This window comes from Schistocerca piceifrons, chromosome 2, assembly GCF_021461385.2.
Source record: "Schistocerca piceifrons isolate TAMUIC-IGC-003096 chromosome 2, iqSchPice1.1, whole genome shotgun sequence".
In the NCBI taxonomy this organism is placed as follows: Eukaryota; Metazoa; Arthropoda; class Insecta; order Orthoptera; family Acrididae; genus Schistocerca; species Schistocerca piceifrons.
In genome coordinates this window covers 871,773,717-871,917,895 of record NC_060139.1, presented here as the reverse complement: position 1 = coordinate 871,917,895, position 144,179 = coordinate 871,773,717, and the positions used below count along the sequence as shown (strand labels likewise).

At 40.9% G+C, this 144,179-nt stretch overlaps 1 protein-coding gene and 1 pseudogene across 1 annotated transcript; one reads left to right on the top strand and one right to left on the bottom strand.

The window, feature by feature from the left end:
• Nucleotides 1–23,363: 23,363 nt before the first annotated feature.
• On the bottom strand, nucleotides 23,364–23,481 carry LOC124778707 (annotated as a pseudogene).
• Nucleotides 23,482–49,689: 26,208 nt separating this feature from the next.
• On the top strand, nucleotides 49,690–102,741 carry LOC124776426 (growth hormone-regulated TBC protein 1-A). The gene is made up of 7 exons (XM_047251420.1): nucleotides 49,690–49,848; nucleotides 50,013–50,214; nucleotides 50,813–51,046; nucleotides 58,124–58,284; nucleotides 58,433–58,541; nucleotides 76,820–77,005; nucleotides 100,731–102,741. The coding sequence occupies exons 1-7, from the start codon at nucleotides 49,829–49,831 to the stop codon at nucleotides 100,836–100,838; spliced, it is 1,020 nt and encodes a 339-aa protein (XP_047107376.1). The 5' UTR covers nucleotides 49,690–49,828; the 3' UTR covers nucleotides 100,839–102,741.
• Nucleotides 102,742–144,179: the final 41,438 nt, after the last annotated feature.

Genomic DNA, 144,179 nt, shown 5'->3' with positions numbered 1-144,179 from the left:
ATCATCTACGTACCAAACACTAGAAGACACTACCTTCAAAGATGATATACACTGGTGTGCAACCTCAGTGGAAATAAAATTTACGTGATCACTGCTGTTTAGCTTTATAGCCCTAATAAGCCGAAGCAGTTAGCAATATCACCGTGTGTACTGCGTCCGGTGCGTCGGAGTGACGGTTCTCGTACACGTCTGCGACGACGGTAGAACTCCAGCCACAAAACATTAAAAAAATCCTCATTCGAACACTAGGACGTCAGAAGACGGTCCTCTGTCTAGTATAATCTAACACTGTCTTCTCCTGTCTGTGTTCTACAGACGAGAAACTCGAACTCCCAGCCACAAGGACAGAGTTTAGAAAACGTCTCAATGTGAGTATAGACAGAAGAAGTGCTCTCAATCACTGAACACTGCGTACTCAACGACGACTCCCTAGCCAGAGGCGAAGTCCAGAATCGAATAAGTTCGCAACATTACAGTGCCTAACCGTTCTAACTATAAAATCTCCTGAGAGATAAGCAAGTCCATCAGAAGCAACAAAGCTGATACTGAGCGACCGTCACACACGGGCGCTCAAAACGTAAGACCTCTTTCTCTCCACCGCTCGCTTCCCACAAAGCTCGGCTCTCCTCCCTCGTAAATGCAGAAACCGAATCATATTCTCGAAACCACCGAATACTCTCTCTCTCTCCAGATTCTTCCGAACGCCGACCAACCACATTTTAGACTTTTGTCGTCCACCGTGGAAAGTGTGTGAGGAAATTCCGACACCCGTTAATTAGGAATTCATACAATGGTACGCTTCTAAGAGTAAAAATCCTCAGAAATAACCCAGCCTGTGTGATTTCCGAGGTTACACTTCCTCATTCCTCTCTGTGGCGTCGAAGATTTTCAGAATTTCCGAAGTATTATCTGGTTATCCTTCCGGCCCCGCCACAATACGGACAGCCGCCGCTGTATTGTGCTTCAGCGCTCAGGTGTCCAAACCGTCCGTCTTGGGATACTTTCTGTGTTAAAGAGATCAACACACCTGTGCGGGCTTTTCCTCCCAGGGCCTGAGTTCCGCCTGCCATTTTATTTCCACTGGCATTCCCACCTCTGCTAGTATAGGTAATCATTCATTACGCTGTTTTGATAATAAAGACGCTCCATCACCTTTCATGCAATAAGCGTTAACAACTATTTACAAGGTGTACGTGACAATGTCAGTCTGTTTTTAAATATTCATACATACGATGTACAACCTATCAAATAATACGAAATTTCGGTCGTAAATCACGGCAAAGTATGTAGATGAGTGGTTGTAAGTTGTGAAATTCTATATAGCCAACTTACAACCTTCGAATTCGCCCGTGCGCAAACACGTACAGCTAGGAGCAAGATATTAACAGCGATTGGTAGCAGACAATAATTACAGCTGTGGTTGATATAAATCACGTAATTTTATTATTTGTACTTTCACAGTGAAATCCATTTGAGTTCAACCCACAATACGTATATATAGGAGGTGCATTCAAGTTCTAAGGCCTCCGATTTTTTTTCTCCGGACTGGAAAGAGATAGAAACATGCGTATTGTTTTAAAATGAGGCCACGTTCATTGTTAATACGTCCCAGAGATGGCAGCACCGTACGGCAGATGGAATTTTACCGCCAGCGGCGAGAATGAGAACTGTTTTAAATACTTAAAATGGCGACGTTTTCCTTACTTGAACAGCGTGCAATCATTCGTTTTCTGAATTTGCGTGGTGTGAAACCAATTGAAATTCATCAACAGTTGAAGGAGACATGTGGTGATGGAGTTACAGATGTGTCGAAAGTGCGTTCGTGGGTGCTACAGTTTAATGAAGGCAGAACATCGTGTGACAACAAACCGAAACAACCTCGGGCTCGCACAAGCCGGTCTGACGACATGATCGAGAAAGTGGAGAGAATTGTTTTGAGGGGATCGCCGAATGACTGTTGAACAGATTGCCTCCAGAGTTGGCATTTCTGTGGGTTCTGTGCACACAATCCTGCATGACGACCTGAAAATTCGAAAAATGTCATCCAGGTGGGTGCCACGAATGCTGACGGACGACCACACGGCTGCCCGTGTGGCATGTTGCCGAGCAATGTTGACGTGCAACGACAGCACAAATGGTACTTTCTTTTCGTCGGTTGTGACGATGGATGGTACGTGGATGCCATTTTTCAATCCAGAAACAAAGCGCCAGTCAGCTCAATGGAAGCACACAGATTCACCGCCACCAAAAAAGTTTTGGGTAACCGCCAGTGCTGAAAAAATGATGGTGTCCATGTTCTGGGACAGCGAGGGCGTAATCCTTACCCATTGCGTTCGAAAGGGCACTACGGTAACAGGTGCATCCTACGAAAATGTTTTGAAGAACAAATTCCTTCCTGCACAGCAACAAAAACGTCCGGGAAGGGCTGCGCGTGTGCTGTTTCACCAAGACAATGCACCCGCACATCGAGCTAACGTTACGCAACAGTTTCTTCGTGATAACAGCTTTGAAGTGATTCCTCATGCTCCCTACTCACCTGACCTGGCTCCTAGTGACTTTTGGCTTTTTCCAACAATGAAAGACACTCTCCGTGGCCGCACATTCACCAGCCGTGCTGCTATTGCCTCAGCGATTTTCCAGTGGTCAAAACAGACTCCTAAAGAAGCCTTCGCCGCTGCCATGGAATCATGGCGTCAGCGTTGTGAAAACTGTGTACGTCTGCAGTGCGATTACGTCGAGAAGTAACGCCAATTTCATCGATTTCGGGTGAGTAGTTAATCAGAAAAACAATCGGAGGCCTTAGAACTTGAATGCACCTCGTATACTGATTAGCACTTACGTTAATATGAAAGCAGATTTGTAACGACCTATGCCTAACATTCACCCTCACATATCCAAATAGAAGCTGTAAATTAATATTTGTAATGATGAATGAACTAGATAATAATAAAATACCATACTATTCAAATTTGTTGCTACAAATGAGATGGTATGAGCGGATTCAGCTCAGAGAGATACAAAAGTTGAAGTGCATAAGTATGTCGTAATAATTTTAATTAATTTGTTATCTGTGTATTTCAAAATGTCGCTAGTTTTAAATATCCTACATTTTGCGTACTAATATGCTCAGAAGTATCCAAAAGACCTGCATTGCGTTCCACCTGAATTGTATGCAACCCGCATAATGTTAACTTCCATGCAGGTCCTCTAAGCACTCTTCGGAACAGTCATTTGACTACACAAAACGGTTTCCCCAAGAAAGAATTAGGGAACAGCGTCCTCTATGGCAACCAGTTCAGATGTGAAATAATACCATGATACTGAAAATATCAGGAAAAACGTTATTAGAGATGAGACACATCTTAACGCCTGTAAACTCAAGTTTATTACAGTAAATGGTAATTCAAAAATTTAACTACTCCCATTAGTATCTGAGACAACTAATACCCCTAACTCATATCATACAAATCACACAGTAGTCCATAGACAAAACTAAATATTTTTTTAATAAGAGATTTTACGGGAATGTCTGGGCTCCCAGTGCACTATGATAATTTGAATTGTTCTTGTACTCTGAAAGGTTTTGCAGTCACACATTAACTGTCGTTCGCTTAGCGAGTAACTTTTAATAAAGTGGTTAATAGCCACGCCCGGGTTCCCGGGTTCGGTTCCCGGCGGGGGGGGGCCAGGGATTTTCTCTGCCTCGTGATGACTGGCTGTTGTGTGATGTCCTTAGGTTAGTTAGGTTTAAGTAGTTCTAAGTTCTAGGGGACTGATGACCATAGATGTTAAGTCCCATAGTGCTCAGAGCCATTTGAACCAAAGTGGTTAATAAATGAAGCAGCTAGTTAAACTTTACTTAACAGCAGCAGGCGTTCAACTGGAACCTCAACATCACCACGGTATCAGTAATAATTTCACAGTACTCTTGATGGCACGTGGATCTTCAAATGGTTCAAATGGCTCTAAGCAATATGGGACTTAGAACTATTAAACCTAACTAACCTAAGGACATCACACACATCCATGCCCGAGGCAGGATTCGAACCTGCGACCGTAGTAGCAGCGCCTAGAACCGCTCGCTCACAACGGCCGGCCACGTGGATCTATGTACAATTCCAAAGCCGTCTATCGGCCTAATTATCTAGCACTAACTGACACTAAATATCTAAGGTACTCATTAGGAGCTAGTTGCACATATATTTGAAACTTTAAAAGACCTGACTGCATCTGTACTCAAATGTAGCAGCTATAGCCACTGCTAACGAAAGAAAGCTTCCATGCTAAACAAGACTAGAACACTATGGTCACTGTTGACTAGGCATAAAGAGACGTGAAATACCAAAGTTTTCACCAGCATCAGTTAGTGAGTCTGAAGTTGAAGTTACATGATCAAAATTGTTGTACTGGACCAGTAATCCTGTTAGCACCTATTGTCGATGTTAACTAAGCAAGAACAATGTTAAGTATGGTGTCATAAGTAACAAAAATGTGCATGTTGAAAATTGAAATGACGTGACGTTAAATTTTGTGATGGTCGGGGTTTCCAATTCAGCGCCTAATGGGTTAACTAAGATGTTAGATATCGTATGTTTTCACCATCAGCGAGATGTTTGAATCTTAAATGACTAGATGACTGGACTATATATATATATATATATATATATATATATATATATATATATATATATATATATATATATATATATAGGGTGAGTCACTAACATTACCGCTGGATATATTTCGTAAACCACATCAAATACTGACGAATCGATTGCACACACCGAACGTGAGGAGAGGGGCTAGTGTAATTGGTTAATACAAACCATAAACAAATGCACGGAAGTATGTTTTTTAACACAAACCTACGTTTTTTTAAATGGAACCCCGTTAGTTTTGTTAGCACATCTGAACATATAAACAAATACGTAATCAGTGCCGTTTGTTGCTTTGTAAAATGTTAATTACATCCGGAGATATTGTAACCTAAAGTTGACGTTTGAGTACCACTCCTCCGCTGTTCGATCTTGTGTATCGGAGAGCACCGAATTACGTAGGGATCCAAAGGGAACGTTGATGGACCTTAGGTACAGAAGAGACTGGAACAGCACATTACGTCCACATGCTAACACCTTTTTGTTGGTCTTTTTCACTGACGCACAGGTACATTACCATGAGGGGTGAGGTACATGTACACACGTGGTTTCCGTTTTCAATTACGGAGTGGAATAAAGAGTGTCCCGACATGTCAGGCCAATAGATGTTCAATGCGGTGGCCAGCATTTGCTGCACACAATTGCAATCTCTGGCGTAATGAATGTCGTACACGCCGCAGTACATCTGGTGTAACGTCGCCGCAGGCTGCCACAATACATTGTTTCATATCCTCTGGGGTTGTAGGCACATCACGGTACACATTCTCCTTTAACTTACCCCACAGAAAGAAGTCCAGAAGTGTAAGATCAGGAGAACAGGCTGGCCAATTTATGCGTCCTCCACGTCCTATGAAACGCCCGTCGAACATCCTGTCAAGGGTCAGTCTAGTGTTAACTGCGGAATGTGCAGGTGCACCATCATGCTGATACCACATACGTCGACGCGTTTCCAGTGGGACATTTTCGAGCAACGTTGGCAGATCATTCTGTAGAAACGCGATGTATGTTGCAGCTGTTTGGGCCCCTGCAATGAAGTGAGGACCAATGACGTGGTCGCCAATGATTCCGCACCATACATTTACAGTCCACGGTCGCTGTCGCTCTACCTGTCTGAGCCAGCGAGGATTGTCCACGGACCAGTAATGCATGTTCCGTAGATTCACTGCCCCGTGGTTTGTGAAACCCGCTTCATCGGTAAACAGGTAGAACTGCAACGCATTCTCTGTTAATGCCCATTGACAGAATTGCACTCGATGGTTAAAGTCATCACCATGTAATTGCTGATGTAGCGACACATGAAACGGGTGAAAGCGGTGACGATGCAGTATGCGCATGACACTGCTTTGACTCAGTCCACCGGCTCTCGCAGTGTCCCGTGTACTCATGTGTGGGTTCATGGCGACAGCAGCTAACACACCAACTGCACCCGCTTCTCCTGTGACGGGCCTGTTACGGACCCGTTTGCGTGCTACGATCATACCTGTTGCATACAGTTGGCGGTAGATGTTTTGCAATGTGCGGCACGTTGGATGCTCTCTGTCCGGGTACCGTTCTGCATACACCCTGCAGGCTTCAGCTGCATTTCGTCGACACTCGCCATAGATGAGTATCATCTCCGCCTTTTCAGAGTTCGAATACACCATGGTCACAGTTCCTACAACACTACACTATCACAGACGTCTGGTAACACGGTGTACTACAGTTGGTCTGCGTGCGGAGACGAATGCAGAATAACAATAGCAGCAAGCGCTACATGCAGACACTGCAACAGGTAGACCAAACCACAACAGTGCACTACAGCCACACTCGTAAACACGGTCGTCATCGTAAACATGTCCCTGCAGATGCTGCTCGCCGACCGTGGCCCGTGTTTGTTACAACACGCAACTGAACGTCGGAGGTTTCAAGCGTCAACTTTAGGTTACAATATCTCCGGATGTAATTAACATTTTACAATGCAACAAACGGCACTGATTACGTATTTGTTTATGTGTTCAAATGTGCTAACAAAACTAACGGGGTTCCATTTAAAAAAACGTAGGTTTGCGTTAAAAAACATACTTTCGTGCATTTTTGTATGGTTTGTATTAAACACTTACACTAGCCCCTCTCCTCACGTTCGGTCTGTGGAATCGGTTCGTCAGTATTTGATGTGGTTTACGAAATATATCCAGCGGTAACGTTAGGTGACTCACCCTTTATATATTCCTCAACAGTTTCGAAATGTGCACATGTTTGAACTAGAAATATAGTATGAAGAATTCTGTGCTTACTGGGAATCGAACTCTGCACATATCGTCATCGTTGACTACACATGAAGAGAAGGTAACCTACGAATTTTTTTCGCCAAGAGCTAGGAGTGGCATGTTTGAACATGAAATGATATGATGAAAAGTTCTCTGAAAACGTTGTATGTTTGGTGCCCCGCACCATGTATTTGTTAAAGGACACCATGCAAAACCCAGTTGGTGGTTATATTCCCAACCCTTCAAAACTAACTGATGGCAGATCTCACTATTGAGATACACCCTTTAAATCTCAATTTTGCGCAAAGTTAAGTGGATAACGTGAAATTACGGCCCTCGGCAAAGACGTTAAAGCGGGGAATTTGCATAAATCTGAAAGTGATTGACGCTATCCGACTGGAATAATTTATTTGTATATGATTTACTATGACGCTAAGTACCTTACTGAATACAGTCAACTGCATCTAGCCTGATACAGTGAAAGTGCCAATCAGAAACACTGATTAGTTAAATACCCAAATTTATTCGGAAACACATCAATTAACGACATACAAGTGCAGCTACGAAAATCGTGACAATGCCGCGTCCAAACTGAGGTTTAAGTCTTGGTGGATAGCAAAGTTCTTTGCCAATGTATGAACTTGGTATTTGCCCATTCGAGAATTTACACTCAAAGTACAACAACAATTCCACTCTAAAGAACACTGCAAATTACTGGATAAATCAGTGTCTGGAAGTACGTGGCCATCGCCTAAAGTCCGCACATTCAAACACGTGCGAAGAACTTGAGACATCGTCATAGATTCAATAAATTATGTGTCGTTTGGAAGTCAGATCTGGAAGCTGGAGAGATCTGGAGAGATAGAACAAGAGTCTCTAACCGTTCTTTCCACCAGCCTGTCGTCTTCTAAAGCTGTGTCCCCAGCGCAGAAGACAGCTCGTCGGTCGTGGGATCTTCTTCGGCGGACGCTGCTACGCTGTCATCTCGAACCTGTGATTGTGCTTTTTATGGGATGCCACTTGCCCAGGCTACTCATTGTATCTACAGAGGGCAAAATCTGTAGTACTGACAATAATGGCAAGCAACATTTCTCATTAATGTATCCTGTTTTGTTATTATTTAAATATTCACACATTTTACACTGTCTTTTACAGCACTCGTCATAGCTTTCTTAATTGTACGGTAACTTTTGCATCAAACTTCCGACATAGAGTACGACATGTCCGTCCCTCCAGAACGCCATAGACAGAGTTACGTGTCCGGCCCTCCAGAACGTCCGAAACAGAGAGACTAGTGCAGCCCAAGTACTTCGTCTCCCAGGCGCGCCAAGGCGACCCGAAGGTGTCCAAAGCACGTCGGCAGCGATATCGTTACTCTTATGTTTCTCAAAACTAGTGAAATTGAATAAACAAAAACGACAGACTCGTAGGGTATACTAAAAACTGGGTTAAATTCAATGAAAAGTATCCGAGGTGCTACTCCAGGCAGGTGTAAAATGAATGTGGCAACGGAAAATAGTAAACGCTAAAATAAAGATATGGCCCTGTCTGACTACTCCCTGAAGCAGATCTTAGGATCTCTTAATTCTATAAATTACAATCTAAACATGACTGAATAAATGTCGTGTGACTAGGGCCTCCCGTCGGGTAGACCGTTCGCCGGGTGCAAGTCTTTCGATTTGACGCCACTTCGGCGTCGATGGGGATGAAATGATGATGATTAGGAGAACACAACACTCAGTCCCTCAGCGGAGAAAATTTCCGACCCAGCCAGGAATCGAACCCGGGCCCTTAGGACTGACTTTCTGTCGCGCTGACCCCTCAGCTACCGGGGGCGGACAACATGAATGAATGATGAAGGGAACTAATCCTGCTAAATGATAAACTTTGTTCCTGCTTATATATTTATTGTAGAATAAAAAAATTATATTACGAAGTTTATATTTCCTAAGGAAAATTACTAATCAATTGCCCAACTCTGCCCCCTCATTATGACTGCGCGATCTAATATCAATAACGCGAAATGACTGACATCATACCAAACATTAGAAGACACTACTTTCAAAGATGATCTACTGTGGTGTGGAACCTCAGTGGAAATAAACTAACATGATCACAGCTGTTTTGCTTTTATAGCCCTAATAAACCGAAGCAATTTGCGATATCACTGTATGTACTGCGTCCGGTACGTCGATGCGATGGTTCTCGTATTCGTCTGCGACGATGGAAGAACTCCAGCTACAAATAAACTCTTTCAAACACTAGGGCACAGAAGGCGGTCCTAGTATACTCTAATACTGTCTTCTCTTCTCTGTGTTCTACAGACGAGAAACGTGAACTCCCAGCCACAAGGGCGGAGTTCAGATAACGTCTCAACGTAAGTGTAGGCAGACGAAGTGCTCTCAATTACTGAACGCTGCGTACTCAACGATGACTACCAACCCGGAAGTGAAGTCCAGACGCGTATAGGATCGCAACGGTACAGTGCCTAACTGTTCTAACTATAAACTCTTCTGAGAGCAAGGAGAGCAAGTCTGTCTGTATCAACAAAGCTGATACTGAGCGACCGTCACACACGGGCGCTCACAACGGAAAGACCCCGTCTCTACAGCGCTGGCGTCCCAATAGGACTCGGCTCCCCACTATCGTAATTCCGAAAACGAATCATATTCCCGATACCTCGGAATATTCTCCCCCTCTACACATCTTCCGAACTCCGACCAACCATATTTTAGTCTTTTGTCGTCCAGCGCGGAACGTTTGCGAGGAAAAACCTATACTCGTACAAACCTTGGAAATAACCCAGCCTGCGTGGTTTCCGAGGTGCCGCTTCTTCGTTCCTCTCACCTGCGTCCAAGATTTTCAGTGTTCGGAAGTATTATCCGGTTATCCTTTCGGCCCCTATTACAATAGTGGCCAGCCGTCATGCTATAGTGCACCAGCTCAGGTGCCACGATCTCCGTCAAGTTACTTCCTGTGTTAAAGACGTTCCACATCATAACGGTTTTTTCGTGCTATTGATCAATGGAACACGCAACTAACTAACTAAAGCAGGACCAACACCTGTGCGGGCCTTCCACCCAGAGCTTGAGTTCTGCCTGCTGTTTCATCTCCACTAGAGTTCCAACCTCTACTAGTATAGGCAGTCATTCATTACGCTGTTTTTATAATAAAGACACTCCATCACCTTTCATGCAATAAGCGTTAACAATTATTTACAAGACGTACGTGACAATGTCAATCTCCTTCATATATACATATATACGATGTACTACCTATCAAATAATACCTAATGTGGTTGTAGATCACGGCAAAGTATGTGGATGACTGCTTGTAAGGTGCAAAATTATAGCCACCTTAAGAGTATATGAATAATTAGTAAGAGAAGCTAAGCGTTTTGGCACCTAGCACCGAAATGTTCCTACCAAACAGAAGCAAGTTCAATACAATTGGCGGACTCTCCCATATGACTGGCACATTCTGTACCATCTGTCGCTTGTAGCTCACTCCATTTTTGTACCATATGCTACTTCACGTGTATCAGGCTCCATCAGGGCGAGCTTATAGCAAAATAGAATAGTAGCGGCCACAGCCAGGTTGAAAATGGTACAAATGGATCTGAGCACTATGGGACTTAACATCTGAGGTCATCAGTCCCCTATTAGAACTACTTAAACCTAACTAACCTAAGGACATCACACACATCCATGCCCGAGGCAGGACTCGAACCTGCGACCGTAGCGGTCACGCGGTTCCAAACTGAAGCTCCTAGAATCGCACGGCCACACCGGCCAGCACACAGCCAGGAATATCACGATTCCACGAGAGTGAAATCGAAATGAGCTACTCTGCCGGTGCTGCGAAACACGCTCATCGTGAGTATGGCGATGTTGTACACGCTGTACGCTGCAGAAGCGCTGGCTTTTCGTGAAGACGAGATTGTCGGCATCCTGTCGCAACGCGAAGATGTTGCAGACCCAACGAAGACGCCACGCCTCGTCGTTCCGTCCTCTATCGCTACTGTACACGGATTCGATATGGACACCTCCGCGACCAAAGCTCAAAACGATACGGACACCTCCGCAAACAAACGCCTAGTCCCTTCTGTTGTGGCGGTCACTTACAACCTCCAAATTCCTTCCCGCCAGTGGCCGTGCGGTTCTAGGCGCTGCAGTCTGGAACCGCGCGACCGCTACGATCACAGGTTCGAATCCTGCCTCGGGCATGAATGTGTGTGATATCCTTAGGTTAGTTAGGTTTAATTAGTTCTAAGTTCTAGGCGACTGATGACCTCAGAAGTTAAGTCGCATAGTGCTCAGAGCCATTTGAACGATTTGAACCTTCCCGCCAAAACAGTGCTAGTTTCCAATTGCGAAATTAAGAAGCACAACTGCCCAATTGTGACGATTCGATCCAGCTAGAGAATCTCACCAAAATAGCGCGCTTCCTTCAAACTCCAATCGCAGCAACAACATCTCCCCTACTGCCAAAAAGCCATTGTGTTCAGAGCTACACTCTTGACGTCACACACTATTACACCGATCGCTCGTTCTTCCACTTTTGCCATTAGTCTCACACCTCAAGACTCAAGAAATAAAGTAAGAGCCTCTGCGAGGCTAGACATTGTTCACTGAAGCCGCCACACCCTTTCTACAACCGGTAGATGGCTATCTGCAAAGGAGATCAGCAAAACACCTTAAGACACCCCCGCCTCCCGCTCTTAGCCGCGCACTGCTCTCCAACTGGACATTAAATTGTTCAGTAGGCAATAGCTTGCCGCCCCTCTGGACAGCCATTCCAGCCTCCTGGCCAGTCCCGATTAGCCGTCACGTTCCCTGCTCGTCATTTCAGATCCATCGGTTCAAATGGCTCCGAGCACTATGGGACTTAACTTCTAAGGCCATCAGTCCCCTAGAGCTTACAACTACTTAAACCTAACTAACCTAAGGACATCACACACATCCATGCCCGAGGCGGGATTCGAACCTGCGACCGTAGCGGTCGCGCGGTTCCAGACTGTAGCGCCTAGAACCGCTCGGCTCAAATCCAACGCACTGTTTATTCGCGTGCATACCAAAAGCTTCCACAACCCAGTGAGCCCATCACCATGTTGATAAAGAAAAGAAATGACAATTACGTGGACCACTGTACTCCCAGTCATCATGACTCCATCCCCTCAATAAATATTTCCATACCGATTTATTCTATTTTCAGTCACTGAATTATAAAGTTACCCTATAATTTTGATGAAAACTACACTCAGAACTAGCTGCCACATTTCTTTACATCGCCCGTTCTAGTTAAAATTTTGGACAGAGGGTGACCCTCTTAAGCTAAGTAGTAGGGCAGCCACAAGCAAAATTTTTACCTCCACTTGTTTGTTCACCCTCTGGTCTACCCGAAGGACTGTCCAGATTATCAAGCTTCAAAAGGCACTACTTTGACTATTGGTAGCACCCTCGCCCCATCAGATTCAAATCCAAAGATACCGCCTTTACCTCATATTTACTACTTGATTGTGCACAGAAGGCACGTCCTTTGAGATGATGCCATCTTAACAACAGGGACTGATGATCCAGCAAACAAATGCAAAGTAAATCTCGACTCACAGGTCAGAGTTAATATTACACTAAACAGCATATCGTGGAAACTTAACTCTGCTTGACATTTACATCGGTTCCTTGCCGACTAATATGATAATATTAACTGACTGAAGATCATTGATATTTGTGTCTCAGAAATGGGTAGTGTGTAAAGAGTAATTTCTGGATGCTCAATTGGAACAGCTATAATGAAAGTTTGTACATTTGCACCCTTAGGTGTGATTGAATTTATCCTGACGTTCACCAAACACAAAGCATGAACATTCAAAGTTGAACAACATAATTTTAGGCTTGTTAAACATTGAATATTATTAATAAATCATCAGAGATTTCTCATGACTACTCATGTTTCCGAATTAGTTAAATAATTCTGTGAGTATTATAAGTAGTGCATCCTACTTGTTGTGTATACTTAATAGCTACGTGGATTGCGAAAACATGGTGTCTGCGGCACTTAAAACAACAATATAGGCATAATCAAGGGTGTGTTTTGATGGTATCCTTATGATATAATACGTGAAATTTGGCACACCCAGTACAAGACACTGACAAAAGTATACATGAGACATGGAATACACAATACAACAGAACAATAAGCAAAATAAATATTTTTAAGTACTTTCACACAAAAATGAGCCTGATTTGCCTCTTTAGCAAAAAAATCCGTTGAACGTCACAAAGCACTGGTTCACTGTCCCAAGAGTATAGTGCGTGATCACTTAATGTACGAGGGTAATCAACAAAGTAAGGTCTCCTATTTTTAAATAAGTACAGAACTCTGTTTGTGTGGCAGTTGGTCACCCTGTTATGAAGAGTGCTTCACGCGCTGTGGGTAAACATGCGCACGCCGCGCTAAGGCGCTCAATCTTGGCTTGGCAGCCGTTGAGAATGGAGCTCCCGTTGGATGTTACCGCCAAGTGCGAATTGCGCGCAGTTATTCGGCTTTTGAACGCAAAGGGCACTGCGCCGATTGAAATTCATCGCTAATTGACGGAAATATGTGGTGAGTCGTGCTTGAATGTCAAAAAGTTCGAATGGTCGTGGCCAACCTTCTCCAGCATTGCAGTTTTGGGGACCACGGGTGTGTGATCCAGAATAGCACTCAACAGTGTCCCCAAGGTGTGCGCGGATGCATCTGGTTTTGACCTCTGATGTCGTTTCAACTGTTCTTTCACAGTGATGATTAATATCACCTGACTAGTTGGACAACCCATAGCCAAAGGTTGTGTTTGTATGAAAATAGGGGAAACTTATCTGTACCAATAGCTGCAGTAGCTAGAAATTAGCAGTCTATCCGCGCGAGAATATAGGTTATATTGAGGAGGTTGGCTAGCACAGAAATGCTAGGTGGAGCAAACTGGCCATTGAGTTTCACCAGCAGAAGCGGATATTTAGGGGTTAACTTGCAGCCGACTCGTTGTGTTATGATTACCAACTGTAGAGGGGTTAATTGCGGCAAAATACCAACATCTCAGTCGTAACAGTCCTACAGGTTGAGGGAACTCCTTTGAAGACGCGATCCGCCATAGCAGACAGGTATTTGCCTCGACCGCCACGTCAGTCACCTGCCATTGGCCAGCGCAGGCACCCATAGGGGCCACTCCGCTCCATTGTGCCTTGCTCCACCCCGTTCGCTTCAGCACCCCGCTGGCTGGCATTGGCTGCAACACACGACACCCGGCCGCACCCCCAGCTCGCGTGCTGCGTGCTGTGACGTCACTGCCTTCGCTGCATTTCGCTTCGGCTGTGTCCGGCTGGCAGTATGTACCGCGAAGCCAACACTCCCACTCCACTTCGGAAAGTGTCCTGCACAATCCTTGTAACAAGGCTCAGTGCACGGAGTCTCTTATTATATAATACATGTTCATAAACATCATTTTTCAGTGATTTCTGTGATGGAGTGACTAAACAGAAGAAACCGTGATTTAAAATAACCACATTCGTCCTAGACCGATCATTTTTTAATTAATCAATTAATTTATTTATTTATTATTTGGGGGGGTCATCAGTCTTCTGATTGGTTTGATGCGGCCCGCCACGCATTCCTCTCCTGTGCCAACTTCTTCATCTCAGAGAAGCACTTGCAACCTTCAACCTCAATTATTTGCTGCGTGTATTCCGGTCTCCGTCTTCCTCTACAGTTTTTGCTCTCTACAGCTCCCTCTAGTACCATGGAAGTCATTCCCTGACGACGTCTTAACAGATGTCCTATCATCCTGTCCCTTCTCCTTGTCAGTGTTTTCCACGTATTCCCATCCTCTACGAATCTGCGCAGAATCTTCTCACTCGTTGCCTTATCAGTCCACCTAATTGTCAACATTTGTCTGCAGCACCATACCTGAAGTGTTTCGATTCTCTTCTGATCCGGTTTTCCCACATTCCATGTTTCACTATCAGACGACGCTGTACTCCAGACGTACATTCTCAGAAATTTCTTCCTCAAATTAAGGCCTATGTTTGATACTAGTAGGCTTCTCTTGGGCAGAAACGCCCTTTTTGCCATTGCTAGTCTGCTTTTGATGTCCTCCTTGGTCCGTCCGTCATTGGTTATTTTACTGCCTAGGTAGCGGAATTACTTAACTTCATCTACTTCGTGACCATCAATCCTGATGTTAAGTTTCTCGCTGTTTTTATTTCTGCTGCTTCTCATTACTTTCGTCTTCTTTCGATTTACTCTGAAAGGTGGCTACACTGAGCCACAGCGCCAGAGATTGCGCCAAAGAGTATTATTCAGCCGGCTCCACTGGCAGTTCTTATCGAGATGTGGTGGTGGACACTTCTTGTCGAGAAGTCGTGGTGGAGAGTGCTTGTTGAGATGTAGCAGTGGTGAGTCGTTGTTGAGAGGTTCCCATGGAGAGTGCTTGTTCAGATGTTGTCATATTGTTTTGATGGGCTAGACACCAGATGTTGTTGGATTAGGGATGCTGTAATGTGCTTTTCGTCAATGTATATGAAGGTAGAAAAATTCCTTTTTTTGTATTATTTCAATGTCTTGAACAATAATGCATATTGGTTACAGGTTCAGTCAACAAAGCAGCTGGCTCGTGTTCTTGTATTAGATTGTATTTCTGGTTTCTATGTGCAATTATAGTATTTTCTGGTTTTTTTAATTACTTCAGTATAAATGGTGTCTTATTGAGGAAGAACCGTGCCAGATGTGTACGTTGAATCACACTTCCACACACAGAACAGCTACACTTGTGTTTTGTTGTTTCGTAGGTTTCATAGTTGCTGGGGACTTAATTAATTAATTGTGTTAATGGAAGTTTTCTTACGTTCTTTGTTGTTATTCTATGCAGTCAGATTGCGTACTAATAGTAGTCAGGGCCAACCGTTTACGAGGCAGCGTAATCGGACAGACAGCGACTAAAAATTAAAAAATTATTTGCATTCTAAATAATTAAGCCCCCATGCAACTCTCAATCCATATTCTGTACTCATTAGATTGTTCATTCCATTCAGCAAATCATGTAATTCTTCTTCACGTTCACTCAGGTTCAAAAATGGTCTAAGCACTGTGGTACTTAACATCTAAGGTCATCAGTTCCCTAGACTTAGAACTTCTTAAACCTAACTAACCTAAGGACATCACACACATCCATGCCCTAGGCAGGATTCGAACCTGTGACCGTAGCAGCCGCGTGGTTCCGGACTGAAGCGGCTACAACCGCTCGACCACAGCGGCCGGCGTTCAATCAGAATAACAATGCCATCAGCGAATCGTATCATTGATATTCTTTCACCTTGAAATTCATTTCCAATCCTCGAACTGTCTTTTACTTCCATTATTGCTTCATCGGTGCACAGACTGAACAGTAGCAGCGATAGACTACATCCCTGTCTTACACTCTTTTTAATCCGAGTACTCCGTTCTTGGTCGTCCATTCTTATTATTCCCTCTTGGCTCTTGTACGTATTGTATATTACCCATCTCTCCCTATAGCTTACCCAAATTTTTCTCAGGATTTCGAACATCTTGCACCATTTTACATTGCCGACCGCTACGGTCGCAGGTTCGAATCCTGCCTCGGGCATGGATGTTTGTGATGTCCTTAGGTTAGTTAGGTTTAACTAGTTCTAAGTTCTAGGGGACTAATGACCTCAGCAGTTGAGTCCCATAGTGCTCAGAGCCATTTTGAACATTGCCGAACGCTTTTTCCAGGTCGACAGGTCCTATGAACGTATTCCATTACATCAGCTATTTAAACTGAATTATGTACATTAATGAATAGAATTGTGAATCTTGGCTGGTTCTAAAACCATAGCCAATCTTTCATTAAATTAATGGCCTTAATTATTAACTGATTTCTGTACGCTGTATCATTGATTGTGACAAAATTTATCATTTGGTCAACGCTCGTGTTCCCACTTAACAAATGGGTAGCCCCATATTCATTCTCCCCATTGTGTCTTGGTTAGTTACCGTGCCTTCCAACTCATGCCTTAGCTGTGCCCAACTTCACGCGTGCAGTGTGTGCGAGCCACATGCGAGCCTACGCCCGGCCTGCCACTCGGTTTTATTCGGACCTTCTCGGAAGTATCCGTATCAGCAGGACATTTCATTTAGCACTGCGGTGCGGGCATTTTTCGATCGGCGCAACTGAGATCGACAGAATCGTGGTGTCAGCACTGTTTTCTCTTCGCTATTTGTTCGTGATGTGAAGGACGTCCACAGGTCCAGCGGCTGTTTGCACAAAAAGAGGCAGTCTATCAGTCTCTCGTCACAAACCTTCAAAACAAATGGCAATGACAGAAGACAGGGATGTATATTCCAGATTCGCATAAGCAACGGGTATTGCATATTTGATATGAAACGACGTTGAAATACTATACAGAAAGAATTTAAAGCTTTAGTTGGAAATGAAAGAATAGAAAATTACAGTGATCGACAATCGGGACTCATTATTCTATACATCAAAAATCACTTTGCACTACATTTCCAGGTATGAAGCATGTGATGAAACTGCTGGTCTGAACAGGAAAATTTATCAAGCCACACACATTATTCCATTGTCAGTTGCAACAGTTTTCAATAAATTGAACAAAGAGTAGGTAGACTTCATGTATGTACATTGGATAAGTCAATGGGCATGCCTGGAAACATTTTTCGAATTAAAACTCGCTATCGTTGAATTTATGAAGGAAAATGGAGCCCAAGGACGAAAATTAGAACACCCGTAATGGATTGCAATCTTCGCATTTTCAGTGGACTTGATTGCACACTGCCCACAGTAAGACATTGCAAGGTAACTTGTTACCGGTTTGATGGGGATGCATTTAAAAAGAAAATCGCGTTGTAGGAGCGACACATTCTGACAAAGATAACCCATTTTCCTACGCTCACTAGTGTGAACAAAACGCGAGGTCTGAATAATTTATTGTGGCCTTGGAAGAGTTACAAGGATAGTTTTATAAAGGTTTTTGAGGACACTGTCTATCTTACACCTGTTTTCGAGACCATTTGCCATTTCAGATGATAGCTCCCCTGAGCGTGTGCAGATGTAACTAATACACCTGTAACGTAATTCCAGTTTTAATGGCAAATATTTTTACGTTAAAACGTCCAGGACGTCAACATTGCTTTCCTCAGGTAGAGTTTCCAAGTCTCTATAATGAGGCTGCATAAGTGCTACAATATTTCTATCGACATATTTGTGTGAAGGATCTTTTCTCGATTATGAGACTAAATAAGCCATAATTACGTGGTAACTTCAGTGCGAAACTCTGTGAAATTGCATCGTAATACCCTGCCGACACATTTGACGGGGCACCAATGTAGCGACTGTGGTAATATTCGCAACCAAGCGTCGCGCAGCCCTTCGAATAAACACGTGTTTATCTCGGAAAGCAGGCATTTCCGAATTAATGTTTAATGGACTTCTTTTTCTTGTTTCCATGAGTATTACTAGCTCTCAAAATATCTGATATTTTTTGACACCCTATATATCGAATGATCAACGGCCTTGCCGCAATGGATGCACCGGTTCCCGTCAGATGACCGAAGTTAAACGCTGTCGGGCGTGGCCGGCACTTGGATGGGTGACCATCCGGGCCGCCATTCGCTGTTGCCATTTGTCGGGGTGCACTCAGTCTCGTGATGCCAATTGAGGAGCTACTCGACCGAATATTAGCGGCTTCGGTCACAGGAAACCATCGTAACGACCGGGAGTGCGGTGTGCTGACCACACGCCCCTCCTATCCGTAACCTCAGCTAAGGATGACACGGCGGTCGGATGGTCCCGATGGGCCACTTGTGGTCTGAAGACGGAGTGCTTTATATATCGAATGACTCACTGTCGAACCGTTGCCAACACAGACAACAAAAGGCGAATGCATGGTGAACTGATGGAAATGATCAATGGAAGCATAATATTTCTCGTTCAAGTTACAGCAATATAGTAAAGAAAAGGAGTAAGTTTACTTACTTTACCCGTCAGTGACATCCTCATCGTGGACGATGCGACGTGTGGTATAGGCAGTCGACAGTATTCCTTGTTTTCCGTAGACGGGATAAACACAGGCAATATCTCTGAGAAATATGGGGAGAGTTTCAGGCGGAAGATACTTCCCTGACAGGCGCAAGTTATGGAAATACAATATATGTCCTGGAATATCATCTCTTTCCTCCGGATGAACTTCTCTCTCAACAGCTGACTTTAAAGATTTCCATGAACGCTCAATGTTTTGCGTGTGGATAGATCGATCGTCGGATAAAACGAACTCTACAGAGTGTTTAACTAAATCGTGGTCAATGTCTCCTTTTCGCAAATTGCTATACGACTTCCACCCAGATGTTATGGCTCTCGTGGCAAGTAAAATAAAATTCTTTATCGCATGCACCGAAGTTGCCTCACCCCGAGAGTAAACACGGAGTATAAAGCGTTTCTTCGATTCTCTCCCCACGCCACTAAAGAATCAAATGTGTGCGATTTCGTTTTTCAAGCGTCCTTTGCCATACTCACGAGTCGCGAGGTGCGTCTCGTCCCTTTCTACCGTTTCACTGCGACCACCAATAGGGACACTTTCATTTGTGACAATGACATAAGACACTTCCCGACAGAATCCGTAATAGTCACACACAGCCTTCATAGTCACTTCGCTTTCAGAAGCAGTGGCTTCTAATGTATAACTTCCCACCCAGCATGAAACGAAAGTAATACTGTTTTCAATGCTCTGTTTTGCCGTCTCAAACCAAGTATTCTTCCTTCTGTAATTGTACAATACAGCCCGAAGGGGAACTCGACATCTTACGTTTTCTTGTAAAGTTTAACGCATGTCTGACCGTGACATTCGAAGTAAAATTTTTTCCTTCCGCATTTTTCAATAAGCTGTACTCCCAAAAAAAAATTAAGCACTTTTCCACTGTACACATTCGAGGGATTAATTTCCGCCGCGGAAGTGTACTTTTGCTAGATATCAATAAATGTTCAAATGTATGTGAAATCTTATGGGGCTTAACTGCGAAGGTCATCAGTCCCTAAGCTTACACACTACTTTACCTAAATTATCGTAAGGACAAACACACACGCCCATGCCCGCGGGAGGACTCGAACCTCCGTCGGGACCAGCCACACAGTACATGACTGCAACGCCCAGACCGCCGGGCTAATCCCGCGCGGCTATCAATAAATATTTAGCCCTTCCTGTGTCCTCCATTGTATGATATTCCCTTGGCAACGCAGAAAACACCATTAAAATTCGCCGCCTCGACAATGAGGCATTCGATATACAGGGTGATTATAATTAAACTTTCAAAACGCTGTAGAAATAACACCACTGGTCAGAATGACGTCAAATTGCAACGGAATATTATCGGAGGAGGGGGAAAACATATGGCAGAAGAAAAAAAATAATGTGAAAATTGATCAATAGTTGGCGCTGTATGTGTCAGAATACGAAAATGAAAAGACCTGTCATGCGCACGACCCATTGAAATTGGTATAGACACTCCGGGTACACGGCTTTTCCTCCTTTTGTGTCTGCGACGTTCGCCACGACTGTCTCAATGCAAGATCGTTCTCTGCCTGTATAGCTGTATTACAGGAATGATAACTGCGCACACGTCGCACTGCAGAAGTTCCGCACACTGAGGGTCTGAAAGAGAGCGTTGGTCCGATGACTGCCGTGGGTCTGGAGAAAATGATTCGGAAATTCCAAAAGACGGCTTCTTTTAGTGTGCAACCTGGTAGAAGGAGGAAATGAATTAATTCGACGTCAGTGGAAGCAGTGACCACAGCAATGCAGAAGCAGACGAGTGGTGGTGTGCAAACGTGTAGTACACGAAGAATTTCCCGAACATGTTTCAAAATTACCCATGTGCAAGAATTGCTTCCTGTTGACCTACCAGCAAGAGAGACCTTTGCTTCAGAATTTCTTGCTCGCAGTGAAGTGGATAATGATTGGCCATAGAAGATTTTGTGGACAGACGAAGCCCACTTCCATGTGACAGGATATGTCAATACACAGTACTGTTGACTATGGGCAACGGAAAATCCACAAGTAAATCAACCAGGACCACTTCATCCTGAAAAGGTCACTATGTGGTGTGGATTTACGGCATCATTTATCATAGGGCCATATTTTTCCGAAGAGACAGGAGCTTCCGGTCCTGTTACCTGTACCGTCACTAGTAAGCGCTATGAGTGTCTTTTGTTCAACACGTCATTTCAGCTCTCCAACGTCGTGGATGTGTCGATGGGATCTTTTTTATGCAAGATGGTGCACCTCCGCACATTACAAATCCCGTTAAACAGCTACTGAAGTGCCATTTCGGAAATGCTAGAATTATCAGCCGCCATTTCCCTACAGCCTGGCAGTCCCGACCACCTAATCTTAACCCCTGTGAATTCTGGCTGTGGGGCCATCTGAAAAATATTGTGTTCAGTGTTCCGACTGCAAACTTAGCTACATTCAAGGCACGCAATCCGCAACACTTTCTGAACGTAAGCTCGGAAACATTTCCATCAGTTGTAGAACATGCTGTTTCTTGATTTCAACTTCTTGCAGAAAACGGTGGGCAGCATATTGAACATGTCTTGCGCCAGTCACACGGAAATTAATAATCCGATTTGGTTTTGATTGATGCTTTTTATGCGGTTTTTGGCCTCAGGAGGATAAAAAAACCGATGTGATTGGTGCTTTTATGCGGTTTTGGGCCTCAGGACAATTAAAAACCGATTTTTCCCATCCGATTCCGAGCTATGAACTTCATCTTCGGTATTACGAAACAAATATCTTCTACTGCAAGCTATTTGCTTTCCATGTTTTGGGAGGAGGTAATATGGACCAAAACAAGGAAAAATTGTTCAGTAAACATGGGCTCTAAAATGAGCACTTGCTCGGTACAAGAGATGCTTCACAGTGGCGAAGAAGAAGTGCTCATAGCTCTTAAGGTATGCACTTTAGAGCCCATGTTCAGTGGATATTTATTTATTGTTTTGCTCCATACTACCACCTATTAATTATGACATTATCCAGGCAGGTTAAGGTGTCCATATAAGGTAATATTTTCCTCGGTTTTTTTTTAATGTACAGGTACTCTTCTTTCTTAGTGATGGTTCCGTCCGTCTCCTTTCTGCTGTAACTTTCCGCTTTTCCAATTTAAACAGTTCACCAATCTCATGTCTGTTTCGTATCGCGCTTGCCCTATGGCTCGTGTGCGGTCTCAGTACTTACGGCTAATATTTACTAGTACGTAGTTTGTGTTCCTGATAACGCAGCGCGGTGTAAGTTATTCCACGCAACACGTTATTTCTCTCCATCCCAATGTTTAATTGCATTTTACATGTTTCGAGATTGTGTTGACTTTTGGTGTCCGATCGTGACACCCGTTTCATCGGATTTTTTTTCCCCCTTGTCGCTTTTATCCTTCTGACAGAGAACCTTTGGTTTCTTTCATTTAGAAATTTTAGCACATAGTTCCTTAACTGATATTTTCAGACTTGAGGAATCGCTCCCTTCTTCTGTAACTCAATTATTTTCATCATTACAGTTTACACCAGATGACGGGACTTAAAGCGTTCCGAAGCCGGTCGTGTACACAATAATAAATTGTGGATTAAGCAACTGCCGTTTGGTTCCTTCATTTTAGAAAATTTTACGAAATTTCGCTGAATATTGACCGTTACTCTTGGGACATCTTGTAGTTACGTGGTCAACTACGATTGTTGTAAACGGCACTATATGCTAGCTTCTAGCGCATCAAAAAGGGCTTAAGAAAACTATTTCAAATTTCTGGGCAAACTCATGTTTGAGTAGACAGCCTTTGTGGAAACAAATAAAGAGTCAAAAGACTTGAAACGACAGCGGAGTATGGCACAGGAACCGCACTTGGACATTCACTTTCGACACATTTTCGGCTACTTTCGCGAACAGTTTCAACAGTAGTATTTACATAGCGTTACATCACAATACTTCTCGAATACTGCAAAAAAGGATAAAAATATCTTTTTTTATATTGGCCAGGTGCTTATAGGACTCGCACACTGAGGGTTCCTTACGAACTTAATTATGTGATATAGACAGTTCATCCATCCTGGAAATCGAGAATCTTTCACGATTTTTGCCAGTTATGGACACTGGTACTCGTAAGATGTCGGTCCTGGGAATTTCAATACTTTCGGGAATGTTTTAAGATTGAAGTCAGATAACAAAAAAAAACATTCCGTCTACAGGCCCGACATGGCCCATCGGGACCACCCGACCGCCGTGTCATCCTCCGAGGAGGATGCGTATAGGAGGGGCATGGGGTCAGCACACCGCTCTCCCAGTCGCTATGATGCTATTCTTGACCGAAGCCGCTACTGTTCGCTCGAGTAGCTCCTCAATTGGCATCACGAGGCTGAGTGCACCCCGAAAAATGGCAACAGCGCATGGCGGCCTGGATGGTCACCCATCCAAGTGCCAACCACGCCCGACAGCGCTTCACTTCGGTGATCTCACGGGAACCGGTGTATCCACTGCGGCAAGGCCATTGCCCAGTCAGATAACAAATGACAAAAAAATATTTTTTTGGTGTGATAAAACACAAATTAACAATTTTCTGATTTTTTTCTTTACTTGTACTGTGAAACTTTGCTTCTTCCGAATTTCATGATTCTAGGTCAACAGGAAGTACCCTATAAGTTTTTACGAATGAGTTTGCAAGTATCTAAACATGTGACATAAACTGATCGTATTGACTTAGAAGTTTGTGGTTCCTGCACCGCATAGGGACCATACACCTTAGTATGAGACCTAAATTTCAACTTGATACGTCTGTCCGTTACTGAGAAATAAAGGTCTTAACAGAGGGACGGACAGACAGTTGCATAACAAATGCTTGCTGCTTACTAAATTTCGTGATTTTAGGTCAACGAGAAGTTCACTGCAAGTTTTGATGAGCGAGTTTGCGAGTATCAAAATACATGACGCAAGTGGCTATATCTTTTGACCGCATTGACTTACAAGCTTAAGTGTGTTACACCGCCAAGGAGTACAGATCTTAGCGTGTGACATGAATTTCAGCTTGATGGACAGGCAGACAATCAGATAGCAAATGACAATTTTTTCGTGTAAGATAATTATAAATTAACAGTTTTCGGATTCTTTCCTTTACTTATACTGTGAAACTTTGTCTCTTCCTAAATTTCATGATTGTCAGCCAACAGGAAGTCCCCTATAGGTTTTTTGATGGGTGCGTTTACGAATATCAAAAAATATGTTACTTGAACGGCCGTCTCTTTTGATTGTATTGATTTAGAAACTTATATTTTTTACATTAATAAGGGGCTATACACCTTAGGTTTTGATATATATTTAAACTTGATACTTCTGCCCATTCCTAAGATAAAGAGGTCTTAACGGTTTGACAAGCAGACGGATAGAAAGACGGACAAGAAAGTGATCATATAAGGATTCCATTTTTACCGATCGAGGTACGGAACCTTAAAAACATACTTACTTCAGTACCCTGATTGGTACAAGAGAGAAAAATATCACCTATCACCTGTACAACAAATCATTTGTCGAAAACGTCATTTGTATATCTTGAACGATTCGCGAAATAAAAGTGTTGCCAGTTTTAAGTGATTGCCGTGTATAGTGGAGACGAAGTGTCTTCTTTTTTCGGTAATACCGTGACCAGCTTCCTTCTAAAAGTGATCCTCGAATGAATAAATCTACTACTACTACTGCTGCTGCTGCTGCTGCTAACGCCAGACCTACAGTAGTCTGTTATGTATAAAGCAAGTATTGGCATTGGAGATTAAATATACTACGTTTCTTTAACTACGTATTGCCCAGCATCTCGTTCCGTCTATTGCAACAGTTCAAAGAATAAAAACCTACAACATTCATTAAGGCCATCTTTTCTTCTCATATCGTGATACAGTTCTACGTTTTGAGAATTTCCGGCGAACAATAACGCGCGTTGATACGCATAATAATTTACTTTACTTCTACCCCACTCCCCACTGTCACACCAGTTGCGATAACACGACCATTTCCTTCCGGTTGCTATAGACTCGAAAGCTAGCTGTTGGAGGACGAGACACAGCCAATAAGAAGGCCTGAGCAGCTATTGGCTCCGCAGCCTGCCCGCTGGTTGGCTGAGCGAGGCGCGCGGCTGTGACGTTCCGAGCAAATGCGAGGCCTTTAGAGGCCCGAGGTAGCGATCGACGTTATGTCACCTGGCCGTGCTTTCACATGGTTCCTCGTCAAGAGCTGTAGTTTACGGTGAATTTAGAAAATGAATTTTCAGTTGTTTTCTGACAATAATATCCTATCAGTACACTGGTTTTCTATCTCACTGAATATTTACGTCACAATAGCAGTGAAATCCAAAAGTGTTGCTAAGAGCTTCTACCTCCTCCTAAAGTTATCGTACGTAACCTAGATTTTGGAATTTTCTTTAGCCTCCCAGCCTTAAATTTTTCGTGCGATGTTATATGATCATTTCCCGTTCTGGCAAGCATGGCAACATCACTGATTCTGTAGCACGATACGTTCGTACAGCGGTAACCACTGCTGCCATCTATCGTCTTAACCCAGTACCAGTTGCACCAGCTGTGCTGTGACTCAAGAGATGGAGCAAGGTTTACGACTATTGACGTCCACTAAGCACAGCGGGTATTAAAACATCTTTTGAATATCAGGTGCATTCCTGGAGAGACGGAGCAACATTTTATTAATAGTGCTTATATTTTTATGTACATCAGTTCAAGACTTTCTTACATAATATTCGAAAAATAAAGTACCGGTAGCATAAAAACATTTTTAAAATGTTGATTGTACACTACGATCTTATATTTATATTATTTTTCTTGTAAACTATGCTAAAGACATGTACTAAGCTCTAAAGCAAGCAAATTATAATTACTATATTAAAATATTTTATACAGGGTATATAAAAATGTTACAGAAACTAGGGATTTATTCTTGACAGCAAAACATCACAAAAAGCTCCCGTGAACATGGATCCGAAAATTCCTCGTTAACAAGTAAGAAAGCATTTATTAATCGTGGCCAAAGATGACACATTTCTCAAACACATTTACATTTACAGAAACTTCTCGAAGTGACCACCTCCTGCTTCCGTGCATCCCCTGAGACTGCGATCCACACTTTGCTGTACATTGTGCTAAGAAATGCGGAACCACAGCACACCGCTCTAAAGCCGCATACACGCTGGGCCTCGAACATATTTCCGGCTGCTGGATGTGGATAGCGTTTGGAAACATGTTACAGAACTCTGAAACACCTGCCTGAAGCAGTGTCGGTCCAAATCAAAGGGAACAATGTTTCAGGCCAGCTACCACATGTCACCACTGCACCTGCACGGCGCTGGCTATGTTTATATGCCGCTTGTGTCGTCTGTTGTTTATAGAGCTGTATAGTACCTCTCGTGCTGTGTTGTGTTTTCGCATGATTTTCTTCTAAAAAAAAGGAGTGGACGAGGCAGCAGACTGTCGAATTGCTAACACTAACCACGCTGAGGACTGCGTGTGACACTTAATGAAGTTAGTGTCTACAAAGAATTGCTGCTACATTTGGCACAGCAAAGAAAGCGCAGGGAAAAAAATACGGTTGCTTGTCGCGTATGAGAAAAGAGGATACTGTCAAGCAAACCATCGAGCAGTGTGCGGATATTAATTACGAACCTAGATGGTTTGGTTATCTACTCTTGAAGCTTCTCGATGACATACATGAGCCGAAAGAAACCACAGGTACAGTAGGTAAAGAAACACAAAAACTATGTTTGCTTTTGTTTATTTGTAACTTATACTGTACATTCATACACAGTTAATCTGCCACGGTACTCTTCCTACCAGGCTTCAAAATAATAAGCAAACTCGTCTCGAAATTGTTTGTTTGTATTTGAAACTTCCCGCGACATATTCAGGGGCGCAGCAAAAATCGATGCAGTGTCAACTCGTGTGTATGTGCCGGCATCATCTCACCTCTCTGTAAGTCATACGATTTGAAGCTTCCTCGTGGGGTATGTTGGTTCTTTGCTTCAGCTTTTCGCCTTAAAAAAATTGTGGAGACTCACAGTTATAAAATTGCATGTCCACTAGCAAGTAACTTCCGAAAGTAACTTGCTGAGGTGATTCCATTAGAACAAAAACTTGCACAAGTTTACTTCTGCAAATCGCTTGGGAAATTTAATTTCAGCAGCTTGCTACAAGTACTTGCAGAAATGTTTCCGCTAGAGACGCGTCTTGAGATCGGCAAGTGGATGTTTACAGTGTCATGCTAAAAGCAGAGTAGTTACCATCGTTGTAGCATTATTGTTGTTAAAATTATTACTGGAGAGAAATCGTGACGAAAATAAAAAGTTACGAAAACTTTACAGAAGCTCTCCTGCGAACCTTGCAGAACTAGCACTCCTGAAAGAAAGGATACTGCAGAGACATGGCTTAGCCACAGCCTGCGGGATGTTTCCAGAATGAGATTTTCACTCTGCAGCGGAGTGTGCGCTGATATGAATCTTCCTGGCAGATTAAAACTATGTGCCCGACCGAGACTCGAACTCGGGACCTTTGCCTTTCGCGGGAAGGTAGGAGACGAGATACTGGCAGAAGTAAAGCTGTGAGGACCGGGCGTGAGTCGTGCTTGGGTAGCTCAGATGGTAGAGCATTTGCCCGCGAAACGCAAAGGCCCCGAGTTCGAGTCTCGGTCGGGCACACAGTTTTAATCTGCCAGGAAATTTCATACCTTCAGTAGTCTTGAGTTTCTCAAAAAAAAAATAATTCAGTAATATTAGTTCCTCTTATGATAATAGTTAGCTGATGTCTCTGTACATCCGTTTATAATCTCTTGTAAATCATAGCTGGTGGCTGGCAGGCACACTGCTCCTCTCAACCTCTCGCTTCAGACTTACTACCGACTCGCTTCACATCTCGCTTACTACTGACTTCCTACGAACGCTAAAGCGCGGTCTCTCCCGCCAACAATGCTTTCTGGTGCAGACCGTCCCTGCTACCATTACAAAATGTATCAGTGCGCGGTCTTTCCCGCTCTTTTCTTAAAATGTATGCATATGCGGTCTCCCCCGCTCTTTTTAAAATTAGATCAATGTGCGGTCTCTCTCGCCAACAATACTTTGGTGCAGACATTCCCTGCTACCACAATTATTTCCAAAGTGACAAATATTAATTATTCCTACTTAATCCTATTAATAAAATATAAACATCTTTCATCAATTGTGGTTTGACAATAGACAATAGAAATATACACGTCTTACAGTTGAACGGCATATTCCGATTGCGAGAATGGGACGTTCCGTGCTACGAACGCATCTTTATGTCGCACCGAACGAAAGATTTGTTTTAATGACTATTTGTGAAGGAAATGGAGAGATCGGACGTGAGAGGGGGAGAGAGATTGTATTGTTGTGAGACGCCATTACGGAATATAGTAAATGATCAAATAGTCTTTGCACATAATAAAATCCAATAACTAACATCAAGTATTCAAGTTGTGTATATCTCCATACCGAAGTTAATTAATTATCACGGTACAGATATTACGAGACGTAGATCGCTCGGAAGTGAAGTTTGGAACGATAGTGCGAAGCTGCATTTTCCACGGGTATAATTCTCCGAATTAATAAACTTTAACTTGCTAAATTGTTGGGCCTATCATCCAGACTCATCAAACAACATAGCGCATAGTTGTGCCGAACGATCTGCATAGTGGGTAAAGGTTTTAGAGACTTCAGGTGCAGCAGATAACGACGTGGATATCCGCGAGATCGCCGCTGCGGAATACATCTATCGCTCTCCTCTCGTATTTAAAACGAAATGTTTGTGTTTTCCAGGTTTTCAGAAGAGTAAAGATAAAAGGCAATACGGAACTAAGCTAAACCAACTAAAACCAATAACTAAACCAATAATTACAAAAAAAGCACGCAAGAAGACTATTTATTTGTAATAATAAATAACTAAAGAATATTTTTAATTAACTAACCAATAATAATATATTAAAACACCAAAAACAAAATGAAGTTTTCTTCTTTGAATTCAAAACTCGTGTTCCTGGTGAACGTCTGAGGACTATATCCCACCATGTTAAATGGAACATATGGTGAGGGAGAGGAAGACGCCGTGCTCACAAAGGAACGGTCCAATCTGACATGTCGAAACTTGCCCTGAAATTTCGATCTATACTGGTTAAACAAACTGCTTAAAAGCAAGCAGTGTGAAAGCCGGTACCGTTTCGTAAAATATGAATTTGAGTTGTATGAATGGAAGAAAGATATACACAAAGTACAAAACATGCTCCCAAATCAAACAGACAAAAATGTGAAAGAAAAGCTATTCAAAAGATTGAGACCTGCTCGTAAGAGTCAGTGCACCTTTACCAAAGGAGGTCTACAAGACTGGGCACTGTGAATTATAAATGAGATGAACGTTACTGATTCCCATGCTTCTTCGGCTTGGTTAAAAGGAGCTAAGTAAACAAGGAGAATTCTGGTCCAAAGTCTGTCATCGATGCATCGATGAGTCATGGGATTTTCCCAACCCCCCTCCTTCCCCCGCTGACAATGATTAGTTGCCCTACGTGTAAAATTGTGGAAAGTTCAAATTTTGGTGGTAAATTCAAAAAATACCTCTATTGCACTAGTGTTCACTCCTATGGCGTCTAGGGCTATTTTACTAAGTATATAATTAAAGATGGGGACCAGAACACTCTAACCCGGACTTGTGATATGAGCACTAGCTTAACTCTGATGTCACAACCCGGATGAGACCTGTCAGGCTGTTTACAATGGCATAGAATTCTGGTATACTGTTCCACAGCTAGAATAACTTGCGCCTTTAAGTGCAGTCAATGTGTTGTGTATACGAAAAACAGAACTGGAAATTGAAGAGATCGATGCTAAGAAACGAGATCTGGAGTATGTGGCGAAAACAACTGCCACAAAAGAGGAATATGAACAGCTATAGGAAAAAAGAAGCCATTGCCGGTATGAGAAATGTAATTATGAACAACGGCAAGACAGTTGGAACAGACTGTTTAACATGGGTGACCTCCAACTGTAGAGATATATAATAAATCTGTGCGTCAAATCATAAGCCCAAGTTTGAACAAAGTTCTTGCTAACCACCTTATAGATCTTACAAAGTGTCCAGACATGTGACTATGAGAAACTTTTACATCCTCATTGGCTAAAGTACGTGGTATTACCAGCCTGGAGGTTACAATGTACAGCTACAAAAGGAACATGTGTTGAACCATGTAACAAATAATGTGCTCTGGTGTACTCTGTACGAGTCACATCCATGTGGTGTTGACTAACGAATATCGTACAGAGCAGCTGTTGTGTGGTGTTTAATAAAGGTCTGCTGTTTGTGTACTAGGGTAATAATAATATCCGAAAAATGACCGGTGTAGAAATAAACCTCAGGCTTTTAAAATGGAGAAACCCTTATAAATTATGTTCAGTCTACGTACAGTTTTAATTATCTACCTGTAAACCCCATGGAGATTCTTAACATAGGCTCCAAGAAAGACAGTACAAATATCATAAAGTAGTCCTGTGTTATAGCAGGAAAACATATTTCTCGCAATCGAGGACATTGTCCTCCAAAATACCATTGGACACAGATATTTCTGAACTGTATTGCTCCCCACAAATAATGGTATACCACAAGTCTTAAGTAAAGAGAATCAAAGTATCGAACAGACTTAAACCACTCCCCATTAAACAACTTACTCCTTTAAGTGCAGTTAATGTGTCATGTGTGCGAAAAAGAGAACTGGAAATTGAAGAGGTTGATGCTAAGAAACGAGATCTGGAGTATATGGCGGAAACAACTGCCACAAAGGAAAAAAGAAGAATCCAATGCTGATGTACAGGCAAGACTTACATATTACATTAAGTACGGAAAAGTCCCTCCCACCATAAACCATAGATCTTGCCGTTAGTGGGGAGGCTTGCGTGCCTCAGCGATACAAAAATGGTTCAAATGGCTCTGAGCACTATGGGACTCAACTGCTGAGGTCATTAGTCCCCTAGAACTTAGAACTAGTTAAACCTAACTAACCTAAGGACATCACACACATCCATGCCCGAGGCAGGATTCGAACCTGCGACCGTAGCGGTCTCGCGGTTCCAGACTGCAGCGCCAGAACCGCGCGGCCACTTCGGCCGGCTCCAGCGATACAGATGGCCGACCGTAGGTGCAACCACAACGGAGGGGTAGCTGTTGAGAGGCCAGACAAACGTATGGTTCCTCAGAGGGGCAGCAGCCTTTTCAGTAGTTGCAGGGGCAACAGTCTGGATGATTGACTGATCTGGCCTTGTAACACTAACCACAACGGCCTTGCTGTGCTGGTACTGCGAACGGCTGAAAGCAAGACGCCGTAATTTTTCCCGAGGGCATGCAGCTTTACTGTATGGTTAAATGACGATGGCGTCTTCTTGGGTAAAACATTCCGGAGGTAAAATAGTCCCCCATGCGGATCTCCGGGCGGGGACTACTCAGGAGGACGTCGTTATCAGGAAAAAGAAAACTGGCGTTCTACGGATCGGAGCGTGGAACGTCAGATCCCTTAATCGGGCAGATAGGTTAGAAAATTTAAAAAGGGCAATGGATAGGTTAAAGTTGGATATAGTGGGAATTAGTGAAGTTCGGTGGCAGGTGGAACAAGACTCTTGATCAGGTGAATACAGGGTTACAAATACAAAATCAAATAGGGGTAACGCAGGAGTAGGTTTAATAATGAATAAAACAGTAGGAATGCGGGTAAGCTACTACAGACAGCACAGCGAACGCATTTTTCTGGCCAATATAGACACGAATCGCACGCCTATGACAGTAGTACAAGTCTATATGCCAACTAGCTCTGCAGATGACGAAGAAATTGAAGAGATGTATGATGAGATAAAAGAAATTATTCAGATATTGAAGGGAGACGAAAATTTAATAGTCACGGGTGACTGGAATTCGATAGTAGGAAAAGGAAGGGAAGGAAACGTAGTAGGTGAACATGGATTGGGGATAAGAAATGAAAGAGGAAGCCGCCTGGGGAATTTTGCACAGAGCACAACTTAATCATAGCTAACACTTGGTTCAAGAATCATAAAAGAAGGTTGTATACATGGACGAAGCCTAGAGCTACTGGAAGGTTTCAGATAGATTATATAATGGTAAGACAGAGATTTAGGAACCAGGTTTTAAATTGTAAGACATTTCCGGAGGCAGATGTGGACTCTGACCACAATCTATTGCTTATGAACTGTAGATTAAAACTGAAGAAACTGCAAAACGGTAGGAATTTGAGTAGATGGGACCTGGATAAACTGACTAAACCAGAGGTTGTACAGAGTTTCAGGGAGAGCATAAGGGAACAATTGACAAGAATGGGGGAAAGAAATACAGTAGACGAAGAATGGGTTGCTTTGAGGGATGAAGTAGTGAAGGCAGCAGAGGATCAAGTAGGTAAAAAGACGAGGGCTAGTGGAAATCCTTAGGTGACAGAAGAAATACTGAATTTAATTGACGAAAGGCGAAAGTTTAAAAATGCAGTAAATGAAGCAGGCAAAAAGGAATACAAACGTCTCAAAAATTAGATTGACAGGAAGTGCAAAATGGCTAAGCAGGGATGCCTAGAGGACAAATGTAAGAATGTAGAGGCTTATCTCACTAGGGGTAAGATAGATATTGCCTACAGGAAAATTCAAGAGACCTTTCGAGAAAGAGAACCACTTGTATGAATATCAAGAGCTCAGATGTAAATCCAATTCTAAGCAAAGAAGGGAAAGCAGAAAGGTAGAAGGAGTATATAGAGGGTCTATACAAGGGCGATGTACTTGAGGGCAATGTTATAGAAATGGAAGGAAGGATGTAGATGAAGATGAAATGGGAGATATGATACTGCGTGAAGAGTTTGATAGAGCACTGAAAGATCTAAGTCGAACCAAAGCCCCGGGAGTAGACAACATTCCATTAGAACTACTGACAGCCTTGGGAGAGCCAGTCCTGACAAAACTCTACCATCTGGTGAGTAAAATGTAAGAGACAGGCGAAATACCCTGAGACTTTAAGAAATGGTTCAAATGGCTCGGAGCAGTATGGGACTTAACAGCTGTGGTCATCAGTCCCCTTGAACTTAGAACTACTTAAACCTAACTAACCTAAGGACATCACACACATCCATGCCCGAGGCAGGATTCGAACCTGCGACCGTAGCAGTCGCGCGGTTCCGGACTGCGCGCGTATAACCGCGAGACCACCGCGGCCGGCGAGACTTTAAGAAGGATATAATAATTCCAATCCTAAAAAAAGCAGGCGTTGACAGATGTGAAAATTACCGAACTATCAGTTTAATAAGTCATGGCTGTAAAATACTAACGCGAATTCTTTACAGACGAATGGAAAAATTGGTAGAAGCCGACCTCGGGGAAGATCAGTTTGGATTCCGTAGAAATATGGGAACACGGGAGGCAATATTGACCCTAGGACTTATTTTAGAAGCTAGATTGAGAAAAGGCAAACCGAAGTTTCTAGCATTTGTAGGCTTAGAGAAAGCTTTTGACAATGTTGACTGGAATACTCTCTTTCAAATTCTGAAGGTGGCAGGGGTAAAATACAGGGAGCGGAAGGCTATTTACAATTTGTACAGAAACCAGATGGCAGTTATAAGAGTCGAGGGACATGAGAGGGAAGCAGTGATTGAGAAGGGAGTGAGACAGGGTTGTAGCCTCTCCCCGATGTTGTTCAATCTGTATATTGAGCAAGCAGTAAAGGAAACAAAAGAAAAGTTCGGAGTAGGTATTAAAATCCATGGAGAAGAAATAAAAACTTTGAGGTTTGCTGATGACATTGTAATTCTGTCATAGACAGCAAAGAACTTGGAAGAGCAGTTGAACGGAATGGACAGTGTCTTGAAAGGAGGATATAAGATGAACGTCAACAAAAGCAAAACGAGGATAATGGCATGTAGTCGAATTAAGTCGGGTGATGCTGAGGGAATTAGATTAGGAAATGAGACACTTAAAGTAGTAAAGGAGTTTTGCTATTCGGGGAGCAAAATAACTGATGATGGTCGAAGTAGAGATGATATAAAATGTAGAGAAACAATGGCAAGGAAACCGTTTCTGAAGAAGAGAAATTTGTTAATGTCGTGTATAGATTTAAGTGTCAGGAAGTCGTTTCTGAAAGTATTTGTATGTAGTGTAGCCATGTATGGAAATGAAATATGGACGATAAATAGTCTGGGCAAGAAGAGAATAGAAGCTTTCGAAATGTGGTGCTACAGAATAATGCTAAAGATTAGATGGGTAGATCACATAACTAATGAGGAGGTACTGAATAGGACTGGGGAGAACAGGAATTTGTGGCAGAACTTGACTAGAAGAAGGGATCGGTTGGTAAGACATGTTCTGAGGCATCAAGGGATCACCAATTTAGTATTGGAGGGCAGCGTGGAGGGTAAAAATCGTAGAAGGAGACCGAGAGATGAATACACTAAGCAGATTCAGAAGGATGTAGGCTGAAGTACGTACTGGGAGATGAAGAAGCTTGCACAGGATAGAGTAGCATGGAGAGCTGCATCAAACCAGTTTCAGGACTGAAGACCACAACAACAACAACGGAAAAGTCTCGATACAAATGGAAGACATAAGAGATCAGCGTTTACAGTAAACAGCAATGATAAGTGGCCATACGTTGGTATACTGGCCGAAAATTTCAGAATCGATAATATTTGCTCTATTAAAGGATACACAAAAATCTGTTTGTAAAGCTCCATTCGCATGTGGATCCTCTTAAAAAGCATGAGTACACTGTTTCTAAATGTTGTAGACTTGATGTTGTGTACCTAGCAACAGAACATTTGCAGAGTTTAAAACTGATGGAGTGACAACAATGAATGATAATTCGTTTGCAAGAACTGTAAAGTTAAAAAATTCTCTGTGGAAATTCCACAAGAATGTGGAACTGATGATTGGTTAACATGCATTCAGGTTAATGTTAAGTGTTTTAATAACAGTGCTGTTCAGGAAGTAAGAGGGGTAATTAAACTTCCCGAATGCTCTCGACTAGAAGAGTTACAAGAAGGAGCAGAAATATTTGATAAAGCCATGTGTTTCAAAATCAAGAACATATTTTCTTTGTACTTGTCAAATTATGGGCTGGAGAAAGAAATATATAATTCATATGTAGACTTAAATTAAAAGTTAATAATTAAGGCGGATGCTATTAAAACTACACCAAACAAAAATGAATATAGAGTTGTTTTCTGTTTATAAATGAGTATGCAAAATTAATAAAAGTTTATGTGCAAGAGTATTTGTTTTTGTATTCTTTACCCAGTCGAAGATCCTAAAAGAGTCTACGATTTAAAACGATTTGTGTCTTTTGGAATGTGAGGAGGAGTAGAGGAGGGGCGACCTTAAAAAGTAGTTGAAACTAGGTAATTGAAAGTATGGTGATCCTTGTTTCTTATCTATATGAGCCTCTGCGACTTATACTCTACAATGTGGATCGCTATGTAGAGACTTTATCTATGGTAGGCATATCTTAAACTGTTCTTCAGAAATCGTTTGGAATCCTGCATAGCTAGAATGCACCATTAGACCCAGAAGAAGGCCGCTGCAATCGTGGCCGAAACGTTGGTTTTTCTATAGCAGCAGTAGTTTTTACATTGTGACACGGTACCAAACCCAGAAAATTTTTATGTCTTATCGTTGTTCATAATCACATTCCTCATACCGGCAATGGCTTCTTTTTTCCTGTAGCAGTTCATATTCCTCTTTTGTGGCAGTTGTTTTCGCCACATACTCCAGATCTCGTTTCCCAGCAACGACCTCTTCAATTTCCAGTTCTCTTTTTCGTATACACAACACATTAACTGCACTTAAAGGCGTAAGTTATTTAATGGGGAATGGTTTAAGTCTAAAAGACACATTGACTTTCTTTCTTAGGACCTGTTGGATAACATTATTTGTGGGAACCAATCCCAATTTAGAAATATCTTTATCCAATGGTATTTTGGTAAACGATGTCCTGGATTGCGAGTAATATGTTTCTTCTTCTTTAATGTAGCACTTCTGTATCATAGTTACATCGTCTTTGTTGGAGTCTGTGTTAAGAATCTTCACGTATTTTACAGGTAGATAATTAAAACTGTATGCAGATGGAACATAATTTGTAAGCTTCTCCGGGTCTTGAGAATCTGAGAGGCATATTTCTACACCAGTCGTTTTTTGGATATTGTTATAACCCTAGTAGACAAACTGCAGAGCTATATTAAACATCACACAACAGCTGTTCTCTACATCTACATCCATACTCTACAAACCACCATGACGTGCATGGCAGAGAGTACGTCCCACTGTACCAGTCATTAGGGTTTCTTTCTGTTCTATTCCTATGTGGAGCATGGGAGGAATGATTGTCTGTGCTGTATCCTGCTGCTAGTGTGTGTGATTCTGAGTGCACCGAGCGTAGAATCGCCGCGTGTGTGTATTTAAATCAACCACCAACCGTATCAGCGTGGGCCAGACACTAGAGACCACCTGTAGGAAGCATGCACTCGACATGGTCTCCTCTGCACCATTTACCGACGACTCACGCCTTTATACATGCAGAGCAGCGCTGATTCACTCTTACTATCTTCTTTTGGTTTGTACTGCTCACATCAGTTGTTCTGTGTGTCGCTTATGTTGCATCTCCTGTATGATTCTTTTGTCTTGTTACGAGTGGAGACAGCGGTTAAACACGCAGGCTCAACGCCGAGCAGACCAAGGCTGGCCCAAGCACCCACGACCAGCACAGTACCAGCATCAGTGTTCTCTGTTTCTGTCTTATCCTTTCTGTTTTGTCCAACGTTCAGCGTGCCCTAAATGCTGGGCTACTTGTCATACTTGCCAGAAGAAATGCCACGTTGCTTCAGTGTGTTATTCACTGAAGGTTGCCCAGGATACAGACATGGCTGCAAACTGTGACTCCAATGCTTGTGACTTTTCCAAGTTGTTTATCAAGCTAAGTGTTTTTCACCAAGTGCTCTGACTAGGTTGGCACAGGTGCTGCAGAGTGCGTGGGTGTGCTACGAATTTTTCTGTTCATATTTCTCTGAAATCCATGGCTCGGCCTCATTTTTATTGTTCATATCCTATTCCTGACACCCTGAAAGATCAAGTGAAAGCGGAATTTGGCAGACTTCAATTTCTAGGGGTGGTGTAATCTGTGTAACTAACCTGTTACTACGGGTTATTCCTCATTATTGGGAATGGAAATACTTATTGCTTACGAAATTAACGTGAGAAGAGTAGGGTCGCCACCGACTCTAACCATACAATTAATCAAAGATTTGCTCGAGTCGGAAAATAAATTAATTTGATCACAGACCAAAAACTCACGAAAATGCATACGTTGTGATGTCGGTCATAGGGGATACGATGTAATTAATAGTGTTCCCCGTGCACTGTTCACGACAATCAAACATTTAAAATAAAATAGCACATGCAAGAACACTGTGCAGAAGATCAGCTCCCAGCAACACACCTGATAATAAGACTTAATCTAAAGCATTTGTTATAAAATACAAGGGGAGACTAATCACTGGACCTGTGCACAAGGAAACGCATTGGATGTGCTAACGGGAAAGCTACGAGGTGAGTGGCTTAGGTGCAAAAACGTAATCTCGGAACACAAGAGAAAATTGTAGATAAAATCATTTATTCCTAAGATAAGGATGTGAGGCATGTACACGATTCCTGATAACACGTGGTTTGTGGAGACACAATTTCTAGGTATAGTGCCCAAATTCCAACAATATCACATCACACAATCATGTTAACATTATCTAAAACAAACATGCGATCGGACAGTTAGTGAGCCGGTAGCCCAACAACTATAATGTTGTACCACGTGGTTGGCTCCCCACGGACGAAAGGCACATAAAGCAAGGAGAATTTACGAGAAGGCAAAGCTCTAAATATTTAGAAAGGTGAAAGCTTATGCAGGCACAGCTGAAGGCAAAAAGACATTCATACAGAAGCGAGTGCTCACTTCTTATCGACAACTTTGTGTGGCGCTCTTCGGCGGATCCAAGTCTGCAACAGAAATTTGCTAAAAGAAAAATCTGCCAAAGTTTTGCATTCCTTGCTGCGACAAGGCAAAGCAATCTTCCAGATTTGAAAAGCGAGACCAAAAGCTAACAGCTCTCCCCTCGCCAAGTAACAGCGCGCCACGCGGTCAGTCTAACTCACCCTTCTTCGACTGGAGCACAGCTGTGGACGCTTCCCGTACCGGCGGCAGACTGCCTCCCGCTTCTCCAGCCTCTTCCACGCTCCGTGTGACCCGGAAAGCCCAAAGATGCCATTTCCGCCACCAACCTAACGCAGGTGGATTTCTCACAAGTAGCGAAAACCTCTTTGCCTACTTGACCACTACGCGAGTTGGCTATTCTGTACAACTGCTGCTGAATCTGTACGACTATTGCAGACTTTCTGCAGCAGACTACGCCACCGTCTGACAATGTGACACACAACCACATTCATTCAATCACGGCACTATGAGAGTAAAGAGAAAAGAGAAACAAGGAAAAGAAAGAGAAATGGTAATGAAAATGGGCTACCGGACTAATGAAAGGTGGCTACAGAACCGTTTCATCTGTTATGGCTAGTGAACCGTCATCTCCTCTGACTGTACGCCGGAAGCCATAGGGAAAACTTCGCCTCCGTGACGACTTCAGTACTACTGTCAATGTGCAGTCGATCACAGATACACACCCTGTCCCACGCCAGGAGGAACTGTTGGCGAAATATCAGGTGGTCAGTACGTTTCTAAAACTGACTTATCTTAGGCTTATCTGCAGGTTCCTGTGGACGAACAGTCTCAGCGAGTTCTCATTTTGAATACTCGTTTTGGTCTCTATCAAGATTTGCACCTTCCTTTTAGTGTGGCTAGTACCCCTGATATTTTCCAATGATTTGTCGAGCAGTTGATTATGTCCGTGCCACACTGCGTTAATTATTTGGGTGATATCACTGTCACAGTCCCCTCCAGTGCTGATACCTTGAAAAATTTGCTCACTTTGTTTTCTACCTTACAGTCCGCAGGCTTACAGTGTCACCTCACAAAATCTCAGTTTTTTCAGCCCTCTGTTGTTTATTTGAGGTTTGAGGTCTAGCAGGATGAGGTTTGCCCTCTACCAGACCACACCTACGTTGTTATGTCTATGTCTCACCCCTCGTCCATGAAGGAGCTTCAGGCCTTCCTAGGGAAGATAGCCAACTACCGTAAATTCCTGCTTGTCTTATTACACAAGAATGTGCCTTTTTACTGGAGCATGAATTGCAAACGTGCTTTTCAAATGTTGAAATCCAGACTACTCTCAGCTCATTGTTTAGCTTTTTCTCTCTGGACCAGCATATACCGTAGTCCTGGCGACTGAGGCTTCAGAGTATGGCCTCAGTGTGTTCCTATTTCATTGATATGCTGATGGCTCTGAACGACCTGTTGCTTTTGCCTCTAAATCTCTCACTCTGGTCCACCATCGTTACTCTCAGGTGGAAAAAGAGGCTCTTGCTATAGCCTATGCTCTCCAGAAATCTAATGTTTTTTTTTTTTTTTGTACGGCTCAAGTTTCAATTCAATACCGACCATAAACTCTAGGTTTGTTTGTTTAACCCTCACACTTCCCTGCCTGACAAGACAGCACACTGACTATAACGCTGTGTGCTGTTCTTGTCTCACTACAATTACAAAGTCCATGCGAATGTGGACATCTTTTCCCGCCTTCCTTTGAGTCCTGCTCCCAACTTTGATCATGATATTCGTTAGCTGATACCACTTGGATATGACTGGCACAGAGTACAGCAGAGCTCATTGTTTGTTAGAGTTGAAACACTTAAACAGTCTTGCACAAGGTCAAACACATGATCCATTCTGTGGCTGTATATTATAGTCTCCAGCCTGGTAGTACCATGTTCTTTAACCAAGGAGGATATAAAAGTTTCTCATAGTCACACGTCTGGACACTGTATAAAATCTATAAAGTGGTTACCAATAACTTTGTTCATTTGACATAAAAATTTATTACACTTCTTTACTCTTCAGTTGGAAGTCATCGACCTGAAACAGAGTATGCTGCCTCATCGATGTCAACAATCACAATGCTGTTTCTCTGGCAGTCTCTTTCAATGCAGAAGTCATGGTTTTTATGTTGGGTAGTCCCATATCTCCACTTTGTTAAAAATTCCGGCTAAATCTTGCGTTATGTCCAAATCCAAAAGGTAATAGCCGTCTAGACAAAGCAGCTGGTGTATTGCAGGCAGCTCTTCCATTATAACATCCATTTAAACGTCAGCTAATTCCACTTCATGTGGTATAGCCGCAAGATGTTTATAAGGATGATTTTGTTTTATAAGCAGCTCACCTTAGTTCTTGAGATAGTCTCCTAAGAGGGATATGCACTTGGTCCAACGATCCTCTAGTTTTCTCATTTCATCAGAAAAATAGGTTGTGTCAAACTCAGCAAAATATTCTTGACTACAACTATAACCAGTTCATTCGATGAATTTTTTTTTCAGCAAGCCGAAGTTTCAAGACAGGCAACAGGAAGAAGTCACTTGGGGCTAAGTCTGGTGAATAGGGTGGATGAGGAACTAATTCAAAGTCCATTCTCCATTGTTATCACTAATGCCTGGGATAGTGCATTGTTCTGGTGAAAGAGCGCTTTTTTGCATGCCAACCTTGCTCTTTTTTCAGCCAATCTAAGTTTCAAACGCTCCAACAACGAAGCACAATAGGATCCAATTACGGTTCTGCCTTTTTCCAAGTAAACTATGACGATTATCCCTCGGGAATCCAAAAAAACCAGTGCCACTACCTTGCCAGCTGACAAAATGTCCTTTGCCTTCTTTAGTGCATTTTCACCAGCCATCGTCCATTGCTTTTACTGCCATTTTGACTCTGGTGTGTAATGATAGATCCAGGTTTCATCAACAATCACAAATGGAAGCAAAAATTCTTGTGGATTGCAACTAAACGTCGCTAGACGTTTTGTTGAAATGTTGTGCTGGATGCGGCTTTTGCTCGACTGTAAGCAACTGCGGCACTCACCGTGCATACAGCTTTTCTATAGCCAATTCTCTGCGCAGCACGTCATGCACTCGCAAGATGCCTAAGTGTCAGCAAGGTCACGAATTTTTATTCAGAGTTCTTGCATTAAGATAGCATCGATTTTGTCAGTGGTGTCCTTTTTTGCTGACCGCAACTAGACGGTCACAGCGCGTTTCTTTTCCTGTGATTGTCCGACCACCTTTAACTTAATTGATCTAAAGGTAAATGTCTTCAGTGATGATGCAGAGTCCGCATGAACTTCATCCAGTCCTGTCTTGATTTGTGTGGCAGTTCAACACCTCAAATGGAAATGTTTAATAACAGGGCGAAACTCGGTTTTCTCCATTTCCAATCGCAATCGGCACACTGACCACCTCAGACAGCTGTCGACAATGAACTGTGCGCTGTATGTTGCTGAAATTGTTTATAAGGTCGTAGGAATAATCATATTTACCAACCATGAAGGCGCAACAAAAATGTTCAATTTTTTCATGGAAATTTGCCAGACCTATCAAACCACCCATGCGTATTTCATTGAAATGGTTTCCAGTGCTTCCTTGTCTCATATCTGGACACTTCCTATAATCTATAAGGTGGTTACTAACAACTTTGTTTAAGTCTCAGCTTGTGATTTGACATTTAAATTTATTATATACCTTTATTCTGCAACTGGAGGTCATACATGTTAAACATTCTGTTTCAATTGTCCAAGTCGCATTGCTGTTTCCCTAGCAGCCTCCTTCCATGCAGAAGTCGTGGTCTGGTATTAGGTAATCACACATCTAAATTTTATTAAAAACTGAGACAAAATTTTGCATAATGTCCAGATCCAAAAGGTAATATTCCATGCAACTCTTCCATCAGAAAATCCAATGTAACATCAGCTAATTTCGCTTTATATGATACAGCCACAGAATGTGTATATTTCCTTGATGTTGTTTCCAGTGCTTCCTTGCATTTGTTCCAGTATTCTTGCTGTCACACTGCCATTCCCACGTCGCATAAAAGATAGCTTCGCCTTGACACCATGTCTTGCTGTGACGAACATGGAGAACTTACAATAAAGAGCCACTCATCTCCTTCTTTAACATTACAGATCGTCCTTTGTCCAACTTCTCCAGACATCCACTTGATCACAGGTTTTAACTACCATAACATCATCTCAAAACGATTCTGTATTGGATGTAAGCGCATTTAAATTCTTCTTACTAGGGAGTGTGTCATTTTCTGTGTAATTTAAATTACCAGTGTCAGTAATAAGGCTGTCCAGGTTCTCCTGTAATAACCACAAAACCAGAGCGTTTGTCGGTTGATTGGGTCTTCCTCACTAGTAGCTGAGGGATGTTTAGCACTTTGGAGGAAACCATATTGACACTTTCTACTACCACAGAAGACTGATCGTTTTGTACTCAAGATCAAAGATCTCGTCACTTCTGGCACGTGATCTTCCGGTCATACATTCTAAATTTGTTTGCACTTGCATTCTAATTGTAAACTCCTAGCCCACTCGCGCTATTTTATATACAAGATGTCTGTAGGAAGGAGGGAGACCACTCTTCACAAGTACCACCCTTACGTATGGGACAGCACCAGCATATTAGCTGGATGGTATAGAATGGTGCTGTACCCAGATTCGATAACCTAAGAGTCAGATCGTATAGCATAGCGCTGCAATCGGATGCGATTTCGGAAATGGTAGGACAGTGCAGGGCCCTCAAGATAGAGTGAACTGCTATACCTGGACTCGATTTTGGACGAGATAGTACAATGAATTAGCTGAGCGGTATTGTGAAACACTATGCCCAGGCACAATAGAGGCATTATGCGATATGGGATCTCATGGTACTCCCAAGGGACAGTTTCCCTTTTTCCCACGAATGTTTTGCACGCAAAATAGGATAACTGGGCTAATGAGTTTACAAATGCAGTGCAAGAACAACCAAATTTAGAATGTATGACCAGAAGATCACGTGATCAGAAGCGACACATTCTTAGAGCTTTAGAGTATAAAAAAAGGTCTGATAGCTGCAACCAATCACTCTCTTGTGGTAGATGAAAGTGTCGACATTTATTCTCCCAAAGTACTAGACATCCCTCAGCTTTTAGGGAGGAAGACTAGATCAGCTGACAAACACTTTGGTTTGTGATTATTATGGAAGAAATTGGACAATCTTGTTACTGACATTGGTAACATAAATTGCACCGAAAATGGCATGATCCTTAGCAAGAAGAAAATAACTGCACTTACACTCATTACAGAGCTGTTTTGCGATAGTATTATGGTAGTTAAAATCTGTGATCAAGTGGATTGACTTTAGCAGTCAGAGAAAGATTGAACTACAATGTTCAAGAAAAAGATGTGTGGCTCATATAACTATTATCTACATATTAAATTCTCCAAGTTCGTCACTGCAAATCTTGGTGTCAAGGCGAAGCTACCTTTTATGCAACATGGGAATTCTTGGGGAATATGGGAACCTTAGAATGCGAAAAGAAGGTGTTACTTCCGGGACCGAAACTTCAGAAAGTTGGGGAACATTGGATTTACTCTGCGTTCGAACTAGAGATCGTAGTTGCCACTTGTTACAGAAATGGTGGATTGACAGATACATCAAAGCTTGAATTGCAGGGCAGTGGGTTATTAAGTAATGGCACTGGATGTGAAATAGTTGGGAAGCATTTTCACCTACCACCTACTTTCACAGGTACAACAATGATTAACGTGACACAGCCTATCTTGTATTATCCAGAGGAACCGCCACACATATTGCCTCGTTTATTAACGAGTCCTTAGATCCCACATTGCTACAATCTTTAGATAGCCTGATTATGTTAGAAAAAGAGCAGATCTCAGTTAATCAACTATTGCAACACATGTAGCAATATCGGGAGAAACGTAAGAAAAACACAGTTATATTTGGTGTGTCAATGACTAGCATAATCTTAGTTCTAGTGTTTATTTGTGCAACTTATTTTTGTATATGGAAAACGATGTCCCGTTCTGAAATAACAACATACATCATATACCTATGTGATGGATTGGGAATAGTGGAACGTAATATAAATAGATAACCAATGATACGATTGGAATCAGTATTAAGTGTTTGTGTTAGACGGACTTCTGTAGAGTGCAAGACAGAGGTACTGCATTTCATAACTTGGCGTACGTCTGCAGCAACAACACATAACTCTGTCGCAAGAACACTAAGGGGCGAGTACTGGGATGCTGCGTAGCATGCAGCTCGGTGATCGACATGTTAATCTTTATTAAGGAGATGTTGCAGTAAGGGTGACCCACCCAGCAGCAGACGTGAGGGGACAGTACCAGTTCTGGTCCTCTCTGCTGCCGCGGCCAATCATCAACCCAGGGTTAGCAGACATCGCGGCAGACTCGCTCGCCGCCAATGCTGACCACATCAGTGAGCCGTCGTTGAGATCGTGCGGGGCCTAGGCCCTTTGCATCCGCCATCACAACCGGGTGAGCTGACGACGCTGGGGGATTGTGGCCCGTTCCGCCCGTCCACCGCAGACGAGCCACCAGGAGGAGCAAGGAAGAAGACGGGGTGGGATAGAGTACGCTCCGCACTGCGAGCACGCCTCTCGTGCCGACAGCGCCGGGACTCCAACCCGGAGTCTCCTGCTGTCCGCTGTCGAGCCGGCCGGCCATCCGGATGCGGCCGAAGTAAGGACATTCCTTCGTTACGTCACAGCAAGCGGCGCTGCGCTAGCAAGACTGTGCGGCCCGAAGCTGGTGTCATCGCTACAAGTCAGCGAGGACTCGGGAAGGTCGTTGATATCACCAAGCCACATTGTACTCGGCAGGAATAAAGGTGTCATGAATTAATAATGTTTCTTTGGCGTTTCTGACACGTCCTCAGTCATTTCCTAGCATCCTGACAACTGGAGAGGTCACCATTCTGCCATCCAGTCCACAGTAGGCGACCGGGACCACCGGGGCACCTACAGATTTAGCGAGACAGCAAGATGTTTACTCAAAAAAAAATTGGCAAGGAAACACAGAAAACGATTTTGAGGAAATATAAACATTCTGTGCCCATATCATACAAAGTGGAATTATCTGATGTTAAAATGGATTTTCTAATGGAGGAGATGTCTGGAATATTACCTTTCAGATGTGGACATAACACAAGATTTTGCCGGAATTTTTAATAACTTGGAGATATGTGACAACCTAATATAATACAACGATTCTAGATGGAAGGAGACCGTCAGGAAGTTGAAATGTGATTGCGAACAACGATAAAACAGTTGGAGCAGACTGTTTAACATGGGTGACCTCCAACTATAGGGATATATAATAAATCTGTACGTCAAATCATAAACCCAAGCGTGAACAAAGTTCTTGCTAACCACCTTATAGATCTTACATAGTGTCTAGACATGTGACTATGAGAAACTTTTACATCATCATTGGCTAAAGTACGTGGTATTACCAGCCAGGAAGTTACAATGTACACCTACAAAAGGATCATGTACTGAACCATGTACAATATTGTTTAGGTGTTTCAGCTCTAACACACAATGTGCTCTGGTGTACTCTGTACCAGTAACATCCATGTGGTGTTGACTAACGAATATCTTACAGAACAGCTGTTGTGTGGTGTTTAATAAAGGTCTGCTGTTTGTATACCAGGGTAATAGCAATATCCGAAAAATGACTGGTGTAGAAATAAACATCAGGCTTTTAAGACTGAGAAACGCTTATGAATTATGTTCAGTGTGTGTAAAGTTTTAATTAGCTACCTGTAAACCCCATGGAGATTCTTAAAACAGTCTCCGACAAAGACAATACAAGTATCATAAAGAAGTCCTGTGTTATAGCAGGAGCAACATATTTCTCACAATCCAGGACATTGTCCTCCAAAATACCGTTGGACACAGATATTTCTGAACTGTATTGCTCCCCACAAATAATGTTATACCACAAGTCTTAAGAAAAGAGAATCAATGTATCGAACTGACTTAAACCATTCCCCATTAAAGAACTTACTCTTTAAGTGCAGTTAATGTGTTTTGTGTACGAGAAAGAGAACTGGAAATTGCAGAGGTTGATTCTAAGAAACGAGATCTGGAGTATATGGCAGAAACAACTGCCACAAAGGAAAAAAGAAGAATCCATTGCTGATGTACAGGCAAGACTTACATATTACATTAAGTATGGAAAAGTCTTGATACAAATGGAAGATATAAGAGATCAGCATTTACCATAAGTAGCAGTGATAAGTGGCCATATGTTGCAGTACTGTCCGAAAATTTCAGAATCGAGAATATTTACTACATTAAAGAACACACAAAACATCTGTTTAAAAAACTCCATTTCCATGTGTGTCCTCTTAAAAAGCATGAGCACACTGTTACTAAATGTTGTCAACTGGATGTTATATACCTAGCAACAGAACAACCATTTGTAGAGTTTAAAACTGATGGAGTAACAACATTTAATGATAATTCGTTTGCAAGAATTATAAAGTTCTTTGTATAAATTGCACAAGAATGTGGAACTGATGATTAGTCAACGTAACAAAGGTAATTGAAATGTTTTAACAACAGCATTATGCAGGAAGTAAGAGGGAAAATTAAACTTCCCAAAGCTGTCAGCTAACAGAATTGCAATAACAAGTAGAACTAATTGTTAAAGTTATAAAGGAGATAGTTTCCAAAAAAATCAGATGCACTTTAAAATTCAAGATCATTCCTTCTTTGTACTTGTAAAATTACTGGCTGGATAAAGCAATATAAGATCCAGATGTAGTCTTAAATTATTAGTTAAAAATTAAGCTGGATGCTATTAAAACCCCACCAAACAAAAATAAATGAAAGAGCTGTTTTCTGTGTGTAAATCTATATGGAAAAACTAATAAAAATTTTTGTAGAAGAATATCTGTTTTCCTATTCTCTTCCCAGGTAAACATCCTAAAAGAGTCTGTTATTTAAAATGACCTATGTGTGTGTGTCTTTTGATATGTGTGTGTGTGGTGGCGGGGGGGGGGGGGGGGTAGGGGAGGGGTTCACATTGAAAAATAGTTGAAACTAGGTACCTGAAATCGTAGTGATCCTTGTTTCTTACCTATACGAACCTGTACGACTTGTACTCTGCAGTATGGTTTATTATGGAGAGACTATACACCGTGGGCATATAAGTCAGCAGGTCTCAGCTGGGTTGTGACGTTATAGTTAAGCTTGTGCTCATCTCACAAGTCTGGGCTGGTGTGCTCTGGTCGCCATTTTTAATTTTACACTTAATACAACAGCCCTAGCTGTCATAGGAGTGAACACTAGCGCATTTGGAATACTTTTTGAATGTCATGTCAAAATATGAATTTTCCACCACTGTATACATAGGGCAATTGACCTTTGTCAGATGGAGGAGGGAGATGGTTGGGGAATTCCCAGGACTCATCAATGATGTTATCTGTGAGATACTTTGTGCCAGAACTCTCCTTGCCTACCTATTAACAGATTCAGGAAATTACATAGAAAAGATAATTTACTTCAAGTAAACGTGTACTAGACATTTCATTAATACCTAATACTTTAGAGAAATTTGAGGTTGATGTGAAGGCAAAGCTCCGTGTTATCATTGTTAATTGTTTCACAAATTTGTGTATAGTTACTGCACAACTTAGGTTCTGGGCTATAAGCCTATTTTCTTGACAATGGGCATTTACTTGATAATGAGCTTATAACTCGAAACCTAGGTTGTGTCGCAACCATAATAAAATTTGTGAAAGAAGCTAAAAAAAGTGTTTGTTTAATCTACAATGTTTCACCAAGAACCCACATTTTGTTCAATTAGAAAGACTTCTTGCTATCCCATAAAAATCTGTGTAAACCAAATCAATCAGGTTTCTTGCAAGAACTGCAAGCAAGCCGCATTTTATCATTTCAAGTGAAGTTTTTAGCACAAGGCTGAAGCACAAGCGAGATTTATGTCTATCTTAAGGAACCTCACGGTAAATTAGAGCCAAAGTTTAAAACAGAAATGTTTGGTTGCAAAAATCTTGTAACCGACATAGCAAAATCTGGAAAAATGGGAGAGAATAGTTTTCAATACTACATCCAATAGGTCTTATTACCAGCTGCAGAAAATAACTCATTGCTTTTGTTGGATTCTTTGGACATAACAACACCTCTGTCTTCAGGAGAACGAACTACAAGTTCCCGAAAAATTAATGATTTGAGACATTTTTGGTATGGTGTAAGTGCTTAAAATACGCGTTCTTGCGCTTTGGACTTCCCTTTACGTGACGCTACGTTCTCTTGTCATGGCTACTTCTGCTTATTCGCTGCTTCCACGCTATGCATAAAAACGCTGTACAACTGCTGTTGTAAACTGTTCTTCGTGCGGCAAATAGAGTCATTTTAACATATTTTTAAAAAATACTTGCGGTGCGCCTTAGCAACAAAAGTTTGGCAGTACATTTCATTTTGGTATTCTTCCCAAATGAAAATTTTCAGGATAGGTTTCGACATGTCGCATTGGACCATTCCCATGTAAGTCTTCCATCTGCCTTGTCTACTACTGATTTTCATGATCGTCCGACTTCACACACTTCTTACTGTTGGCTCTAAATACTCACACAATGTGACATGCTCAAGATGTTCACCACTAATCTTCTTATCGAGTTTCAGGTTCCATTGGGTCCTTTCTCTTTGCTGTAGAGTCTGTACCTCCTGATCTAGCAGTTAGTGTTCCTACCTCTAGCTCCTGGGATGCAGGGTTCAATTCCCAGCCAAGTTGGTGAATTTCCCCACTAGGGGAAATTCAAGCTGTTTTCAATTTACATTTCTTTCTCAATGATGTGGACACCCACGATGTGTTCAAGCCCTTCATTTTCTGAACAAACTTTTGTGTTTGTCTCACACGAAAATTCTGATGTGTCAATGATTAGTTAGTGGTACAAGAAACAGTAGTGCAATCGACGAAATATCTGAAAAATCTTACAAGCAGATGACGTTTCTTGAGGCTGAACAACCAAGTAACATGGAACTTTAGCTGAGTCGGCGTAAGATGATCCCTGACGGTTGGAGAGGGCTGGGCGCAGCAGCTTCGCAGGCCTGCCTACCTCAACCAATAACTAACGGGACTTTGTAAACGTCTCTATGGCAATGCGCCTGTGTTGTCACCGCTCTGTAGACGGTTACTGGCCGTCTCGGCCATGGTGCAGATAAGGGTAGCGTGGCCTACTGCATCTAGCGTAACTTTTGGAAGGATCTGCCCAAAATGAAACACCTGAGTTGTAGGTCCTTCAGATTTGTGCCAATAATCTTATGAAATATATCAGTGGAATTTACAGAACAATTTTAGTGTAAAAATCTACGAATGCCCTCGATTCCGCTACCTTTGTTGCAGCTGTAACTTAATCAAGATAAATTAGCCATACCCATACCTCACATCGAGTAAATTAGCTGTACAATGCTGTATTGACTAGCTGACAGAAAAGAGCACTTTATTCATAATAAAACTGAAATCAACATCAAACATTTCCTCATAATGACGTATAGACCTTGTGCGCTTAGCACGTTTGCTCTTCATTTGTGTGATTGTCTACTATCGATATGTCAGTTATCGATTCCAAGCAATCGATGCACAGATGTAAATACACTGAACAGCAGGTAGCAAGTATTTCGTAACTGGTGTACTCATTTCAAAATATCAAGTTTAACCTCGTTAATTATGATAAGTAACGGAAGAAACCAGAAGAGAATTCGCTGACAATGCTTCTGAACTGCTACTTCCTGTAATGGCAAACTCTCATTTTAGGTAAACTTAGGCATGACATAAATTATTTCATGTTTGGTTCATATTAAGAGTCTCGAAACTGGTTTACAAAACGTCCTGCCGCGTAAAGTAACCGGCAAAAATTGCCCGTAAAGTTATGTTGCGAATTTGTTACTTGTGGTCCTAAGTATATATTTCTGTTTCAGTAAAATTGACGAGTACGGATTTGAGCGTCCTGATGACTTCGATTATGAAACTTATGAAGAATTTATGTCCCATTATCTTGTTGTTCTGGCAAGGAGGGCAAAGAAATGGGCAGACCTGGTAGGCGAAGGGAGGTCGTTGAAAAGGAATTTGACAGTTAAACGCTATGTGCGAAAAGGAATTCCAAGTGAATATAGAGGCAAGGTAAGACACAGAGCTGTCTCTGGATGTCATCGTACGGTAATCAATACGCTACCTAGTTTATATTATAGGATCGGAAATATAATATACGGAGCTTTCTTGTTTCAAGGAGACATCAAATGGAATCAGTGCGCTGTAGACGACAGTGTTCCAGTTTATTTTAAAAGGCAACTCAAATGAGACCAGTGCACAAACTTCCAGAGTATTGCAGAGTCTCGCACTAAAAGCTACAATCGTAAATCTTGCAGTATTCGTGATGAACTGCCTTCAGTAAACATTTTAGACTTTGATGTGCAGGCCTATAGTTTTTGCTGTGAGGATGTGCGTTGTTTCCAGGAATAGTCTTTTGACTGTGGTTAATGTTCCCAGTTACTTTAACAAATACCTGCAAGATGTACGTTTGTGAACCATTCAAAACATTCTACTGCCTTTTGTGAAATTAATTTCAGGCATAGTCAGAAGCTACCCCAGAATATCACATAGATCACAGTGACTGAATTCATGGTTAATATGTTAACATAACAATTTGTGTCTCCCAAAGCTGGTTGTTCTTGTTATTGGAAAATAGGCAGACTGGATATTTTGGATGTATTTGTTTCAGGTATGGCTAACTGTAAGTGGTGCAGAGAAAATGAAAGACGATTCAGGTCCCAACTATTATCTTCAGTTGCTTTCCGGTGATATAGATCAAGATATAGTTGACATTGTGAAGACCGATCTGCCCAGGACATACCCAGATAACATATTCTTCAATGCTGCTGCAGACCATCAGAGGCAGCTCTGTAATATATTAGTTGCCTATGCACATGACAACAAAGAAGTTGGATACTGTCAGGTAAATTCCTCACTATTGTGATTTCTATAAGTATCACACATTGTAAAATAGTTTCTCGTAGTCCCAGATAGTTTCTCTAGGCAGCAGTGTCTATTGAACTTAAGGAGGGACATTGATGAAAAACACACACTACTTCAGAAATGCACCAAATCTACAGTTTTGGAGATATGGCAATGAAATTTTGTACCACTCTTTACATGAAGAGATTTCAACCAAAATTTCTCTGTCTCATATCTTTATACGTTGTAAACTTCTCTCGTGAAGTTTTTGGAATATGTCAAATTGGAGAATTTTCATAATTTATTAATTTTAATTCCTCTAGTACAATTTTAAATTCATGCAAAATTCCAAGCACTTTGCCCCATATCTCAGCTTGCAATCAAAATTTCAAAATTTGCTCTTGAGACAATGTTTATTAGGTTTACAGAAATATGTGTAATTTCATAATTCTAGCGTTCATAGAATCTGAGGAAAAGGTATATAAACTTTAAAAAACAAACTTTTCAGGAAATGCAATTTAAATTCAAACTAACTTTTTTCTGTGTGTCACTTCTTCAGAAGGCACCACATTTGTGTTCTGGGTCGTCTTTACCTTCAAGGCTTCTCTTCTGGTTTCTTGTTGTCTGTTTTCATTCCTTTACCAGGTCTTCAACTGACTTTTCAGCTGCAGAGACATGCTGTATATCTATTTTTCTCAGAATGTCTTGAGTAAAATTTCCTTTCTAATACTTTCATCCTCCTGACGTTCCCATCATTAAATACAATAACTGCATAAGTTGCAAATGTGTTTTTAGGGCATCGTTTCCATATTTTGCCATGAGCGCACTATTTGAGAAGTGCAGGATCAGTCGGAACCCTGTAAGTGGGCTTGACAAGATCCAGGATACAATTTGGAAGCCTCTCCTTGTGAATGTAGGGGTTATCCCTCTGAGCTTGTAGATATTTACACCAGCTAATGTGGCACAGATTATGAATAGGGTGTTCAGCTGTTGACAATATGTGGAAATATGTAGCCCATACTGCACTTTTCATGTAATTTACACTGGATAGGTTCTGTCTGATAGCTTTGCCGTAATACACTCGAAGATTGTCATCTTCTTTGAGAGCCTGTGTCCACTAATGCCCTTTCCATCTTACAACTTTTTGCCCTTCACGTCACTGACAAGTTTCCTCAATCTTGAGCCCATTCTCTTTTGGATGTGACCTATGCATTCAAGTTTCTCAATTGAAAGTTGTCCATAAGGTTTGCTCTCATTCACAGACTTGAATGCACTGGAGTCACCATCCCCAAGATATTTCACATATCTCCTGCCATGTTCCTTGACAGATATCTTAAAAATAATTTGCATACCAGCTCCTTCCATTCCACCACTAGAACCAGAAAATGTTTTACTGCAGTTATGCTCTTTACATCTTCTTCACATTCTCCACTAAGTGCACAGTTATAGCAGAATTTGCTAGTAACCTGAACATCTAGTACCTTCCCTGTGTCAATACGTATTATTTGGCACACCTTATAAAGACGTATGCTCTCTTTTCACGAATGTACCATCACATAACACAACAAGATCATGTTCTAACATGACCAGAATCGTTCTCATCTGATAGGTCATTGTCTGCAATAGCTTCTACTGTAGCTGCTATCACACTGTCCTCACACACATCAGAAATTATGTTTTCCAGTACACAGTTTGTGTAAATCTCAGACATGGCTCTGGCGTGTTCATCATTCCACACAACAAATTTCCTCCTCCTCTTCCAACTCCAGTGCACCTCAGTCCGTAGGTAAACCTCATATTAGCTTCATAGTACCAGTTTTTACATTTAGAAGTTTTGAATGAGCTATCAGCATCACATTTTTTGCACACTATACGCAGATTGGCTGCCAAGCCCAATCCCTTATTATCTATAATCTGAATGTTATCACTACCACATATCTTACAAACACAAGAAAATTTCACTGCTGCATATCTGAAAAATCTTACAAGCAGATGACGTTTCCTGATATGAGCAAAAATCTTAAGTACTAACATCAGTATCTTTTGTAATGAACTGTTTTTAGATGGAGAAAGCAAGCCAAGTGGTATATTTGTTTCTTTAAGACCACTGATGTTGTTTTATTTCAATAAAACAAAAAAACATTTGGTGACATAAATATGCATTTCCTTGGCATTGCAAGACTTCCTTGGAGTCACAAGACAAGTTTAAAATACCTTCTCTGATTTCAGAAATAACCTCAGAAACAAGTAGGCATCTTGAAAGAAGTCAGGGAAGAATTGTGTAAACCAAGACTATAGGCGAGCACCAATAACAAGTTGGTTCTACAGGGTGTTTCAAAAATGACCGGTATATTTGAAATGGCAATAAAAACTAAATGAGCAGCGATAGAAATACACCGTTTGTTGCAATATGCTTGGGACAACAGTACATTTTCAGGCGGACAAACTCAAAATTACAGTAGTTACAATTTTCAACAACAGATGGGGCTGCAAGTGATGTGAAAGATATAGAAGACAACGCAGTCTGTGGGTGCGCCATTCTGTACATCGTCTTTCTGCTGTAAGCGTGTGCTGTTCACAACGTGCAAGTGTGCTGTGGACAACATGGTTTATTCCTTAGAACAGAGGATTTTTCTGGTGTTGGAATTCCACCGCCTAGAACACAGTGTTGTTGCAACAAGACGAAGTTTTCAATGGAGGTTTAATGTAACCAAAGGACCGAAAAGCGATACAATAAAGGATCTGTTTGAAAAATTTCAACGGACTGGGAACGTGACGGCCGAACGTGCTGGAAAGGTAGGGCGACCGCGTACGGCAACCACAGAGGGCAACGCGCAGCTAGTGCAGCAGGTGATCCAACAGCGGCCTCGGGTTTCCGTTCTCCGTGTTGCAGCTGCGGTCCAAATGATGCCAACGTGCACGTATCGTCTCATGCGCCAGAGTTTACACCTCTATCCATACAAAATTCAAACGCGGCAACCCCTCAGCGCCGCTACCATTGCTGCACGAGAGACATTCGCTAACGATATAGTGCACAGGATTGATGACGGCGATAAGCATGTGGGCAGCATTTGGTTTACTGACGAAGCTTATTTTTTCCTGGACGGCTTCGTCAATAAACAGAACTGGCGCATATGGGGAACCGAAAAGCCCCATGTTGCAGTCCCATCGTCCCTGCATCCTCAAAAAGTCTGGTCTGGGCCGCCATTTCTTCCGAAGTAATCATTGGCCCATTTTTCAGATCCGAAACGATTACTGCATCACGCTATCTGGACATTCTTCGTGAATGTGTGGCGGTACAAACTGCCTTAGACGACACTGCGAACACCTCGTGGTTTATGCAAGATGGTGCCCAGCCACATTGCACGGCCGACGTCTTTAATTTCCTTAATGAATATTTCGATGATCGTGTGATTCCTTTGGGCTATCCAAAACATACAGGAGGCGGCGTGGATTGGCCTCCCTATTCGCCAGACATGAACCCCTGTGACTTCTTTCTGTGGGGACACTTGAAAGACCAGGTGTACCGCCAGAATCCAGAAACAATTGAACAGCTGAAGCAGTACATCTCATCTGCATGTGAAGCCGTTCCGCCAGACACGTTGGCAAAGGTTTCGGGTAATTTCATTCAGAGACTACGCCATATTATTGCTACGCATGGTGGATATGTGGAAAATATCGTACTATAGAGTTTCCCAGACCACAGCGCCATCTGTTGTTAACAATTGTAACTACCGTAATTTCGAAAGTTTGTCTGCCTGAAAATGTACTGTTGTCCCAAGCATATTGCAACAAACGGTGTATTTCTATCGCTGCTCGTTTAGTTTTTATTACCGTTTCAAATATACCGGTCATTTTTGAAACACCCTGTATGTTCGTTATTGTCGCTTATTACCCTCTGTGTTATATCTATTATTTTACAGGTACTGTGTGATTTTTCTTTTGAGAAATATATGAGTACACAATGCACAAACCACCATCAACTGATACAGTTTTATTCTTCTTATCGTCCATACTTTTTAACATATAAACTACTTTTGAAGTGGCAAAATGTGCTAGAACAAATGAAAAGCCTATAAAACTTCGCACTGCACAACGTACTTGCCGTGAGAGAGTCGCAGTTCCTGAAATCCATCATCCATGGTCTCTGGCCTGCAGAAAAGCACTGCAACCCTGGGTCCATGGATAAACCATGAGAACCTGCTGCGTTACATCACAGACAAACAGACCTGGCTTATGGGCATATTGGTGAGACTAGATTGAACGGGCAGGGCCTGCACGGCAGTCCCAATCCATTAGATACCTGCAGAAACGGCCTGTGGTTTTGGCCCGTTGCAGGAATCCACTCATTCAGGAACCACAGACAGCATTGATGAAATGAGGCTGTGGTGATCAATCCATGCAACAGATAACTTATTCAAATGCTCTGGGAATAATAATGAGGGTAGGTAGCAACTCACCGTAAAGATGATTCCAGAGCCACAAGCAGGCACATAGTAAAGACAATTATCCTCTCACAACTAAATTTTCAGCCATAGCTTTTGTCAGAAAACGAGCACACACAGATTCACACAGTCACTCAGATACAACTCGTGCACACTTGGCCACTGGCCAATGCCTCTGTGTCTGCAATCTCTGAGAACCAGATCCAAACAAACCGCTCCTCGTGCCTCTCGTCGGCAGCTGCTAGGCTAACGACAAGAAGTGGTGGCAACACTGGCTGCAAGCTGAGGGAAGTGGTAGGAAGAGGAGAAGCAGTAGTAATGAGGGAGTAAGGGAAGGCGGCACACATACTCAGCTGCACCCAGACAGCGACGATGCATGACACCTCAGTAAACAAACTATTTCATTTACTGAGACAAAAATGAGATTTTTTCCAGTGTTTTTTCAAATATCCCTTATGAGTTTGAAATTCCTTGATTTTCCCTGGTTTTGATGTCTAAGGTTATTGTCTTTGGAGACAGGTTTCCACTACGATAAACTCCTGTTGAAGCTTTGAGAGAGTAAGAGCCCTACACCATTCCTGTGCACTGCATCGTCACCTGTCTGCCCTACATATAGCAGCTCTCCACCATTTTATGTTCAAACTTCCGTAGATTCTGGCCATCGTATTTCACTTAGTCCCAATATCTAGTATGGATTTTCCTTTTCGTTCCAAAGGACATATCTTTAAAATCCATCTGGTTATTTTTCCTTTCAGTTTCAGTGATTTTAATTTTTTGGTAGTGCACATTATGAGCCCACAGCATCAGTGTGTCCTGCTGGGGATGTCATCTCATGGCCAAATTTTATTTCTGTGCTCTACCTGTCACACAGCTTGTCTTCACGTCAGTCACAGAACATCATCCACCCTCCACAGTAAGGCCTACGTGCATCACTGCTTTCCTTGATACCAAGGGTCATTTGCTGCCCATATTACTATACTGTGCCTGTTGTCACCAATTATAAAGGAAAAGGAAAAGATAGGATACAAAACAGGGCACTGTGAGAGGCAGTTTGTATCGTCTGTGGGGACCTGCCCGGCTTAGGTGATCCTGCCGGCAATTACACAGTCTCTCATACGGTCTAACCCTCCACTTCATTGGAACACAGACTGCCATGTCAACATAGACAATGTTTCATTAAGGTGGTGTCTCCTGAGGGCAAGTATCTTATCTCCTACCTTCAAAGTTCTCCTGCATACCTTGTGGAACTAGCACCCCCTTGAAGAAAGCATACAGCAGAGACAAGGCTTGGACACAGCTTAGGTGATGTTTCCAGAATTATAAGATTGATAGTGTCATACTCTAGGAACACATTGTGGATGGTTTTCGTTGTGTTCAGAACATACCTAAGATTTTTGTATGTATTAGGGCTTTGATAAGGAGACATGCTGGAGCCTCCCATCACACAAATGATGGCCACGTGGAACACCTGTTCCTCCTCAAGCACATATCTGCAGTTGGATCCTCAAGGGACTCTTTTTATAAGATGTTCATCTATTCAGTCATAATGCATTGGAAAACATTGGTTTCTGTACCTGTGTTCATTAGGATTATTTGCTTGTTTTATTGACCCCTAATTGTCCCTGTCTAATAGTCAAGAGAATGTTTTATTCAGTAGTTCTGAGACTTTTACTGTTTTGAAAATGTTTGGAAAAATATCTTTGTGATGAGAGATTGAAAATCTTTGAGAATTATATTACTGTGTGTTGACCATATGCTTTTAATATGAAAGCTGATTTATTACTTCTTTCTCTGTCCCTACATACTACACTTTCCCACGAAAATTTAGTTTGATCACATTGAGGTAAAAATTTGTGTCACTACTCATGAAGTTTTATTACTCTATTGTGTTTTCATGTGAACTGATAAATATCACATTGGACTGGCATAAGTACAGGAGATGTGTGTTGCTACAGCATACATTCAAAAACTATTTGCTAGTGAACTTAAGCAATATATTCCTACAATTGTTTGGACCGTTTTATACAGTGGTTCTGCAATGTTAATACTTCAGTAAGGTAGCTCATCTCCATGGAAGCTTTGTTTGTTTGCCTGATTGGCACCATGGACTGCGTACTTACATTTATTTGATTGTATGGTAAATTCTTTGAAAACAGCCTTCAGAGCACTGATGTGACTTGAAACATGTTCATTGCTGAGAGATGGCCATAGGATGTTGCTATCTTGTTCAAATTTCTAGATTTTCCATAGCTGATATAAAATTTAAAAAAATAGATTTGTGCAAAGGTCTTCAGGTTAATGCTATAATTTATAAACCATATTTTTTTTTATATATCTGTGTCAAAATAGGTTTTGTTTTGTCTTTTGATGTTGTAATGTTATACATAAAGATAACTGTGATCTGAAACCATTATGTGACAGGACTACAAAAATGTGAAAAGCCTCAGGAAAGACTGAGATAGTAAAACGAAGACTGTTCATGATGATATCTAGCTTTGAGTCACCACATATCAATTTATTGAAATGTCTCTTCTTGTTTCATGCTGCACAACAAAAATCTAAAGATAGACAGGGTCTGATTTTTCAGTATAATTGTGTTGCTTGTTTTACACAACAGTTGCTTTTCCTTCCAGGGTCTGAATTATATAGCAGGTTTACTTTTGCTTGTCACCAAGGATGAGGAAACAACTTTCTGGTTATTGAAAGTACTTGTTGAGAAGACACTGCCGAAATATTACACGAGGACTATGGAGGGTGTGATAACTGACATAGCAGTACTGGAAGAACTTGTGAGGTATCATCCGAAATTAAAATTAAATTATGGTCTGAATTCTGAAATTCTTAAAAAATACTTATTATTAGTTGCAATATCATGTGTACTGAAATTAAATTTGCCCTCTAAATTTGATGTTTCATTTTATGGTGTCTGGTTTTGTTCCTAGGCTAAAAATACCAGATGTACACAAACATGTCCAGGATGTCGGCTTACCATGGGCAGTGATAACAACAAAATGGTTTATCTGTCTCTTTGCAGAAGTTCTACCAATAGAAGTAAGTGATTTACTGTTACAAAATTCTCTGTAGAATTGTTTCTTGCAGCTGAATAGCAACTTTACAATGAGAAGACAAGTCATGGGATACTTCCTAATATAGTTTTTGGGCCTCCTTTTGGCCAGTCTAGTGCAACAACTTGACGTAGCATGGACTCGACGGAAGTCCCGTTCCTCTATAGCTGTCCATTGTTGTGGAAGTGTTGCCGATGCAGGAAACTGTACACTGACCGACCTCTCGATTATGTCTCATAAATGTTCAGTGGGATTCATGTCGGGCGATCTGAGTTACCAGGTCATTCACTCGAATTGTTCACAATGTTCTTCAAACCAGTTGCAAACAATTCTGGCCCAGTGACATGACATTGTTTATATGGGGACATGAAGTCCATGAGTGGCTGTAAATGGTATCCAAGTAGCCAAACATAACCATTTCCAGTCAGTGATTAGTTCAGTTGGCCCAAGGACCCAGTCCATTCCCTGTAAACACAGTCCACACCTTTATGGACCCACCAACAGCTTTTACAATGCCTGGTTGACAACTTGGGTCCATGGCTTTGTGGGGTCCATCTAAACTCGCATCCTACTATCAGCTCTTATCAACTGAAATCTGTACTCTTCTTACCAGGCCACAGTTTTTCAGTCACCTTGGGTCCAACCAATATGGTCACGAGCCCAGGAGAGGCACCACAAGCGATGGTCGTACTGTTCGCACAGGCACTCTCATCAGTTGTCTGCTGCCATAGCCCATTAACGCCAAGTTTCACCATGTTGTGCTAATGGATACATTCATCGTACATCCCAAATTGATTTTTGTGTTTATTTCACACAGTGTTGCTTGTCTGTTAGCACTGACATCTCTGTGCAAAAACTGCTGCTCTCGGTCTTTAAGTGAAGGCTGTCGGCCATTGTGTTGCCCATGGTGAGAGGTAATGCCTGAAATTTGGTATTCTTGGCACACTGTTTATCTTGGAATATGAATTCCGTAACAATTTCCAAAATGAAATGCCCCATGCGTCTAGCTCCAACTAGCATTCTGTGTAGCTCCAATCAGCATTCTGTGTTCAAAGTCTTTTACTTCCCATCATGTGGCCATATTCAAATTGGTAACCTTTTCATATAAATCCCCTGAGTACAAATGATAGCTCCGCCAATGCACTGCCCTTTTATATGTTGTGTACGTGATACTACTCCCATCTGTGTATGTGTGTGTGTTGCTATCCCATGACTTCTGTCACCTCAGTGTGTAATCTATTGTGTTAGCACATAAAAGACAGAACCTGTTTGATATGTTTCAAGAAACATAATTTAAAGTGGTCAGATTTGGTTAGAGAGAAATAAAAGCTTGCATGCTTAGGTACTTTATGTTAATGAAATTATCTTGATCAGTGCCACACTTGATTGATAAAAGATTGAGTATAATATATACATTTCATGTTGCCTGCAATTACTGCTCATGATGCTTCTGTCAGTTGCAGTGAGCAAACGCAGCTGTGACACAATAAACATGTTTCAATACAGCTGTGATGGTTGTTATTAATATTTTATGTTAATGTGTACAGTCCGAGCTGATCATCATTTTTGTCACATTTTAAGTAACATAATACAATTAGACATTTGGCCATATTAGGTGACACAATGAAATGAAATTCTTTTCCAGGCAGCCTTGTAGACAATTTATAGAACATATCAAATTGTCTGTCATACTTCCATTCAGTAGACCGTATTTACTGCCACACTCATTTTTTGTATTTAATTTGGTAGATTCAAAAGTATCATACATTTATAAAGGCAGTTCTTTGCTGTCAAGTAGTGTTGCTTACGTATCACACTCACAACCTCCCCACTTGACTTATGATGTGTTACATGTCAAAGACATTTTAACAAGAGTGGCAAACAGCTTACTATTTAAACCACTAAATATCATTTAACTTAAAATGGGTATCTTATTATTTATCAATACACATTTTTTACCCTGAACTCGAAAACAGTTACCAAAAACTACTTTAAGCAGCACCAAATTTTACCAATTTGTCGGTGCAGGACCCCAACTGCCCTTTTGTTAAGCAATATTCCATTCCCCCAAACCCCCCCTCCCCTGTGACAAACTTCTATGCCAGGTAATCACCCCTGATGGCCATAACACATACTTGCTTGACACTACCCCATGCAGCTATTAAAATTTAATTATATGACCAAACAGAAAGAGTTCAGCATTGATAATGCAAACAATCAGTCCAACTTTAATGTATGTGCGTATCTCGAGTGTAATTAAATCCTGAATAATATCCATGTAAACATAAAAACATAAACAAATTAAACGTCAGTAAAAAAAAAAAAAAAATCACATGAGTGTTGTAGAGATCTTGACCAACATTGTCCAAGTTCACAAAACTCATCTTTGTCTTTGTAATATAATGTTGTGGCTATGTTTTAGTGCTTTCTAGTGCACTGCAAAGTGATGATCAAGTCAAAATTGACCGATCATGGCATAAAAATCTCTTAAAAGTTCCATAGTTCTTAATATAATTTCTGTGAAACAGCATCAGTTGCAACTGATTGTTGCAGTCCATTATTTGATTTCTTAACTTTCTCTAACTGTGATGTACTTAAATTTGTTGTACTATGCATCCCATTGTTTTTAATATATTTTCTTCTCTTGTGACTTTGAAAGTGTGTGTTTCCTGCAAGAATTGAAACCTATTGCAGTGCTCCAGAAATCTTGTTTTACTTTTTTTCCTGAAGTATCTATGCCAGTAATAATCCTTACCCCCTCTCTTCTACTGTAGCAGCCCAGTGACTCAAAGACAAGTTGTCTTGTTAAAGAATATAAGTACATATCAAAGATGCATAATATAGCTGATGTGCACAGTGAATAACCATTAACATACAGTATGACATATTCAGCAGCCAGTAGATTGCTGTGACCTGCAGTCATCACATCTGTGCATACAGTGTTGCTATTGTCGAAATCATACGTTTCACTCTTATTTCTTACATTAACTATAGGCTTAGGCACTGACAGTCGACCTTCAGGTACCTTCTCTGTATAGACAACTTCACACTATTTCCTGCTTCTCACCCAGTCTCCTTTAGACTATAAAATTTGGACTGTCAACAATTAAATCATCTATTTCCTTATCAGTGATTACATGTCTTCTTAATGTCCTTCCTTATACGTAATAAAATTCTCATGGCACTTATTTGCTGCTTCTGGCCTCGTCAATTCCACCACACGTTGAACGGAATTAAGATACTCTTTGAATTCATTTCTTAGATTATGAGTTTGACCATGAAATCAGATTTCAATTCTGTTTAATTAGCATGTTGCTTATGCAAAGCAGTACTGTTAGCTCTCATCTCTTTGTACGTGTTGTGTATGAGACTACGTAGACAATACTCTTCCTCCTTAGGGTACACAGACACCTTATCAATTACTTTATCAGTTATTTACATTTTGCTGACAGTTCCTGCAGTTTCTGATCCGGTCATAATGTTGTCTCGTCAAACAGCACCACTAAACCACTCTTATAATCCTAATTGTCCTCCATGATTAATTGTTGAAGCGATGTTCTTAAAACTTGTTTATGCCTACATACAAGGTGCGACAATAAAGTAATGAGATTGATGTGAAAAAAAATGTTGCTTACCATTTTAGTCAAGTTTAGTGTTGTCTCCTTCAAAGTAGTTCCCTTCTGATTGCACGCACTTTTTCCAGTGCTTCTGCCATTGATGGTAACATTTCTGGAACTCATCATCTGTAATATCCTCCAAGACCCTCGTCACAGCTTTTTGGACATCTTGTGTTGTTTTAAAATGGTGTCCCTTGACCACCATTTTGACTCTTGGAAATAGAAAAAAGTCGCAGAGAGCAATATCTGCTGAATAAAATAGCTGTGAAGTATTGAAATTTGTTCTGAGGTTAAAAATTGCTGTACTGTCTGAGCAGTATGGGATGGTGCATTATCATTATGCAGAATCCAATTATAAGCAATGTTGGCACGGACACGAAGAATTCTTTTATGAAGTCTTTCTAAAATTTCTTTGTAGTAATATTAGTTAACTGTTTGTCTAGGAGGCACCCACTCTTTATGAACAATTCCCTTGGAATCAAAGAAGCACACAAGCATGCATTTCACTTTTGACTTTGACTGCGATCTTTTTTTTGGTCTGGGTGATCCCTTTGAGCACTATTACGAACTGTGGCGTTTTGTCTCTGGATCGTACTGGGAAAAAAAAAAAAAAAAAAACAACTTTCATCACTAGGGATAACATGGCTCAACAATTCTGGATTGATTTCCATGTGTTCTAACAGACCGGCTGCCACATTTTTCCGTGTTTCTCGCTGTTGTGGTGTGAGAGTTTTGGGGACCATTTTTGCACAAATCTTTCTCATACCAAGAACTCAATTTATTATTAGACAAACAGTTTCCCGATTTATGTTCAGTTCTATTGCAATCATTTTCACAGATAATCTTCGATCAGATCGTAAGAGTTCACGCACCCTGGCCAAGTTGACATCTGCCTGTGAGGTTAATGGTTGTCCAGTATGGTTTTTATGCCAATGAAAAACTCAAGCTCTTGACATAACCTCCTCTCCAAAAGCCTTCTGAAGCTTACCGTAAGTTGTCGTTGCATTTTCACTCAATTTAACCCAAAAAGAAATGGCATACCGTTGCGCAATATTATGCAGTTTAATTTCCATGACGAGAGACAAACCCGTGTTAACTTACTACAGAAAAACTCATGACTGAGCAGTTGCATCGATGTGCCGCTTGGACTAGAAGCAGCTTATAGACCAAGGTCAAAGATATTGTGCCTAACCAAGCCTGCAGGGTTGCCACATCTTCCAAAGAAAATCAGTCTCATTACTTTATTGTCGCACCTCGTACATATGCTGCTGCTGCTAGTCTTTTCCTTTCCCGTTCTACTTGCAAATGAAGTGAGGTAAAAAAATGATTGTTTGTATGCATCCATACAAGCCTTAATTTCTCTTATCTTTGTGGTCCCCAGATGAAATGTACATTGATGGCAGTAGATTCATTCTGAAGACATCTTCAAATGCATGTTCTCTAAATTTTCTCATTTGTGATCCTTTGAAAATAACATTGTCTTCCCTCCAGGGATTCCCACTTGAGTTCACGAAGCATCTCCATAATATTCACATGTTGATCAAACCTACCCATAACAAATCTAGCAGCCCACCATTGAATTGCTTCAAGGTCCTCCTGTTGTCTGACCTGATGAGGATCCCAAACATTCAGGCAGTGCACAAGAATGGATAACACTAGTATTCTACACATGGTTTCCTTTACAACTGAATCATACTTTCATAAAATTCTACCAATAAACCTAAGTCGACCATTCACCTTTCTTCCCAGAGCCCCTACATACTTGTCAATTTCATATTGCTCTGCAGCATTAGACCTGGATATCATTATTCTGCAGTGAGGCACTGTGTCAGATGCTTCCCAGAAATCTCGTAATATGGAATCTGCTTGTTGCCATTCATCCATGGTTTATAGGATATAATGTGGGAAAAGGGCAAGCAGAGTTTTGCACAAGCAATGCTTTCTAAATCTGTGCTTATTTGTGGACAGAAGCTCTTAGGACCCAAGGAAATTTATAATCTTCTAACTGTGAACGTATTTAAGAAATCTGTAGCAAACCAATGTTAAGGATATTGGCCTGTAATTTTGCGGATTCATTCTTTTACTCTTCTCACATACGTGACTCATGTGCGCTCTTTTCCAGTCGGTTGGGACTTTCCACTAATTGAGAGATTTGTGATAAATGTAAGCTAAGGGGCCAGTGCCACAGAGTACTCTGTAAAACCAGTTTGTGATTCAATCCAGACCTGGTGACATTTGTTTAAACTCTTTTAATTGCTTCTCTGTGACAGAGATACCTGTTACTAAGTCCTCCATACGGGAGCCCATACAATGGCCAAGCAGTTTGTGCAGTCCTGTGTGAATGATTCAAATGCAAGGTTTACAATTTCGGATTTCCGTTTGCTGTCCTCTATTTCCATTCCAGACTGATCGAAGCATGACTAAATAAAAGCCTTTAACCTGCTTGGAAATTTTAAGTAGGACCAGAATTTTCTCAGGTTCTCAGAAAGATCTGTTGCTAAGGTGCGACATGTATCGATCTTTTTGCAGATGCGCAAATCTCTGATATTCTGCCCCAGTGTGTTCGAATATCTGCCAGGCAGAATGGATGTAGGTAATGGCTGCCAGGCGGCACTGCTGCAATTGTGGGCGCTGTGGGTGCCGATATAAGCACCACCACAAGCCATGTCTGTCTGGCCGACCTTTCAGGGCTTGCAGACTCCCTTCAAAGCCAGCAATGCAGCCGTTCCTTTGTTAGTTGTCATTTTTGGCATTATCAGATATATCTCACTACACATCATTGCCTTGCTTCCGAATTCACTACTCTATTTGATCTTGGTTTGCCCTTTGTACTTGTTTTCTGCCAAACTGTCTCAGTTTTCTGCCATTCTCTTGTGTTATCCACCTATTGCTCTTGGGCATCTCATTGTTGATACTCTCAACCAGCTAGTCAGCCAGCACTGGTTGTGAAGTTATTCCCTGACTTGTCCAATTCTCATCACTATGATTGGCAATGAGGTAAAAGTGTAGTAAAAATGGAAATGTCGTGTGGCTAGGGCCTCCCGTCGGGTAGACCGTTCGCCTGGTGCAGGTCTTTAGATTTGACGCCACTTCGGCGACCTGCGCGTCGATGGGGATGAATTGATGATGATTAGGACAACACAACACCCAGTCCCTGAGCGGAGAAAATTTCCGACCCAGCCGGGAATCGAACCCGGGCCCTTCGGATTGACAGTCTGTCACGCTGACCACTCAGCTACCGGGGCGGACAAAGTGTAGTGACTATCTGTGATTGCCTGAATGCAACTTGTGAAGCAGCAACAGCTGCTCTGGGAGCAACAGTTGTTAATGCAGGTCCAGCAGCAACAGCAGTTGCAGCAAAAATTGCAACGTGTGTTGGATCGCTTATAGTTTCATGTTTCTCAACCCATCCAGGCTGTGGTCATTTCCCAGGTGGAGTGCAACCCACCCGAGTTCCTGTCATTTAATGATAAAGATGATTGGGGCACATATTTGCAGTGTCTGAAGCACGAGTTCAGTGCTTTTCAGGTTTCAGATGACACTTTCCGAAGATTGCTCTTCCTTTTTTGGGCTTTCTGAAGATATTTTTCTTGCTAAAGATGTTGGTTTCTCTCTCAAATCCAGTTGCACTGAAGTTCGGAGAGATGCATTCATTGCTATCCAGTTATTATTTACAAATATCCCATGTGGTCGCATCGCGCGCCAAGTTGCATCAATACCCAAGCAGACTGGTCAGTCATACCGCTCATGGGTGATGGACATACAATGTTTGAGTCAATGTTACGATTTCATTTGTGCTAGCCTGACTTGCAAAAATTCACGTGCAGATTCACTGATCTGAGATGTTGTGGTCCAGTTGTCTCCCAATTCAGAACTTCATACTGCAGTTCTCGAACTGGACAACCCTACCTTAGACAATATTTTGAAACTCACGCCCTCTTTTGAGATCACACAGGCTGCAAACAACGTCTCATGGCTCGACCTCAGGTAGTGGCAATCCAGCCGCTGCCTTGGAGGCAGAATTCTCATAAGTCTTTTTCCTGCTTGTGGCATTGTGATTCATCAGTTTTGGACATTTCCATTGTTTCTGAACAGCCTGTCACATCCCTTTGCTGTCAGCAGCAGAGTCTCCCATGATGTCCTGACTGCTTCATGGCACACCTGCACTGTGACCATTGTGGTAAAGAAGGGCATCTCCACACTGTTTTTTATGAACAAGTGACACAGTCAGATGCCGCCCCCCCCCCCCCCCCTTACTACTACCGCCACCACCAGTGCGTCATGGGATGGTGCATGAACTTAAGAAAGTTCTTTCTCAGGATGATTCTTCCACATCTAAGTTGTTTACCACCCTCATGAATGTAACCTAGAATTTCCTCTTCCAGGTGGACACAGGAACTAGTATTTCTTTGATCAACTTCCATACATATGCTTGTCTTGGTTCCCCAGGCTTGAGCCCACCTTCCTGTACATTGGTCATCTGTGGTAGCAGTTTGAATCCTCTTTAGGGTCAATTCATGGTCAATGTTATAGACATACAGGTCGTCCAGCTGGTAACTCTGTTTGTTGTCACTAGTCAGTCAGCTGGCAACATTTTTGATCTCAATGTCTTCTCGCTATTTGGGTTTTCCATCACTGGTGAGGTTCAGGTCAACTTCAACAGTTTGATTCCAGGAGCTTGAAGACCTTTGTGCCTCTGTTTAAACCAGCCTAGGGTGTGCCATGGATTTCCAGGCCCAGGTTTCCTTGGTCCAGATTCTATGCCCCATTTCTGCTGAGCAGGACCTCTTCCTGTCTCTTCAAGGGCGGTTGTTAAGCAAGTACTCGATCACCTCCATGCAGCTCCAGTAATTGAACCTGTCAAAACTAGTACTTGGGCCACACCCCTGGTGGTGGTCCAGAAACCCAGTGGCTCTCTATGGCTATGATAAGATTTTAAATTGATGATCAATGCCCAGGCACAAGTGGAAATCTATCCCATCTTGCGTCCGGAGGACCCCCTCACGAAGAGTGCTGAACATGAATATTTCTTTAAGGTAGACCTTGCTAACACATATTTGCAGATCCCCCTGGACGAGGAATCACAATGCATCATACTCATCAACACACTCTTTTGCTTATGCTTTTGCTCTTACCCTTTTGAATCTCTTTCACTCCAGCGATTTTCTAGAAAGAACTGGAACAGTTAACCCGTATCCATTCCTGCACATACTAACAATCTAGATGACTTGACTGTGTCAACACCACCTGCACAACTTTCATACCCTCTTTACCATGGTGCTTGGTGCACAGCTCAAGTGCTGCTTACACAAATGTCAAATTTTTCAGGAACAAGTGGCGCAGTGCTGGCGCGTAGGAAAGATATCGGTATGGGGCAGCCAATTGCCTGTGCGTCAGAGACACTGACAGCAGCTTAAAAGAACTACTAACAGATTGAGAAAGAGGCTTTGGTGATCATCTTTGCCATTAAGAAGTTATATGTTTATCTCTTTGTACCAAGTTTATCCTCATTATGAACCACAAGCCAATAGTCACTCTTTCTGGACCCTCCTCAGCTTCTGGAGTGGACCGCACACCACCTCCAACAGAGGGCACTCTTCCTCAGCTCTTACATTTATACTATTAAATACAAGCCAACAGCACAACACACAATAGTGAATTCCCTTTCTCGTCTGTCCTGAGGGCCCGACCTGGCATATGACTGACAGGAAATCTCCAGTTTTCACGACAAGTAATGACAGCACTCGTTGATGGATTTCTCATTATGGTGATTCACATCGCTGCAGTCTTGCACCATGCCCCATCTTGTGCAACATGTCAAGCACTATGTTCTACAAGTGTGGACCACTTCTATTTCAATGTCTGCGTGCCGATTCTGAGCTCCAAGCCTAGGCCACCTCTGTGCCACAGTTTGTTCGTCATCTCCGATGTTCTCCTGCTTGACGCCGACAGGGGATACTCACCATGTCATCACTCACCTAACCTGTGCCGCCATGTTCTGCACATCCCCCATTGTGAGCCTTGGGGTATGTCGTGCAAGAAACCCCCCCCCCCCGGTCCCCCATAAGACAGCATGCCTACTGACTGGGACTGAACAGAAATATGAAGACCATGATGTGCAACTGTTCTGCTTGTGTCTGGCACCAGGCAACATCAACTCAATCTTTTGGCCCCCTGACCCGTCCTTGTTGATTCTGGAATTTCATTCATCTGGGCTTTGCTGGCCCTGTTGTGGGATGTATGTGGCTCATTGTCGTGGTCGCTTATTGTAGCTACCCCTATGTGGTCAGCATGGCGTTTGCCACCACTGACGCCACTCTTACTGCTCTCATCCAGATTCTCACCACCTTAGGGCCTCGTTGCACCATCATGTTGGATAATTCACCCCAATTCACAGTGGTGGCTTTTGAACAGTTCTGCATCTCCAATGGTGTGTATTGGGCACTGTCTTTTTAGCCATCGCCATTTGTTAAGTTTTGCTCCCTCTCCACTTTGTGCTCATTTCCCTCAACCTTTGACAGTTTGCCATTTCCTGGCAGAATGCCCTTTTTTTAACCGCTTGCTTCCAGGTTATGTGTACAGCCTGAGTTATCAGCCATTTTAATGAATGAAACACAGGCTGTCGATCTTGCCCTTTTTATCTGTCACAGTAATATGGCGAAGGACATCTAATCTTTAGCTCAGGACCTATATTTCTCTGTGGCATATTTTATGATCAGTCTCCAAGTACTTGTTTTTAGCTGTCTTTCCTGCTGTCGATTGATCTTAACATGTACTGGCTTTAAACTCCTTTCTTTGTCTTTGTTTTCTACAGTTACGACATAGACATGTATGATCCTCAATGTTTTTGCATCCTAAAATGAAACAAACAAAACCTCCAGTGGTAAATCGCAGTATAAGTTGCACACGTTTAAGCAACAAATGTTGAAAGCTGTGGGTACTTTCACCACCATGGCTGCGCTCACACTGTTTCTCGGCACCTACCAGTCCACCCTTCCCATGACCATAGCCAACAAAGCTCCTGTGTGGGTGGCAGTCACATATTCTCACTCACCTCCTGGCCCCACAGCTGACAGAACCCCAGACCCAACCTGTTGGATACTTTCTGCGGGGTACAGCTGTGTGGGCTTGCTCATATGGGGCAAAACCCTTGCTGGTGCTGGTCAAAGTGGTTTCCACACCAATCGAGGTACAGCTTACATTCCTAGGTCCCCAGCAACAGTTCTCAAAGATGCGGCATGGAAGTGGAGGTCTCAGGGTGACCTCTGCCATCTCGGCTGTCGTCGCCCACTCAATCCATGCCCACATCACTGGGTGCCCCAATGTTTTCTACCAGCAAACCTCTATGCTGGGCCTCGACACCTGCCACTTGTTCGCCTTCCCCAGAATTGTCTGTGGTGCTTCCATCCTTAAATACCCATTTCATGTGGAGGTACCTGGTATCCTAGCTTGGCATGTTTGAAGACCCACCAGGCGGTATGGGCATTGATGATGACCACTAGGCGACGCTGTTACAGTAGTGTGTGTTAATGTAAGCCAGCCTATTAGGGCTTGCGGCCATCCTTTAAAGCCAGTAGCATGGCCGCTCCATGCGTTAGTTGTGATTTCTCTACTTTACCATGTATATTTTGCTGTATGCCGTTGTCTTCATTCTGAATTCGCTACTTCGCAGTATTGCCCTTTGGATTTTTTATTCTGCCATGCTGTCTCCATTGTCTATCGTTCTCTCATGTTGGCCGCCAGTTATTCTCTGGTGACTCACTGTCAGCCAGTTGGTCAGCCAAAGCTCATTGTGAAGTCATTCTCGGATGTGTCTTGACTCTGGTCGCTATAGAATCTTTACTAGCTTTTCCCTATCTTCATTTGCAAGTTCATTTTTGAAACAAAAGTACAACAATCTCTGTTTCTTCAGCAATTTCCAAATTTTCATACTAAAGCACAGTGGGTATTTTTCATCCTTAATTTACTTGGCATGTACTTCTTGGGGACGCAATTCACAATCCATTTAAACTTTGCTCGTAATTTCTCTGTGTCCATCACACTGGAACTAAATGACATACATTCATTTTCTAAGTGGGAGGCTAACAAGTGCTGATCTACACTTCTATCAAAACTACTCTCATAGCCTTGTTGAGGGATTCATTAACTTCAGTAACTATTGTCGCTATGATATCATGATCACTAATCTTTGTTTCTACACTGACAATGTTGATAGCTTAAAGCGTGTTTGTAGCTGCAAGGTCTAAAACACTTCCAATGCATATGGTCTGTTGAACTACCTCCTCAAGACAGTTTTTGGCAATCATGTTCATAACAGCTTCACGAAACTGCTTGTCCATTACTACCTGCAATGAATCCATAGATGTTCCAGTCTGTACTCAGAAGGTTAGTTACCTCCGACTAGTATTGCAGGATCTAAGTATTTCCACACTACTGAGCATAAACCGTCTTTGAACGATTCTAATACTGCCACAGCAGAATCAGATCATTGGTATAAACATCCCATAATTAACTTGAGGTCACTTAGAGCTGTTACACGCATCTTGATAATAATCTATGAGGTCAGCAGTGTCAATGGATGGAGGCTGAGCTGCCAACATTCACGAGTGCAGCTGAAAAACCCACGACCAGTAGGCTGCAGTCAAGCCCTAAGCAGCAACCAGCGGCTCCCCGATTGCTCAGCTGGTTAACACACAGATGGGTGCAATGTCCCATCTGCTGTTGCCGATCATTATGGACCTGTGACGGCTGCCTTTCTGCCGATGTCTGCAGTGCTCGCCTGCGCCATAACCACTCACTGCCATCAACTGATACAAATGCTGGCTATTAGACCTGCGAAGTTGGAAGGCAACCACTCATACCCATTTAGTGGAAACAGGACTGTACTTAATCAAGCAAATGATAAAGAACCAGTGAGAGAGAAAATTTGCTCTATCATGCTCAGTCAATACCACAGCAGCACTGCCTGTGACCAGCCATTTTCTGTTTTCAGTCTTTGATGTCTTCATTGCTCACTAGCATTATGTCAACTGCCTCAGACTCACCTAAAGCTTCTGCAGGCACGACTAAGGATATATAAAACTGTGTCATGTACAGAGTTGAGAGGAGCAGCATCAACCAATCTGCTGTCCACAGCCAAATGAAGTCACAGCTTCACCACCACCTACCTATCAGACTCCTCCTCAGCTAATAATCTGCCAGTACGATGCTGACCAAAAATGATAGCCAGTGTGACATCTCTCCTGTTAGGAAGAATTTTAATTATACATGATGATAATTTGTAAGTCCATCTTCTTGCCTTCCCAAACCTGGATGCATATTGACCCAGAGAAGATACCACACAGGAGAGACCTAAATTACATCTCCTGATAAATGCTGTGTTTAGTATCTCATAAGCGTTGACAAGTCTCCATGTATCTGACTGCGTGGGGTTTAGAGTTCGAGATTACGCCTTCACCTGATGTGAATCCTTAACACTTCAACCATCACGTAATAATAAAATTAGATAACAACTTATGGCTACAAGAAGTATTAAAAGTTTTCTGCTTTAACACAATTCATATATATTTTTCATAATATTATACATTGCTTATGCCATAATTCCCTAACCAACCTTAAGGCAAGTTCAGTCTTAGATTCTACACATTTCAAGCAAGAGTTGAACATATAATTGTTAAATGCATTTAATTTTCATCAGTTGAGGCAGCAAAATATTCTTGACTGCACTGTAGTAGGAGATTTACTGTAGTTCCACCAGTCCCATAGCAAACAGTGTGGTCATTCAATTACTTAGCTTCTGCAACATAATCATTTCCACTATTAGCATATGCAAAATTTCCCTCACCCATAGACCATTTGACCTCCCAGGAGCATTTGTAATTAAAATCCTGATAAGCTGGCCACATATTGAGTGATTAACAAATGTTAATGGGCACAAAAGGTGATCAGTTTCACAGTGAAATAAATAATTTTCCTAAGCCATAAGAAAACTAATTCACTGTTCGCACAGGTTAAACTAAATAAAGGTCAGTTGCCATATAGTGACAGACTTGTGTTGGTATTGATAAATGGCGATGGAAGCCAATGTCCACTGAATACGTTTATCAGTCTGTAGGCCCTGAACAACAACTAAGCACTAGTATTCTCACATTTAAGTATAATTCACTTGTACAACAATAAAAATAGTCTGTTTTGTTATTGGTCAGAGTCCATAAATATAGCCTCATTGTCTAGGGAAGCATCAGTTACATCAGAACATAGTATCAGTTGACTTGCCAAGAATGGACATGAGTTTTTGGCCACTTAGGCTAAAATCAATCAGCTAACTGGTTTCATATGATCAGTCAGCCAGAAGTGCTGCATTTCCATTGCTTTCCAGTGCTTTCCCCGGATGTAGAATAACGACAGTTGTTGATAGTGCTGCATCTTTCATCATTATGTCCAGGGAGATTCCAAGATAAAGGAAGCCCACTGTTCGTAAGATTCCCTCCCACTGTTATAAAGCTTGTTGTTGTTGTTGTTGTTGTTGTTGTTGTCTTCAGTCCAGAGACTGGTTTGATGCAGCTCTCCATGCTACTCTATCCTGTACAAGCTTCATCATCTCCAAGTAGCTACTGCACCCAACATCCTTCTGAATCTACTTAGTTTATTCATATCTTGGTCTCCCTCTACAATTTTTACCCTCCACACTGCCCTGCAGTACTAAATTGATGATCACTTGATGCCTCAGAACACATCCTACCTACAGATCTCTTCTTCTAGACAAGTTGTGCCACGAATTCCTCTTCCCCCCCGCAATTCTATTCAGCACCTCCTCATTAGTTACATGATCTACCCATCTAATCTGCAGCATTCTTCTCTAGCACCACATTTTGAAAGCTTCATTCTCTTCTTGTCTAAACTATTTGTCGTCTATGTTTCATATCCATACATGGCTACACTCTACAAATACTCCTAGAAAAGACTTCCCGACACTTTAATCTATACTCGATGTTAACAAATTTCTCTTCTTCAGAAACGCTTTTCTTGCCATTGCCAGTCTACATTTTACATCCTCTCTACTTCAACCGTCATCAGTTATTTCGCTCCCCAAATAGCAAAACTCCTTTACTACTTTAACTGTCTCATTTCCTAATCTAATTGCCTCAGCATCATCCAATTTAATTCGACTACATTCCATTATCCTCGTTTTGCTTTTGTTGTTGTTCATCTTATAACCTCCTTTCAAGACACTGTCCATTCCGTTCAGCTGCTCTTCCAGATCCTTTGCTGTCTCTGACAGAATTACATCATCATCGGCAAACCTCAAAGTATTTATTTCTTCTCCATGGATTTTAATTCCTACTCCAGATTTTTCTTTTGTTTCCTTCACTGCTTGCTCAATATACAGATTGAATGCCCCTCAACTCTTATAACTGCCATCTGGTTTCTGTACAAATTGAAAATAGCCTTTTGCTCCCTGTATTTTACCCCTGCCACCTTCAGAATTTGAAAGAGAGTATTCCAGTCAACATTGTCAAACGTTTTCTCTAAGTCTATAAATGCTTGAAATGTAGGTTTGCCTTTCCATAACCTATCTTTGAAAATAAGTCGTAGGGTCAGTACTGCCTCATGTGTTCCAACATTTCTGCGGATCAAAACTGATCTTCCCCAAGGTAGGCTTCTACCAGTTTTCTCATTCGTCTTTAAAGAATTCATGTCAGTATTTTGCAGCTGTGACTTGTTAAACTGATAGTTTGGTAATTTTCGCACCTGTCAACAACTGCTCTCTATGTGATTGGAATTCTTATATTCTTCTTGAAGTCTGAGGGTATTTTGCCTGTCTCATACATCTTGCTCACCAGGCTATCAGTAGTTCTAATGAAATATTGTCTAATCCCAGGGCTTTGTTTCGAGTTAGGTCTTTTGGTGCTTGGTCAAATTCTTCAGACAGTATCATATCTCCCATTTCATCTTCACCTATGTCCTCTTCCATTTCCACAATTTTGCCCTCAAGTATATCTCCCTTGTATAGACCCTCTATACACCCCTTCCACCTTTCTGCTTTCCCTTCTTGCTTAGAACTGGGTTTCCATCTGAGCTCTTGATCCTCATAGACGTAGTTCTCTTTCCTGCAAAAGTCTCTTTAATTTTCCTGTAGGCAGTCTCTATCTTACTCCCTAGTGACACGTGCCTCTTCATCCTTTCATTTGGCCTCTTGTTATCCCTGCTTAGCCATTTTGTACATCCTGTTGATCTCCTTTTTGATACATTTGTATTCATTTTTGTCTGCTTCACTTACTGCATTTCTATATTTTCTCCTTTCGTCAATTAAATTCAGTATCTCTTCTGTTACATAAGGAGTTCTACTAGCCCTCGTCTTTTTACCTACTTGATCCTCTGCTGCCTCCACTATTTCATCTTTCAAAGTTACCCCATTCTTCTCCTGTTGTATTTCTTTCCCCTGTTCCTGTCAATTGTTCCCTAATGCTCTCTCTGAAGTTCTCTACAACGTCGTGTTCTTTCAGTTTATCCAGGTCCCATCTCCTTAAAGTCCCACCTTTTTGCAGTTTCTTCAGTTTTAATCTAAAGTTCATAACCAATAGATTCTGGTCAGTCCACATCTGTCCCTGGAAATGTCTTACAATTATAACCTGGTTCCAAAATCTCTGTCTTACCATTGTATAATCCATCAGAAACCTTCCAGTGTCTCCAGACCTCTTCCATATATACCACCTTCATTCATGATTCTTAAACCAAGTGTTAGCTATGATTAAGTTATGCTCTCTGCAAAATTCTACCAGGCGGCTTACTCTTTCATTCCTTACACCCATTCCATGTTCACCTACTACTTTTCCTTCTCTTCCTTTTCCTACTATCGAATTCCAGTCCCCCATGACTATTAAATGTTCATCTCCCTTCATTATCTGAATAATTTCTTTCATCACATCATACATTTCTTCAAGCTCTTTGTCATCTGCAGAGCTAGTTGGCATATAAACTTCTACTACTGTGTTAGGCATGGGCTTCGTATCTATCTTGGCTACAATACTGTGCTCACGATGCTGTTTGTAGTAGTTTACCTGTGCTCCTATTTTTTTATTCGTTATTAAACCTACTCCTGCATTACCCCCATTTGATTTTGTATTTATGACCTTGTATTCACTTGACCAGAAGTCTTGTTCTTCCTGCCACCGAACATCATTAATTCCCGCTACATCTCACTTTAACCTAACCATTACCCTTTTTACATTTTTTAACTTACCTGCTCAATTAAGGGATCTGGCGTTCTATGCTCCAATCCATATAATGCCAGTTTTCTTTCTCCTGATAACAACGTCATCCTGAGTAGTCCCCACCCGAAGATCCGAATGGGGGAATGTTTTATCTCTGGAATATTTTACCCAAGAAGATGCTATCATCATTTAACCATACAGCCAAGCTGCATGCCCTCGGGAAAAATTACAGCTGTAGTTTCCCCTTGCTTTCAGTTGTTTGCAGTACCAGCACAGCAAGGCTGTTTTGGTTTATGTTACAAGGCCAGAACAGTCAATCATCCATTCTGTTGCCCCTGCAACTACTGAAAAGGCTGGTGACCCTCTTCAGGAGTGACACATATGTCTGGCCTCTCAACAGGTACCCTTCCATTGTTGTATCTGTATCACTGAGGAACGCAAGCCTCCCAGCCAACGGCAAGATCCATGGTTCATGGGATTGGATTGGGGTGTGGGGTGGGGAGGGGGGTGGTTATAAAGCATACATAGAGATTATGAAGCATACATTGGTCAAACTATTCATTCTGTTTGTTCGGGAAGTGTGTGTGGTATATCACTGCCACACAATGTTATAACAACCCACATAATCCATTGTGGCTGAGCAGTGCTCAGATGAGGGTCATGCAATGAAATATAATCTGACAGAGGTGGTTGTTGCCACTTCCCTGTACTAGGATTGTGTTCTGAATGAATCTGTTGAAATTAAGCAGGCTGATAATCTAATTAATAGGGATAGCACCTTTTGCTGACCTGCCTTAAAATACAGCATTCTTTTACTCAGTCAGCAGAAGATTTTGATGATTAGTTACATTGGAAATACCTCATTTGCTTTCACCACTCTAACACTGTTCATATCCTTGCAGCAGGGGCATCCCTACACTTTGCGTGTGTGCCAAGCACACTGTGCTGGTCTGCAGTAAAAGATATCCCAACAGCAAATCATCCTATTTTTGTTGTTGCCTCTAATGCTTCTTCCATCCGAACCTCACCCTCCTGGTTATAGTTATTATTATTACACACTTGGTTCGTATTACAGTTGAGATAGATTAACATGGTATCACAGTTGTCTCTCTTATCTGATTTTCCAGTATGGATTACTGCTCATTCTAATTTGCTCAGCAGTTTTATTGATTAATAACAATTTATTGCAATGCACACTTTCTTTCTGGAACATATCAATCATTAACAAATATAGCTAGATGGAAACAAAGTACCTTTTTATCTTAATATTCTAACTCATTCCTACTGATATTAAGCACGAAAATCAGCAGTCACAACACTTTTTTAATTTGGCTTTTCATGCTTGTATTAGCAGATATCCAAAAGCCACTGAAAATTAGTTTTTCGGTACATATAAGTTAATTTTATTTAAAATTTGTATTTTTCCTTTTCAGACTGTGCTGAGGATATGGGATTGTCTTTTTTATGAAGGGTCCAAGATAATATTCAGAGTGTGTCTAACACTTATTAAGAGAAATCGAAGCAGTCTCCTTGAAAGCACTGACTTTGCTACATTGGCGGAGTGTTTCAAGAATATTACTAAGGATTCATTAGTCATTCAATGCCATGACTTTATGGAGGTTAGTTTTCACTTTAATATGACCCAAGCTGCATTTTCTGGTAGCAAAATTGTGTATTTATGTTTAACAAAGCCACATGTAAAGCAATATTTATCCAAAATGTGTGTATGTGTAGTTAACAGTGACACCAGTGACCGTATCGTTGTAAGTAGCTGAAATTAGTAGTTGATTGTGATGTGAGGTTCAACATGTAGCATGTCCCTTTGTTAGTTTGCTTTTTCAGTAAGAGAGCTGTAATGTGTGATAGTGCTCATACTGTCATTACAGATTAATTAACCCTTCACCTGTACAAGCTGCCTTTGTGTCATGTAATACTTTGGAGTAATGCTGGAGTGCGGAGGCGATTGGGTGTTGGCGTGGGGGATTGGGAGGGAGTACAGTCTTTTGGGAAGTTGTTGTGCGTGTGAAATTAATTCACATGCAATGAGGATGATATTATAATTTGACCTTTGCACAAGCAATTTGGACATCTTTGTTGCCTACTTTCAGAAGAGGTTGGTGTGTAGTTATTTTGTTGTTAGCGGGTTTCCTAATTGCCATGTCTTGCAGGGGGTAAGGTATCTCCTTCCAGCCACTGTTCCTCAACACAGTTAGTTATATTTAGTTATTAGTGTCTTTAGCACTGGAAACATAATAGTGGCCTACCAGAACCTAGTTCATTGTATTGAAGTTAGTACCTGGCTGTGGGCAGATGGTGCATTGAAATTATAAAACAATGCAATTGAACACATGTGCATGTGTGCAGCCCCTTTCCTCTGAAAACCCACGCGCGCAGACACACACACACACACACACACACACACACACACACACACACACACACACACGACTGCAGTCTGTGCCTGCTGAGACTGCCCTGTGAGCAGGTGCACATGGTGGGAGACACAACCAGGTGGTGGGAGTAAGGAGGAGGCTGGGGCAGAGAGAGGGAGTGATAGCAGGATAGGGTTGGGGGGGGGGGGGGGGGGGATGGTAAAGTGCTGCTCATGGGAACATACAGGGATGAGGTGGAGAGAGAGTAGAGCAGCTAGGTGCAGTCAGGAGGTGAGACAGAGGGCACAGGGGAGGATTAGTGAGAAAGAAGAGAGGTAAAAACACTGTGGGTGTGTTGAAGGGACTGTGTAGTGCTGGAATGGAAACAGGAAAGGGGCTAGAGCATAAGGACAGAGGCTAACGAAGGTTGAGGCCAGGAGGGTTAGGGGACGTAGGCTATATTGCAGGGAGAGCTTCACCCGTGCAGTTCAGGAAAACTGTTGTTGGTGGGAAGGATCCAGATGGCACACACTGTGAAGAACTTGTGGAAATGTAGAACATTATGTTGGGCGGTGTGTGCAACAATGGGGTGGTCCAGCTGTTTCTTGGCTACAGTTTGTCAGTGGCCATTCATGTCGACAGATAGCTTGTTAGTTGTTACACCCATGTAGAATGCGATGCAGTGGTTGCAGCTTAGCTTGTATATCACATGACTTGTTTCACAGGTTGCCCCACCTTTTATGGGATAGGCGATGCTTGTGACTGGACTGCATTAGGTGGTGGTGGGAGCATGTATGGGACAAGTCTTTCATCTAGGTCTATTTTGGGAATATGAGCCATGAGGCAAGGGGTTGGGAGCAGGAATTGTATAGGGATGGACAAGGATATTGTGTAGGTTCAGTGGGCAGTGGAATACCACTGTGGGAGGGGTGGCAAGGGTAGTGGGTAGAACAGTCCTCATATGAGGATACGATAAGAGGTAGTCAAAATCCTGCTGGAGAATGCGATTCAGTTGCTCCAGTCCTAGGTGGTACTGAGCCACGAGGGGAGTGCTCCTCTGTGGCCGGACGTTGGGAATTTGGAAGGTGGTGGGTGACTGGAGAGATAAGGCACAGGAGATCTGTTATTGTCCAAGGTTGGGAGGGTAATTATAGTCTGCGAGGCCTCAGTGAGATCCCTTGTGTGTTTAAAGAGGGGCTGCATGTTATTACAGATTTAATAGCCGTGGGTGGCTAGGCTGTATGGAAGGGATTTCTTGATATGGAGTGAGTGACAGCTATTGAAGATACCAACCATTTCCTCCACCGACTCTCCACAATTCCTGTTCCTTTACCACTTGGTGCCCTGCTCATCACTATTGATGCCATCCCCTTTTACACTAACATCCCTAATACTGCTATTGAAAACTACCTCTACTAACACCGGACAGATTCCAAACCTACAACCTCCTTCGTAATTGCTGTGACCCACTATATCCTCACCCACAATTACTTCTCCTTTGAAGGCATTACATACAAACAAATCCTGGGTGCAGCTAAGGGCACTCGCATGGCACTGTCCTATGCCAACCTATTCATGGGCCATCTAGAGGAATCCCTGAACACCCATAATCCCAGACCCCTCACCTGTTTCAGATTTATTGATGGCATATTCATGATCTGGATATAGGATGAGGACACCCTATCCAAATTTGTCCAGAACCTCAACACTTTCTTCCCCACTTGTTTCACCTTGTCCTACTGAACCCAACAAGCCACCTTCCTTGATGTTGATTTCCACTTGAAAAATTGCTACATCAGTATGTCCGTCTATATCAAACCCACTAACCACCAGCAATACCTCAACTTCGAGAGCTGCCACCTATTCCATACAGCCCAGCCACCCGTGACAGTTGCATCTGTAGTGACAAGCAGTCCCTCTTGAAATACACGGAGGGTCTCACTAAGGCCTTCACACGTGTAATTACCCTCCTAACCTTGTACAAAAACAGATCTCCCATGCCTTATCTCTCCAGTCATGCACCACCTTCCAAATTCCCACCATCTGGCCCATGAGGACCATTCCCCTCGTGACTCAGTACCACCAGGACTGAAGTAGCATACCAGAGATCAGTATTGGCTAAACTGGGGCAGCACATTGCAAGGAAACTACCAGAACTATCTTGAACAGGGTGGCAACTCCATCATGATGATGCACAACCTTTGAAGTCTGAAATTTTATTTCCATCACTAAAGGCAAAGTTGTGGGGCATTCGATTTGAGAACTCTGAAGCAATGGTCAAGAAAAGTGAGGCAATTCTCAAGGATGTGACAAAGAATGGCCAGCACCTTATGTTCAAGGACTAGTAGAGACAATATAAGATGTGCATTCACGTAGGAGGGGAGTACTTTGAAAAAGTTCGTGTAAGCACTGAAATTGGGTAATAAACATCTGTGAAGGAAAAAAAATCTGTCTTTGTTGATCAGCCCTTGTGTATAACTGCCATCATATATTAGAAACAGAAATAGTTATCTTTGCTGAGGATGCAAGATTATAGTCATTCCTGGGTGGAGAATCCTCCACTTTTGCACGAGGGGTAAACCAATAATCACAATATAATATTCTAAATTCTTAAGTGTTTATATAGATAAAAACTTGAACAGGAAGTAGGGATGCCAGTTATCGCTCAAACAACCAGTTTTTCGTTACACCAGTTCTTTTCGTCTCCAGTTAACTTGACTGTTAAAACAGCTCAAAATAACTGGTTTTTGAAATAACCAATTATTGATTTTGCATTGCTATTACTTTCAGAAAGAAATGTAGACTTCAAACAAAAATCAAAAACTTCTAATGAAGGTGAAGAGCTCAAAACCATGATCGATATAGCAGTTGACACAGCAGCAGTAATTGGTCTCGTTGTCTCCGTGCAAAATTGTGAAGGTGAAGGAGACAGATGAGGTGACAGCGAGAGCAAAAGGTCACATTTTAATGACTTCCCTGCATCATTACTTTTGGATGGTATCAATTTTTCACTCTGAAACAACTACAAAACTAAAGGTTCAGTTATTATCCTCAATTTATAGTAGGTCATTAAAATTACAGGTGTATCTGTCAAATTTACCTTCTCTTCCAAGGTACATTGTGGGCGTTTTCTCCTTATATGATGTCTGAAGTTTGATATGCCTCTTCCTATTTTTAATCTTTTAAAACAGATGAAGTGACGTATTTCATTGTTACCATACTTCTAAAAATACTTCCAAACTAGGAATGGTATCATTTGCAGTAAAACTGATGTCGGAGGATGATTGCAAGAAACTACCATATAGACCAGGTGAGGAGAAGTCTTGCACTCTGCACATATGTGTGTACTATCTAATAGACCATGCCACATGGCAAAGGGCATGTTATTGTCTGTGCAGTGCCGTACCACTCCTTACATCATGTTTGTTTCTAGTTTCTTACTGTAGGCATTGTTATTAAAATAGTGCTGATCACTTTTCCCAATTTTCTTTAATAATCCAATATTTCAAAGCAGTGGAAATTTTATGAATGGATTTTACTCATTGTTAAAGTGCTGCTGGTATGGCATATTTATATGCCGTTTTTACTCAGTCATTAGTAAAAGATGAAAAAAAAACTGTTATAACTGAGACCCAACAAATATGATGAAAATATACCTGTTATTTGGTACTAAAATATCAGTATCTGCTTTAACTGGTCAGTTTTTCCCTTCCCTAACTGGAAGTCACATGTTACAGATCTTCTTAAGCATCTAAGTTCTGCAGATTTTGTATTAAGGATAGTGGATCAATCCAAATGAAGTGATCCAATAAAAATTAGGTTGGTTGATTGACCATTTTTAAGTATTTTAATTTTTTTCTATGTGATTACCCTATAATTGAGAAGTTCAAAACAGTTTTTTTTTTGTTTTTTTTAATTTTATCTTTCACCTTTACTGAATGGCGGCCATTTTCATTTGTAAGCGCGACTGTTTCAGTTTAGAGACGTTAGCAAAAATATGAATATCTCTGCACTGGGTTAGGTTACAGCATTGCAGTTGACATGATTGTTTTTAGGGAAGTGTCCTCTACAACAATGTCAATTACACAAAATACCCTAAATCCCAAAATAGCCAGTCAAAAGACCTCCAAAGTTTGGTATCCAAATTTTCAAAAGCCCACTTTTTAGGCCCAAAAATAACGAACAAGGAGTGATTTATGAGAGTCTATTTTTTACCTATAGTTAGATATCATACACTACTAGCCTCATATAGAGCAAGAATGTTGCCTTAATTTTTTATGAATTTTTGAAATTTGAAAATTTTAATTTTTTGTTAAGTTTGGGGTTAATTATCTCAGGTGGGACTGTATATAAAAATGTTTTTTCCACAGTTTGTACACCTATATGTTAGCAACGTACTGTAAAAATTTCAACATTGATATCTGACTGTGAAAAAAGATATGACTATTTGAAAATGAAGAGATAATTCATATTACTCTACTACTGAGCCTATGGCTGTTGCCTATTCATGTGTGATATTGGCGGGGTATAATCAGTTATTATTGAAATAAGGTACTGAATTATATACAAAAGGTGGAAACATCACTGAGATTAACATTTATATTATTTTGACATACTTAAAATAAATATTTTCAATTAACATCCTTAGAGATGCCACTGTTCCTAAACCTGGTGGTGAATGTTAAGAACACCAATTTCTTCAGACACCTTCTGTGATGTAGCATAAGACCTCCCAGTTGCTGTGGTAAGTTCAAGCACTGAAAGTTTCCTTAAAAAATTTTTCATAGGTATCAAAACTTTGTCACTAGTAGATTTGTTGAATGATGTTCTTGGGCCATCAGGGTGGTAAAAATGCATAGAAATATCATTGTTTTCCAAACTTATTCTTTCAAGCTCTGCAAGTCACCACTGTCCATCATACACACGTGTCACCATGTCATTCAGTGTTAAAGACAGAGATGTAATTTTACTGACACAGTGATCCTCATAAATTTTGGTTTCTGATGTTACATAGCCTTGAACTAAGTTTTCTGCAATGCCAAGGAATTTGTTGAAATGCCTTGTTCCTTTTTATTGCTACACAGTTTTCAAATCTGGTTTGAAGTGTTGTTTCCATATGCAGAACCACTTCTTCTTTCTTGATCAGAAAATAAGTGATGCCTTTAATATTATCCTTGCAGAAGACATACATGTCCTGTACTGTGAGAATTTGGCCGGTGGTTGGTCTTTGTAGGCTGGCTTTATGTAATTCATGTTTTGTTGTACCTCCTAGCCCATCACATGCATTTTTACCATGGCAAGATGCAAAAAAGTGCCATTCAGCCTCCAACTCAGTCTGCTTTGTGGTTGCACAGATTTGAAAAATTCTTTTTGTTCTTATACTGAAAAGTATATCCGTTTCTCAATCTTGGGAAAATTTTCTTTTATGTAATTTATGACATACTTTTGAAACACACGTACAGCCAAAGTGTTGTGCTCCAACTAGTTGCTTAGAGTGCAAATTGAAGAACTGCAAACTTCATCTTTCTCATTTTTAAAATAGAGAGTAAATGGATGCACTGTTGCCTGGTCATTGACCCAGTTGTACCCTTGTATTGCATCCTGAATCACAAATGTAAAATTTTCTGCAAAATCAGCTAGCACTATGCATTTAGTTTCATGAAGTTTTGCTTTTTTGTCCTTCAAAAACTTATTTTGGATTTTAGAAACATAGTGGTGACTTTTGAGTTTTTGTAAGTTATCAATTAAAGATTCCAAGTACTCTTCCTGTGATTTAACCACTGTTATCATTTCTGCCCTGTCATTTGTGACCCACTGTTTGAAGGTAACACTGTCTGGCATTTCATCATCATATTCGTGAAACAATTCAATAACGGTTTCCTTACCAGGGCATATATTACACAAACTCATCATGCGGTCATAACTGTTAATGTCACAGACCATTAAATCTAGTAACTCTTTGTAGTTAAGATCACTGAGTTTTGCACCCACAATCATCAGCTTGACATTTTGATGATATAAACAAACACATACGGAGTGTGTCCCTGAGAATCCAGCCAAAATACACCACTTAGGGTGGAGGTCACAAAATTTTGACCTTCCAATTTTGCATTCACGATGAGAATTTTTGAAAGCTACATAAAGTTCATTTAAATTTGACAGCACTAGTCATTTCTGCTTTGTTACTTTAACTCCATTTATAACAACCCTTTTGCAATCTTCGCAACCTAGGCACATTCTACTGTTTTCATCATCTTCAAAAAACTGCTGGATCTTTTCAGTTGTTTCTTCACTTATACCTACTCCTTTCTTCTTTCCTAAAACTGGAAGAATGCCTTGCTCTTCCACTAATTTTCGGGTTAGTTTAACTAAACGATGAGAAATGTTGAATTCATGAACTATTTTTTTCTCTTGACTATGAGTCAAGGAGCAAACTTAAAATTTTAACTTTTTCCTCTTTAGATGTCACTGAACATTTAATTTTTAATTTCTCTATTGAGCTCAAATATTCAGTGTTAGATGATGCTGGTGGTAGGTTTTCTTTTTCTTTAGAAATAATGTTGGTATCTGTATTATTAAAGCATGATACCAAGTCTTTTCTAATTTTGTCTGAAATTTGTTGTATCTTGTTTTCAATAGCTGCTTTTCTTTTTCTGCTACTTAATTTTATTATTTTTGAAGCTGGAGATTCTAGTACCTTCCGCCGCGGAAGTCGAACACGCGGCAGAACAAATGGACGTGCTCAGCCCATAGAGGGCTCCGCCTCCGTGGCGGCTATTCCGCGCAGCGAGGGCGCCACCGCTATGCCACGTGCAGACAGCAGCCAATAGCCGCTCCCTCCGGTTTCGTATATAGGGACCCGCTCTGCCCTAGTCCAGCCAGTCTGGTACTCTCTCTGGATTTCGTTTCTGTCTCGGCGGTACTGCGTTCTGGTCGTTGCTCTTTGTTGACATTTGCCTGGCTCTGGTTCCAAGTGGATTTATGTTTGGTGTTTTGGTGTTGTGGTTTCCACAAGCCTCCGTTGTTTCTCTCTTCCTCATTGTGTTGCTAATAGTCGATCGTGGTCGGTTGTTGTCAGTTGTCGTTGGTCTGTCGTCCGACTCATCCTGTGTTTACCCGGTGGTGCGTGCTCCACCGCAAGCGGCTTCCCCGCCTGGCAGCTCCAATCCACAGCCCAAGGCGTTCCCGCTGTTGGTTGTGGTTACTACAGAGATAGTCTTAACTTAGAACAAGCAAAATCGAATGTGCTAACAGCTTCCTCATTCAGAATATAAATGTCATTAACAAGGTTACGTGATTCTGGTTCTGGATTCATCACAAATATTTTTGAGTAACAATTTGGGCACAGGGAATTTCCAGGAATCACATTACGTTTCACTTGGGAAGCTGTCTCACTCTCACATAACAAGGAGAAATGTTCAAGTTTTATTTCCCTCAAACCTGTAGTAATAGGCTTTTTATGAACTTTAAGTGGATCACAGCAGTTTCTTCCAAAAATTTGGTTGTACTTCAGAATATATTTCTTCTCATGATACTCGTACACTGATGTTACAGAACAACTTACTCGAAATTTAAACAAAGTTTGTGTAACTTCATCAAAGTCATTGAAATTTTTCAAGTTTTTTGAAACTGAACTGTAAACTGTTTTGACACATTTCACTTGCTGTCTGTCCAGCAGAACACTGTTTATCCATGTTATTGCATTCCAGTTACTCTCAAAATTAATTACAAATTACACACAGAACAAAGCACATAACACATTCTACACTCTGGAAGTATGTACATCCACTCTAATGGAGGTTCCAGAACAGACTGACTACAACAATGCCACACCCAGCAATAATGTACTTCTTTATTGACAATAAGCCTAAACTTAAATGGGTATTTCTATTACCATAGAACAAAAGCGAAAGCTCCTATTGTTTAATATTGCATTAAAAGTAAATAAACTAAATGAATATTGGGTGATACTGCTAACTAATAATATGTCACAATCAAATTTTATTACAATGAAACAATAAACAATTTAAATAGGCAACAGCCATAAAATCAGTTGTAGAGTAATCCACTGCAGAAATTTTTAATTGCTCTCCGTTTCTCTACTGCATTGAAACGAGCCACGCGCTTCATACGACAGCTGCAATTTGGGCCAGTTCTTGTAGCCTCCACCAAATAACCCGTGCTTGTGACAAATTCTTCACCCCCTTTGTGTGGCTGATTTCTCCTTTTCTTTTGGATGCTTGTCTTTGTTCACTTTATCTTGCTTTCTTCTAGGTTGTCACATCATCATCTGACTCGACACTTTAAAGAACACAAAAAAATGCTTCACTCACTGAGAAATATCTACTATCTACCGAATATAAACACACCCAGGCAACAAGCAGCTCCAGCTTGCACTGCTACAGAAGCTGTAAACAAATCCAGCCCTCATTGTCGACCCAATCTCCTGCCATTTCTAAACACTCACAACAGTTGCCCCACACATTTCAGTATGGCTCATGCCACATATTCGGCCATTGATCTCTCGGTTTGCAGGCACCTGTCCAGATGGGCTTTAAACAAGGCAGACTGGGATGCTTTCACCTCTGCTGTCACCGTTGACTCTCCCCCACATGGTAACATTGATGTGGTTGTTGAGCAGGTAAATACAAAGATCATTTCTGCAGTGGGAAACGCGATCCCTCGTTCTTTAGGGTGCCCCCAGCGAAAGACAGTCCCTTGGTGGTCGCTGGAAGTTGCTGAGGCAATTAAGGGGCATTGGCAAGCTCTACAGCGGCATAAGCAGCACCCTTCCCTGGAGCACCTCATAGCCTGTAAACGGCTCCGTGCCCACGTTCGCCAGCTTATCAAAAGACTGAAACAGGAGTGTTGGTCGAGATATGTCTCGACCATTGGGTGCCATATGTCACCTTCCCAAGTCTGGGGAAAGATCAAGTGAGTTTTTGGGTACCAGACCCCAACAGGTGTTCCTGGTGTTAACATCATATCTACCGATGTGAACAAGATTTTCGAGCACTTCGCTCGCACTTCTGCATCAGAGATTTACCCCCCAGCCTTTCGCACTCTCAAACGGCGGATGGAACAGAAAGTCCTCTCATTCACTGTATGCCACAGTGAACCCTATAACGTCCCATTCACAGAGTGGGAGCCCCTCAGTGCCCTTGCACATTGCCCCGACACAGCTCCTGGGCCAGATTAGATCCAGTCAGATCTCTCATCTGGCTAAAAGAGACATCATCTTCAACTAGATCTGGTGCGATGGCGTCTTTCCATCACATTGGTGGGAGAGCACTATCATACCAGTGCTCAAACATGGCAAAAACCCTCCTGATGTGGATAGCTATTGGCCCATCAGCCTCACAATGTTTTTTGTTAGCTGCTAGAACATACGGTGTGTCAGTGGTTGGGTTGGGTTGGGTTGGGTTGGGTTGGGTCCGGTCCTGGAGTCACGTGGCCTACTGGCTCCGCGTCAGGATGGCTTCCACCTGGGTCGCTGTACTACTGATAATCTTGTGTCCTTTGAGTCTGCCATCCGAACATCCTTTTCCAGATGCCAACACCTCGTTGCCATCTTTTTTGATTTACGAAAAGCATTTGACACCAACTGGCGACATCATCTCCTTGCCACATTATACGAATGGGGTCTCCGAGGCCGACTCCAGATTTTTATCCAGAATTGCCTGTCACTTCTTACTTTCGGTGTCCAAGTTGGTGCCTCCCATAGTTCCTCTCATATCCAGGAGAATGGGGTCCCGTAGGACTCTGTATTGAGTGTATCTCTATTTTTAGTGGCCGTTAACAGTCTAGCAGCAGCTGTAGGGCTGTCTGTCTCACCCTCTCTGTATGCAGATGACTTTAGCATTTTGTACTGCTCCACCAGTACTGGAGTTGATGAGCAGCATCTACAGGGAGCCATTCACAAGGCACAGTCATGGGCTGTAGCCCACAGCTTCCAGTTTTCAGCCGCAAAGTCGTATGCTATGCACTTCCGTCAGCATAGTACTGTTCATCTGGAACCAGAACGTTACCTTAATGATGATCCCCTCACTGTAGTGGAGACATATCAATTTTTAGGACTGGTTTTCGATGCCCGATTGACTTGGCTTCCTCATCTTCATCTGCAGAAGTGCTGGCAGGACATAAATGCCCTCCACTACCTGAGCAACACCAATTGGGGTGCAGATTGCTCTGCGCTGCTGCAGCTCTACAGAGCCTTTGTTCAATCCCGCCTTGACTATGGGGGGGTCTAGTTTATGGTTCGACATCACCCTCAGCATTGCGTGCGTTTACTCGACCCAGTGCACCACTGTGGCGTTTGACTAGTGATGGGAACTTTTAGGATGAGTCCGGTGATCAGCGTCCTTGTGGAGGCTGGAGTCCCTCCATTGCAGGTCAGGCGTGCCTAACTGCTTGCCAGTTACACTGCACACATTCATAGTTCTCCTGTTCATCTGAATTACCGTCTCCTTTTCCCACCTACGTTCATCTCCCGCATCAGTGGCCCAAGTCAGGGCTTACAATTACATTTCGCATCCAATCTCTTCTGTCTGAAGTGGAGTCCTTGCCTTTACCACCTATACTCGAGGTCCATTCACATACACCTCCATGGTGTACACCTGGTCCGCGGCTTCGCTTGGACCTTTCACACTGCCGAAAGAACTCAGTTCACTCTGTATCTCTCCACTGTCATTTCCTCTCAACTCTTGACATGTACCAAGGCCATGAAATGGTTTACACCGACGACTCGATAGCTGATGGTCACGTTGGCTTCGCGCATGTCCATGGAGGACATAATGAACAACATTCCTTGCCCGATGGCTGCAATGTTTTTACTGCAGAGCTGGTGGCTATATCTCATACTCTTGAACACATCCGTTCATGCCCTGGGTTGTCGTTTCTTCGGTGTACTGAATCCTAAAAGCTATCGACCAGTGCTACCCTTGTCATTGTTTGGTAGGGACCATCCAGGAGTCATCTATGCTCTGGAACGGTCCAGTCATTCAGTGGTGTTTGTGTGGACCCCAGGACACAACGGAATCCCAGGCAATGAACTTGCTGACAGGCTGGCCAAACTGAAACCGCTTATGGAGATAGGCATTCCAATAACTGACTTGCATTTGTTTTTAAGCCGCCAGGTTTTTTGGCTTCGGGAGACGGAATTGCATAGTCTCAGTACGAACAACAAACTGCGTGCTATTAAGGAGACTACAAATGTGTGGCAGTCCTCCATGCAGGCTTCTTGCAAGGACTCTGTGGTTCTCTGCCAGCTCCGCATTGACCACGCTTGGGTGACCCGCAACTACCTCGTGCGCCATGAAGACCCGCCTGAGTGTCGATGCGGCGCCCAGTTAACAGTGGCCCATATTCTGGTGCAGTGTCCCGCTTTGACTGCCCTGCCATGAAATCTTCGGTTACCGAACTCATTGCCACTAATTTTATCTGACAACGCTTCATTGGCTCATTTAGTTTTATGTTTTATTCATGAGGATGGGTTTTATCATTTGATCTAAGTTTTAGCCCAAGTCCTTTGTCACTCTGTGTCCTCCACCCTAGTGCTCTTAGGGTGAAGGTTTTAATGTGTTGCAGAGTGGCTGGCTTCTCCTTTTTATTCTCAGGGTCAGCCAGCCGTGGTAATCTGTTGTGTTGTTTTAATCTCTTCTACCTGTTTCTTGCGTGTCTGTGGATTTATTCTCCCCTTCTGTCCATTTCAGTGTTTGTTGCCCTTACGTCGTTCTTGTGGTTTTTCCTTTCTCTCTGTTTTGTGTTGTCAGTCTCGCTTGTTTTATTCTCACCCTTGTGGCAGTGTTTTATTCAGAACAAGAGACCGATGACCTAGCAGTTTAATCCCTACTCCCTCTTTTAAACCAACCAACCAACCAACCAACCAACCATGCCTGAAGAAATAGAAGAGAGATGTCAATCCACTGTTCATCAAATTGAAACTAGACATCATCACATCATCATCATCATCTTGGACAGTTTCCAGCCTCTGGCCAGGTCTGTATGGAACACAGACCTCTCCATTGTCTTCTGTCTTGCCACTGTCTCTCCATCTTCACCTTGGTCCAGTCTTCTCCTTTCTTCTGGGCGCATTCCTCTACTCCTTTCAGCCATCTGTCTCTCAGTGTTCCTCTTGGTCTCTTTCCTTCCAGTTTCATCTCTTGTAACATGCTGGGTATCCTCTTCTCCATTCTCTTAACATGCCCATACCATCTCAGCCTTAATTTCTCCATCTCCTCCTGTAATTGTTACACCTTCATTAATTCTCTGAGCCTCTCATTTCTTAACCTGTCTATCTTTGTTACTCCAGTACTGTTTATCAAGAATTTCATCTCACTAGCTTGTACTTTGCTTCTCTCTCCTACTTTCATAACCCAGGTTACTGATGCATATGTCAGGATTGGGACATAGTATGACTGGTATATAACCTTTTTACTGATTTGGGGTACATCCTTGGTCCATATCAGGCTTCTGACACCCTTCTGAAATGCTTCTGCATTTCTCCCCCGCTCATTTATTTCTCTGCCGTTTTTTCCCATCCTCCTGTATCAGGCTTCCTAGGTACTTGAAACTCTCCACTCTCCTCAATCATTATTCCAGTTGTTCCTCTCTCCTTCTTTCTTGCTGTGATAATCATCTCACTCTTACTAAATTTCATCCCATATTCTTGTACTGTTCATTCCCATATGTCCAGCTGCTCTTGTACCTCCTCCTCATTCCCCCAAATCATATCATATCATCTGCAAACACCATAGCTTTCATCTTCCTTTCACCAATTACTTATGCTACTGTATTCATTATATCATCCATCACTACAATGAAGAGTAATAGTGAAAGTGCACTTCCCTGCCTCAAGCCATTCTTCTGTTCAATTCAAGCTGATCTCTCTCCTCCCACTTTCACATAGCTCACACTTCCATGGTACATTTCCCTTATCCTCCAAATATACTGTTTTGCTACTCCTCTGTTCTCCAGGGCTTTCCACACTTTACTTCTATGTACACTATCATATGCATTTTCAATGTCCAGGAAGGTCATTAGTAGATCTATTCCATAGTCATAGTGCTGTTCATGCAGTTGTTGTAGAGCAAAAATTAGATCCACCGTGGACCTTCTCTCATTCTTCCTTCTAATTTTGCCCAAATTCGTGCTTCCGAAATTTTCTTAAAAATCTTTGCACAATGACTCATCAGTGGTATCCCTTGATAGTTCTTGCACTCTTTTCTATTTCCCTTCTTAAAGATTGGGACAATTATTCCCTTCTTCCAATCTTCTGGGATCATCTTCTGTCTCCACACAATTTTCATCACTCAATATAGCCATTGTATGCCCATCTCTCTTGCTGCTCTCACCATCTCCTCACTCAGCTCATCCAGACTGGTGACTTCCCTCCCTTCATCTTGCCCAATGCTTCTTCCACTTCTCCCCATGTAAGGTCTTTTTCTATTTGCTGTTCCTCCTCTTTTTTTCTCCTCCCCTTGTTCCTCCTCATCCAGGTCCCCATTCATGTTCAGGAGTTTTTCAAAATACTCCTTCCACATGTTCTTGAGTTCCTACTTATTCTCTACATCTTGTTCACTTTTGTTCACCATTCGAGCATAATCTGTCATTCCGTTCTTCCTCTTACTTTTAATCATCCCATATAACACCTTTTTTGAATCTTCACTATCCTCCTCCATCATTATGGTCCACTGTTCCATCCACTTTCTTCTTTCCTCCACCACCACTCTTTTTGCTTATTTCTTTCTTGCCTGATACTCTAAAATTGAAACTAGTGATCAGGAACATTTGAATTGGTTACTAAATCAATGCCCAGCTTGTGAATATGTCCCCCAGTGAAATTTAGTGACTACAGATTAGGATATCAGCCTCAACAGTCTCAAGAATTAAATGCATTAGTTTGGCTGTCAAAAGCAATCCATGAAGAGCTTGCACTAACAAACTGCAGTGAAGCTACAGAAAGTAGTGATTCAAATAAATTGTTTAACATGATGAAGAAGAAATGAAGGCATTTGAAGAAAATGATACGTGGGACTTAGTGCATTTTCCTTTACGCAGTTCTACTATTGATAATGGATAGGTAATTCATATTAAATATAGATCTGGTGGATCAATTGATCAATACCATTCTCGTTTGGTTGTGCATCGTATGTTTCAGTGTACCGGACTTAACTGTGAAGAAACTTTTAGTCCAGTTGCTCATTATGACACTATTCATGCTGTAATAGTGGTTGCAACAGTAGAAAATTTGAGAATTGGTCAATTTGACGTTGGAACTGCATTTTTGTTTGGTGACTTGTATACTCAACCAGAAGTTTTCAATGATGGGCCAGGTCGTGTTTGTCGCTTCAAGAAATCATTGCATGGACTTAATCAATCACCTTGTTGCTGGAATAATAAGTTTCACTCTGAAAAAGAATGGCTTTATTAGTTCTACAGCAGATCTTTGTCTTTACGTTCGTCAAGGTAACAGAAAAATTACTGGTTGCTATTTATGTCGGTGATGGGCTTATCACTGGAAAAACTCATTTTTAGATTTGTTAAAGTAAGACATCAAAATAACAGTGGGATCTTTAGACTCATTTTTAGAGATGCAAATAGAGCTTGTTTGTTTCACAGCAAGCAGACACAGAAAAGATTGTACACTCTTTGAACATGGCTGATTCGAAACCATTAAAAACTCCCTGTGTTAATGAACAATTAGACAATGAATATAGTAATACTCCGGTCAGGAATGTTCCTTATTGTTTGGCTGTGAAATCATTAATATACGTAGCATGTTCTACTCATCCACATCTTGCTTATGCTGTTTCAAAAGCTGCTCGATGTATGGCTAAACCCACTTCCACTTCCACAGATCAGTCATCCAGACTGTTGCCCATGCAGTTATTGAAAAGGCTGCTGCCCCTCTTCAAAAACCTCATGCTTATCTAGCCTCTCAACAGATAGCCCTCTGTTCTGATTGCACCTACAGCACGGCTATCTGTATCGCTGAGGCACGCAAGCCTCCCCACTAACGACAAGGTCCATGAACAGTACAATATCCTACTGTTCCTGGAGCTACTTGAGGTAGACAAGACACCACATTTGCCCAGACATGTGATGCCTGTGTGTAAATGGAATGCATTTGGTAGACCACTGAACTTACAGATTAAGCTCCTGTAGTCAACAATATTCAGTTAAGTCAGAGATATGTGACCCAGTGGCTGTAGTGGAGTCTGTACCAAGGGCAATTGTTGGTTGGAGATCTTTCAGTCCTTTAGGGAAGCTAACAATTCTTGGACTGGATTTTGACATATGTTCAACCCTCCTTGTACAGTTGTCCAGTGTTTCCTCCCTGCTGGAATTGTGTTCATTCTTGTAAAATGATAACTCTCTCTGTTCACACTGAATGTGGCCAGCATTAACATCCTTTCAAAAATGATATCATTAGAGGTGGACATTGAGCTCAGGTACAACAATGGTGCAGGAAATACAGGGTGATTCAAAAAGAATACCACAACTTTTAGGAATTTTTAACTCTGCAACGACAAAAGGCAGAGCTAAGCACTATCTGTCGGCGAATTAAGGGAGCTATAAAGTTTCATTTAGTTGTACATTTGTTCGCTTGAGGCGCTGTTGACTAGGCACCAGCGTCAGTTGATGCTAAGATGGCGATCGCTCAACAGGAAGCTTTTTGTGTTATTGAGTACGGCAGAAGTGAATCGACGACAGTTGTTCAGCGTGCATTTCGAACGAAGTATGGTGTTAAACCTCCTGATAGGTGGTGTATTAAACGTTGGTATAAACAGTTTACAGAGAATGGGTGTTTGTGCAAAGGGAAAAGTTCTGGACGGCCGAGAACAAGTGATGAAAATGTAGCACGCATCCAGCAAGCATTTGTTCGCAGCCCAGGAAAATCGACTCGCAGAGCTAGCAGAGAGCTGCAAATTCCACAATCAACTGTATGGAGAGTCCTACGAAAAAGGTTAGTTATGAAACCTTATCGTCTGAAATTGGTTCAAGCACTGTCTGCAGCTGATAAGATTAAAAGAATCGATTTCTGTGATTTTATCCTTGCTCAAATGGAAACAGATGAATCTTTCGTTTCAAAGATTGTGTTTAGTGATGAAGCAACTTTCCACACTAACGGGAAAGTCAACCGTCACAATGTCTGTATATGGGGCACTGAGAATCCGCGGGAAACAACTCAGTATGAACGTGACTCGCCTAAGGTGAACGTTTTCTGTGCCATTTCAGCCAATAAAGTTTTTGGTCCCTTTTTCTTCGAAGGTGCTACTGTAACTGGACTACGGTATCTGGAGATGTTAGAGAATTGGCTGTTCCCTCAGCTCGAACAAGACGCACAATAATTCATATTTCAGCAGGATGGAGCGCCACCACATTGGTACTTATCTGTCCGTAACTACCTGAACGTCAACTACCCGAGACGATGGATCGGCCGCCAGGCAGCCCGTGACAGAGCACTTCATCACTGGCCTCCAAGAAGCCCTGATCTTACCCCCTGCGATTTTTTCTTATGGGGGTATGTTAAGGATATGGTGTTTCGGCAACCTCTCCCAGCCACCATTGATGATTTGAAATGAGAAATAACAGCAGCTATCCAAACTGTTACGCCTGATATGCTACAGAGAGTGTGGAACGAGTTGGAGTATCGGGTTGATATTGCTCGTGTGTCTGGAGGGGGCCATATTGAACATCTCTGAACTTGTTTTTGAGTGAAAAAAAAAACCATTTTAAATACTCTTTGTAATGATGTGTAACAGAAGGTTATATTATGTTTCTTTCATTAAATACACGTTTTTAAAGTTGTGGTATTCTTTTTGAATCACCCTGTATATCTTGGTACTTAGAACTTACCATCAGGAGCACTCACCATCAGTTATTTAGGGAAACATAGGAAAATGTATTTCTAGGCGGTCAAACAGCATTTTGTAATCTTGTCCTCCGAAATGTAATTATTATGCCTTAGTTCATCCCACTCTGCATTGGATTCTGAAGACCCAAATTGTTAACTATTCGAAAACAATAAATAGTATGTCTGTTTCCTCAATCTTCCCTTCTTTGTTCCTGGTGTGATCATAGAAATAATCTTCTGACTGACAGATACAAATCTTGAAGACTTCTTAAAATTTGTGGTGCCATTGTCATTTATAATTCCACATTTTTCTGGTCCGTACAGATTTCTCATTATCTTCATTTGTTTATATTTCAATTTATCTGTTTTTATCCGAAATCACAAATTGTACGCTTATCCTTAAGCTAGTATTATCTGCTATGTGGCACAAGTTAAACATAATGTCATTGACATCTAGTTTTGGATTATTTGCCATTGTAATATTTCTTACAATGATTCCAGGACTGATGTAAGCACCCATTGACTGTTTGTTTCTAGACACAACAACCTGCAGTGATTCACTTGCAAAACCAATAGTCAATATGATTGCCATATGTTTAGAATAAAATACAATGATGGAAAAAAAAATCACAACACCTAGAGTGAGTTGTGTGACATAAACGAAATATTGTAGGCACATTTCTACATCTGAAAGACGATTTCTATTCCAATTTTGCACCAACTGTGTAGCAGTGGCAGTAGTAGTGCCACTATGAGGACGGAAATCAGGTTTGCAACTTTGAGAGGACATGGTGAGTCGATTTTAGTCAAGAATGCCTTTAGGGTGAAAAAGATGCCATTATCAATTCCTCACTGAGTTCGACAAAGGTCATCTAATAGGGCTACGAGAAGCTGGATTTTCCTTCTGTGATACTACAGAAATACTTGGCTTTGGCACATTGTACTGCATCTGCAGCAGCAGTTTGAGCTGCATTTGGCACCACAGTGACACAACGAACTGTTACAAATTGGTTGCTTCAAAGGCAGCTCCAAGCCAAATGCCCTGCAGCATTCCACTGATCCCACACTACTGCCATTCGCAGCTTCACTGGTGTGAAGCAAGAGCTCATTGGAGTGCAGAGTGGAGGTCCGTTGTGTTTTCAGATGAAAGCTGGTTCTGCTTTGGTGCTCGTGATGGCTGTTTGTTGGTTAGGAGGAGACCAGATGAGAGCCTGCATCCACCCTGCCTGCGTGCTAGACACACTGCACCTACACCTGGGGTTACAGGATGCGGTGTGATTTCACATGAAGGCAGGAGCACTCTCAACCCATGCACCCTGTCTGCAAATCTGTATTCCAATTTGGTGATTTGACCCATTGTGCTACCATTCAGGACCAGCATTCCAGGGAGTGTTTTCCAAAAGGATAACACTCACCCACATACTGCTGTTGTAACCCAACATGCACTGCAGAGTGTTGACATGTTGCCTTCACCTGCGGAATCATCAAATCTGTCTCCAATTGAACACACATGGGACATCATTGGACAACTCCAGCATCATCCACAACTAGCATTAAACGTCCCTATAATGACCGACCAAATGCAGCAGGCATGGAACTCCACCCCACAAGCTAACATTCGTCACCTGTTCAACATTCTGGCAGTTACACCAGTTATTAATCTACCAGCATTTCACATTTGCAATATCTTATCTCACACTTAGATTAACCTGTAATCTTGCAGTGTTAATCACTTAAATAGGTTACATAGCCAAATGTATTCTCAAAACCTCATTATTCTACGTTACTTATTTTTTGGTGGTGAAAAGTTTTTCCATCAGTGTATGTAGGTACAGGCCATAGAAGAAAAGTGCTGTATCACAGAATTGTAAGCAGTTACTCGATGACAGTGCTTTGAATGGAATTATGCACTGAGAAACATCCAGATGACAGTTTGACTGTAGCCAAGGACACAGTAGAATACTCAGTGGCAGAACTCACTGCTGAACATGACTTGCTAGAGTTCAATAGCTGCTTCACAAACCTTGTTATCGGGACCCTTCCCTGCCTAACACTAGCTCCTCTGAATTTGTAGGTAGGAGTTGTCCTTGCAACACTCCCTTTGATCCTGTAAGCTTCCTGGCCCCTCTCCACGTGCTCCTGGTCCACTCCCACCTACACCATGACCCTAACCTTACTTACCCTGTGCTCACATCCTTATCTCCAGTCTCCCTCATCTTCTGATCTCTCTCCCCCTCCCAGTCTACTCCTTTGCAGCACAGGGCACAACTCCCTGGGCCTGCAGCTTTATGGAGGTTACTGGTGTCACTTTTCTATCCTGGGCACATGCTGCCTTTCACCCTCAGCAGTCAGCCACCTCTCCACAGCCCTTCCAAGTTGTTACCTTTACACTTTCAAATTCAGTGATTTTTTTTTCCCTCACAATAAAAACAAACATTGCACCCACAAACAAAAACCAAATACACACAAGTTAGCTCTATGTGGGCAAACATTGGATGCACCACCAACACACAGTTTCAAAACTACAAACCATAAGCAGCATACAGAATTCATCATGACATCAAAAAGTAGTAATTCTGCTGGCTGTAATTGTGTTCGAAGCAAAATTTCTGAAACCTTGCCATGATTTGATGGGACAACTTTTAAGCTATCTTTCTAATCAATCCGTGACTGGTTGTAGTTCCTGAATGACATAATTATGCTATAGCAACACCCATCTGTAAATTGGAGACAATCAAACCAGCTCTAACTTCTTCTTTCATTCCATCCAGACTTCTCTAAATAGTTTGAAAATGTGAAATGTAATAGGATACTCATTCATTTAACTGTGTAGAACTTGTTAGCTGCCTCTGTTCAGCTTTTGTAAGGTATTCTCCACAGAGAAACCAATAAAAGGCCTCATAAACGAAATTTAGGCAGAGATAAACAAAAAAATCATCCTGTTCGTACATTCTGTGACTTTGTCATGCCTTTGATTGCATGGATCACAAAATTTGACTTAGCAGATTGAGATGTTATGGTACTAATGGCATAGCTCTGCATGGATGGAGTCTTGCCTCTATAACACAATGTTGGTAACCTCATTGACAGACTATATGACAGACAAGAAAAGGGCTTGGAATAAGGGGACATAAGAAGGGTACCATGAGGATCAATATACAGGTTCCACTCTTGTCCTGAACCTATATAAAAGATCAGCAGCCATTGATTTCAAAGGCTGGTTGAAAAATTATAAGAGTTTGCAGATGGAGCAAACACACTAATCATAGGCACAAACTCAGCATCACCTGACTCAGTGTAGATAATAGCTTAACAGATACAATAGTAGTTCACAGCTCACAGTGTGAATCCTAATCATACAAAGACCCACATTTTGCACTTTCAAACAAGCAGTGTTGACATGTTCATACCAGAAGCAGATATTAATGGTTGTACACTAAGTGAAACACAGTGTAAAATGCCTTGCGATGCAACTAACTGACTGACAAGTTAAAATTGAGTCAACACATCCATAAAGTAATCAGGAAGCTCAATTATTTAATCTAAAACAAGTATATTGGCTTGTTTTACATGTTTTCAGTTCTTGTTACTTTATAAGATTTTCACCTGGGGTAGTGCACGAAGTGTAAATGAGATGTTTATTTAGCAAAAATAAGCTATAAGAATATTATGTAAAGTAAATGTACATACATCTTGCACACACATTTGAAACATTTTGGAATTCTTACATTGCACAATACATTTAATCCTTAATGGTTCTTGTTAATAACAGTAACTGAACAGTAATACACAGTTGCAGTACATGACAAAAAATAATTTTCATGCAGACTTTGCCTTTTTGTTTAGGGTTCACTGTGAAATAAGGTGCTCTGGTACAAAGTTTCAACTTGCTCCCAGCTAATATAAAACAAGAAATTGGGAATCCCAAATGGTTCAAAAGAAAATTAAAAGCATTACTCCTAACCACTTTTCTTACAATTTACCTGAATGTCTATATTTAAGAATTGAAATACTCTGTTAGCTACCTGGCAAGTAGCAGCGTTCATTGTAAAGTCACATGAGTAGTAATGTACTGGAAACAGTGCTCAGTATTTACATATGAGAGAAACTATTTCCTTTAAAAAAACACCAATGTAACTAAATAAATTTGACCTGTCAATGGAAGCCATTTAGTGCAGTGGTAGTCGAACTGCTCCCTATCACCTACTAGTGGGTGTTCCAACTTTGATGATGGGCAGTAGGCAGTAAGGGTATTAAAATTATTTTTATTAGCTTTGCATAAAATTGTGACCATGTATTTGGTGAACAATTATTATTATAAGCTTTAATTTGCTGTAACTCTGCTTTGTAAATTTTGTGAAGTGACATTATTTCACTACTTTATTAAAAAGAATTACTGTGGAACATAGTTCGCTGAAACCAGTTATCACAGTAAATGCTGGGCAGTAGCGATCTTGGCTATTTGAAGTTGTTCTTCTGTTTCTGATATAAAATATGTAAATTTGAATTGCTGTGTGAATCTTGAAAATCACACTGAAGTATCCACTTTACATTTAAATGTTCCTTTAGCTACAAGTAGTTTTGTGTAATTTGGTCCTGTTGTCAAGTGTTACTGTACATTAGTAACTGTTACCATTAAAAGTACATTCTTTACAGAACTTCTTGACCAGAAGGAAATGTCCAATCTAGCACCTGTACACGGGGGGGGGATTAAAAAGAATCATCTGATTTTTAAAAAAATCGTAACTATTATGTTATTCAAGATATGTGCGTGAACAACATACTGTTGGAAAGGGAAAACTCTCGAGTTTTATATGGTTCCCCCTCAGTAGCAGCAGTGTGCACCCACATCAGGAAGTGAAGGAATTTGTAGATCAAAAGATTACTGAACAATTGATTGGTCGCACTGGACCAAATGATTCAGACTTACGTTACTGGCCTCCAAGGTCACAGGACCTGACTGTATGTGATTACTTGTTGTCAGGTTTATAACAGATTCTGTTTATGTGCTACCATTACCAACAACAATGAATAAGCTGAGACATCGTATAACAGCAGTTATGGATAATCATCTTGTGGTGCAGTTCTTCTTGTTGTCTCCGTGCTTGCTAAGAAAATGGGATGAGGAGTTCCGCCTTATGCAAGACACCTTTTTTCTTTTGTTTCACCCATACATGTTTCAGCACTTTTGTGCTATCATCAGTGGGTTCTATTTTTATTTTTAACTTACATTATATTATTGTCCTCTTGTTTTGGTAGCTGTTATGCTACACAATATACAACATGCCATAGTTTTGAAGTTGTGGTACGTTTCCTGTTTTGTTGGCGAAGTAAATGGGCTTACTTCTTTGCCTGTGTTCGTGTGGTAATGCAGTTTTTCGATTACTCAAAACGTAGGCGGAGTTTTCGCTGCCATTACGTGTTGTAAACTCCGCCTACGTTTTGAGTAATCGAAAAACTGCATTACCACACGAACACAGGCAAAGAAGTAAGCCCATTTACTTCGCCAACAAAACAGGAAACGTACCACAACTTCAAAACTATGACATGTTGTATATTGTGTAGCATAACAGCTACCAAAACAAGAGGACAATAATATAATGTAAGTTAAAAATAAAAATAGAACCCACTGATGATAGCACAAAAGTGCTGAAACATGTATGGGTGAAACAAAAGAAAAAAGGTGTCTTGCATAAGGCGGAACTCCTCATCCCAGCAGTTATGGAAGCTGTAACTCAGGACATGCTCGTTGCAGTGTGGGAACAATTTGAATGCCACATTGACATACGCCATGCATCTAAAGGGGCCACATTGACTACCTATGAGTAGGTATGGAAAAAAACTTTTTGAATTTCCCGTTCGTCAAAAAACAAAATTCATTGCATATGTTTATTGATTTCAGAAATAGACGTGTCAAATCGGATGATTCTTTTTGATACACCCTATACTTTTCCTTCGGTGTGTATCATAAAAACCCGATACACAAGAAATGTTGAGTTTAATTTTAATTATTTGATTATTGTTACAAATGTTTATCATATGGATTTCTCTCTCTAATTTGATTCATTGAGCATTGATATACATGGTTTTTCCATCTCTTGCATTGTTATTCAGAGCATCTTCAAGACACCAGGTTCACTTCCGGCCACAACAATCAGTAGACTACGTGAACAACATTCACAACAAAAAGAAACAAGGAAGCAAACTGAAGTGCTAAGATGAAAGTAATGCTGATTGCATGAGATTACCTCAGAAAATCAGCTGTCAAGTTCCTGAATTAGATGCTACCTGTTGAATCAGGCAGAATGAATTAAGAATTCATGTTGATTCTCAGTGATGTTACAAAATGTGTAGCATTTGCATTTTAAGTCTTTGTTACTATTGATGAGATACAATAATTACAGCACCTTCTTTTTTCATTCATGAGCACTGGCTTCAGATGAAATTTATTAGTTTTCTTACAGGTATAATATGAGTTAACCATGAGTCACATATGATTATATGTATATATGTGTGTGTGTGTGTAGTCTTCTTTTTGTATGTGAACAGGTGTAGCTTAGACGTTATTGTTGACATAATAGTCTCTGTAAACTTACATAACATGCAAAACATGACAAGGAAATCAAACTGTTCAGTAATAATGTATTGTATAGTATTTATTTTTGTGGGTTAAGAGGCATGCACATTGTGATTTTTCCCATACTTTGTGGATTTACTCATTTCATAATTTCCTTCTAATTTATTTAATTATAGCGTTTCTGAAATGTTTTGTTACCCAGAACACTCCTTTGTACAAATGTATAGTTATAATTGAAATACACATCAATCTTGTGAAGATTGTAAGGAATGATAGTGACTTGTTGTACTATGTAGTTTCCTGGGGTAAAATATTTCTTCTATTGTATTTAAATGTGGTTGCTCTAGTTAATTTTTGAATTGTGCCCATCAAAGTATGAGCCATTATAAGGCAGCTTCATTGTCATACAAAACTAATTTTGGCAAAACAGAAATTTTTCAAGGTAATTTATCCTGATAATCTGGCCTACTAGACTACCACTTGTGATTGGCTATAGTCATACAATCATTGTGGATCCATGCCTTGGTGGGTCATCTGTAAGGGGGGAGGGGTGGGGGGAGAGCAGCAAATAATTTGTTTCATGTACTGCTATAGATGATGTGCTGTTATCGCTTTCATAATTTTTATCTGGCTTTGTGGTTATTAGGGCCAAATTTGTGTGTGTTTCTAATTCACTTTCTTTGTTGTAGAGCTTATTAGCAAAAGGTCTCTTCTGGCTCCATATTTTTATAGCCTTTACAGAATGTGTCCTGAGGCAGCTTTTTTGTACATAAGAAAACATAGCACAGGTGCTTTGTAGTAATTACATAACTTCAAGGGCTCATCTAGCAGCTATCCGAACACTACAAACTGTTTTCTAATGTTAAGTTGGTATAGCCAAGTGAATTGATCAATATTAAACTTTATGTAAGAAATACCGTCCATTTTAATTATAAACTGTTACTATGAATGAGGCTTATTTAGATTCTGATGGAGGTAAGGCTACAAGTGAAGAATTTTGTGGTTATATTTATAAACATTTTGGTTAAGGCTGTCTACAAAAATTAGATGGGACATAGATAGTTAAAATTGTAATGATAAAAATTTGTTTTGCTTTGAAATGTATAATCATGTTTAACTATAATTTTCAACTATGGAAAATCATTGTGATAAACTAATTCATATCATCAGCCACATTTAACTTCAACAATTAAGTGATATGATACTAGTCATGGAACCACTTCTTAAGACAAACCCTGTGAATTTATAGCGGACATTGAAATTAGTGATTGTTGAGATTGTGTGCCTGTGTCATGGGTAATATGACTGGTCTTATTGTGTGCGCTCAGAAGAACCCTGGATCATGTTCCCTTTCCATTAATATATAACTCAACAGATTCCATTTTTGCAACATGATTTCGCTTTTATCATTGCCTGTTAACATGCATATATTATAATGTAACAAAGAGATAGAGGGGCTGGCCAGTACTTACCTCAGCTCAGTACAGCCGATAGATACACATAAAACAGAACCGAAAATTTACGTTCCTAGCTTTCGGAACAAATGTTCCTTCATCGTGGAGGAGAGAGGGGAAAGAAAGGGAAGAAGGGAAGGGAGATTCAGTTACTCACAACCCAGATTATGAAGCAACAGGGAAAGCTGGCACAGTACTTACAGCAGAATATCTTTGGCTTCCCTCTGACAACCATGCCTCCATCCTTGCTACCCTCCCTATTTTCCTTTCCCTGTTGCTTCATAACCTGGGTTGTAACTGAATCTCCTTTCCCTTCTTCCCTTTCTTTCCCCTCTCTCCTCCCCGATGAAGAAACATTTGTTCCGAAAGCTAGGAACGTAAATTTTCGGTTCTGTTTTATGTGTATCTATCGGCTGTACTGAGCTGAGGTAAGTACTGGCCAGCCCCTCTATCTCTTTGTAAGTATTTGTTTCACATCTTTATATGAGATTTTCCATTAATCATTTATAATGTAACAATATTTTCTGTACAATATTCAGACTGCTGTATAGCAGTGCTTGAATTAAACAGGTTTTTTCTATGAACTAGTTTCTTTCATCTAGCAATATTTCAGAAATTTTAATATATAATAATTACCACAATTCTTGGATCTCACAATTTCAATTAGAAATGGGCATTTGTCTGTGATACTCTTCATTTATAACAGGTTGTGATGTGAATTGTGATTATTATGAACTGTTAACCTTACAAAATTCAGAATAAAGTCCTTCAAACTAATTTGTTTACATGTTAATCCTCTCTTTACCTCCATTACATGAAATTTTTATTTATTATTTTGATTATTGTGTTTGCTTTTGACGCGCTTGATAAGTTTGTATGTGTAGGTCACAATATACAGCAATATAAGTAATATACCTTGCTAATTTATGAATTAACACTGCTTAACACAAAAGTTGAACTGGTAGGCAATGATAAACAGATTGTTTTCATATAATGGATGTAAAACTTTCTTGTGAGTGAAATGATCAGTTGGCAAGGCAAAGACAGTTTAAGGCTTTCTTGGTAGGGAGGGCCAGTTGTTTATCAACTATTTGTTTAGAGGAGTTTCTTTGCAGGGTGAGGGGGGGGGGGGGGGGGCAGCGAATAAGGCAAGCAAATCCATTCACTGATTTCATCTTTCAATAAACCAATTAAGAATGCATGCATACCAATACCGTGGGAAGGTGTGTTTAGGCAATCAGCACTATGATGATCTATAGAGAGAAACAGCTCATTAATAGTAATATGGACCCAATTCTATGGCTTGTGCTCTTGAAAACAATTTCATTACTTCAATTTTTAAAGTGACATCATTTATCTGCGAAGACATTGGTCCCACATTGCTTTGAGACCAGTTACGAAAAGGAGTTCATATTTACTGTAGACTGCAATATCAATCAGCCAGAGAGAAACATTGTGTTATTACTATTTTACAAACACTGTGCATCACATCTTAATGAAAAAAAGAAAAACATAATTTGTTTGAAAAAAGAAGGCATTTATTTTGTTTTTATTTAGACTGAAAAATTTTATGTACTGTTTTCGAATGTAGTTTTCCTTTCAATAGTTTGGAAACAAATACTTTCATGACATCCATAAGACTAATTTTTCCAGCCCTGTCTTGATGAATGTGGAGGAGGAGGTGGGTGAGTTTCAACTGAGTCATTGTTGATCTGAGGTAAGATTAAGTCACCTCAAGGCACTGAATGACCTCCCAGAGGATGCTGACAATAATTGAACTGTCAGAATCAGAATGATGAGGCAAATAACTTCCTCAAAGAGTTCTTTAACACTACCAGGTTCAGCAATAGGTTTCCTTCCGATAGAGGATACATTACATGGTTGTAGTAGTAGTCCTTCCAATAGAGGATACACTACATGGTTGTAGATCCATAGACCTCTTTTTACAAGGATATATAGGACATGTCAAAGTATGTACAAGTTTAGACCAATTTAAAATAAGCTAATTCATATAGATATACATTTACAGAACTCTAGTTAGAGACAATCATTAGTTTTACTCCTGGTATACAATACTTTTTCTACAAAAAAATTATTAAATAATGTAATGCCATACTGTTCACTCATATCTCACTATCAGTCATTGCACACATTATACACACATTCTTTCATAACCTCTCTCTCTCTCTCTCTCTCTCTCTCTCTCTCTCTCTCTCTCTCTCTCTGGGCCATTTTCTGTATCATGACCTGCCACTTGCTACCTTGAGAAACTGAGGCAGCATCCCTCTATAATGAGTGAGATGGAGATGTTGAGCTCAGAAAGAGGAAGAGGTGTTAGTATTGTGCTATGCATTGCTTGGGGGGAAGTTTTTCCATAAACGGGAGAAAGAAGGAAAGAAACATAGTGTGAAGGTGTCATGTGGAATATTGGATGTTTTATAATCATCGTTCTTATTATGATTTATTTATATAACATTTTTTTTATCAAACCCATACTCTGTTTCATCTAGATAATCCTTAATGTATAAAATGTATTGTGTAACAGGTACTTTTTAGCTGCCTTTTTAAATAAGTATATTTTTGCAATTTCTTTAATCTCTTTTGGTAATTTATTGTGCAGTTTTATTCCTTGGTAGAAAATGCTGTTTTGAGTTTTATGTTTATTTTTTCTTGGTAAATGTAAGTTGAGTCTAGCTCTTGTTCCATGGTCATGGACAGAGCTGTTCGTGCGGTAATTATCAATGTTATTTTGGATGTGTACAACTGACTAGGAAATCTATTCATACAGAGCAGTTAAAATCCCCAGTGTTTTGAACAGATCTTTCCAATGAGATCAACTACCATTTTTGGTTATGATTCTTATGGCTGTTTTCTGGAGTTTGAAAATTGTGTTCATATTTGGTGCATTTGTTCCCCAAAAAGAATGCTATAGCTAAGAATTGAGTGTATATATGAATAGTATGTAACCAAAAGACTGTGTGTTACACACTGATGATAGGATTCTAAGGGCATACCATGCTGATGACATTCTGATTGCAAGTACCTTTGTGTGTTCACACCACTTCAACTGAGAATATTCATTCCCAGAAATTTTGTGTTTGTTACACTGTCTGTAAAGGTGCCATCTACATGTAATTTAACATTGTCATTTTCGCTTTTCAAACTGAAATTCATAGCATTAATTTGCTTTATTTTCAATGTTGCTTTATTGCTTATTGACCAATCGTAAACTTCCATGAGAGCTTCATTGGCTTTCTCTGCAAGGAGTTCTCTTGTTTTCTCAGTGACTATAATATTGCTGTCGCCAGTGAAGATAATTTTTTCACCAAGAGTAACACTACTGAGAAAGTCAGGAATAGTATTGGTCATAATATGCTACCTTGCGGAACCTCTAAATTAATGTATTTTGATTCTGATAAGTGTTTTAGTAATTGTTTAGATCTATTTGAAGTATGTGTTATCTCTACTCTTTGTAACCTATCTGCTAGGTATGGTTGAAACCAGTCATTAGCTACCAGTCATTAGCTACCAGTCATTTCCTAATGCTTCTAATTTATTTAATAGAATCTTGTGGTCGACTGTATCAAAGGGCTTAGAAAGATCCAAAAATATGCCTGTGACACACTCATTTTTGTCAAGAGCATCAATTACAACTTTTGTGAATTCCACTAAGGCCGACTCCGTATTTTTGCCACTTCAGAAACCAAACTGCGAACTGTGATTTGCGTAAAAGATTGTATTTATTCAGGTAATTCATTAATCTGTCTTTCACAATTGCTCCTATTATATTTGAGAATGGTGATAGCAGGGAAATGGGCCGGTAATTTTCTATGTCTTCTGCGTTACCTTTCTTAAGCAAAGGTACAACTCTTGCCTGTTTCAACTACTCTGGAAATGTCCCTGATGTGAAGGATTCATTTATTATATTTGTGAATCTCTATGCATTGTTTCAGTACACACATTGGTACTTCATCTAAGCCTACTGACTGTATTTTTAGTTTTTGAACAGTTTTATTGACTTCTTTCTCTGTCGATGGAAGTAACATCATTGTATTTAATGTAATATTATTTACAGGCATTATATTTGTTTTGGGGAATTTTTGCTTTAGCTTCTCTGCAGTACTTAAAAAAGCTAAAAGCTCATTCACATAGTATGCTAAGTCTTGTGGATCATTTACTACTTTATTCCCCTCCCTTAGCAGTATGTTGTTCTGTTTTTGTTTGCCTCTCCCCATTTCCTTTTTTATAACATCCCAGACTGCTTTGCTTTTATGCTCTGCATTATATTTTATTTTGTCATTAAATGACTTTTTTGCAGCAATCAGCACCTTCTTATAGATCTTTTTGTATCTGTAATAGAAATTTAAGAATTCTGGATCATTGCGACTCTTTTTGATGGAACTGAGGTAGTTAAGTGTTTGGGAGGACTTTGTAATATGTGCTCTTATCCATCTGTTTTTGTGAGATGTTGATAAAGACATGCATACTCTTGGAAATGCCTTTTAAAAGTTCAATTTAAATAATGTGGAGAATTTAGAGAATTTCATATTCACTTTGGTTCTCTTATACACTTCATCCCAGCTTTGTTTTGCTAGTTACTTTGAAAAATCTTTTTTTTTTTTTTTTATAGAAGTTATTTGTAGGCATGTAGTATAGGGGCATGTAGTTTAGGGAATGATATGATACCTGATTTTACTGTTGTTATTTGACAGAGATGGTCGATAGTCCGAGATCTTTTACAGCTACATTATTTTACCTTGTCCATATTTGTGGCCACACGGTCATTTACTGACGCTGTCTTTGTAATAACCCTTGTTGCACTATTGAGCAATAGGGAGATGCCAAAAGTTTGAGGATTCTGCTGGATTCATTTATGATATTAGTGTTGATGTTCATGTTCCCACACAGAATTATGTTGACCTTTGTACTTGAGACTTTATCTATAACTTCTGTTAATTTATTGAAAAAAGTGTCCACACCACTACTGGGAAATATATACATACACAAGATGATTAATTTCTTGGTGATGTCAAGCCCTGTTTACTCAATAGCTGATATTTCAAACTGTTTGTCTTCACTTACTGTGCTGAAGTCATGTCTTGATTTTAAATGTGTTCCTTTTCTGATATAAATGCATGATCCTCCAGCCCTTGAAGCAGTTCTGTAGTAAGAGTTTGCCCTTTCATACAATGATAATACTACATGTTGGATTTCTGTCTCTCTACACCAGTGACCAGTAACACAAACTGCTGTGCAGTTCAAAGATTGGAGCTCAACTTCTAATAGTTGTATTTTATTCTTTATTGATTGGATGTTTTGATGGAGGATTGTTAAGTGTGTGAAATGCCCCATGTTACTCTTTCCAATTGTTTGTTTTTCTTTGTGACATGCGGTATGTGTGAAATCTGGAGTGTTAAAATCTGCCTTGTGAGTGGTTGTTTCAGTATTTTTTAAAGTGGTGTAGATATTCTTTAGGCAGGGGAACATGTTGTCTGTATTTATCGTGAAAAAGTCTTACTTTTCCTACCCATGACAACAGGTATTTGACCATGTGTGGCCCAAATCCACTCCCTATACTTTCATAAATCAGCTGTACCTTCCCAGTCCTGTTTAGGTGTAGCCCATACATAGTGAAACCCCATCTGTCGATAGTCCAGATGGGCACCAGAGAAACAAGAGCAAAATTGGCTGCCGTGAGAGCCATCCCCAACCCCATAGCGATTCCACTCACAGCTCCACACACATCATTTTCTCGTCACTGGAAAGATACACTTTCTCTACCACAATAGAAAATTACTTTGGTATGCTAGCTTCAATTGGTATACCACATTACATGACATACAGTGTACAAAACGTGAATTGCCAGTGAGGTCCTTCTTCTCGGCAAATTCTTCAAATTAAGTTCAATGAGTTATGGTACTTCATTTACAAACATCATAATAATTATGACTAATAATGAAAATGTAGCCACTTCACTGTCACACACGAATGTTGGGATATCATATATCAAATTTTTTTACGAAATCACAGGAGAAATGTTGCATAGCGAAAAGAAAAACCCCACGCAAATCCAAAAACAGTATGTTCTTAATATCTGTGTACAAGTAGTAAAACGTTTTCCGGACAATCTAATTTCACAAAAGTGTGTAGCTTTGCCTCATTCTTAAGAAACAATGATCCATACAACTGAAAGTTCGGTTTCAGCTTTCGTTCTTTTGTGCTGCAGGGCGAGAAAGAATTTTCCACAAATAGTCAGCAACAATAATATTGTGGTATAACAAATTATGATAATGAGTCTGGATAATTAATCAGTGTGTTCTAGACTTCAGGATAAAATTATCTATTGCCTTAGTAAAGTGAGGGCTAATTTTACCATGGAAAATGGAAATGAGCATTTGGCGTCATTGGCCGAGAGGCCCCTTGTGGTCCAGGTCCGGCCGCCTTGGTGCAGGTCTTATTACATTCGACGTCACATTGGGCTTCCTGCACGCAGGATGGGGATGAAATGATGCTGAAGCAAATGCAACACCCAGTCCCTGAGTGGAGAAAATCCCTGATCCAGCTGGGAATCGAACCCGGGGCCATAGGACGGCAAGCTGTCACGCTGACCACTCAGCTATCAGGGCGGACAAATTTTACCATGAAAGACATTATTTAAGTAATAACTGCCACGGCTGATTGAGTGCATTACCTACCTACTATTGCAGAGTTGACTATGAGAAATGTGGCCCCAAAAAAAACGTGTGTGCCAAATCATGAATGTATTGTGTATTCCTGTGAGGCATAACTGGGGGGATATTTGTAACTAGCCAAATTAATTAAAATTTTCATACTGAAATGTGAATGTAGTGCATGCTGTCAATTATGAACTTGCTGTGGAGTAAAAGGATGATCTATGTACACTGTCACGATGCCTAATTTCAGGATAAGCTGCAATGGGTTATGGAGGGATTTTCTTGCAACACTACAAATAACTCAAATGCATTCCTCCAAATACTAGTTTTCTTGCAACATACAGGAATTATTCAATCTTAGTTCTCAATATGATGTAACATGTACGTAGTTTGGGCCTTACTGTAAAAGTTTATCTTATATTGTTACATAGTGATTATTGACACCTTTATTCATTGAACCTCTATTTGCTTTGTTTTAGTGATAGGGAATGCTTATTCACCGACCTTTGTTAATTATTTCTGGAACATTTCTTCACATTTTCCAGCTTGAATCCTATGAGCTGACCTGTTTGCCACTGGTATGGGCAGTCAAGTGAGTTCTGAGCATTCCAGTGTAGATACAGTCATTGTCTTGTTGCTCTTGCATTGAAATTTGGTGCCCTCTTCCACTGTATTGGAAATAACTGATATCTTTTAGCAAATACTTTCAGGTACACCATACTTACCCCCCACCCCCTCCCTCTGCATAAAAGTCTCACTGAGAAGTGTGTGAAAATAATTAAATTTAGGTTCTTCAATGAACTACTGAGATCAATCAATATTGAGCTATGAGATTTATGACAAATAAATGACATAAAATAATTACATACCTTTCACCACAAAGGTTCACTCATATTACCTCGAAACTACACTCCTGGAAATGGAAAAAAGAACACATTGACACCGGTGTGTCAGACCCACCATACTTGCTCCGGACACTGCGAGATGGCTGTACAAGCAATGATCACACGCACGGCACAGCGGACACACCAGGAACCGCGGTGTTGGCCGTCGAATGGCGCTAACTGCGCAGCATTTGTGCACCGCCGCCGTCAGTGTGAGCCAGTTTGCCGTGGCATACGGAGCTCCATTGCAGTCTTTAACACTGGTAGCATGCCGCGACAGCGTGGACGTGAACTGTATGTGCAGTTGACGGACTTTGAGCGAGGGCGTATAGTGGTCATGCGGGAGGCCGGGTGGACGTACCGCCGAATTGCTCAACACGTGGGGCGTGAGGACTCCACAGTACATCGATGTTGCCGCCAGTGGTCGGCGGAAGGTGCACGTGCCCGTCGACCTGGGACCGGACCGCAGCGACGCACGGATGCATGCCAAGACCATAGGATCCTACGCAGTGCCGTAGGGGACCACACCGCCACTCCCCAGCAAATTAGGGACACTGTTGCTCCTGGGGTATCGGCGAGGACCATTCGCAACCGTCTCCATGAAGCTGGGCTACGGTCCCGCACACCGTTAGGCCGTCTTCCGCTCACGCCCCAACATCGTGCAGCCCGCCTCCAGTGGTGTCGCGACAGGCGTGAATGGAGGGACGAATGGAGACATGTCGTCTTCAGCGATGAGAGTCGCTTCTGCCTTGGTGCCAATGATGGTCGTATGCGTGTTTGGCGCCGTGCAGGTGAGCGCCACAATCAGGACTGCATACGACCGAGGCACACAGGGCCAACACCTGGCATCATGGTGTGGGGAGCGATCTCCTACACTGGCCGTACACCACTGGTGATCGTCGAGGGGACACTGAATAGTGCACGGTACATCCAAACCGTCATCGAACCCATCGTTCTACCATTCCTAGACCGGCAAGGGAACTTGCTGTTCCAACAGGACAATGCACGTCCGCATGTATCCCGTGCCACCCAACGTGCTCTAGAAGGTGTAAGTCAACTACCCTGGCCAGCAAGATCTCCGGATCTGTCCCCCATTGAGCATGTTTTGGACTGGATGAAGCGTCGTCTCACGCGGTCTGCACGTCCAGCACGAACGCTGGTCCAACTGAGGCGCCAGGTGGAAATGGCATGGCAAGCCGTTCCACAGGACTACATCCAGCATCTCTACGATCGTCTCCATGGGAGAATAGCAGCCTGCATTGCTGCGAAAGGTGGATATACACTGTACTAGTGCCGACATTGTGCATGCTCTGTTGCCTGTGTCTATGTGCCTGTGGTTCTGTCAGTGTGATCATGTGATGTATCTGACCCCAGGAATGTGTCAATAAAGTTTCCCCTTCCTGGGACAATGAATTCACGGTGTTCTTATTTCAATTTCCAGGAGTGTACAAATCAAATGTATGTTTCTTCATCTCTGTATAGAGAACTGGAGAAAAATCACTGGCTACAATGGACATGTTTCATGTTTGTTACCAGAGCAACAATGCAAAGCAATGTAGCTATGCTCTCCTCATATTTAGGTTAACACGTTTTTATTTTCTTAAACGTGGGACTGTTTGTAGAGTGGGCAGACGTATTGTAGCAGTGAGCCAGGCCAGGCGTAATGACTGCAATATGCGCATTGTTGGCTGGTGTTTGTCATTTTCGATAGGATCACACATGGATTGTGCCTGCATGACCGTGAGACTGTTGTTGTTGTTGTTGTTGTTGTTGTGGTGGTGGTCTTCAATCCTAAGACTGGTTTGATGCAAATCTCCATGCTACTCTATCTTGTGCAAGGTTCTTCATCTCCCAGTACCTACTGCAGCCTACATCCTTCTGAATCTGCTTAGTGTATTCATCTCTTCGTCTCCCTCTACGATTTTTACCCTCCACACTGCCCTCCAGTACTAAATTGGTGATCCCTTGACGCCTCAGAACATGTCCTACCAACCGATCCCTTCTTCTAGTCAAGTTGTGCCACAAACTCCTCTTCTCCCAAATTCTATTCAATACTTCCTCATTAGTTACGTAATCTACCCATCTAATCTTCAGCATTTTTCTGTAGCACCATTTCGAAAGCTTATATTCTCTTCTTGTCCAAACTATTTATCGTCCATGTTTCACTTCCATACATCGCTACACTCCATACAAATACTTTCAGAAACGACTTCCTAACACTTAAATCAATACTCGATGTTAACAAATTTCTCTTCTTCAGAAACGCTTTGTTTGCCATTGTCAATCTACATTTTATATCCTCTCTACTTCAACCATCATCAGTTATTTTGCTCCCCAAATAGCAAAACTCCTTTACTACTTTAAGTGCCTCATTTCCTAATCTAATTCCCTCAGCATCACCCAACTTAATTCGACTACATTCCATTATCCTTGTTTTTGTTGATGTTCATCTTATACCCTCCTTTCAAGACACTGTCCATTCCGTTCAACTGCTCTTCCAAGTCCTTTGCTGTCTCTGACAGAATTACAATGTCATCGGCGAACCTCAAAGTTTTTATTTCTTCTCCGTGGATTTTAATACCTACTCCGAATTTTTCTTTAGTTTCCTTTACTGCTTGCTCAATATACAGATTGAATAACATCGGGGAGAGACTACAACCCTGTCTCACTCCCTTCCCAACCGTTGCTTCCCTTTCACATCCCTCAACTCTTATAACTGCCATCTGGTTTCTGTACAAATTGCAAATAGCCTTTCGCTCCCTCCTCCTTTAGAATTTGAAAGAGAGTATTCCAATCAACATTGTCAAATGCTTTCTCCAAGTCTACAAATGCTAGAAACGTAGGTTTGCCTTTCCTTAATTTTTCTTCTAAGACAAGTCGTAGAGTCAGTATTGCCTCATGTGATCCAATATTTCTACGGAATCCAAACTTATCTTCCCCGAGGTCGGCTTCTACCAGTTTTTCCATTCATCTGTAAAGAATTCGTCTTAATATTTTGCAGCTGTGACTTATTAAACTGATAGTTCGATAATTTTCACATCTGTCAACACCTGCTTTCTTAAAGATTGGAATTATTATATTCTTCTTGAAGTCTGAGGAAATTTCACCTGTCTCATACATCTTGCTCACCAGATGGTAGAGTTTTGTCAGGACTGGCTGTCCCAAGGCTGTCAGTAGTTCTAATGGAATGTTGTCTACTCCCGGGGCCTTGTTTCAACTCAGGTCTTTCAGTGCCCTGTCAAACTCTTCACGCAGTATCGTATCTCCCATTTCATCTTCATCTACATCCTCTTCCATTTCCATAATATCGTCCTCAAGTACATCGCCCTTGTATAGACCCTCTACACTCCTTCCACCTTTCTGCTTTCCCTTCTTTGCTTAGAACCGGGTTTCCATCTGAGCTCTTGATATTCATGCAAGTGGCTCTCTTTTCTCCAAAGATCTCTTTAATTTTCCTGTAGGCAGTATCTATCTTACCCCTTGTGAAATAAGCCTCTATATCCTTACATTTGACCTCTAGCCATCCCTGCTTAGCCATTTTGCACTTCCTGTCGATCTCATTTTTGAGACATTTGTATTCCTTTTTGCCTGCTTCAATTACCGCATTTTTGTATTTTCTGATTTCATCAATTAAATTCAGTATCTCTTCTGTTACCCAAGGATTTCTACTAGCCCTTGTCTTTTTATCTACTTGATCCTCTGCTGCCTTCACTATTTCATTCCTCAAAGCTACCCATTCTTCTTCTACTGTATTTCTTTCCCCGATTCTTGTCAATTGTTCCCTTATGCTCTCCCTGCTGCCTCCACTATTTCATCTTTCAAAGTTACGCCATTCTTCTCCTACTGTATCTCTTTCCCCTGTTCCTGTCAATTGTTCCCTAATGCTCTCTCTGAAATTCTCTACAACCTCTGGTTCTTTCAGTTTATCCAGGTCCCATCTCCTTATATTTCTGCCTTTTTGCAGTTTCTTCAGTTTTAATCTACAGTTCATAACCAATAGATTGTGGTCAGAGTCCAGAGTTAATTTGAGGGCGGAGGGGGGGGGGGGGGGGGGGGGGGGGGTAGCGTTTCTCTCATACCTCCTCCTCACACACCCTCCCCCTCCTTCCTAGAGTTTGAAGTGATGGGTGACTACCACTCCTACCTCCCTCCCCCCCCCCCCCCAAACCTCCCTCCACTGATAGATATGCCTTTGGCAAGGGCACAGTATGTTATCTTGGATGTATAATAATTGAAATATGTAGTAATAACTTCAAGTGTGCCCAGGGTATTTTCTTGGGCCCCTTGCTGTTCATGTTGTACATTAATGGTCTTGCAGACAATGTTAATAGTAATCCCAGACTTTTTACAGATGATGAAGTTATCTACACTGAAGTACTGTCTGATACAAGCTTCACAAATATTAAGTTAAATCTTGATAAGATTTGAAAGGGGTGCAAAGATTGGCAGCTTGCTTTGAACGTTCAAAAATACAAAGTTGTGGACTTCTCAAAATGAAAAAATGTAGTTTCATATGATTAGAATGTCAGTGAGTGACAACTGGAAGCAGCAATTCATACAAATACCAGATTATAACAGTTTTTTGGGATATGAAGTAGGACAATCACATGTGTTCAATCACAAGTTGAGCAGGAGGCACACTTATATTCATTGGCAGAATACAAGGGAAATACGTTTGCAGAGGTGACTGCATACAAAAGATTTGTGTGGCCAGGCCTAGAATATTGCTCAAGTGTGTGTGACCAAACAGGACTAACACTGGACACCGAACATAAAAAATGGCCACAGGTTTGTTTGACCCATGGGAGAGTGTCACAGTGGTGTCGGTGGAGTCTATCAGTAGGACGGGTTTCACTAGACATGGCCTGCACCTCAACAGGTATGGGAAGGGGAGGTTGGCAAAACTTATAGGTGACAGCATAGGTGGGGGTGGTGGGATCACTCATGGGAAAATTCCGGTAGTTGTGGGTGTTAGAGCTGTACCTTTTTTAGATTGAAGTCAGCTGATAGGTATTCCTGCTTAAGGGAAGTCTCTCTAACAAAGAAACCACTTTCTACAAAGCTTGGGTATCCGATTAATGAGGGAATTAGTATATTTCATCAAAATATACAAGGTATTAGAGATAAAGTTAGTGAACTGCTTATAGATGTTGACTCTGAAATTATTGGTATATCTGAACACTTCTTAAATAAGGAGATAATTCAGAGGCTTCCTTTACCAGGATACAGGTTGGCTGGCAGCTTTTCTAGGAGCTCTTTGCGGTGTGGGGGAGTAGCCATGTATGTGAAAAACGGTATCCCATTTGAGTCAATTGATGTTTCACTTTATAGGAAATACAAAAAGTTAGTTATATGTGGTGACTTCAGTATTAATTGTATACGTGATTGTGCAAGGAAAAGGATGCTGGTAGACCTCCTTAATTCATATAATCTTATGCAAACTGTATTCTTTCCAACGAGAGTGCAAGGGAACAGTAGAACAACCATAGACAATATTTTGTTCATTCGTCATTATTAGAAGGGCATTCTGTTAGCAAAAAGGTGAATGGCCTTTCAGATCATGATGCACAAATTTTAAGTCTAAAAGATTTTTGTGCTGCAACACATGTTAAATATAGTTACCAACTTTTTAGGAAAGCTGATCCAGTTGCTGTACAGACTTTTGTAAACCTTATCAAGGAACAAGAGTGGCAAGATGTTTATAGTGCTGATACAGTAGACGATAAATATAATGCTTTCTTCAAGACTTTTCTCGTGCTCTTTGAAAGTTGCTTTCCATTAGAACGTTCAAAACAGGGTACTAGCACAAACAGGCAGCCTGGGTGGCTGACTAAAGGGATAAGAATATCTTGTAGAACAAAGTGGCAATTATATCAAAATGTTAGAAACAGTCAAAATCTAAATGCAGCAGTCCATTACAAACAGTATTGTAAGGTGCTTAAAAAAGTTATTAGGAAGGCAAAAAGTATGTGGTATGCAGATAGAATAGCTAAGTCTCAGGATAAATTTAAAACCATTTGGACAGTCGTAAAGGAAGTGGCTGGTCTGCAGAGACAGGTCGAGGATATAGAATCAGTGCGTAGTGGGAATGTCCGTGTTACTGATAAGTCACATATATGTACAGTATTTAATGATCACTTTCTGAATATAGCAGGTGAACTAAATAGAATCCTAGTCCCAACAGGGAATCATATAGCGCTCTTAGAAAAAAGTGTTCCGAGACTGTTACCTGAAATGCTCCTCCGTGATACTGACAAGAGGGAGATTGAGTTAATAATTAAATCACTAAAGACCAAGAACTCTCATGGATATGACGGGGTATCTAGCAGAATACTGAAGTATTGTTCCACGTATGTTAGCTCAGTACTTAGCCATATCTGTAACTTTTCCTTTAGGAGTGGTCGGTTTCCTGACTGATTAAAGTACTCGGTAGTGAAGCCACTTTATAAAAAGGGAGACAGGGATAATGTTGACAATTATAGACCTATTTCTATGCCATCGGTGTTTCCTAAAGTTATCGAGAGGGTTGTATATACAAGGTTACTGCAGCATTTAAATTCACATAATTTGCTGTCAAATGTACAGTTTGGTTTTAGAAATGGCTTGACAACTGAAAATGCTATAGTCTCTTTTCTCTGTGAGGTTTTGGACGGATTAAATAAAAGGTTGCGAACGTTAGGTGTTTTCTTTGATTTAACGAAGGCTTTTGACTGTGTTGACCACAAAATATTACTGCAGAAGTTGGAACATTATGGAGTAAAGGGAGTAGCTTACAATTGGTTCGCCTCCTACTTTAAGAACAGAAAGCAGAAGGTAATCCTCCGCAATATTGAAAGTGGTAATGATGTTCAGTCCCAATGGGGCACTGTTAAATGGGGCGTTCCCCAAGGGTCGGTGCTGGGGCCACTGCTGTTTCTTATTTATGTAAATGATATGCCTTCTAGTATTACAGGTGATTCAAAAATATTTCTGTTTGCTGATGACACCACCTTGGTAGTGAAGGATCTTGTGCGTAATATTGAAACATTATCAAATAATGTAGTTCATGATATAAGTTCGTGGCTTGTGGAAAATAATTTGATGCTAAATCACAGTAAGACTCAGTTTTTACAGTTTCTAACCCACAATTCAACAAGAACTGACATTTTAATCAGACAGAATGGGCATGTTATAAACGAGACGGAACAGTTCAAGTTCCTAGGCGTACGGATAGATAGTAAGCTGTTGTGGAAAGCCCATGTTCAGGATCTTGTTCAGAAACTAAATGCCGCTTTATTTACCATTAGAACAGTATCTGAAATAAGTGACATTTCAACACGAAAAGTAGTATACTTCGCATATTTTCATACGCTTATGTCGTATGGTATTATTTTTTGGGGTAATTCTTCTGATTCAAAAAGGTTATTTTTGGCTCAAAAACGGGCTGTTCGAGCTATGTATGGTGTAAGTTCGAAAACCTCTTGTCGACCCCTATTCAATAGTCTGGGAATTTTGACATTGCCCTCACAGTATGTATTTTCTTTAATGTCGTTTGTTGTTAGCAATATTAGCTTATTCCCAAGAGTTAGCAGCTTTCACTCAGTTAATACTAGGCAGAAATCAAATCTGCATGTGGAATGCACTTCCTTGACTCTTGTGCATCCATTTTCAATAAGCTACCACAAGAACTCAAAAATCTTAGCAGTAGCCGAAACACTTTTATGTCTAAACTGAAGAGTTTCCTCATGGCTCACTCCTTCTATTCTGTCGAGGAGCTCCTGGAAGAGCTAAAAAATTAAGCAAATTCCAGTGTTACATTCTTGATTTTCTTTATTTAAACTAACGACTTGTCGCCTGAATATGTTTCTTATATTTCATTTTATCTGTTTCTACAATCGTGTTATAATTTCATGTATTGACTCGTTCCATGACCATGGAGACTTCTCCTAAATGTGGTCCCACGGAACAATAAATAAATAAATAAATGAAAAAAACTGAATTGGCAGACTATTCCATGAGAGGCTCCTTACAATGCTTTTAAGTGAAGATTCTAGGACTATACTTTAGTCACCTATATATCATTCCTATAGTGATCACAAAGACAAGATTGCACTAATTACAGCTTGCACAGAGGCATCATTCTTCCCATGCACCAAATATGACTGCAATGGGAGGAGGCCATAATAACTGGTACACTGAGAAGTACCGTCTGCCTGGCAATTCTCAGTGGTGTGCAGAGTGTAGATGTAAACATCTGAACAGACTTAACCTAAGCATAAGACACAAAATTGTCTTAGTTTTTCAAGGCATTTGTCACACACTGTAGGATTAGAGGCTACTGTGATTAATGAAGAAAAAATAACTTCAACCGGAATTTTTATTTCAACATGCATCGTACCACATTGCATCCCAACAGAAAATTACCATATTTATGAAATGGTGCAGCTTACATTATAAAGCTACTGGGTTGCCCAGACACTCATTTTTCGAAGCCGATTTGATCTCAAAAATTCATTTTAAACCATTATATGGAGGGACTTAAAGATGAAATCAATTTTCAGGGGTCTTTCTTTCTACACAAGTTGTATATCTGACCCAATGAGATCAGAACTTAAGATAGATATACACTGGTGACATGTCTCATTCTAATTTTCATTCATTCTACATATTACAACCCTACTCTTTAAGGAAATTGTTTGTATTACTGTCACATACCTGCACCGGTGACCTGTATACAATGTGAGCGGAAGGTAATGACAAAGTAATTCAAATGCTGAAGCTGAAAGTTAATTCATATAATACTACTCATTGCAAAGGTGCCCACCCACAAGGGAGGTTGTAGTGCTTCCAGAATTTTGGTGTAAATTCTAGACACACTTGGCCTTCCATAGTCTCGAACACCCAATATTTTAAGTATGAGTGTAGACGAGGAGAAGCGTATCTACTTCGCAAGCCGTTTCTATGTGCAGGTTGGAAGTGTGTTACGAGATGACTGTAAGCATGGCAGTTCAATTACGCCAACAACTTTTTGTCGCCTGTGCCACAGAAGCCGTGATGAAAATCCCAAGGAATAGTTAAGTAGTATTCTTTGTTGTGTTAGTGAAAGTGATTGTTTTTGAACAAAGCAAGATGCATGTGATGTCTATAAATTATTTGGATGTTAAAACCAGGCAATTGTGATTATATTTAATGGTATCTAATGGTTATTGATGTAGTTGAGTTGCAAGAGTTCGTATGCTTATGTGAAACTTGTGGAAATGAAAATATACCTGAGCTGAACTGGAAGTATGAGGGTACCGAGTTATTTCTAGTGAGAGAGAGAGTATTTTTTAGCTCCTCTAACCAGCATTATTTCTTCAGACAAGAAGTTGTGGAGATTGACGCAGCTTCATATCCAGAGAAGAGGATCAGCTGAACATTTCAAGTAAGTCAACTGAAGTGAGAGAGGTGCGAAGTTTGCAATCCAGTTATGCACTGCTTCTCTTGTCGCAAAAACTGTTAGAACGTGCTGCCTGAAGTGATCAGGACTCGAAGAAAGAGGAATTTTGAAATGAAATCAAGATAGTAACAAGACAGGGAAATTGTTTCGCAGAGTTGGAGTCTGCATAAATGGTAGAAAGGGGTGAAAGTTAATAAATACCATACAAGAAAAGACGCAAGGAAACTCTCAACAGTTCAGACTATGAAGAGTTACAATGAGATCTATTAGACAACAAATATGCAGTGCGGAGAGTAAGCAGCCCTCACACACTTTGCAAGGGCCTGGGCCCCATAACCAGCAACCGATGCCAGCGGTACCAGCTGCTGCTCATCAGTGCTGACTACAAATCTGTGCAGCAGCACCGACGCTGAAACCAACCTTCGACACTGCCGGCACCCATGCTGTTCACTGGTGCTGATTCCATACCAGCTCACCAACGCAGCCTAAAACTCTACGCTGGGTGAGTGAAAGACAATAATTATTTGAGTGTGAAGTTAGGGATACCGTTCAATAATAGACTGTTAGTATAGTTATTATACACAGAGGTGAATTTTTTTAATGAACACTAGATCTAAAAGCAAGAGGAATATCGATAATACTCAAAAAAACTGGGGAAACATCAGAACCAGCCATGGCCCTGACACTGAGAAAAGAAATGCCAGACTGGACTGAGGTAACAAATTTAATTAAAGCACTAAGTCTTAAATTAGACTCAGTAATACTCAGTTAAATGACAGATTAGATGTCTTATGTTAGATTCAGTAAATACTCAGTTAAATGATAGAATAGATGAACAGAAGGCAGATTCAGCTGCTTTAAGAAAGGAACTAAGTGCTTCTTTAAGTGGAAAACTAGAAGCACAGGGTGAGGTTTTAAAAGTTAAGTTCAATGCCTTAAATGATAAAGTGGAGAGTTTGCAATTAGATTTAAAGAATGAATTAAGTAATTCCCTGACTGTCCATGTAAACCAATTGTTCACTGACTTTAGTCAGACACAAAGTAACCAATTTCAGGACTTAGTTAAGAAACTAGAATTTGATATTGAAGATATATGTAATAATGTAGAAACTGAACGTGGCAAAAAGTTAGGATCATTTCAAAGTGTATGCAATGTTACATTCAATGCTGTAAAGCAGAGGTTGCACACCTTAAAAGAGAGTTTGGAAAAACAGGATAAATTAATACCTACGGTCCAATCGCAATTGCTGGTGTGAGTGTTCGAGTAAAAGATGTGGAATGAAATGTTAAAGAGAAACTAACCACTTCAGACATAGTAAACATAAGTAATCTGGAGGAACAGGTAGAGGAAATAATCAACCGAAAAGTTGCCGAGAGGGTAACCCCCAACAACGTTTCTTCAAATCTAACTTCAGAACTTAATGATACTATGAGAGGCATAGATAATTTATGAAAAGAATTCAAACTTATCCGGGATAAGGTAGACAAGAATATGACTTCTCCTAACATGGTGTTAACCAATGAAATAATGGCCGACCTACAATGGGGGGCAAATTCTGGACTATCCCGACAGTTTCCAAAGTTTAAGCCAGACTGGTAAGTACATCCTACTCATTTTCCGAAATGGTTCAACCAAGCCTTGCTGAAAAACTGGGAAGATTCAAAGAAGGTCGAATTTGCTGTATGATACCTTTTAGGAGAAACTTCAGAGCGGGGCACAGGGAACACACACAATTTTTCGTGTTGGGCGGACTTCCAGAAAAAGTTTAAGGAGAAGTATTGGTCAACTAGTGCCCAAGAAAAATTAATATCTGATTTGTGGGATCCTAAGTATTACAACAGTATGTGGGGTACAATGAGAAAGTATTTTCACTGGCATTTAACATGTGCGAAATACTTAGATAAGTCAATGGAGGAAGAAGGGTTAGTTCGAATTCTAATAAGACGTTTACCCATTTACACCAGGAAAGATATAATACGTAGTGGGTGGAAAACCATAGAAGAGTTGTCCTTTGTGGACACACTCGATGCCTTGAATAACGACTACAGCGAGAGCATACACCAAAGTGAAAATCGGAATTACAGAAGAGGTAGTAATAGTGGTAACAGTAATTTTAGGAATCATGAGGCTAATTTGGCTTGAGCACACCAATGTAATAGGAGTAATGATATTTACCAAAAAAGCATCCACCTTTGAATATAGGCCCAGTGATGTCGCAGGAATTTGTACCAAGCAGTAACAGAATACAAAGTGGTAACGTAATCCCTGATATGGTAACCAGCCAGTGATTACCAATAATGAGGAAAACATAGTGTGATCTGGATCCAGGGCCAGGGACCAGGTCATAGAAATACATGGGCCTAGATCATAGAAATAAATTAGGAGGCCTAATTCATAATTTTACACATAAAGTACCAACCAAAGAATGGTTGTTACTAGAAGAACCAAGCTTAACTACCATTAATCCGCAACCAATAATAGTAGGAAAAGTGGAGGATTTTGAAGTTAACATAATTATAGATTCTGGGAGTGAAGTGTCATTTATATCTAGTGTTTTCTTTAACACATTATGAACAAAATATCACTTATCGCTATTACCAGTAACAGGAGTGTGCATAGCCGGTATTCCTGGAACAAAGAGCAAAGTTGTAACACATGAGACCCAGGTGAGCTGCAACATTGGGAATATCCCATTTCATCAGACACTTTTGGGAATAGAAAATATCAATAGGGATGTGTTATTTGGCCTAGACTAGCTATCAGAATTTAATGTCATATTGAATTTTGAGGATAATTTTCTTTATTTTGGAAAAGGTGACTACAAATATTGTGTAAAGTTTGTGACAGACAGCTAGATTGATAAACAATTAATGGAGAATCAATGTTTACGATTAACAGTGACAGCGCAATTGTCACCAGAGATTGAAAAATTAAGTTATGTGTCCCATCGAGTTGACATAAAGGGCAAATTGCCAATATTAACCAGTGAAAAAAAAACTAGATTTATCCAAAATTCTATTGGACTATGAAATGGTATTGGATATGAAGTCAAGAGCTGAATTACCCAAGACTTTTATGTTTATTAAGGAAGGGAATACTGTGGGTTTGGGACCAAGAGGCCAAGGATGCGTTTGAAAATGTAAAAAGAGCACTGGTTGAATCACCCATATTACACCATCCAGTTATGGGTGAGCCATTTAAAATTTCAACAGATGCATCCGACTATGGTACAGCAGGAGAGTGGAGTTTGGAAAGTTCAAATCACAGATCTATAGCTTTTGCTAGCCGGAGTCTCGACAAACATGAATTAAACTATACAGCCACAGAAAAAGAACTATTAGCAATAGTATGGGATATCCAAAATTCTGAACACTAATATGAGGGTCAGAAATACATATATATATGGATCACCAAGCTCTATCCTTTTTAATGAGTAATTGGTTATTACATAGTAGATTAATGCAGTGGATGTTGTTCCTACAGGAATATGACATTAAAATTCAGTATATAAAAGTTTCTGAAAATATTGTACCTGACGCTTTGTCTAGATTACCTGTAGGCATGAAAGAGTTAAAATGTACAGAAGAGCCCAATGTAATTTTTGCGATTAACTTTTTGACAGTAGAATATCCACATAACAGGGTACAAGAAATGGCTCGAAGAATAACCGAAAACATCCATCGTGATACTTACTTTACAGAAATATATACTATGTGTAACAAGAATTCCTTACCTCTTAAACAAGTAGGGAGGTGGAAAATTATAGGACATAATTTATTTTGGAGAGACAGTATAACATCTCGACAGTGGCATTTATGCATCCCGAAGTTGATGCAGGATGAGATTATGTGGTATGGTCATACTGGATATGTACACTTTGGAATAAAGAAATGTATCGTGCATATGAATAAGTTCTATGATTTTAAGAAACTAGGACATAAAGTAGCAGCTTTAATTAGAGCTTGTGAAACCTGTCAGAAGGTAAAAGAGAGTAACGCTCATGTTAAGTACAAAATGTACTCAATCATGCAAAAGGCATTACACTATCTTACAGCAGTGGATTTCTTTGAACCAATTCCAAAAGGAAAGGCAGGAGTGTCATACATTTTTGTCCTCATAGAGTGTTGGTCAAAGTATGTTAAATCGTACCCTATTAAGAAAGCAAATATACCGGCCATGATTCACTGTCTGCAACAATACTCTCTGGAGGTAAGGAAACCAAAACACTTTCTCACCGATAATGGACTTCAGTTTATTAGTAATGATTTTAAAGAATTTCTAGCTTGAGAAGATATTTGTTAAGTATTAATCTCCAACTATAATCTGTCTTATAACCCATGTGAAAGAGCTGTGAAAGAAATTGGGAAATTATGCTGCACCTACTGCCGTGAAAAACGTAAGTCATGGGCAATGAAAGTCAAAGACTTTGAGCTTATTTTAAATGAATTACCACATTTATCAACTGGATTAACACCTTTGGAAGTAATAGGTAAACCCTTTGTGGGAGAACCCCTTATTAAATGTTTTACTTGGCCGGAACAATCTTCTGTTGATTACCAACTTAATCAAACAATAGAAACAATAGTTTCTAAGAACTTGGTTGAAAGGGCACAACAACGAGCAAGTAGACATAATGAGAAAGCTATTGAACCTCAATACATGGTCAATAACCTGGTTCTAGTAAAACAACATCTTCTAAGCTCTGCACTAAAGAATGAAACACACAAATTTTTTCAGAAATATGAGGGACATTACCGAGTACAGACGGTAATTCATCTCAAGGCATTGTTTTTAGTGGGTCCGACAATGTGATCAGAAAAAGGAAAATACAATGTTAAGGATATAATGTCGTATATTCCGCAGGGACATTAACATTCTGTGTTAACAGGCAGAGTGACGGCCGTCGGATTTTGAGTTGTTTTCAGTGTTTCTTCTGTACTATTTTTCCTGCACTGAATTCCTTTCAAATCTTAAACTATTCTGTAATCTATTCTTGAATTTTTAAGCTATCCTATAATGTCGGTACCTAGGAAACTGAATACGACTAAAAGATAATAGACTTAAGAGAATCACAGATAAACACTGATCTCTAAACAAGAAATGCAACGAACAGTAATAGTATTAGTGGAAAACGTAATATGATGGTACTATTCAAACAGAATGGGATCTAGATGACATGAACTGAACATAACCTTTATGTATGTATAAAAATATAGTATAAGCTTAATGACTAAACAATTATTTTATCGTAGTGTATAATTTTCTCCCCCCCCCCCCCCCCCTCCCCACCACTGTGAACCATGGACCTTGCCGTTGGTGGGGAGGCTTGCGTGCCTCAGCGATACAGATGGCCGTTCCTTAGGTGCAACCACAACGGAGGTCTGTTGAGAGGCCAGACAAACGTGTGGTTCCTGAAGAGGGGCAGCAGCCTTTTCAGTAGTTGCAGGGGCAACAGTCTGGATGATTGACTGATCTGGCCTTGTAACAGTAACCAAAACGGCCTTGCTGTGCTGGTACTGCGAACGACTGAATGCAAGGGGAAACTACAGCCGTAATTTTTCCTGAGGGCATGCAGCTTTACTGTATGGCTAAAGGATGATGGCATCCTCTTGGGTAAAATATTCTGGAGGTAAAATAGACCCCCATTTGGAACTCCAGGTGGGGACTACTTAAGAGGATGTCATTATCAGGAAAAAGAAAACTGGCGTTCTACGGATCGGAGCGTGGAATGTCAGATCCCTAAATCGGGCAGGTAGGTTAGAAAATTTAAAAAGGAAATGGATAGGTTAAAGTTAGATATGGTGGGAATTAGTGAAGTTTGGTGGCAGGAGGAATAAGACTTTTGGTCAGGTGAATACAGGGTTATAAATATAAAATCAAATAGGGGTAATGCAGGAGTAGGTTTAATAATGAATAAAAAAATAGGAGTGCGGGTAAGCTACTACAAACAGCACAGTGAATGCATTATTGTAGCCAAGATAGACACGAAGCTCACACCTACTACAGTAGTACAAGTTTATATGCCAACTAGCTCTGCAGATGATGAAGAAATTGATGAAATGTATGATGAGATAAAAGAAATTATTCAGGTAGTGAAGGGTGACAAAAATTTAATAGTCATGGGTGACTGGAATTCGAGAGCAGGAAAAGGGAGAGAAGGAAACATAGTAAGTGAATATGGATCGGGGCTAAGAAATGAAAGAGGAAGCCACCTGGTAGAGTTTTGCACAGAGCAAAACTTAATCATTGCTAACATTTGCTTCAAGACTCATGAAAGGAGGTTGTATACATGGAAGAATCCTGGAGATTCTAGAAGGTATCAGATAGATTATATAATGGTAAGACAGAGATATAGGAACCAGGTTTTAAATTGTAAGACATTTCCAGGGGCAGATGTGGACTCCGACCAAAATCTATTGGTTATGAACTGTAGATTAAAAGTGAAGAAACTGCAAAAAGGTGGGAATTTAAGGAGATGGGACCTGGATAAACTGAAAGCACCAGATGTTGTAGAGAATTTCAGAGAGAGCATTAGGGAACGATTGACAGGAACAGGGGGAAGAAGTAGAGTACCGGTAGGAGAAGAATGAGGTAACTATGAAATATGACATAGTGGAGGCAGCAGAGGATCAAGTAGGTAAAAAGATGAGGACTAGTAGAAATCCTTGGGTAACAGAAGAGATACTGAATTTAATTGATGAAAGGAGAAAATATAAAATTGCAGTAAATGAAGCAGGCAAAAACGAATACAAACGTTTCAAAAATGAGATCGACAGGAAGTGCAAAATGGCTAAGCAAGAGTGGCTAGAGGACAAATGTAAGGATGTAGAGGCTTATCTCACTAGGGGTAAGATAGATACTGCATACAGGAAAATTAAAGAGACCTTTGGAGAAAAGAGAACCACTTGTATGAATATCAAGAGCTCAGATGGAAACCCAGTTCTAAGCAAAGAAGGGAAAGCAGAAAGGTGGAAGGAGTATATAGGGGGTCTATACAAGGGCAGTGTACTTGAGGACAAAATTATGGAAATGGAAGAGGATGTAGATGAAGATGAAATGGGAGATACGATATTGTATGAAGCGTTTGACAGAGCACTGAAAGACCCGAGTCGAAACAAGGCCCCGGGAGTAGACAATGTTCCATTAGAACTACTGACAGCCTTGGGAGAGCCAGTCCTGACAAAACTCTACCATCTGGTGAGCAAGATGTATGAGACAGGCAAAATACCCTCAGACTTCAAGAAGAATATAATAATTCCAATCCCAAAGAAAGCAGGTGCTGACAGATGTGAAATTTACTGAACTATCAGTTTAATAAGTCACAGCTGCAAAATACTAACACGAATTCTTTACAGACAAATGGAAAACCTGGTAGAAGCCGACCTCGGGGAAGATCAGTTTGGATTTCTTAGAAATGTCGGAACACGTGAGGCAATACTGACCTTACGACTTATCATAGAAGAAAGATTAAGGAAAGGCAAACCTATGTTTCTAGTATTTGTAGACTTAGAGAAAGCTTTTGACAATGTTGACTTGAATACTCTCTTTCAAATTACGAAGGTGGCAGGGGTAAAATACAGGAAGTGAAAGGCTATTTACAATTTGTACAGAAACCAGATGGCAGTTATAAGAGTCGAGGGGCATGAAAGGGAAGCAGTGTTTGGGAATGGAGTGAGACAGGGTTGTAGCCTCTCCCCGATATTATTCAGTCTGTATATTGAGCAAGCAGTAAAGGAAACAAAAGAAAAATTCAGACTAGGTATTAAAATCCATAGAGAAGAAATAAAAACTTTGAGGTTTGCCGATGACATTGTGATTCTATCAGAGACAGCAAAGGACTTGGAAGAGCAGTTGAACAGAATGGACAGTGTCTTGAAAGGAGGATATAAGATGAACATCAACAAAAGCAAAACAAGGATAATGGAATGTAGTCAAATTAAGTCTGGTGATGCTGAGGGAATTAGGTTAGGAAATGAGACACTTAAAGTAGTAAAGGAGTTTTGCTATTTGGGAAGCAAAATAACTGATTATGGTCGAAGTAGAGATGATATAAAATGTAGACTGGCAATGGCAAGGAAAGCATTTTTGAAAAAGAGAAATTTGTTAACATCAAGTATAGATTTAAGTGTCAGGAAGTCATTTCTGAAAGTATTTGTATGGAGTGTAGCCATGTATGGAAGTGAAACATGGACGATAAATAGTTTGGACAAGAAGAGAATAGAAGATTTCGAAATGTGGTGCTACAGAAGAATGCTGAAGATTAGATGGGTGGATGACATAACTAATGATGAAGTATTGAATAGAATTGGGGAGAAGAGGAGTTTCTGGCACAATGTGACAAAAAGAAGGGACCAGTTACTATGACATGTTCTGAGGCATCAAGAGATCACAAATTTAGCATTGGAGGGCAGCATGGGGGGTAAAAATCATAGAGGGAGACCAAGAGATGAATACACTAAGCAGATTCAGAAGGATGTAGGTTGCAGTAAGTACTGGGAGATGAAGAAGCTTGCACAGGATAGGGTAGCATGGAGAGCCGCATCAAACCAGTCTCAGGACTGAAGACCACAACAACAACAATAGCAACATAATTTTCTATTTAGTATAGAATATTTTATACCTTTTATGAAATGTGATGTAGATGGGAGGGTTTGTATTGATTTTGGAAGGGGTGAGTATTATAGATTAAAGCATGATTTACACTAACAAATAAGTCATGGCTAACACAGAACACACACCACACCTTTCAAACGACCGTGGCAACCAAGTGTAACTGATTCTTCACCATTTGCCGTTCCGTAGGGGTTGCTAAGATTTTCTTCAGGGGCTTCTAAGGTGAAGGTGAGAATGTCCATTCTGTAGGAGATGTTTAACACTATACCTCCTCTGGCATCTCACTCAGTACCGGCGAAGTAGGGATGCTGGGGAAAGGGGGTGGAAAGGGTTTCCTTTCTTTCACTACTTCGATCTTAGCAACCGTTTCTACTTTTTCCTTGCTTACTTCTCATTTGAGTACCTATCTATCTTTCCCCCTTTCCGTATGCATATTCTTCCATCGCAGAAGTCCTTCTTATTTTCTGTGGTTTATAATAACCTACAACTTATTGCATATAAGTAGGCTGAAGAATCAGGCTATACAAACACACTTATGCACAAACACAAAAAATACGATTACACAAACAATGATCTTTCACATCAAGAGGGGAGAACCTTCAAGCATTGTAGGAGGGGAAGGAATGTGTACATCGGGAAAGGATGCACACATTGTCGTTTACTGTAATGGCTCTACATCGTACACGTGGTTATATAGAGACACTGTAGGGAAATATGCACACATTGTCATTTACTATGACGGTTCTACATTGCCTAGTAACATGAAAAAAATTATCTCATAGATATTTATTCAAATAGGTAGGCAAATACATGTATAAGAAAAATGACGATTCTATATCACGTATGTACATAAGAATACAAAAACTATGACAATTCTACATCAGGTATACATAAGAAGTAAGTGTGAGTAATTAAGAAGAGCATAAGCCAAGGAGGAACTAATGAGCATAAGCCAGGGAGGAACTAATTGTGATAATTATTCAGGAATGTCAGTTGAGGATTTGTTCTGATGATTTGTAGGATAGTGGGACAAGTATAGCATAAGTAAATGTATGATATATTGAATAGTGTCTATAAATGTGTTATCTACTAGAAGCATAGAAGTGGGAGATAGTGGAGGACTAGGGGATTAAGTGAAGTATTAGGAAGTGGGTGTTAAGTGTGAAATAGATTTTATTTTCCAGGGGACATTTAATTATAGTGCACATAAAGATGTATACTTGGGAAATGAACCATGAGTCCTCAGGAAGGATAAGGTGGGGGGGGGGGGGGGGGGAAGGTACACCCATCATTTATTGGATGTAAAGGGCAGATAGACAGACCTAAGAAAGGCTGATCTATACTGTGCAGACAAGGGCACCAAGAAGGGAATTGACCTGTACCATACGAAAACAGGAATTAAGGGGGACGTACCTACCGAAACAGAAGGAGGAAGTGCACTCATAGGGTCAACCCATACGTAAGGTATAGGTACTGGGAGATAAGATACTGCGTGAACAGTTTGACAGAGCACTGAAAGATCTGAGTCGAAACAAGGCCCCGGGAGTAGACAACATTCCATTAGAACTACTGATGGCCTTGGGAGAGCCAGTCATGACAAAACTCCACCATCTGGTGAGCAAGATGTATGAGACAGGCAAAATACCCTCAGACTTCAAGAAGAATATAATAATTCCAATCCCAAAGAAAGCAGGTGTTGACAGATGTGAAAATTACCAGACTATCAGTTTAATAAGTCACAGCTGCAAAATACTAACACGAATTCTTTACAGACGAATGGAAAAACTGGTAGAAGCCGACCTCGGGGAAGATCAGTTTGGATTCCGTAGAAATGTTGGAACACGTGAGGCAATACTAACCTTACGACTTATCTTAGAAGAAAGATTAAGAAAAGGCAAACCTACATTTCTAGCATTTGTAGACTTAGAGAAAGCTTTTGACAATGTTAACTGGAATACTCTCTTTCAAATTCTAAAGGTGGCAGGGGTAAAATACAGGGAGCGAAAGGCTATTTACAATTTGTACAGGAACCAGATGGCAGTTATAAGAGTCAAGGGGCATGAAAGGGAAGCAGTGGTTGGGAAAGGAGTGAGACAGGGTTGTAGCCTGTCCCCGATGTTATTCAATCTGTATATTGAGCAAGCAGTAAAGGAAACAAAAGAAAAATCCAGAGTAGGTATTAAAATTCATGGAGAAGAAGTAAAAACTTTGAGGTTTGCCGATGCAATTGTAATTCTGTCAGAGACAGCAAAGGACTTGGAAGAGCTGTTGAATGGAATGGACAGTGTCTTGAAAGGAGGATATAAGATGAACATCAACAAAAGCAAAACAAGGATAATGGAATGTAGTCAAATTAAATCGGGTGATGCTGAGGGAATTAGATTAGGAAATGAGACACTTAAAGTAGTAAAGGAGTTTTGCTATTTAGGGAGTAAAATAACTGATGATGGTCGAAGTAGAGAGGATATAAAATGTAGACTGGCAATGGCAAGGAAATCGTTTCTGAAGAAGAAAAATTTGTTAACATCGAGTATAGATTTGAGTGTCAGGGAGTTGTTTCTTAAAGTATTTGTATGGAGTGTAGCCATGTATGGAAGTGTAACATGGATGATAAATAGTTCGGACAGGAGGAGAATAGAAGCTTTCGAAATGTGGTGCTACAGAAGAATGCTGAAGAGTAGATGGTTAGATCACATAACTAATGAGGAGGTATTGAATAGAATTGGGGAGAAGAGGAGTTTGTGGCACAACTTGACGAGAAGAAGGGACCGGTTGGTAGGACATGTTCTGAGGCATTAAGGGATCACAAATTTAGCATTGGAGGGCAGTGTGGAGGGTAAAAATCGTAGAGGGAGACCAAGAGATGAATACACTAAGCAGATTCAGAATGATGTAGGTTGCAGTAGGTACTGGGAGATGAAGAAGCTTGCACAGGATAGAGTAGCATGGAGAGCTGCATCAAACCAGTCTCAGGACTGAAGACCACAACATCAGGTACTGTTCCTAAAGGGAACAGTATTGTGACAGAAGTCACACATTTTGTAGGAATTATTCTGGTAAATTTGAATTCTGTATTCCGCTTGCATTATTATGTTTTATGTTTATGAGTGTCAAAAAGAACAATTTCATTTGCCCAAAGTTCCTCCAGACTACATGCTTCTTTAGGTAATGAAACTATTATGTACTAAAGAAAAAATAATACAGAGAACTAGATGGAAGAATGAAATGATTAAGTGTCTATGACACCTGGAGTTTGTGACTGAAAATCAAGAATGTCGTCCGCATGATTCCTAGATATAAAAGTACTAACTTCAACATTAGGTGAAATGCTCAGATAGTTATTATCAAAATGAAAAAAGGAGAGCTAGATATTAAGTACACAATTACTAAAACAAATAGAATGTATACTGATTAAAATGTAAATCAGTGTTATGTGGGATATTAAAGTACATAATGAATATGTATAAAATATCACGTGTTCGAGCTAAGGGGATGGATATGTAATACCTCGAGAATTTCAGTGTATCAACCTTCCACCATCTTGAACACCCGATATTTTAAGTATGAGTGTGGACGTTGGAAACGTATCTACTGCGACACCCGTTTCTGAGTGCAGGTCGGAAGATGGTTATGAGAAGGCTGTAAGCAAGGCGGTTCAATGGCGCCGACAAGTGTTTGCTGCCAGTGCCACAGAAGCTGTGATGAAAATCTCAAGGAATAGTTAAGTAGTATTCTTTGATGTGTTAGTGAAAGTGATCATTGTAGAAAAAGAGAAGTGAACAATTGACTATAGACTTTTAACTTACTTCATGCCTTAGCTCTGAACAAAGCAAGATGCATGTGACGTCTATAAATTATTTGGTTGTTAAAACCAGGAAATAGTGATTATATTTAATTGTATCAAATGGTTATTGATGTAGTTGACTTGCAAGAGTTTGTATGCATATGTGAAACTTGCGGAAATGAAAATATACCTGAGCTGAACTGAAAGTATGAGGATACCGAGTTATTTCTAGTGAGAGAGAGAGTATATTTTAGTTCCTCTGACCAGCATTATTTCTTCGGAGAAGAAGTTGTGGAGATTGATGCAGCCGCATATCCAGAGAAGAGGATCAGCTGAACGTTTCAAGTAAGTCAACTGAAGTGAGAGAGGTGTGACTTTCACAATCCAGTTTGCTCCTCTTTTCTTGTCACCGAAACTGTTAGAAGGTCTCAACTTGGCGTTTACCATTATCGGTTTAGTGTTGTCCCCATTTCTAAATAAGTAGTTGTGCCCCTATTACCTTAAATATATAGTCAAAATAGATGTTCCCTTTATGTCATGGGCCGGCCGCGGTGGTCTAGCGGTTCTAGGCACTCAGTCCGGAGCCGCGCGACTGCTACGGTCGCAGGTTCAAATCCTGCCTCGGGCATGGGTGTGTGTGATGTCCATAGGTTAGTTAGGTTTAAGTGGTTCTAAGTTCTAGGGGACTGATGACCATAGATGTTAAGTCCCATAGTGCTCAGAGCCGACAAACCATAACAGCAGTTCTAATATTAATAGTGAGCTGCAATTGGCAGACATTATCAAGTGGGTGCAAGAGTATTCCTCCCTGTTGAAATTACTGAATGAGAGATTCCCATTCGTAAATACCAATGTCATATCAGGCAAGTTAATAAAAATGGAAATTTGAAAAGTAGTTACGATAATCACAAGCCAGTGGCATAGTAAGTGCAGTTTCAGGAGTTAGAACATGACACTCAGATGAGGGAAAAAGTATAAGGCGATATGTTAAAATAGTAAAAACACAGTTGCATGGCTTATAGAATTACAAAATATGTTGATACAGATAAAGATACTTCAGTGTTTAGAAGTATCATCTGGAAAGAAATAAGTATTACTTTCCAAACTTAAAAAAAAATTCTAGTCCTATATCTGTATTCCACAAGCCACCATACAGTGCATGGTGGAGATATATAGTGTTCCAGATATTTTTGTCCCTTCTTATTCCATTTTTGTGTGGTACATGGGAAAGAGAGACTGTGACTGTCCTGTACGAGATCGTATTTCTCTGATTTTGGTGGTATGCCCATTAGGTGGGTAATTTGTTGAAGAAAGAAATGTTTCTCAACCCATTTTCCTCTTGGAATTTTGTAAATAAGGCTCTCCTGAAGCACAGTAATTCCACTGCAGGGAGCTTAGCATAATTCCTATAATTCTCTAACACCATCTATACAAACTTCTTTGAATTTTTCTAGCCAATCCATAGTGGTAAAGTTTCAAGACTAGTGAACACCACCCAAGAAATGGTCCCAAACAAGGATTTTCTAAGTGACCTGTTTCATGTATGAAATACACTGCCTTTGGACGTTTCCAATAAATCTGAGTCTGGTATTTGCTTTCCTCTTGGTTAAATTGATGCAGTCATTCTGTTTTAAACCACCCAAGGCAGGAACAACTAGACACTTAATGGTTGGTATTGGACCCTTTCATCTATTTATATGTGTTATGTTACAATATTACTAATGTTAAGGAATAGCTAACAATCTGTATGCCAATCAGAAGAGCCTCATAGGGCTGCAGACTTTATCTGCCACATTATTTAAACACGTATCATGAACAGCAGTGACTGTATCACAATTAAAGGTGGTTGCTTCACATGGGTTGTTGAATCTTGTACCGCAAGGAAGCAAGGGAGAGGATATTGTTGTGGGTAGCTGGTATCCTCTATCTACAACACAAATGAACATGTGGATTAATACGGTTCTTTATTTATATGAACTGGAAACTTTACTTAACTTAAATAGAGTCCATGTGTTATGGTACAAGCTTATCAGTAATAGTCCTCTTGCAGACTGATGTAAAGTACAATTCTGGTTCAGGTAAACTAGTCCATCTATAGTCACTAATCTGTAGCTATCTACTGTCGTAGCCTGTGACAAACTAAACTCACTCTGCGAGTAAATTAACAGACGCCAAACTGGATGACTGAGTGACTGAGTGAGACCCTCCAGTCAGTGGCAGCAGCCTAAATACATGCTTTCAAGAGGGTGTTAGTGGTGTGTTGCTTGTGGGTGTGTCTCTGGCCTTTCTCATGATAGGCACACTTGATCCAGTGCCTACTAGTAGATCTTTGCACTTCATCTTTGCCAACCTGTATGCTGGCGACAGCTTATGCCAGCACATGGGTCATGTGCTGTTATTACTAACAATGGCTGGTGGACATCTGCTGAACTGTGGTGACATGAAGTGTAGCGTTCCTGCCTAAAAAGTGAGGACCTAAAGTGCAACCCTTGTGATAGATGGCACCCATATTACAGTAGAACATTAACGGGTTCAGGAATCTTGTGAAGGAACTGAAATTCCCGGTGCAGGCACAACCCCTGTGCATGTGTTTACAGGGAACACATTTTAAAGCCACTGATGCTCCTGTCCTACGGGGCTACACCCTCCACTGATAGGATGATGTGACAGGGGAAAGAGCCAAGGGAGGGATTGCTGTGTTTGTTAATAACACTCACCACTCCTCTGCTCTCTCTATGTTTACTGACCTACAAGCAGTAGCCTTTGCAGTTCATTTGGGCCAGAAGATCACTGCTTGCTCTCTGTCATTACCTCCACAGGATACCATAGTTCTGAGACTCTCACAGCCCTTGTTGCACAATTCACCCTCCCATTTATCCTACTGGGTGATTTTAGTGTCCGTAATGTGTTATGAGGTTCGAACTATACTTGCCCCAGGGATCGAATTTTGGAGAACCTCATGATACCTCAGAAGCTGTGCATCTGCAACACAGGTAGCACCTCATTTCTCAACTGCTACTGGGTTGTCCTGGGGCATCAACCTCTACTTCTTCTCTACAACTCTTGTAGACTCAGCACATTGGCAAACAACTGATGATCTTTTTTCCTGTGACTACTCCCCACAATGGATCCACCTACTGGATGGAGGATTGTTTGAGCAGAAGTCACTGAAATGTATGGTCAGCAGGGCTAACTTGTTGCCATTGGGCCAACTGGCTGTGTTTGAACACCCCAAAAACATCCAAGAATGGGTGGACCACATCACACAAGTGGTGCCACTAACGTATCCATTCCAAAATCTTCAGCTCATCTTACAAGGCAACCTGTACATTGGTGGACTGATGAGTGCCATTCAGCAATCCAGCACAGGTGTACAGCTCTTCAACAGTTTTAAGTGTTGCCCAACAGGTGATGACCTCACAGCACTTTGAGTTGCAAGACCCAAGGCTTGACACATAATTAAGGAGAGCAAGAAAAACTCATGGTAAGCATTCCTGAACTCTCTCAACCATTACACTTGTTCTACAAAAGTACAGGAAGCCATCTGGAGGATTTCTGGTAAACACAGTCATTTACCAGTCGCAGCAAACAACACCCAGAGACATCGCTCAGATGATGACAGAGCATTTTGCAGTGACTACTGCCAATGCCATCCAGGATCTGGCATTTCACCACTATATTGCGATTGCAGAGAGGGACAAGGTGGACTTCAGATCCTACAATTTTGAGTCTTACAGTTGCCCTTTCTCTGTGTGTGAGCTGATAGGCAGGGTCTGAGACTCGCGATACTGCAACCTGTCATGACTAAATCCAGTACTGTATGCTTTGCATTTGCCAATTCTTACCTCTCCTCAAACCAGAAAAGGACATCATATGCCCCAGTAGTTATCAGAGTGTGCATTAATGAGCTGTGTGGGTAAGGCCCTGGAGTGAATGGTTAGCTGTCGTCTGGTCTGGTTGTTAGAGACCAGGCAACTCCTAAGCTGCTCTCAGTGTGGACGCTGGAGATTTCGGTCCACTGTTGACAACCTTCCCCTACTAGAGGGGCTATTCAGCAGGCTCTCCTACATAACCATCACTGTCTCAGCACATTCTTTGATGTAAGTAAGGCGTACGCTACTACTTGAAGACATAGTATTCTCATGCAACTCCATCAATGTGGCTTTTATGGCCACCTGCCAGTCTTCATACAGCCTTTTCTATCTAAGTGTTTTTTTAGGTCCTGAATTGGTGACACACTGCCAGATTGTTTTGAGCAGAAGAATGTTACCTTCTCTGTCACAGCCATAAACAGTATCATGTATACAGTACGGAGACCTGTACAGTGCTTTTTATTTGTGGATGATCTTTCGGTTTTCTGTTCCTCTTCCAATGTTGCAACAGTGGCGCGTCAGTTGTGGAGGTTTGAGGAGTGGATTGCAAAGATAGGTACTCAGTTTTATGTAGATAAGTGTGTGTTTGGTCACTTTAATTCTTCTTGTCATATTTTTAATTTACCTGACTTGCATATGAGGGATACTATTCTATATTTTAAAGACCCAGTGACGTTTCTGAGCCTTATTTTTTACTTCAGACTGCCATGGTTACCACACCTGAAAGCCAGAATCCAGAAGGCACTGAATATCTTAAAGTCTTGGGGAACAGGCAGAGTGCATCTGCTCCAATTTTAGAGGGCTTTAATGCATTTGCAGTTAGACTGTGGGTGCATAGTGTAAAGGTTAGTGAGTTCTTCCTGCCTGACAATTAATGATGCTATCCATTGTGAGGGGATTAGGCTGTTCACAGCCAGTCCCATACCTAGTCTCTGTACTGACACTGGGAACCACCGCACACCATCCAGCAGCAGCTCCTTGGGATGCATCGAGCATGCATGTTCCTAGCAGTGCCAACTTCACCGGCATACCATACTGTTGTTCAGCCATCTCTGGAACTCCTTTCCTCCAGTCGTCCAAAAGCAACAATGACATTTGTGGATCTACGTGCAGCGTGTGCTGGAGTCACTTGGTATGGAACATGTACAACCACAAATCCAGGATTTTAAGCACCTGCCACCCTGGTTACTGCCGAGGCCCAGAGCTATTTTAGATTTAGTGCAGTACAGGAGAGATTGTGCTCCTGCGTGTGTTTTTAATACATCATTTTATAACATTTTAACTGAGCTGTCTTCAGATGGGTCAGAACAGGGGACTCTGTTGGTTGCCCTTTTGTTTTCTTTGAGCTTGTTCTCAAGATCCAACTGCCTCAAAACTTTACGATCTCACATGCAGAATTATATACAAACTTACAGGGACTGGAGCAGATGAAGTGTGCTTCAAGCACTAAATTCCTTTTTTGTTATGATTCTTTGAGTGCCCTACACTCTCTACATTGTTTTTACCCAGCAGATAATGAAGTCCAGAATATCCAAGAGGCCTAGAGGTTCTAGGTGCTACAGTCTGGAACCGCGCGACTGCTACGATCGCAGGTTCGAATCCTGCCTCGGGCATGGATGTGTGTGATGTCCTTAGGTTAGTTAGGTTTAAGTAGTTCTAAGTTCTAGGGGACTGATGACCTCAGAAGTTAAGTCCCATAGTGCTCAGAGCCATTTGAACCAATATCCAAGATGCCCTCCTCCAGCTACAACAGCTGAGGAAGGAGATGTCTTTCTGTTGTGTACTAGGGCATGTGGGTATTTTGTGAGAAATGAAGGGGTGGTTGTAGCAACCAAGGAGGAGTGTCATGATCCATAGTTATTCCGTGTGCCATCCCCCTACATGCTATCACCTTGCTGTTGAGATAGAGTGTCATGCGTCGATGGGAAGATGAGTGGCTGGAACTGACTGATAATAATCTGCATTAAGTTAAAGTCACTAATTGGCCATGGCATACCTCCTTTCAGCCATGAAGGTAGGGTAAGGTTCTCCTTACTTGTTTTTGCATAGGCCACAGTCCTCTGACGCATGGCATTTTGCTCCGGTGAGAGGAGCCTCCAAAGTGTGGTGCTTATGGCGTACAGATCACTGTGTGCCACATTTTACTAGACTGTGTTTTATTTTCAGACAAGAGAGTGGCAGCAGATTTGTTAGCAGATCTGTCCTCTATCATAATTTCCAAAAATTTTACGGAGATGTCCTTAATGTGTTAACAGAGTGATTGGCTCACCCCTGTTTTTTTGTAAGCAGTCAGCCAGTCACATTTCTCTGTCCATTTCTTTTAGCTCTTCTGCAGTTTTACTTCTGTTTTAATCTCAGATACAGCACCTTTCATTTTTCTCTGTTGTTTTAAGGCCTATGAGATTGAGTGATTGCATGGGTTGGCGTGAGTGGAGCAAGAGTGAGTGAATCAGTTGCCTTTTACAGGTTTCCTCCTCACTCTGTGACAACAATTTTAGTCACCTTATCCACATTTGTTTTGTTTAATATGTGTAACGGTGCTGGGGGTGTTGAGTGCCCGTAAGCTCCAAACACACACACACACACACACACACACACACACACACACACACACACATCATCACAATTAAAGCTATGCCAGAGGCAGATGACACAATGAAAAGGTACAACACCATGAAGAAGAGTGGTGAAAAAAATTAGGGCTATAGTAATTTTCTTGCATGTGTCTGATGCCACATTAAGCCAAGTTCCCTTTATGAAATTATCCCCCTAGTTTGCAAATGATGATGTTACCTCAACTCAGGCTTCTATGTATTACACAAGGTAATTTTTTACTAGACTGAGGGCCTAAGGATCAGACAAAGCAATGTAAACACCTGTAACCGACTGTGACTAACATGTAACACACTGATGGTGATGTTGCCACTGTAGTACAATTCGTGTTATGAGCCATGAGTATTCCTGTGAACATATGTTATTTTATTGATCAACATGTACTGCCATATCTGACTTCACTGAGTTCCAACATGCACATATTGTCAGCAATCACTTAGTCAGTCTTAACAGTGGCAGTCACTGATCACATGCTACAGCACACCATAAACATTGCACTAAAATTATGGCATTTCTCTTTGAATGCGAACCACGAATCACACTAAAATTACATCATTTCTCTTTGAATGCATGCTACTAGGCAAACAAAACTGACAAAAATATGTTTTATAGTGCTGTCTCTGTGATAACTAGAACCACAGTCTCAGGTGCTGAAATGATTCACTCATAGAAGGGATACAGTTGCCCGTATTCAACAGTGCTTGTTCTGATGTGATGTCATTCCTGCTGGTGCTAACGATGCTACAATCCTTGCAGCACTACATCAGCAGAGCACTGTAAGTTCATGAAAGAAGTGTCTTACGGTGTGTTTTTTCTTTGAAAGTGCAAGTAAAGTATTGTGCAAACAATATGCAAATTCTGTAGATGACTTGCTAAAGGGACCCCGTTTAGACCTACTCCATATTTAAGTCAAAATCATAAGGCTATAGGTGGTGGCCAAAAAACCAAGTATACAAGGAAACGTAGTATGAAAGTGTACGGAAACAGTTGAATCTGCAGATGTGATGTCCGAAATGTCTCTTTTTGCTTTCTGTGTTTTTTTATTCAGGACCAGTGATGCATCGGATGCAGGGGCGTGGCAGATCAAGGACACATTAATGCATTAATAAAAACACAAATCAGTAATTATAAACATGTGAACAACAATGCAATCATGTGTGTGTGAGGTTTGTTTGTGTGAGAGCATGTGTATGTGTCTGTCATCTATTTTTGTAGAAGGGCTTACTGGCCAAAAGCATATTTGTCACAGTCTTTTTGATGTGCCTATCTGCAAGTCAGCATCTCCCCATATGGTGAGTAGCAACTTCCTTCCTCATAATATTGTGCTTCATCTTCAGATTCATCTGTAAAAGAGGCAAGAGTAGCACAAATAAAATAGAAGTGGACTTTAATTGAATGGGAATATTGAGAAACCCCCCACACCCCAACAAAACTAAACTTTACAGTAGATACAAAAAACATCCTAGGTCTTAAAATAATGCTGAAATTCCATTTCACTTCTCATCTTTTGTTGAAATGAATGTTGTTGCTGTGGTCTTCAGTCCAGAGACTGGTTTGATGCAGCTCTCCATGCTACTCTGTCCTGTGCAAGCTTCTTCATCTCCCAGTACCTACTGCAACCTAAATCCTTCTGAATCTGTTTAGTGTCTCCCTCTACAGTTTTTACCCTCCACACTGCCTTCCAATACAAAATTGGTGATCCCTTGATGCCTCAGAATATGCCCTACCAACCAAACCCTTCTTCTAGTCAAATTGTGCCACAATTTTCTCTTCTCTCCAATTCCAATCAACACCTCCACATTAGTTTCGTGATCTACCCATCGAACCTTCAGCATTCTTCTGTAGCACCACATTTCAAAAGCTTCTATTCTCTTCTTGTCTAAACTAATTATCATCCACTTTCACTTCTATACATGGCTACACTCCATACAAATACTTTCAGAAACAACTTCCTGACACTTAAATCTATACTTGATGTTAACAAATTTCTCTTCTTCAGAAACACTTTCCTTGCCATAGCCAGTCTACATTTTATATCCTCTCTACTTCGACCATCATCAGTTATTTTGCTCCCCAAATACCAAAACTTATTTACTACTTTAAGCATCTCATTTCTTAATATAATTCCCTCAGCATCACCCAATTTAATTCGACTACATTCCATTACCCCTGTTTTGCTTTTGTTGATGTTCATCTTATATCCTCCTTTCAAGACACTGTCCATTCTGTTCAGCTGCTGTTCCAGATCCTTTGCTGTCTCTAATAGAATTACAATGTCATCGGTGAACCTCAAAGTTTTCATTTCTTCTCCATGGATTTTAATTCCTACTCCAAATTTTTCTTTTGTTTCCTTTACCGCTTGCTCAATATACAGATTGAATAACATTGGGGATAGGCTACAACCCTGTCTCAACCCCTTCCCAACCACTGCTTCCCTTTCGTGCCCTCGACTCTTATAACTGCCATCTGGTTTCTGTACAAATTGTAAATAGCCTTTCGCTCCCTGTATTTTAGCCCAGCCACCTTCATAAATTGAAAGAGAGTATTCCAGTCAACATTGTCAAAAGCTTTCTCTAAGTCTACAGTTGCTAGAAACGTAGGATTGCCTTTCCTTAATCTATTTTCTAAGATAGGTCGTAGGGTCAGTATTACCTCACGTGTTCCAATATTTCTATGGGATCCAAACTGATCTTGCCCGAGGTCGACTTCTACTAGTTTTTCCATTCGTCTGTAAAGAATGCATATTAGTATTTTGCAGTAGTGGCTTATTAAACTGATAGTTCAGTACTTTTCACATCTGTCAACACCTGCTTCCTTTGGGATTGGAATTATTATATTCTTCTTGAAGTCTGAGGGTATTTCGCCTCTCTCATACATCTTGCTCACTAGATGGTAGAGTTTTGTTAGGCCTAGCTCTCCCAAGGCTGTCAGTAGTTCTAATGGAATATTGCCTACTCCTGGGACTTTGTTTCGACTTAGATCTTTCAGTGTCCTGTCAAACTCTTCATGCAGTATCATATCTCCTATTTCATCTTCATTTATATTCTCTTCCATTTCTATAATATTGTCCTAAAAAACATCTCCCTTGTATGGACCCTCTATATACTGCTTCCACCTTTCTGCTTTCCCTTCTTTGCTTAGAATTGGGTTTCCATTTGAGCTCTTGATATTCATGCAAATGGTTCTCTTTTCTCCAAGAGTCTCTTTAATTTTCCTGTAGGCAGTATCCCTAGCGATATGTGCCTCTACATCATTACATTTGTCCTCTAGCCATCCCTGCTTAGCCATTTTGCACTTCCTGTCAATCTCATTTTTGAGACTTTTGTATCCCTTTTTGCCTGCTTCATTTACTGCATTTTTATATTTTCTCCTTTCATCAATTAAATTCAATATCTCTTGTGTTACCCAAGGATTTCTATTAGCCCTCATCTTTTTACCTACTTGATCCTCTGCTACCTGAATGTATTGGGAAGAATACCAATGCACTGTAGGCAATCTTGATAGATTTTCTTGGCATTAAGTTACAATTTATGTAGTGAACATATGGGCTTTCTCAATAATTTGTAGTAAATAAGCATCAGTAACTACTTAACTTTTAATTTATTGTTAATATGGACTAAAATCAAACAAATTACGTCTGTTTTCCATTCTCTTTGGCATTACACTCCACACATGGTTTTTCTTTGAGACATGTTGGCCACTTGTATATGTGATGTTAGAAGTTCTGTTTCATTTCTTCTTTTCATAGAAATGCTAGAAATTGCCTTAGGCCATGCATTTTCTTCACATTTATAGGCACATGACCTTGATTAGCCTGACTTACAGTGCTTGGTGGAATTACAGATGGATCAGCCAGTTGGATTGTGTGCTCTTCTACTCCTACAGTGAATGGCCAAACTTTAACAACATTAAGACTTACATGTGAACAGCACAAACTTCATTATTTGTTTTACATTAAAGTGCTGATGGTTTTTCTTTGTGCAGCCCTTCTTTGAGTTTCAACCAAAATAGCATTCATTTGGTAGGACTGGCCACTATTCCTTAAAATTCAGCACTTGTACGTTTTTTGTTATTTTCAATTCAAAATTCATCTTCTTGTTGGATTCTCTTAGTAATTCTGCATATTGACAATTACCATCTTGTAGCTTCTCTCAGGCAACTGGAACAATTTCTTAAAAAGCAATGCTAGAAATTGCCTTAGGCCATGCATTTTCTTCTCATTTATAGTCACATGATCTTGATTAGCGAGACTTACAGTGCTTGGTGGAATTACAGATGGATCAGCCAGTTGGATTGTGTGCTCTTCTACTCCTGCAATGAATGGCCAAACTTTATTTACCACCATTCAACATTTCTTCTTTTGGTATAAATGCTAGAATTTGCCTTAGGCCATGCACTTTCTTCTCATTTATGGGCATATGATCTTAATTAGCCTGACTTACAGGCCAAATATATCCTATCTGCCTTTCTGATCTTCCTTTTTACGTTGCTGATGTCTCTATTGATGGAAGGTAAGAGTGGCTTCTTACTGGAAAGTAATGGGTGATGAACTGAGATATTCCCTGTGCTGCAAGCATTAAACAAAATCTTACTGTAACATGAATTTTATTTTGGCCTCCACAAGAATCAGACGACAAGTGAAAGTGTTTAATGTGTTGTCCAACATTATTAGTATGGAAGTCCATAGATTTTGTGTATAATTTATCTCGCTGCCCTCCATTATTTCATCTGGCAACTGGAAACAGAAGTACACATTCCATTGAATTTAATGTTCTACATTAACTTTCCTTTTCATAATATTGTGCTCCATCATCAGATTCATCTGTAAAAGAGACAAGAGTAGCACAAATAAAATAATTTTTAAACAACACCCTCCTGCAGTTGTACCTGTATCCCCTTTCCAATTTATACATGCTTCTTTTTCAACTCATGCTCATTTCATGGCTACATGTTTCAGAAACTCCAATGTACTCTTCCTTTTTTTCATTATTTCCTGACATTTGTCATCATCACCACCACTGTCTGACATTTTACTACCAACAACAATAGAAAATGATTAAACCAAAGGGTAAGAGGCAATACTGATTATTCTTTTTGTTTAAAACAGTGCTGACAACTTAAAATTCTGAGAAAGCTCGCATCTTCTCTTCAGTTTATGTGATAGGATGTCCACATGACGACACAGAAAATGGCAGAATGTATGGGGATCCTGTATATCATGATTGGCCTATATGTTTAAAGTACATAGTCATAGGTAACTCACTTTTCTCAAAAAAAAACATTCATGTGGGGTTTCTCAATACAGCAGCAGTATCTGCAGTAGCTATATTAAAACTAAACTAAACTCCTCCTGAACGGGCCATGAAGACCCCACAGGACCGACCAGCCGCCGAGTCGTCCTCAGCCCATAGGGGTCACTGGATGCAGATATGGAGGGGCATGGGGTCACCACACCGCTCTCCCGGCCATATGTCAGTTTCTGAGACTGGAGCTGCTACTTCTCATTCAAGTAGCTCCTCAGTTTACCTCACAAGTGCTGAGTGCACCCTGCTTGCCAACAGCACTTGGCAGACTGGATGGTCACCCAACCAAGTGTTAGCCCAACCTGACAGCGCTTAACTTTGGTGATCTGACAGGAACCAGTGTTACCACTGTGGCAAGGTTGTAGGCAGT

Coding starts and splice junctions, on each gene's coding strand:
- LOC124776426 (XM_047251420.1), top strand. CDS start 49,829: ATGGCAAACTCTCATTTTAG. Junction 58,285..58,432: donor GTACTGGAAGAACTTGTGAG/GTATCATCCGAA, acceptor TTTTGTTCCTAG/GCTAAAAATACCAGATGTAC. Junction 77,006..100,730: donor AATGCCATGACTTTATGGAG/GTTAGTTTTCAC, acceptor ATTGTTATTCAG/AGCATCTTCAAGACACCAGG.